This window comes from Hippoglossus hippoglossus, chromosome 8 (genome assembly GCF_009819705.1).
Source record: "Hippoglossus hippoglossus isolate fHipHip1 chromosome 8, fHipHip1.pri, whole genome shotgun sequence".
NCBI classification, from domain to species: Eukaryota; Metazoa; Chordata; class Actinopteri; order Pleuronectiformes; family Pleuronectidae; genus Hippoglossus; species Hippoglossus hippoglossus.
Genome location: NC_047158.1, coordinates 7,741,013 through 7,862,315, shown reverse-complemented (window position 1 = coordinate 7,862,315; position 121,303 = coordinate 7,741,013). Strand labels below are relative to the sequence as shown.

The following is a 121,303-nucleotide window of genomic DNA, read 5'->3' as shown; positions in this document are numbered from 1 at the left end:
TGACTTAAACAATTACTCAACTATAATTGGCAATCAACTCTGACTCTGATTCATCAACTAAGGTTAGTAATTACATTTTAACATGTTGGGTTGGTGTCAGGAACATTTACATTTTAGTTTGTGTTCTCCCTTTAACAACAAACCTGTACTGATATTTTCTAAATGGGTTGTAATGTACCTCAAAACATGAGCCACATTTTACCTTTTGGCCTACCTGGAGGATCACACTATTAGTAAGTGATGATATAACTACAAGCTAATGACTCCCTTCCGAATCAGAATCAGCTATAGATGTATAAGTAACAGTCCTGATGTAGAACACTAACGTGTCAAACTATCCACAACATTTTCACACCTTCTTAAAAAGTATACCCTAACTCTTAAAAAGGTATCACTCTTATGATTAGCAGAGCACCTGTCGGTTTTCTTATCTTGTAACATAATGCATAATTGTGACCTCTGTTAGGATGATAGATTTGTGCAAGGGTTCATCCAATTTCCAGACTTCCATTTTTTTTGCTTTCATATTTTTTGTTCCAATCAAATGCCTTTAATACGTTTTGGCATTAAATCTCCTCAGCTGCTTGTTCTGTTTAAACAAAATATGTCCATGGTTTGCCTCCAGAATCGTTTGGCCTTTCTTCACACAAGTGTCACAACAAGAAGCTATCCAGGGATTTTTCTTGTTTTTGAAAAAGAGGATATTACCAGATCATCAATATCCTTTTTGGCACATGACACAGACACAGAACTTCCAGCATGTCTCTGGATGAAGCTGCAAGCGATTTACCGTTTTTTCCATGTTGACAAAAAAAACCTGTGATCTACTTTAGTCTAGGATTCACCACTGTTTATTTAGTTCTAATCAAGTAAATAAACAAAGGCGGTTTAAAACCATTGTCATTGTGACAAATATTCAGCATTGAATAATTGATTTTACCATTAAAAACATTATACTTTTACCAAAACATTTTCCACTGCTAGGTACAAAGCTAGGGTAGACATTTACAAGATTGTTGCATCTGAGAGAAACCATGCTGATTAAAATGATTAAAATTGAATACAGATATTTATAAATGTAATCTATATAATGACATTAGATTGCACATCAGACGGATAACATAGTAAATGTGAATCTAAGTAATAATGTTTTTGCCTTAAGTCCATAGTTTCTGACTCCATCTTGTGGCACTTTTGTGTCAATACAAGTAACCCTATTCAGATTGGGTGTGTTCCACAGAATGGTAAAACTTTTGGTACAGTCTAACTTCAAGGAATCTTTTTTACTATTGGAAACAGGAATATGCATTATCTGAGAAGTTTCTCACACATTTTTAATATCTATATCTAATTTTTTTTTGGTTTATATTTAGCTAAAGTCCTTGTTAGGTTGCATTTTAACAAGCTACTTCATTTGTTTTTTATGTGTGTCAATAATTAATACCCTGAAACCTCGGATGAATAGGCCTTCATATTGGATAACTTTGAGACTGCCACCACAAATTATTTTTCTCATCTATATATAGAAGAATTATCTTCTTTAATAATCAATTGACTGCTCAGTGTAGCTATGGAATTTCAGAAAACAGTGAAAAATGCCAATCACTATTCCCTGAAGCCCAATTTAACATGCACTAATCGTGTTTACTTTTTCTGACCTACAGTCTAAAACCCATTGGAAACGGTCATGGGAATATGGAAGAAATTAATTTTCACATTTGAATACCAGCAAATGTTTGGCATTTCTTTTTGCTTTAATTATTGAAAGATGGCCAACAATTAATCATTAATCATAATTATCGGCCTCGTTTAATCAAGTAGGCTCTTTTCCTCAACTATGGACTTGTTGTTTTTTTAATTTCCAGGGGATTTAATGTAACCGGCTTTTTTATTCCTTTTAATTTAATTTTCATTTATCATATTATTATTATTAAAACTATTTATACACATTATATATCATATATATCATGTATACCATATATTGTTGTCAAATGTATACCTCAATAAAAAACAAACAAACAATTAAATAAATAAATTGCCACTTCCTCCTTTCTTTCTCCAGGAAGTGTTACAAACGTTACAAATAGGCGCTTACAGGAAGTACTGAGGATTCTGCCTCAAAATAAAAGCACAACAGCCACCTACCCAAAGAAATTGAGATAACATCACTTAGACTCCGAGCAGCAGTAACAATATGTTGATGTCTTTTATCATTTCATTTTATACGATACGTGCGTAATTATGGGATCAATATTGTTATTTTGAAATTCAACCGGAAGCCCTTCTCGTAGCCAGCTAGACTGGGATCTGATTAATCGCCATCGGCCGACGCCTTCCCTCAGAACTGGAAGCTCGGTGAGTACAAAACAAACATAAAACATAAAATGAAGTCGTTGAACCGTTGAATCTGACTCCAGACTTTCCTACTTTATCTCGACACAACTAGTTCCTTCTTTTAAATCTTTGACTCGTGAACGAGGAAGCAGAAACACCTCGGGCGACGTTTTGCGTGGAATGGCGATGAAAGTGTCGAGAGGGGGAAGTTAAGACTTCAGTTCTCTGACAGTACAGTCAAGAAGAAGTAAACACACGACTGGAGAAAGCAGCTTTATTTGTGCGATTGTTGCGAATAAAATCGTCAGCAGTGGGGGGGGGGGGGGTCTGAGAGTCCGGCTGCTGTTACTGTAAATCTGGATAAGTCTGGATGTACAGGTCACCATTACAAAACTGCACGTACGCCTCTTGAAGCCAGATGTCTCTGATTAAAACAACTGTTGTGCTCCTGCTTGTAGTTTCCTCAGTGGTGATGTTTCGTGCTTTTGTTCTGACAAAGAGTTCCTTGTGATAGGATCTAGTTACATTAACCTTGAGGACAAAGTATCAGGCGTATCATAATCTGAAATAAACACAAAAGCTGCATGTCAGTGGAGTCCTAAAGTGTGCAAACAACCAGGATGCACATTTAATACACAAGAAAAATGAGTGGAAAAGTTGTAATTCATTACAAATTCAAGTTTAAGTTACTAACTGGACCCAGGCGTTCCCACAAGAGCAGTTATTATGTTCACGTCTGCTTCATGTCACGTTATTATCAGTTATTAACTCCTTAATTAAGCCATTATAAGCTCACGTCAGATGTAATTGTTTACAACAGGTATATTGTTGAAAGCCAGTTCTGCTGCTTCTTTGCATTGCACATACAGCACATACCAGACCTGTGTTGGCCCAGAGTCAAACTCCTGGTCTGCATTTGCAGCTAAGCAGCTCTGGCCTGGGTCCATTCTTCATAGAGAAACATGTGGTGTCCTGTTAGTGCAGACGTCTTATTCCCTTTTCAGCTGCAAAAAGTGTACATATGCTCTTATGTGTGTGTGTGTGTGTGTGGAAAATGAAGGTGGCAATGCATGTTTTTAAGAATTTTACAAATTATGTGTGGTTAATTTGGGGCGGCATCGGCAACCTTATTTTCATTATTCCATTATCATATTGGTTTCTGGATTCATTACGTCACCCTTTTGTCTATTTACTGTCAAAAAGCAATAAAAGACAAAAGGAATCCCAGAGTTTCGGGTTGTCACACCTTCCCGATTAATGCATAGACTGTAAATAAAGATGAACTGCGTATCTCTACTTCCTCCCGCTACTGGGATATGAAAGCTGCCATCTTGCACATTCGGAGCCAGAGTCTGCGCAGTAGTGATTGAAGGAAGGTGCTGCTGTAATGAGGTCCCGCCGATACATGGCTCGACCAATCACAAGTCAGGCTCAGCTGTCAATCGTGATGTTTCATCGTTTTTTTATAGCATCAAGTAACAAATTAAAACCAATCTTGTCAGAAGCATGGGCTCCTGAACATGCAGCAGTGTGATAAGAACCAACTAAACTGACAGCAACCATCTTTAAGAAAAATTATTTAATATTTTAGTTTTTGCTCATGCCCCACCCACTAACATGGAGGAGGTGAGATTTAAGTCCTTTATTGCAGCCAGCCACTAGGGGGCTATGGAGACGCTTTGGTTTCACTTCCGTGAGCTCTCATGTCGTCTATCTTTATATACAGTATATGGTTTTATTTTATATTTGACCGACAGTTCAAACAAACAACGTTTTACATTACATCTGTGGGAATGGATGATAAAAGATATGCATCCACACGGAGTCATGTTATTTATTATTTACCACAGTGAAACCTGTTTGTTCAACCTGTCATTTAGACTTTATCTGTAAAGCACTTTTAATACAAACACATGTAATGCTTTACAGAATAAAAGCAATAAAAACAGTATCCGCACCCCTCCACCCACCTCAATACATGCAGAGAGCAAAACAGTATTAACCGGAAATGAGGAAACACCAGCGTAAATCTCATATTTGAAATGAGGAAACACCAAAAGCTGGCATGCAAATGAAGATAAAATAACAAAATGCTTAAAGAGAAGTGAAAAGGAGAAAAGACCATTGTAGTAAACAGTGACGAGGAAAAGGGAAGTTAATGCAAACAGACCGTTATGACTGAATAGCACAAATGGCACTTGAAGCTGTACATGCGAAGTGTGCATTTTTCCAAAACGCACTAGACGTGTCTCGTGTGGTGCATATTAGAACATTTCCTTGAGAAGCAGCCGGTGTTTTGCTCAAGGAATGCTCGGCTTTTGTGTGTCAACTTCAGATTCAGTCCCTTTTCACTTCTCTTACTAAAGGCTTTGGAATTTTATTAATCTGTGTGGGTGTACAGCAGGAGTTGGCTCATTATGGCCACCGACTGCATGTGGCAGTAAACTCAGGACTTCTCAGGAAAACTAGATCATTATTCATTAATCCTGATTGTATTTCTCAATGTTATTGGGTGTTTACTCTCAGTTGCCAGGTAATTATTAGCTGTGCTGATGTAAACCAATGCAACAGCCCTGTCATAACTTTCATCCCTTATCTCTGTGAAGCTTGTGGTGTTTGGTTTTTGTTGTCACTGTCAGAGTGGTGTTGGTTCATCTTGATTTCACATTTGAAGGCGGTAGTTGGTGGTCATGTTCTATTGGTTTGTACTCGACTGACAGAAAACAAATTACTAGTTTTATTATTTTATTATCCGTCTGTCATACTTTTACTGATTACAGTTTCTCAAGGGATTAATCCTTCTCTGTATTTTATCACTAAACTGTAAACGTAGCATTTGTTGGTTTGGGCTGTTGGTCGGTAAAAATTTGCAATTTGTAGACATTATCTTGGCCTTAATGAATGTATCTGTTGACATTTTATAGACCAAACTTGGACTACAACTAACTTTTTAAGTTATTGAATCTAACCTTTATTTTCCAACTTAATCAATTGTTGTCAGCAAACGGCAAAAAAAAAAATACATCACAATTTTCCAGTATCTTTGGTAATTGACCAATAGTCCAAAACACAAAGATATTTAATTTACTGTCATAGCAGAAAACCAGAAAATACAAATTTCAGAGGCTTAAACCTAAAAAAACACTTCAATGTGCCATGAAAATCATCCTAGATGAATCAATCAATTTATGAAGAGATGTTTTCAGGTGTTGAGAAAAATATGAATTGTGAATAAGATGATTTATCACTATTTTGCAATGCTGCTGCATTGTGATCAGCCATGGTGACGGCTGCTAATATCTACTTCTCATGTTGATTCAAAATCGCTGCTGCTGGAAATATGAAACATGACACGATCAAGACTTTTTTTTCCTTCAAAGTTATGTCAACTTTTAGAATCAGTCTGTGCCTAATAAGAGAAGCATTATCAAATCCTAACCGGCTGTGACATTGTCTGCAGTGCAACATTGACATTGTTGCTATGACAATAAACATTTTGCTTATCACAAAGGAAGCAGTGAGCAACTTGTCTTTATCTTTCTCGGTCATGGCTTACAGCAGAGCCTGTCGTGAGGCATTCAGAGGTTCCTGTTCTGTAGCAGTTTCAGGTTTTGCTGCAGAAAATCAAAGCAAGTGAGACTGTTTCACAAAGCTTCAAACACTTTCACCAAAGTCTCATGTTGGCAAATCTTCCATGAGAAGAACGTCATAACATCAGATATCACATTTTTTTGGACATGTAAGTGGGTAGTTAGCAGTTTCATGGAAACTCTGTATTGTTGTTGTTAGTTTTATTGACATGACATAGTGGTTGCTGTGCATTTGTCTGACATGTGAGTAGCCACACGCTCTTTAGGATGTCAGAGCCATAGACTGTACGAAAACAAGGACAACTTAACAGCTCCCCAAAAGTGAAGCCAAAGTGTTTTGATCGCCACCTGGTGGCTGGCTGCAGTATAGGTCCTTAATGGGACACTGACCAAACTAAAAAGTTCACATCAAATATATTTGCTCAAAAATGGTTTCTGTCCTTCTAGGTAGTTGTTATCACACTGATGTATGTACTGTACTAAAGTGTTAAGTTTGGTTTGAATTAGTTATTTGAGGCTATAAAAACCGGGTGAAATGTCATGATTGACAGTTGAGACTGATTCACTACTGGTTGAGCGTATGTTTTAACTACTGCCGACTCCGGCTCCAAATGGCAGCGTTTATATCTGGGATATTTGAGCTTTTCTAGATAGTATGAGGAAGTGGAGTGACATAGTCCATCTTTATAAACAGTCTATGGTCAGAACCTATAGAAGGTCACCAAAATCCTAATGTTTTATTCAGTGTTGTGGGGGTGTGCACAGGAAATCCCTACTTGCTGTCTTTAGTAAGAATATACACAGAATAATGTGAAAATCATGTAGGAGTTTTGGTTTAATAAGAGCTTTTTAATCAATAATCCACTTTAAATTTGACTCTGAGGCGATGCTGTAATGATCATGTCCATCGGTTCTTCTAAACGTAAAAACATTAACATTATCTTAATGGGCGTGGGCCGCAGAAAGCTGACATTCAGGTTTTTTCACTTTGCTCAGTTCACAGCCATCATCAAAAACAACCACCACATGCTATCCTTTTAATCTATTCTGAGGGAAGAGCTAGTGAGCCTGCCCTGGTGGAGGGAGCAGAGGGAGGGGGGGAATATGGGGAAGTGGAGATCCATTTCCCATAAGTCATTGTCAGCCGGCTCCTCCCCCTTGTGTTGGCTGTCAGCCAGCATCAGACAGCACAGAGAGCGGAGTTACAGGGACAGAGCCAAACTGTTGCTGGGAATCACACCATGAACGACGACGAAGACAAACAGAGCACCTAGTTTTGCTCATGTAGATGACAGGTTACTCAGAGAGAGAGGAGAGAGGATCGCGGCTCAGACTGGCATCGGGCGGTACGTCCACAGGCAGCTTGGCCACACACACACACACGTATCCACAGAGCTGTTTTTATGTTTATTGCACAGGATCTTCTCTATTTCCTTTCCACGTAAATTCACTGGGGTGTGGTGTCAAACCGTGCTTTCACAGAAACCAATGCAGCGTCTTCAGAAGGAAGTTGAAATTGCTGGGCTCTAGATAATCTTGCAGTGCATGATGAGGTCGGAACACAAGTTAATGATTTTTTACGAAACTTAAACAGATTTAGATGAAATTTGACAACAGTGTGATGTTAGAACAAGGGTCATTTGCTTAAGGAGCCAAGCGATTGTTTTATGGAAGTTGTCAGGATTCATCCTCGTATGACCTCTGTAAAGAACATTTTTATTTAAATGTGCAGAAAGACTCTGCGTGTTGATAACGTGCTGCACATGTCGTCCCAGCTCTCAGTTTGTGCCTTTCACACAGCATTTAATGCTTTACAGCAGTGTTAAGATGAAATCAGTGTGTCTGAGTGTGTTGATTTCACACTGAGTCTTTGTTGATTATAACCTCAAAGCCAAAGGGAGGTAATAATGCAGATCTCTATTGGAAATTCAGTGCGGCCGTGGCTAACATGCAGCCTTTTACTTCTTCCTTCTGAAAGAGAGTACGCGCCTTCAACATTTGGGCTGCAACTGTCAAAACAAGGCCAGGGTTTGAGTTTCCTGTCTCATATGCTCGCTGCAACACTTTCAAAGTTTCAGTTCATTTCAGTTCGATGATCAAGTGATCATCATGCTCCTGCACTGACAGGGTCCAGCTGAATGTATTCATTTTTAAACAAGCTGTAAACCAGCAGATTTATATGTACTCAGCAGCCAGAGTACAAGACCTGTCATTGTTGCATATTTCTGTTCTTCCCAGAAGAGTAAAGATCTTGTGTGTTGAGCCTTGTGGTGCCTCTTTGAAATAAAAAAAGACACACTAAGAACTAAATTAAGAATCCAATAAAAGCAAGAAGACAAATTCCATTTAGTGGAGCTTTTAACTTGAAAATAACCTAAATATTTATATTTAGTTGTCACTCAGTGTCTCTCTTTTAGGCTCTACTATACTACTAACAGGAAGAAGTCCTTTATGTTTCATTATGTGGAAACAGTTTTTACAAACCTTACATCATTTATAAAGGTCACTCACTATTGCGAACAGGCAGAGAAAATGTGATACAGACACATAAATGCAAAAATCAATTGGAAGTGCGCTTTCTGGAGCAGAAAAATGCACTTTCTTTTCATTACAAATGGAAAAATATCACAAACTCGAGTCTGCAGTGATTAGTTGATCAATCGATTCAATAATGATTTAGATCAAATAAAATAACAAAGATGTTGGTTTCAGCTTTTCTGGTAATTTTCTTGTCGTTATATGATAACAAACTCAGGCATTTGTCTCATTAAACACAATATATCTTCAGTTAAAGGGCCCATATTGTGTAAAATACATTTTCTGGGCTTTTACTATCCGTAATTACTTGAAGGGGGTCAGTAGGGACCCTCAAAGTTTGAAAACAGTCACTACGCGGACTTTTTCGCTCAGTCCATTCTAAGAAATATGTTATCGAAACATCTCGTTTCGTGCTTCCTCCCCCATATCATGTCATTCGGGGTCGCACTCGTCTCTCAGCCCCACCCAGCCGGTACCAGTCCAGCCTCCGAACCCACCACCCCCACTCCCCACCACCACCCCTCCACACCAAACTCGACACTAAGCAGACATGTTGCTGAGCTAGCAACTTGTTAGCTACCACAGGCTAACCACAACAAACAACACTGAAGAAACACTTCAGCGTGGAGGGATGCAAGGAAGAGAATGTGTCCGTGCACATTCCTGCTTAGAACGTTAAGTTACTCCGTTGTGAAACTCCGTACTGTAAGTCGGGACGTTACTCCTACTTTGGCCGACTGTCCTCCTAAAACTTAACAGACTGTAAATATGTGGCTGGTCTTCTATAGCTGTATCCAAACATAGCGTGACTTTCAGCTGTGTTTACCAGAGAGATCGTCAATGCGCCAGAATGAGACCGGTGATAGGCCTGGTTGGCCTATCTACAAATATATTTGATCAGTTCATTCTCATAGAGACAGTATATTTGTGTTAAAGGAAAAAATGACACCACAGTTTCAGAAAAGTACCACTCAAAGGTTCTACGGATATACGATCAGTTATTATAGTAATTATTTATTGTTTGACATCAATATGTCCGTTAATAATCTAAAAAAAACTTTAATTGTGGAGAAAGCCCTAACTCATAAGTTGCGTTTGATATCTTCACTTTCCAGATCCAGCAGATGAAATGGCGGTGAGGCAGAGGATTTTCAACTCAACGGCGCCGTTCTCCGGGTCACCCCAAGCCGAGCTGAAGGGGTCTTACCCATCATGCTCAGCTGCTGACCAGGAGACAGAGGAGGAGGACGAGGAGGGGAAGGACAGCAAAATGGACTTCCCACATCTTAGCCCTTTACTAAATAAACTCTTAATGCATGGAACTGCAGAGCAAGTGGGCGAAATGCCATTGAAGACCTCAACCTTCATTGCCCAGGCTGAATGTAAATATTTATGTTTATTTAATTAATATAACACATCAAATAACTGTGCCTGGACAGGATTTAACATCAGCTCTCTGCTCTCCTCAGGTGAAACCCAGGACTCCCAGGAGTTTATCCCATCTTGCTTTGAACGCTTTGTTCCCTCCCCCTGCTTCTTCAGGTATGACATTACCTTGACAACAATGCCACTTATTCATTAAGTCATTAGTCAATGCCGTGTGTAGGATTCATATTTTTCCTTTTTTGTTTGCATCAGTCTTTCCTCAGAGCACAACAATGTGGCATGCCCAACAACAGCCTCCGTCCAAGAGCCAGGCAGCTCCTCAGAACAATTCAAATCCAGGAAAAAGACCAGGAAGAGACAGAAGCGTAAGGTGAAGAAAAGAGAGTCGGAGAAGAACAAGAAGCAGCAACGCAGACAGCGAACGCATTCTGGAGTCCCCGAACAGGAGAGTGGAAGTTCTCTGGTCCAGATTCGGGTGAGAACTTTGGTTGCTCTTCACATCTTGTTGAGAAAACTTGTATTATTAAAAGAACCTATAGTACTTTCGTTGTTTCCTTGTGAATCATCTTCAAGGATTAATGGAAATATTCTTTGGCAGTCTGAGGCTCGACCTGTAGACATGCCCATACAAACATTAGCTTATCTGTGAGGTTGATCACTGAACAAATTCACATGAGAATGTAAAGAGCATGTAGTATCATGGTTTTTGTTTGTCTCCTGTAGGAGGAGTCGTCTCTTGGAGGGAGAAGCAGCCTCTGTGCTTCCTGCTGCAGCAGCGTTGAAAGGTCAGAGGAGCAGGACAGAGGGCCTCTTCTCTACAGCCGACAGATTTACAACACAGGCAACTCCGGCTGCTCTCCTCTGAACTGGAGGCACCAGGTGTGCGGCTCCCTCTCCAGTCTCCGTTCCTTCAGGCAGGACAGTGACTCTGACTCCCTCAGCAGCTTGGGAGACTGCTCGCTGGCCCTCGCTGGCCTCAGGGGCAGCGTCAGTCAGGGGGACCCATGCTACGCTGGGCCCTTTTTCAAAGCTGTGGAGAGGGATGCGAGAGAAGAAGAAGACGAGTTCTCTGCAGCCGATTCCATCAGCAACGAGGGAATAATCTTTTATAATGATGTACGTTGTGCTTTACTTCAGTTTACATCCTGTTTTCTGTCTGTTAAAGATGAAGCTCAACAAAACTGATCTGTTTTTCCTCTTCCCCTGATAGAAAATTCAGCCTGTTGACTCCGAGTACAAGGAGGGGAGGGAGTTTGTCCTCACACATTTTATCAAGGAAGGCTCCTACGGTGAAGTTCACAGTGCTCGAGACGTCAACACAGGCTTCGGATTTGCTGTGAAAAAGGTAAAACAGAGCATACTCTTCTTTTGATCTTTTCCTATCTTCTGTGAGTGATTAATCGTTTGTTCCATTGGTTTCTCGCAGATCACCTTGAAGAGGTTCAGCAGTGAGGAGGTGGGTGCGTGGAGTGCCCTCAGATCTCCTCGTGTGGTGGAGCTCTTCGGAGTGATCAGGGAGGGGACGAATGTTGTCCTCTTCATGGACCACAAATCTGGTAAACATCTCTTGCCTTTTACTGGACATGACACATTCTGACTTACCGCTGCTCCTCAGATAGAGGATGAAAATATTAGAATCAGATGTGATGAATTAATAATTTTTATTAATAAAAGACAAAACATGTAATTGAAATTAATTTTTGTAACGACATGGAGGTTTTTTGTCTGATTAACAAACAAAGGTTATTGTGGAGTCCTCACTGTAAATGCCCGACCTCCCACTGTCACAACTCTTGCCCTGGGTACTGAGAGTAACAGCTGCTCAGCAGATCGAAGTGTACGACCAGGGGTATAAGGGATGAGGAGGACTGCTAAGTAAAGTGGTGCAAGGCCATTCAATGACTTAAAAACTAGGTATAGGATTTTAAAATCAATTTTAAAAACCACAGGCTGTTCTTGTAAGAACCCTAACTGCTGTGTTTTGAATATAGAAAAAGTTAAGCGTAAAAGCATGTGCACCAGGTGCAGCATGAGGAGCCCAAGTGTCGAGAAATACGAATGAGATTGATGTCAAGGAAGTGGGTGGTTCTGGGAGGCTTGAAATGTTGAGCCAAATCACACCAAACGTCTGTAATGGGAGATTCCTGCTAGATAAACAACCTCATACTTTTTTTCCCCTTTGTCATCAAACTCAGTCTCTGGCTGAAACTCTTCTCCATGGGTCATGATAGCAGGAGGAAGAGTTGAATCGGATGCTGTGTATTGGGAAATATTAACAACACCTCGTCTTTGTCTTGCTCTGACCTTATCTGTGGCTCCAGGCTCTCTGGGCCAGCTGATCGCAGAGCGTGGACGGCTGCCAGAGGATTTAAGCCTCCACTACCACTCACAAGTCTTAACAGCGCTGGAGTACTTGGTGAAGAAAAAAGTGGTGCACCTCGACATTAAAGGTATGTTGTAGAAAATGGATATTTCTCTTTCCCCAAGTGTACAAATGTTCAAGTATCATCTGAAAAACATAAATAGCGATGCCATAATGAAACTAGAATGGCACTCAGTAGAGCGCTTACCTCCGCCAAGGCCCAACAGTCCCCTTAAATTGAATTAAGCTGCATCAAGCTTAACACATTCACCAGTTCCCTAAATGTGCCAGATGTTTTTTCTTCCATCAAGATCCATGAAGTATTACCCTGGAAATCAGTGGAATGTTGAAAAATCCTGGACCTTATCTGCATCCACAGCCAAATTTTAATGGGTTGCCTCACTTTCCACATCCACGTGTGGAAATCTGTTCACTTGTTTTTGTGTTATCCTGCTTACAAACAAACAAACAGACAGAGGAGAAAACATAACCTCCTTGACTGGGAAATTATGATTAGATCTCTTGAAGGTTTATTTTAAACATCTACATTTTCCCTTAAAACGTGGGAAAACTAAATCTGTATCTCTTTATTGTCTCCATAATAACATCCCCATGTCCTTTTAGACATTACCACAAAAGTAACAACAGTGATTAAACAAAAAAACTGATATCCTAACATTAACATTTTCCATCTTAGTTGTAACACAAACACAAACTGGCAAAACAAAGTTCTTGCGGTTCCCAGTAAAAGATGAAAACACGCAGAGAGAGTAAGTCAGATGTCTTATTAGTTCTCATCAAGAGGATTTTGTGTCTTTATGCAGCTGTTGTGTGGAACACAAGTGTCCCACAGTCTAGATTTGATCTTCGGCACCTGTGTTGTGAAACCAGACAACCACAGAGAGAGAGAAAAAAACGGCGAGCTGGGAATTTCCCACAGTGTGACTCACTGCTGCTCTTTAGAAACGGCGCATGTGCACAGAATCAGGAGAGCAAGAAAGAAAAAAAAAGGAGAAACGAAACAGGGGAGGTGGGGGCGTGAGACAAGGCGCCGGAAGAAGTTAGAAAGAGAGAACGACAGGAGAAAGAGGACAGGGGATGAAGATGAATACTTGAAATGAAAAAAAGAAAGAAACAGAAACCAAAAAGGGAACTCTGTAAGAGGATAAACAGAGAAAAGCTGGAGGGGAAGGTTAAAAAACATGATGGTGCTGTCGCAGCTCAGGCGCCCCCTGGTGTCTGTAAGGCCACAGGAAAAACAAGGCAGTGACGCCAAATGGCTTTTATCTGCTGCCTGTTTATTAGTCTCCACATTCATTCCACATTAGAGTTTTCTCCAGCAGCTGTACTCCAGTGACTTCATATTTCCCTTCCACTTCGCTCCTTTGTCTGTGGGCTGTTTTATGTTTGCGCAGCTGCCCTGTTTCTAATTATGTCGCCCGCGCTGTCAACTGCACAAGTTATGGAAAAAGTGCCACTGCAAGCGCTGAGCAGTGTCGAGATTAGTCCAGTCATTTCAAGTCGGTTTATTTAAAGAGCACATTTGAAAACAACCTGCGTGCTCCAAACAGATTAATGCAGTGGATCATTGTCTCCCCACAGCTGACAACGTGCTGCTGTCGGACGATGGTACCGAGACCTTCCTGTGCGACTTCGGACACGCGGAGAGACTCGACAGTCAGGGACAGAGCCTCTGTGGGTCGAATGGTAAATCCCGTGGAACTTCAGCGATTCAGTCAAGCAGATGTGTAATTTATCCACTTCCGCGTCTTAATCCACTGTTTTCCCCAATGTAATTCAATGCAGATCTGAAGGGCACCGAGACCCACATGGCCCCTGAGATTGTTAAAGGGGAACCCCGCGGAGCCAAAGCAGATGTGTGGAGCAGCTGCTGTATGTTACTGCACATGCTCAACGGATGTCAACCCTGGACAAGATACTACACCTGTAGACTGTACCTGAAGGTATCTTTCACAGCGACACGCAGCTGCTTCATCCCAGGTGTCCGGTGTTCTCGTCACACTATTCGCATCAGACCCTTGACCCCGGCCCCTTTTTTTCTGACGGTTACAGATTGCTAATGAGCCACCGCCTCTGAGAGAGATCCCACCCGACTGTAGCCCTCTCACGGCTGACGTTCTGAAGGCGGGACTCCAGAAGGACCCAGTAAAGAGGTCGTCATCCTTTGACCTGAGAGTTAAAACTGACAGAGCTCTGAAAGAAGGTAATGACACTTGTACTCCAATGGTGCATAATCCTAGAGTAAAGGTTTGATTGCAGAAGGAGAACAGAGCAAATAATATCATATATTTAAATCAATTGAGGAAACAATGATTTGGGATTGAATAAATTTAACCTGTGCATTCTATGCTAATGGCATGAAAGCCTTGGTATTGTAACCATACTTGTTCTTATCAAGTCACTTAGCAAGTGACGAATAATCCTACAGTAAAGGTTTGGTTTCAGAAGGACAACAAAGAGAAAACAATACATTCTGAATAAATTGGTTTCTGTGCTTTCTATAATAATGATGTCCTTGAACACATCAGTTAGTTAGTGAGTTAATGTGATGTGTTTTTGTGACTGCAGTTGGAGGACTCACCAGCCCAGTGAAGGGACCCTACACCGAGCCCCAGTACATCGCCAACAAACCCCCTGACTGCCTGCCACTCGTTAGTAGAAATGTTGACCATGACGAGGTGGAGGAACATCAAGAGTCTGTCCAGAACTTAATCACAACAGGGGGGAAGAGGAAGGAACTTGATGATGCGGAAGAAGAGGAGGCTGATGAAGATGAGTTAAAGCCAGGCTTGCAATGCTCGCCCCGAACACTGATCTACGAGCCGAACCACAAGAGGAGCAGCAAGTTAACCACAGTGTCTGAACTGGAGCTTCGTAAACTGGAGCGAGGTGAGGTTCCTTTCAGTTTTCTGCGTCTCTTGCCCACTAGTCTTGTGCTTATTTGAAACTCTGCTCATGGTTTTTCTGGGTTTTTTCTTCAGATTTCTACCTGAGCAGTCTGTCCCAGCCTCAGTCTGCTGAGATGCAGGTGCAGCTCTTGTCTTGTCTCAGCAGTGACGCTTATTCAAACTGGGAACCATGGGACAAAAAGGTAACGCAACCAACATATAGTGAACAGTTTGCAGAAGATACTTGTTGGAGTGAGACTGATTATCTGAGTTGTCATTGTCTTGCTTCACAGAAAATTTGGGGCCATGTTAACAAAGAGCTTCTTAAGTGTTCATCCATTTGGTGAAAGTATTAACACAGACTGAAATTTTGGCTTGTGCTCCTCTTTTTTTTTTTACGTATCCCAGGACTCTGGCCGCTGGTCCCTGAGCCCGGGAGACGACTTCAGCTCCGGTGTCTTCTCCTACAACAGTCAGCCAGATGTGCAGGTCTTCAGTTTGGATTTGCTGGGTAACACCCACCTACCACCACCCTGTTGCTTTGAAGGTGAGATGATAAAACATGAGCAATTCTCTTGTTTTATTTGTAAAATGTGATATCATTGTCCCCTTACATTATGTGTCTCTCTGCTTTTTGAATGGCTCAGGGGTGGACGTCTGCATTAGAGACTTCAACTGGAGAAGCATCCGGATCAGAGAGACACGCCGGGTGAAGGTGGGCCACATCGCCACAGGAATTAGTGATCAGGTGAGGACTAAGAACATAACCCTCTGTATGTTGGTCCGTTTCAGTGTGTGTCAAGTGCAAAGTTACACGTGTTTGAATCCTTGTTTCTCTGTTTTAGATCTCTGAGAGAGTTTTCACTCTGGAGACGCAGGAGGGACAGCAGGTCGCTCACGACGAGGAGGTGCAGGAGTCCGGTCTGGAGCTCTGCTGCGTTCCTGCTCCAGACTTCAGCGCCACCTGGACGTGGAGGATCAGAGACGGAGTGCTGGAGTGTAGATAACTCCCTCCTCCCATCGGCCACAGTGTCATCATATCTGTCGTCATATCGCCTTGTGTTGAATTACTTTTAACATGTGCCTTTTGTTTGTCTTATGGTACGAGGACCAAATGTCCGTGTGAAAAAAAATCTGCCTGAACTGCCTCATGTTTTGAAGCCATAATGTTAGTCGTAGCTTTTTGTCTTTTCCGTATCGAAGCGCTGGAGTACTGTACTGTGATGTTTACATGTTGCTTGTTTCTATAACACAATTACGTGGAGTCAATAAACAGTACATTGACCTATGATACATTATTGATCTCACTCATTCATGTGAAATGTCCTGTTGTATTCTAATGACTATACCTGGGATTCATTTGGTTAAACTAAATAACCATTCCTCAGCATTACATTAAAATTATTTTAGTCTCTTTAAACTGTGTGAAAAGTAGTCACCTATTTGTCAGGTTTACTTTGTTTGGTCCCCATTGTTGAGACGTTGGGCTGGATCTACCCCAGAAAATGATTTGATCAGTATTCACTACCCCACGGGTTGAATCTGGTCGGCCACATTGGCTATTTCTTCTACCACATTTATCGAGCCAAACCGTCTACAAGTGCAGAACTAGATCTAATGAGCTGTTCCTGTGCAATTTCTCAGAAAACATTCAACCTCGCCCTATCTCCGTGCTCCACAAATACTTTCCTCCCATGCTACCTATAGGCCAGAACATCTCACAAAATATAACAGAAGATGCAGTAATTAATATTCGAACTTCCCAGGAGTTAACTTTTCATATCAATAATAATGACCGATCTTCTAAAATCCTTCCTCAAGTTAAGTTCATGATGTTTATGCCCCGACATCGTCAAAGTGTATAAATGTGCTTGATTTTTTTTTTGTGGTGCTGCTGTGAGCCTCTTGATCATCATCATCCACAGTAAGAGTTAAAAGATTTATTTTCAGTATTGTAACATACAAAGTCACTGCAAAAAGATTATGAGGGAGAACTAATTTCAGCTTTTACAAACGTGATAGAAAACCGTGAAAATTTGAGAATATCAAAATTGATTCCGGAGTAAAAAAAAAAAAAAACACCAAGGCACTGACAAACAAGAAAAATGTATAAAAAGCCTGTTGCTATGTCGAGAAGATTGCAGATCTAAGAACTCAGATAACAATACAGTACTCTGAATATGTATAAAGTGAGGTAAGTATCTGTGAGCGATCCAGTGCTTTCTGTGGCTGCAGTGCAACGTCTTCCATTGAGTTCAGGAAACATCAGTTCATGAGGCATGGAAATAGAATTTCATCTTACTGGGAGCCACATTGTCATCACAATGCTGGTTGAAATGCCCTTAGACAATAGGTAACACACGGTAGGAATTGGGATTCAATTGTCACAATAGTAAAATCCCTTTTGTTGTGGTACTTTTCTTATTCACTAAAATGAGGCTAAGCTGTGCCTTCACTGGTAGAAAAGGGGGAAAATGACTCAAGGTTGTTTCAACCCAATTGTTGCCTCCTCCAAGGAGGTTATGTTTTCACTCCTGTCTGCAGGATTATGCAAAAACTATTGAACAGGTTTCCACTAAACTAAAAGGGTGAGACATTGGCAAAGAAAGAACCCATTACATTTTAGCGAGGATCCAGACAAAGGGATCCAGGATTTTTCACCTATATCTGAGGAAAATTCATGGATCTTGAGGGGGGGAAAAAAAAAATCAAGCATATTTGGGATTATATTACATATTTTGCAATTTGGTGTGGCTATATATAATTAACAATTAGCAATGGGGGAGGTATCTGATGGTTGTTTGCAAAAATATCTCTTTGTCTTGATTGGAATGCGACCACCCTCTTAACACTTTCATTGCCAGCAGATCACTACGGATTTACACCAGTAAACACTCACAAATACATGAGAAGATTGGCAGGATTCAGAAGCTACAGACACTATGATGAATGAGATGGATGGAGAGAGCTGGAAGATCAGAAAAAGCAAGTTGAACGGAACAAAAATAAAACTATGAAAATAATGGAGAAAGGAAAATCCTTTGATTATTGAGAAAATTTCAGACCATATAACTGTTCGGTCAGGAAACAGAATGCAGTGACTTTTTTTCTCTGTACCAAATAAAAAATAAATTACTTAAAATTGCATTCCCTGTTTAAGTCTGACAAACTCTCCACCCACCACATTTTGTGCATGTGATTATGCCAAGCTCACTTCCTCAGTGGCATAGGAATCATGGCTAAGAGACTGCTTTAAGTCAAACTCCAAATCCTTAGACATGAAAGGGTGGCAGAGATGGTTATCCTTGTCCAACAGGTTCTTCCTGTTCAGCTCTGCCATCATTTCTTTCTGTGGTCATTCCAATGTTCTTTCGTGTGTTTTTGTTCCTGTCCACATTTCCTACAGTCGTAGTCCCTCCTGTCTTTCTCCCGTCTGCTCTCCATATACACCTCACATCTTTCGAAGGACTAGAGCAGTGGCGAGAACACCAGCCAAGAAAACTCCCACCGTCTGCCATGTAGGAGTGCCAAAGTAGGAACCAATACCATCCTGAAAAAAGAAAAAAATATTAACAACCATGAATATTAACAAATGTCTCATGAGGAATCAAGAGCAATAGATCAAATACCAATCCATGATGTGTTGGAGCTGCTTACCCAGCCACCTTGCTCCCTGATCCAGTTGATCACATTTTCACGGAGGTAATCCATGGTCCAGCAGATGATGGTTTTAATGATATCTGGAACTTGGTTCACAACAGCCTGACACAGGTGTGAAGGGAAAGGGCTTTGTTATTCAATCATGTTTTCATAAAACAGATGTGTCTCAATTTATTTTGTTTTCATAAATAAAGTGAGACACAACTCAGCTACTGCACTTACTTTCATGACAAGTCGACAGGCAAAGTAGAAGAGTGCGACCACCCTGCCCCAGTTGAATTTTCCATCCGAAAAGATCTCGATGGCAACTTTCAGAAATATTTCTTTAGTGGGACTGAGTGCGGAGTTGTTTATCATACTAGAAAAAAGACAACATTAATCCATTAGGACAGGTTAATTATGCAGTTGTAAATGGTAAAACATTGCAATTCATAATATGTTGTTCCTGAACAGATGCACAGACAGGGAGCCTACTTGTTGAGCTCTACATTTCCGTCTAGCTCGTCTCCGATCTGCTGCAGACACTGGGCGAGCTTCTTGTGGTTGGGGTCACACAGCTCTCCTCCACCCAGCTGTGCCCTGGTCACTGAAGTATTGCCGTCTCGCTGCCTCTGAACCCGCTTGAAGATGAAACTAGATAAGGGGAAGACAGATATATGTATGATTTGACTATTTGCTCTGGTTAGTAAATAGAAGGTAGGATGTGCAGGATACACTTACTCCTTGAGCAAAACAGTTCCCACTTCCAGCAACTGATCTTTGGCAATTCCTGGGAAAAGGAAAGGTCAATGTTAAGTCATACAACCACAGTTATATGACTGCATACTAAAAAGCAATAGAGAGAAATTAATTTATAGTTATAGTATAAACCTGTTGAGATGTGTCATCGCAACAGTGGGCGCAAACTCCAACAGTGATATGGAACACAACAGTTACAAAAAAAAAAAACCAACAGGAAATCAAATTAAGGAGAGAAAGAACAAAAGTTACAACTTTAGCCTTGACATAATCAAAAGAGGAAAAAGGATAAATCACTAACTAAATACAGAATAAAGGAAATACAAGAAATCATGGAACAGTAACGTTTTGAAACATTTTAAATAAGCTAAATGATATATGGGTATTTAAAGCTTGAAACGTGGAAACTTTTTTTAACCAACTTCCTTAGATACAAAGGGGACAATACAGAGTCTGATCAGAGCTTCTTAGAGACTTATTTGATGTTTAAGGAACAAACGTCTTGACAATGAGGGAACTTATTGTTAATGCATTTGAAAACAGTAGTTTTGAAGGCGTTCTGATAAACAATGTCAGTTATGGGAAAAGTCTCTTTCTAACATCATACGTCAAACTGGAGCGATACAAAAACATCCAACACCAAATGTTACTTTCTTGCAAGACATGATCATTGTGGGAAATTAGAGAACAACTGCATGTTAATGATCCGTGTGGTTTGTGAGTTCACTTAGTGATCAGCCAAGTAACAAAAATAATTATAAATATAAAAAAACCTTGGTATTTTTGTTCACCATTTAACAGTGCATTCATATATAGCGCTACTTTGTGTTTGTATGCAAGATAACTGTATGTAAACATGCGCAGCACATACCCACAGTGCTGCTTCTTGGCTAAATGAATTAGCTTCAGTTAATTTGCCGAAGTTAGACTGAACCGTGGCCATGATGTTCGCGATGTGCCGAGCCCGAGACATTTCCTGAGTAGACGAGAAGCCTGTTGATGTCTGTGTTTCACTTTCCTTCAAACATATCTGCTAACTCACTGCTGTGGCTAATCAAGCTAACGCGGCGTTGTCGTGTTAGCTAACATCGAGCGAACCTGAGTTCAGCTGATGTTGGCGCTAGCATGCAAACAAGCTACAAACGCAGAACACGAGTTACTCGATCGGCCGCCACATTGTCTCCGTGCAGCGAACTACCGGCGACGCTGTCACAGTCACTTTAATGTCAAAACGGTGTCGATGTTAGCTCGTACCTGGATCGTCTCCTCCTGGATGAGATGCCATCTTGTCGTCTGTTTAGATCTGAGATCGCAGCTCGCCCCTCTACTTCCGTGCAGTCACGTGACAGCGTTTTATTTTGTTTGCGAGAGCCGCAGGTGAAGATCTACAAGTCTTCACCGAGGCTGATGGGACTGTCGTGTTGTCCGCAGCGCTGCATCCACAACAAGGGCGGGGAAGTTCCCTGTCGCCGGTGTTTTGTAGATCTGCTCAGTGTAGTCGAGGGAGTTCGGAGACTTACAAATAAAAGACAAATAATTTAAAATACATTTTTTATCTAATTTAAATCTGACGTGGACCAGTTAAATAAGTTTGTGGAACAATTTTTAGAAATTTCTGGATCATTTTTATATCCTCGTCGTTTGACGTCACTTCCCGTGCCTCGTGGTCTTCCGCCCGTCGCGCGCATGCAAAGGCCTCTTTACAACTCGGCAGGCAAAGATGGCGGATGCACAAGTAGGTCCGGGAAAACGGCGTGTTGGCTTTCAAACGAAACAAACACGTTTTAATCATGTTAAAACTCCGGTTATATTAACTATGTGTATTTAAGGGGTCCTTATACACAACCCTCTGTAATTTGTAACCACACTTAAGCTTCAATAACCGATATTTGTTGTTCCCGAGCTGCATACCCGCGTGTACCGTTGAGCTAGCTTGGGGTGTTAGCTGTGTTAGCCTAGCCCGCTCCTGTTAACCCTTCCAGTTGACTCCAGCTTTGTGTATTTTATACTGTTGGTAGCAACGACTACAGCTTTATTGTTAACGTGTCGTTTACCTGACGATGTGTCAAATCGGCAGATTTAATCCTTCGTAGGAGGAAGTGAGTTTTTAATTAGTTAGCGAGCCAGGGCGATGGTTTGTGAAACGAGCCGCTCAGTGCATAAGGAGCTGGGGAATACGAGTTGAGGTGTCCTTGGTGTTTCTGGATCTGACTAATCTTGATTTTTGTTTCTCCACAGACCGAGAGGGCTTATCAGAAGCAGCCCACCATCTTCCAGAACAAGAAGCGGGTTCTGGTCGCAGATGGTGGCAAGGAGGCCAAGGAGAAGCTCCCTCGCTACCACAAGAGCGTCGGACTGGGCTTCAAAACCCCAAGAGAGGTACCGCATCGTTGTCCAGAAACTTCCTCATAGCATTAAACTGCAGTTAAGTTGTTTAATGTTTGCTGCAAGTGATGTTTTCTCACGATGGTCTTCCAAGCCCTTTGGGTGCTGACGACATCGCCTTTTGGCTAAACTGATGCACTTAGTTAAGACTTTATTTTTTATTTCTTTAAATATTCCGAGTCAGAATTCTAATACTATCTTTGCTTTTGCTTTCTTTAGGCTATTGATGGCACTTACATTGACAAGAAATGCCCCTTCACTGGAAATGTCTCCATCCGTGGTCGTATCCTCTCTGGTCAGTTTAATACTTAATCACAATATTCAACACTGGCATGTTGGTCCTGGCTTGGGTTGCTGAACTAGTGTCACTGAGTCCATGCATTTGCTGGGATGAAAACACAAAAGTGGAAATTGTGATTTTTGATCAGTGAAGCAATCCAAGCCAGAACCAGCTGGCTAACATAATATAAACTGTAAATTAAAGGTATTTGTATATCACTGTCCTACAAATGATGTTTTCTCACGATGGTCTTCCAAGCCCTCTGGGTTGTGACGATATCGCCTAATGGCAACACTGATGTCTAGTGACAGTATATTGACGCGAAAGATTCAGTGTGTAAGATTTAAGTGAACGGGATCTATTGGCAGAAATTTAATATAAAATAAACCATAAAGTGATGTTTTCACTAGTGTGTCATCTAAATTGTACAAATTGTTTTTTTCCTTAACTCTAGAATGGGCCATTTTATATTTAAATATTATATAATTACATCAGGAGTAGGTCTTCCCTACGGAGGCCGCTATGTTTTTTTTACAGAAGCCCAGACTGGACAAACTAAACACCTTTTGAGTTTTATGACAACCTACCACAGCTTCTTAATGTTTGGAAGGGTGAGGTGAGGGGTTTTCAGCTGCAACATGCAACTTCACCACTAGATGTCAGTAAATATTACACACTGAACCTTTAAGAATAGAGGAATGAGTTGTTTCTCACATCCTACTTCTGTTTGACCTATGTTTTGAGGGCAGCTATTAAACACAACTCTAATGCCTCTTTTTAAAGGTGTGGTGACCAAAATGAAGATGCAGAGGACCATCGTTATCAGACGAGACTACCTGCATTACATCCGCAAGTACAACCGATTTGAGAAGAGGCACAAGAACCTCTCTGTCCATCTGTCACCTTGCTTCAGGTACGGCACCTCTCACATGTGATTAATTTACAGATCAGTTATGGAAAGCTCTGTGAAATGGTATAGTAATGATTTCCTGCAGCCACATTTTTATCTGACTTAATTTGGTAAAAACTTTATCCAAAGGTGTAAAATTTACTAACTTCTTGAAGAGCTGTATATATTTTTCCTGCAGCTCTCAAAAGTAAATATCACTGTAGTCAGTTCGTTCAATGATAAAATTTTGCTGCAAATGATGTTTTCTCACGATGGTCTTCTAAGCTCACGCTCTGATGATACTTGCCTTTGGCAAACACTGATGCAGCTCAGCTAAATCTTATTCTGCTCGACTCTGGACAGATAAACCTCAACTGCCTGTTAATGTCTGGATTGTGTTTCGTTTCTGCAGAGACGTTACAGTCGGAGACATCGTCACCGTCGGAGAGTGCCGACCACTCAGCAAGACCGTGAGATTCAACGTCCTCAAAGTGACCAAGGCTGCTGGAGCCAAGAAGCAGTTCCAGAAGTTTTAGGCGTGACTATGAACAGGAAAGCTGCTGTTGGCTAACTTGTCTCATTGTCAAATAAAGAACCTTGTTTAAATGGCCTGTCATTACTGTTTATTTGTTTTTTTAAATGTTCAACTAAATAATATATTTACATACTCTGACCTCCTGTTTTCTTATTCAGTGTTTGGCTGGTGCTTAAGAAACATGTGATGTTACAATGTAGACTTCCAGTTCATGTGTAGTAAGAATTATAAAGGGCCTCATCAATTTAATCCTTGACGATAAAGGAGCCTCTAAAATCTGCTTAGTTTGCAGTGAATGAAAACTTCTATTGTAGGGGGCACTTGTGGGATTTTATTTGAAATTCTGTTGCTTGAATTTAGTACTACAGGGTGAGTGAACTTGCATGCGTTCTTAAAGTAGAAATGTTTAGTTTTTATATACTCATCAATTCACAGAAGAAACTTATCTGTCGATGGCTAAACAATATCCAAGAACAGCAGTGGATGTTTTAATTGTTTCTAAAAACAGTTATTTGTGTATACTCAATGAACAGAGCCTGGTGATATTTACCACTGAGTGAAAATGAGCCTTTTTCACCCTGATAAATATATTGCATAATGTTTACATAGTGAAGAAAAACAGACTATGCGTCTGTTCAATTTTCAGATAGTTACAAATAAACAGCTTCTTCACATTACATTTCATTTAGCTGATGCTTTTCTCCAAAGCGACTTACAATAAGTGCATTCAACCATGAGGGTACAATCCCAGAACAAGAATCAAGGGCCAAACTACATATATCTATCCCAGTGTAATAAGGTTTTGCCAAATTGGGTACAAATCAGATAAACAGAAAATATATTTGCTATGATGAAAGTAAAAACAGAAAAACTAGAGGAAGTACCTGGTTGAAAATATGTGCAATTCACAAGTCATTAAAAACTGCTCATTCACTTGAGTGTGATAAACATTTGACATTTTAAAAAGAATATATATAGAAATACAGAGGTGGAGTGTGGGAGTATAATGGAGGAACCAGGTGCACATACATGAGACACTGACAGAGTATTTGATTTCCTCTATAGGACATACATTGTATTTAGATATATATTAGATAGCGTGCACCAATGTCAGAGTTCACTGTTTAAGTTTGAAATTCAATTTGTCAAAGTGTGTACTGGTAAACCTTGATATTTAATTAAGATTTTAAAAAGGAATCAACATTTTTGCACAGTGCAGCGCCTCCTAATGGTTCATACGTTTTTAACATGTTATTGACCAATGTGGCCAGCAGAGGGCAACAGATAACTATTTTATATTGCTATACAACCCAACAGATCATTGTTGAATTCGTAGAGGAGCCACTTTGTTCATTTTCAGTTTTTGTAGTATAATAGTATAGAAACTATTTAACCAAAATCTGAAAATTACACGATTTCACAAAAATAATTAAGCTTCTAATGAACTTACTAATTCAAGTTTTGATTCAGAGTTGATCAGAAAATTTAGCCAAATGATTGAATGTGAGATGAATTGAATTCCAGCATGAGTGAAATAAAGATACACAAGCAGGCTTTTGGCTAATCCATGATGTGTGTGCACCCCCTGGATGTAACGGTATTATCTGCAGTTATATATATATATATATATATATATATATATACTGTTGACCCTCAAAGGATTTGCATTATCCAAAGGCAATGGACGAATCATCTTCATTTTGAACGTCCTCATTTTTGACTGAAGTCTCTTAAACGACCTACATCACAGTTTGTGTCTTGTGGGGAAGAATAATTATCACAGCAACACGGTGCTATACGTTTGTGGGTTGTTTATTTTCAAATGTCCCCTTTTTATTATTCCACATTGTGTTTAAGTTGACCAGTCGCAGTTATCTGAAGGCCTCAGCATCCCTGGATGACGCTTTACTATGACCTCCTTCCTTTGTACAGATGATGCTCGACAGGGTCTGAGATCCAGATAAACACTTGTTAACTAAACAAGACACAGATCTCAGTGTATTCATGGCCCGTCTGCATCAGCCCATCAGTCATTTGCATGTGTCCTTGTTTGTGCTTGAGAACGTGACCGATTTTCTGTACGGGAATCAGTGAGCACCCCCCCCCCCTCCCCTCCCCCCCCTCCTCCACCCTGCACTCATCCCTTCTGTCTGCTTTGTGCCACAGCAGAAGCATCGGTATTAACATAATGATGCCGTACATGTGTCTTTCCCAATGCTGCAGTGAATGTGGACCATATGGCGATGACGTAAACGAGGAGAAAGTGCCGAATGTGAGCTGAGCCGTGTGAGCGGTCTCATGATTAGCAGAGAAAGCAGTCATCAATCCGAGGGTTTGCTTTGGCGAAAACAAACATTTCCCTCAATGACTGTTATCACTTTTGTTTTTCCTTGTGCTGACAAAAGTCCCAGCTACAATATTTACCTAAACAGCAACATCTCAGCTCCAAACCACAAATTGTCCTCCCTTGTGCTTGGGGGTTTTCCCAGCTCCTCTTCTCCACAGGCACAGACACTCCAGGAGGGTGGGAGGGCCCCGGGACGTTCTCTGAATAACAAGGCCCTCTCATGAGCAGACACCCCAGGGAGCACGAGGGCCCAGCAGGCCGACGAGTCCACATGAGTACGTACATGCACCCACAGAGTGTTTGTCTGGGGGCAGAGGTCTGATCCCTGAAAGAGCCCGAGCGAGCATAATAAACCCGAGCTGACAATGTTAAACTGTGATGGATATCTGTGATGTCACAGACGACTGCTAAAGCTGAGCTGTGTGTGTTTTTAAATGTCCATTAGTCAGAAACTCAAGATCACAAAGATACAAATTCAACATGGGACAGAGGCTTATAGTCAGAAAGAAGCAATAAAAGAAATGTTGGACTTTTGTGATACAGTGGTCTTGTTATCCACCTTCTTTCATAAATCACTATATTTTTTCGTCGTTCCATTTTTTTCCCTTTGGACTTTCCAGTGTTTCGGACTCCTGCAAAACAAGTCACCTATCTGAAAAGACTCTTGGTTCAAGTACATATTACATATGTTACATGATAATTACATATATTTGAAAACTACGGGGGCGCTGTAAATCACAACAGCAAAACACAAATTGCATTGGTCCGATCAGCAACAAGCCTCGTCGATAGCAGGCCCCTAATTTTTCCATGAGAAGTTAATACCGCTGTGTTTTCCTTATTTGTTGGTGAGCTTTTTTAATTTGCTGTTGTGTTTAATACGATTTTCTTCAATGTGTTTTGGACTTCAGAGCCACCGGATACAGCACAGGATGGTGTAACAGATGTCTTGTATTTTCCCCCACATTTTTCGTTGAATCCGAAAACAAATAAATGAACGTGAAAGCGTTTCAAAACAGTACGTTTCCCCTCCTCACATATTGAGAGACTGATGCATGTGATGGTCCAGCTGGTGATGTGATTGCCAGTGATGGAGAATCCAGTGAACTTGTCAGATTGAGATTTAGTGCCACAGCCGTCAGAGGCTGGTGACCCAGGGTCAGAGCAGATAACCCTCTGTGTGTCCACCGGAGCAAATGTATTCCACAAAGAAATCAACCAACCGTTTTATATGTATAGCCCATATTCATAATCCCAATTTGCCTCATAGGGCTTAACAAGGTGCAACTTCCTCCAAAAAGAATGAATCCAGAGGCAGGCACCATTTTTTTGCAAGCAGAAGTTTTCATCCTTACATGTTTTTCTGTTCGACAACAGTCGTTAAACACTGACATGATTGATCTACAGCGAGGCAGCAGACGCACACACACGCACACACATACACGCACACACTCTTTTGAACTGCCTCACTTCACATTCCCCCGGTTTGCCAACATGTTTACCCAGTGTCATGGAGCGCACTGGCAGTCGTGCTTACTTGTGTATCTAATGGCAGGGATGTTAGCTCAGGGGGTCGGCCCAATGAGGGTAATGGCCACTATGAAAACAGAGGCCTTCTGGTGGCCCGGCAGGAGGTTTGGGCAGGGGGACGGGGGACGGGAGGGGGGGGGGGGGTCCTCTCTTGTTCAGGGTCTGTTTGGAGGTTGTCAACAGCACCCGGACTATTTTGCAGCAGGAACAGCAGCAGTGGCTCAGACCTGATGGACAGAACAGATGGAGAGCATTTTATGTGATGGAGTCTGGGCTGTAACAGATAAAGACCCTCATCCCTTCCTCCTCTGCTCTGTTCTGTCAACGGGCAGAACAGCAGGCCTCACGTCAGACTGAGCTTGACACAGAACTGGGCTTTGTATTCATCTGCTTTAAAATTCTACGTTACTTTCTCTTTGTGTGAGTTTCTGAAATTAAGTGAGCACATTCAAATAATTGCCTGAAAGTGGTGAAATGATACTTTTATCATTTTGATCATTCATACTTTTATGTTATTTGCTTTGTTTTTTTAACACAGAAAATCAAATTAAATTTAATCTAATGCAATTATTATTGTTATTTAAATGTCACTTGAATGTTACACACCTTAAATCTTGAAATTATGCTGTTGATTAAATATAATATTAATAATCAGAATAAGGGCTTCAAAAAGGTAAATGTAATAGAGCAAAACATTTTGTAATCTAACACTAAATGGAATTACTCAAGTACAGGTACCTCAAATTGTATTTTAATGTGCTCATACTGTTACTTATGTATTTAATACACAACTCATCCTTTATAATGGAAAATTGGATATGGTAGCTCTTAATAAATGCATATCATTACAAATCCTAACCCAAAATAAGCGGCTTTATAGAGCTGCTGGTTCAGTAGAATTCTATGTGTAATTCATTAAATGTCGAAAGTGTTAGACAAAGATAAACTATGACTGTGGAACCAATAAATGTGATTCTATTGCTGTTTTGGAGTAAAGTTATTGTATTCCTTCACATTCTTGTTGCTGGAGTATATAAACCCATCAGTGTCCAGCCGCTCACCACTGGGGTGCCCAGAGCATGGTGGGCTTTGCAGAGGGTCAGCCCGGGGTCACCCTCCACATCTGGATACATCATCAGCCTCTCCAGATCTGCACAGAGACGCCAGTGTTCTGATACCAAACACACATCTTGTGTCTGACAACATCTTGTTGATAAAAATATGCATCGTATTCAGCAATAAAAATGGCGCTTGGGCCACAAACTGCATTTTGCCGTCTAAAACCTGTGCTGGGATGGTGTTTACTGGGGTTTTCTGTCAGTGAAAGTAGGTATGTTGGATAATGAGCATGTCGAGATCTATTACCTTCAGGTTAGAGGTTCCGGTCACGGTCATCAGTGTCTGATATCTCCTACAGCACCCTGAGCTTCTTAACTGATTTGAAGTGATCTAACAGATGTGGCTGGCTTCACTTCTTCTATCTCATCGAGACGTCTGAGTCGTGTCTCTGAAAAATGCGTCCGCCTTCGCTTTATGTAAACACTGCTCATTTACGCTGCTGCTTGTTATTCACATGTGAGCGAAAATGATCTGATGTGTAAGGTTTCAGTCGTGCTGGTGGACTCCCGCGGAGCTCCATCGGGATCAAATACATAACCTTGATTGATCATCGCTCACCTGGCCCCTGTCTGGTAATTTAAGAGCCATGCAACCGCATCCGAGATTTGCTCGACAGCTCCTAATTCAATATGCTCATGTTCGGCCCACGTCCGTGCCCTGTGTTTCAAGGCAGACTGCGTGTCTGGCATGTGTGAGTGCGGCAGGCATCTCCGATTTTACAGCAAGTCGTCAGATCAAAGTGAGGGCTGGTGCCGGCAGGTCACGGGACAGGGTGTTGCGTGCAGAAACGCTCTCGGGTCATGTGTGAACCATCCAGCACGGCTGTCATCGGAGGATCCCCGGGGTGTGCTCTCGCTGAGTGATGGCCTCACACTGGAGCCCCGAAACCTGCAGGCCAGAGAGGATCTGGACTGCATATCTAACAAGTACTACTACCGCTGCTTCGTGTTTGATGCCAGGTGTCCAGGGTCTGCAGATGGAATACATATATATGCACAATTTACAACGCATGCCAGTTTTTGGCTAATGAAGGAAAAACGACAGAGAATTACTCCTCAAATACCGGAAGTTTCTGTTCTTTGTTTGCAGCAGTTTCTTGCATTCTTCCAGCTCATGTTTGAGGTTGTAACAAAAGAACTGTAAAGTGTAACACTTCTCCCTATAAAAAAGGTAACAGGAGAAACTCAAAGCAACGCCCCACAGCAACAGTTTGTGCAGCCACAGAGTGCTTCCCCTGCAGCAGGGAGGAATTCACCCTGGCAGATGGCGGGGCCGAGGCCCCTGAGGCCCCAGGCAATGCTACACCCTGGGACCCGGATATCTAATCGCGCCCTGTTGAGCCTCTCACCTGCTGCTCCGACGCTCACAATGTTATCTCATCTCTCTGACCTATTGTGGCTCCCATCGGTGATAATGGCAGTGGAGAGACCCAGGCAGCGCCGGAGCAGAGGCTCGTCCTCCCTGGAGAGACACGGGATCATGGGAAACCTCAGAGTAATCGATCTCCCCATCTTGCCTCCCCTGGCGGATCTGGTTTCGTATCGAGACCTGTGGACAGCTACTGCGTTGTCTACGGCACAGATTTCTTCGTGGTATTTTTATTTTTTATTATAAATGAGATCTGGTTGATCACTATTTGCCCTTTGTACTTTTGTGTATTAGATTCTTTACTTGAGAAGGAACGTTTTTCTTAATCACCAGGAAAAGCTGTGTAGCATTAAATCCGGCTCAAATGTCTACTATAAACAATGGCATTTAATTTGTTTATTCATGTTCTCCTGTCTCGCCATTCCGCATCACAATGGGAGAACATTTCCCCTCTTACACTGCGAGTTCATAAACGGCCAGACCACAAATTTACGGCCTTCGGTTAACCACAGTTGGTTGCATTTTGAAATCTTTGAGTCTCGCAATGCACTTAACCAAACCACAGTGTTGTGGAGAATCTTGTTGTTGTTGTCGTTGCTGCCTTTATTCCCGCTCTCCGCCGTTTAAATTCTCGCTGAGAAATCACCACGCAGCTCCGGCCTGACCTCGGTTCCCGACATCTCAGTCAGATACGGTCACAGTGGCCCAGTTCTCACTGAGCTTTGCTGGATCATTAGTTAGACTCTCATTGCTTTATTTTGCCTCTTGAGCATAAAGCAGCATCACACACTGGATGAGAAAGTGTCTGAAAAACCTGTTGTTTCAGAAATATAAATATATATATATATATTTATATATACACTTCATGTCAACAGGAGTTCCAGTCTTTATGCAACTCAGCGGAACTTTGTATGGAGCTCAAACAGTGTTGCTGTGCTAGTGAGTTTTGGATGTGTTTAAGGTAATAAAGGAACATGCGACAATGTGGCTCGTTAATTTATACATTTTCTAATTATATTCTTTGGACACTCACTTGTAAGTATACATTTTGGATGCCTAATAGCTCACCTGGTTCAGTGGGCGTGTACAGAGTGCTGAGTGCGACGGGTTTGGTTCTGTCCCTTTGCCCCATGCTCATCGTTACCTTCACCAAGGAGGTTATGTTTTCACCCCTGTCCATTTGTTTGTGTTATGGAAAACCTGCTGGACAGATTACAAAAAAAGTATTGCAAGATTGAGCATGGAACTTGGGACTGATATTTATGAGTGTGAGGAAATTGGGGAAGATCCAACTGAAAATCCAGATAATTTGATAAAGGACTGTTGGGGCCCTTCCAGAGGTATGTGCTCCACTGAGTGCCATTGTAGTTGGTGGTGGTCTTTTCATGGGATTTATTTTACATTTGGAAATGAAAAGAATTATATCATTAGACCTGTTGTTAGTTAGAAAGATTAGATGTTGCACTTCCACAAAGTTGGGGAACTCATAAGAAAGAGAAACGGCTCCAAAGACAGTGGACCCTAAATTTGCAATAACAGCTCAGTGACTTTAATTATTAAGAAGATGATGGTCTAAGAACAATCGTCAACTCTGTTAGTTGCACTTATACATCCCACTTACATGTAGCACTTTGTAGTTTGACTTGTTGAAGCTAATGCACGTGATTCTTGCTGCCCTGGGTTTGTACCCTCATGGTTGAATGCACTTGGATAAAAGCCTCAGCTGAATGATATGTAATGTAATGTAATGTAATGTAATGTAATGTAATTATCCTCCTATGCGACTAAAATAATCACATCTTTAAAACCCCACGACTAAAGTTTGTGAGTCTGAGGTCCACGCTGAGATTTTGTCAAACTTTGTAAACAGTTTTTCAGTGCAACAGAAGATATGAAACATATTTTAACAAGATGAAAAGAGGTTTTTCATGAACACACAACTGAACTTGTGTACAAAGTTGTGGTTGTTGCTAGCGAAATGTTTTCCAGGGTTTGTTAAATTTAAGGTTAGAATGTGATAGTACATGTTGAAATTGAAATGAGTGGAAAAATATGATACGGTTATGAATGTCACACGTAGCTTTACACTCCTGACAGTCTAGTGTAATGATCCTGCATTTCAACTGCTGCTGTGGTTGTACGGTGAAACCATAAAGGGAAGGAAGTGAGGGGGGTTTCACAATGATGTTTCTCATCACCAGTTTCTATACGAACAGGAATAAAAAGTATCTTCTTTCCTCAGAAAGCTGCGGCTGAGGATAGAACAAAAGAGATCAAATGGAGAGAGCACACCCAATTACTGTGTGAGCCACTCAAACTGTGTCACCTTTGTTGTGGCACGATCAATATGTAACCAAGAGACAGGCAGAGTTCTTTAGGTCTCAGACAATGCAGAGAGGAGCCAAGAGAGAAGTGTGTGTGTTTTCACATGAGGTCTCCTATAGATCTGGTGTCATTAAAGGTCATGTCACAGTCATGTTTTCCACTTCAGGCAGCTTTAAGGAGGATATGAGCCCTGGTGAAGTGAAACCCCCTTAAATCCAACATGGCTTAACAACATGGAAAACTTTCGGTTTCAATGTATGAAACTGGAGGATATTTTGTGACTTTCTATTCTGGCAGAGCAACACATCTACGTTATATGTAATGTTAAAGTATAATTCCGATAATAATCACAGGATTGTGAAGATTTTACAGTTTGGACGAGGCTCAAATGTTGGATTGATCGAATTAAGAAAAGAGTCTTAATGTCAAGTGACTCCTGCAACTTTTTTCATTAAAGCAAAAAGGGAAACTGACATTTAAACTACTTTCAGACATGAACTGAGCTCTCTCCTGAGAGAGAGGAAATGTCAAAGTTAGTTCCTCCTGACACTTTCGGCAGCAGCCTCCCTGAAAAATGTCTGATTGAGTTCATGTGAGAATACGGCAGGAAAATGTCTGAAAAATTCAAAGCGAGTGATTGGGCGTGTTGAGGACTTTTCAAACACACGATGGAAAACAATACTGAGAAGAAAAACTAAAATAATACAAATATCCTGGGATAAAAAAGAGGAGCCATACATGTAGGAGACGTCGACAAAGATGTAAAATTGGAAAGACAATGAGATTTGAGTGGTATTGGGAATGAAGGCACACGCCGGTGTCGATGTGCTGGACACAAATATAACCCTAACCCCCCATATTCTAAACGGGCTCCACCCCTGGAATGTTTCAGACATTTTTCTGTTGTTGTGAATTCATCTGACCTGAACAATCTCCTGCTGCGTTCTGTAGCCTATGTGCAATTTATATAAAAGTATACATTTTCCAGACATTTTCCAGAGTTCATGTCTGAAGTCAGAGTCTGACAGACATCATACAAAGCTGGATTTTAGGCTTTGTCACAGTCTCAATGGAAGTGAGATCATATTTCAGTTCACTAATCTGTAGATAACATTGACTTTTCTGTATCGAAGCGTTATCCAGTTCACATAAGGTGACTTGAAGATCCAATCGGTCAATGGTGTCTTTGTGTGGAAAATGATAAATAAAGTTTCTATTCAAAAACACGCAGAGATCATCACCTCTCTGTCCTCGGTGGAATTTATGGCCCCGGTGGACAAGACTTTTTCTGCAGGCAAAACAAACTGTGGAGTGAGACGCCCTCCCTGAGAAACAGAGCAGGGGTTGACTGCAGCAGAAAGTTAAAACGATAACCCTGTGCCATTGTGTGCCTGCTGCCGGAGCATCTTCTGTTGCACTGCGGTGTGTAAAACACGACGGCGATAACAGCCAATCCCAAGCATCCCCCCCCAAAGAAAAAACAAATCCGACATTTGTCTTCCACTAATACAAACACAGAATCTTTCTTATCTTAAGATAGATTGCATCTGTCAGACCACCACAATTCAAAGAGAGGAAACTCTTTGTAATGTTAGGCCTCTCGGGACAAAATGGCATTTTGCAACGTATATGAAAACATACTTTGGTAGAGTAGAAAGCCGACTAATGGGTGTGTTTACAGGGGAAAGTCAATTTGCTGATTTTAACATCTGAGAGGAAAATGTGTACTAAACTGATGATTAATCTCCCGGTGCGACATACAGTTATTTTCTCCTTTTTATCTGCCATACACAAAGCAGGGATTGACCAAGTTTATTGTCTCTCAACAAAAAGAAAACACTGAATTTGGGGGGGGGGTGGGGGGGGGTTGATGACGCTTCTGACATGCGACAGATGCGAAAAAACGCGACAGACGCGAAAATAAGAAAAAGAAAATATATCTCCTGGTGAAAAAGTGGTGTCACACATATAGAAGACACTTACGAAGATGTCTAGGGAGTTTTTGGCAATCAGAGCTGACACCGGTGTCTGTGTGTTTACAAAAAATCATGTGATATCTGCGTCACCTTCTGTCTCAGGCAAACCTCCCGCTGTGTTGTGCATGTGTGAAAGGCAAACTATGGGTAATCTCTTGCCAATTCTCCAGATTGTACCCACAGGTCATGTCTGAAAAAGGCTTATGTTGGTTGACACAGCTCACAGAGCTCAAAATCTATACAAAAGGAGGATGTTATAAGTTCTTCCTACTGACAGTAAGCCTGCTGAGAGACAAACAAATGGAAATGAAACCAATAGAACAGCCCTCAGTAGAGTTTATACCTCCACCAAGGCCCCAACAGTCATCTTACCTTCTATCAAACTTCACCAATATGTACAAACTCATAGATACAAGTTCCCTAGATAGGCCTGATCTTTTTCATTAAGATCCATGAATTATTTACTCCCCGGGGGATTGATTAAAATGTGAAAAAAATGCCCTTTCTTGCTTATTAAAGAAAGTGAATAAAATAAATCCTGGATTCGCCTCTTTGTCCAGATAAATATAATTGTGGATTCTTTCTAGTCCCATGCACCATTCCTTCCCCCAAGTTTTGTTAAAATATGTCAAGAAGGTTTTGTGTAATCCTGCTGACAAACCAATCAACAAACCAACCAACCAACAAACATACAAATGTACAGGGGTGAAAACATAACCTCCTCGATAGAGATAAAAAACCAAACAATACTCCTTTACCTTCCTGAGCCTCCATCTGACAAAAGTGACTCAAATGCACGACTCACAGACACCAAACAAAGTTCCAACAGTTCACCTTCATTAAAAGGTTGTGGAGTTGAGAGCAGGTAATGACTGAGAGGCAACAAGCAGGTGGTGCTCAGGAAAGATGTAGGCAGGGACGCAAGTCAAAAAGAAGTCCAACAACACACAAACCAAAAGTGCGAAAAAACTGGACTGCTACCACTGGGATGACACAATAGACAATCTGTTGGACCAGTACATACCATCATAGGGAGCTAATGAGGGAATTGGGTACAGCATGGGGGAGTCAGGAGACTAGAAAGGCGGGAAGGGACTGTTGTCGAGCAGGTGGTCGTAACAGGGTCTGAAACGAATAAACGACAAACTGAATGAACTGTGACAAAAACTGGTTCAAGCTGTTCTGCGCTCTCTCTCTAATCCTGAATAGCATGCAGTCTGTATGCTAATGTTTTAGCATACACACTGGATATTCAGTGACAGTCCCGTTGTTGCATAAGCTGACCAACATGTCCAGACTCAGAGAATCACTGCAGCAATGACAACAAATGACATCAACCGGTATAGTGACGGTGCTGAAGTAACAGAGGAGGATTAGACTCCGTCAAACCTCTCTTAGCGGTTCATCCAAGAGCAACATCCTGCGCTCCATCAGCAACAACAGCATCGATTTGTTTGCTTTTCACTTATCATGTGGAAAAACGTGACTCATTTAATGACACGGACAGAAAAAAAAAGAAAAAAGAAAAATCAAAGCTGCTATGCATCCTCACGAAGTGGCCCCAACATAAACAGTGATCTGTTGAGCAGCAGAGTAAACTTCCTCTGCTTGCACTGGTGCACACACTTCCTGAGGGGATTGAGCGATGCATCAGTCTCAACCCCCGTTCTCCACAAAAGGCTGGAAGTGTTTCACCCGGCGGGCAAACGGTTCAACCGAGCAAATTCAAGCCACATGCTGATGGCGCTTGTCTCCCGGTTCTCATGATGCTGTAGGTGAAGGCATGTTTTTATGTTGCAAGGTTCCTGAAAGTGTGTTCAGAATTTCCAGCTTCATTCTTTGAATAATAAAATGATTGTGTTCCCGACAGGACAGTGCCGGTTTGTCAGTTGGTCAGTCCACCACTGTGGTCCACTCAACAACTACCAGATGGACCGCCATGAAATTTGAGGCAGATATTCAAGATCCAGAGGATTAATAATGTCTTTGTTGATGCTCTGACTTTTCCTCTAGAACGACCAACAGGTCAATATCTTTTCTTACTCAGTGAAATACCTCAACATTTATTTGAAGGATTAGTGCAAAACGTTGGTTAAATACTCTTAGTTCACAGATGAGGTATCCTGGTTACAACGTCTGCGAATCCCTGAACCTCTGCTGCACGTATGCTAATTAACAAATGTTAGCATGCTATACACTAAACTAAGATTGTTAGGATGGTTACATTATTATCCATGCCGATGGAGGAGTGGGTGAAGTGTTTGAGTCCACGAGTTTCAGGGGTAAACAGCGTTGCAGTCAAATTCAAAACAGATAAAGTAAATGGCGACCACTCCTTCAAACGTAAAAAAACAACAGTTGCAGTTACTGAAGAAGTGGTCGCCATTTACTTGAATTGTATTGGATTTGGATGCAGCGCTGTTTACCCCTCCATCGGCATAGTGGTGAATAGATATAAGTGAATTTTTATTTTTGGGTGAACTACCCCTTTAATATGTTGCTGAACTGCACAGGGGTGCCATTGCAGTGATCTGCTTGTTCTGCATGGAGTAGAACTTGAGAAAAACTCAGGCACCAGCCACTCAAATCAAAGTTCAAACTAATATTTAAGCGAAACGCTAACCGATCAAATTAATGCGAATACAGGTCCTGTCAGACAACAAACATCAAAATATTGGTGAACCTTCATGTGTGGAGTTTATTACCTGCATACTTCACTTTAGTGTTTCATGGACAGCTAGATATGCAACACTAGCCCAAAGGTTGGCTATGTTGTTTTTTCCGAGCATTGGCTGTTGGTTGTTTTCGCCGGCACCAGTAACGACTAAATCAAGCTCTACAGCAACACATACATTTGAGTGCCCAGTCATTGTGAGCATGTTAACTCAACCCAAGTGCCAAAGTCGAATGGCAACACACTTATTCAAGCATCAGACTGTCTTGGGAAATTTTCGTTCTCAACCTGAAATTGAGCAAACAATAAAACATGGCTCACTTTCCCACAATGTCTCGTATTCGGATTATATTCCTCTCTTGTAGATCTCAGCATTAAGATGTTTTCTGAGAAACATGTCTGTTACTTTATTGTTGTGGAGAAAGTGGATTAACTGTTTCCCCTATAATTCAGTGTGTTCAACAGCTTACTTTTGATTTCCTGCTCCATGGCTGCAGATTAATATCTCCGGTGGCAACAGCCCAATTGCAACAAACCCCTGAGTATGAGTGTCCCTAACCTCAGCACCCTGAGAAACGCTATAGCCAGATCCGTAGCGCCGCATAATTGGAGGCAATTGGGGGAACAGCAGATACAGTGTGTGTGAGTTCTAGTGGCCTGGGGAGCGTCCCACCCAGGGAGACTGGAGAGGAAGCTGTGCAGATGGAGGTCAGAGTTGGGTGGCTCACATCCTACTCGGTATTTGTCCTGTTATTCCAATCTCCGCCAACACACAGAGAGGATCCTGATTAGGGCCAATGTTCAGGGAATCAGCGCGAAAAAGCACCATTTTGAAACCTCTGTTCCACAAGAGATTCTTACAGTAACACAATCCAATCATGAACATGAGAGCATGAATTGACGCTGAGTTAGCCGCAGGATTTTAAGAAGAGTTTTAAAATGCGGCCTTTGATGGGAACTTGCCATGAAATTCTTCTAAAAGGCTCAGAAAGCTTTAAAGTATTAGAACATTTTTTTGTTCTAAACTGTAATTTGACATCGACAAAGGATGCCAGATGCTACATTGCAGCTTGAATTGGCCAGTTTAATGTCCTCGAAGACTTTGAAGACCCTTCAACTGATGTTCATTATTCCCATATATACGATGTCCCTCTGCGATTTATTTGCAGGGCTTTTATTATGTTATTTCCAGACTGCTGCTGGATTTGGCTTGCAGAAGCTAAAGCTGGCTGATGTAATGTTTTTCATGGCCTGACCAGGGTAATACCATTCTCAGATGTTAAATATATCTGTGCAGATATCAAAATACACAGTCAAAGCCACAAGGATTTTTCCTGGAGATGTGACTATGTTCACGTCGAGGTCACGTTGAGCAGGTCAGGCAAACTTTGGCAACCAGCAGCGACGCAGCGTCGGCGATGACCTGGGAAATCAGGAGCTTTTCCGTCAATACTACAGAGACAAAGAGATGTCAGAGGACAATGACCCTTTCCTGCAAATCAGAGGCAGATCCTCGGAGAGGAAAGGACTACTCCCTCCACCTCTGCTCAGGCAGTGATGCGCTTTCCATGTTTGTGTTGGCCTGTGACAGCATGAAGGTACCTGTATCCTTTCTGGCAGAAGACAGGATGGAAAAGACAAACTGGAAAGCTACGTCAGTCAAGTTTGTTTTGAGTACATTTCCTTTTCATCGATGATGTTAAACTTGTTCAGGAATGGTGCTCAAGTGGAGCACTGTAATCATTCATTCTCAGATAAACTCTTCTACCTGTTTCCATGTCATCTACTTTACCTTTACATTTATCATTTACATTGCTGTAGTGACGGCAGTGTTGGTCTGACCCAGACCAAAATACCTCAACAGCTACTGAATGGATTGATATTACATTTTGTACAGACGTTCATGGTTCACTTCAGGAAGAATTGTACCAACTTCGGTGACTTGGTACCTGCAGAACTAATGGAATTTAGCCTCAGCCTTAAAATAAAGTTACTGTTGGGCTCTGTTTCGTGCCTTGTTGTGTTTTCTCTCTGCTCTCTCTCTGCACTCTCTCTCCGGTGTCCATTCAGGTACCACCCTCTTCCCTGCAGCTGCAGTGTGTGAGTGTGCAAGGCTGCTGGGCTCAATCACCAATCAAGGCCATGGTGGTTAAGAGGCCGAGAGAAGCAGACACTCGGCAATGTGTGTGTGTGTGTGTGCGTGCGTGCGTGCGTGCGTGCGTGCGTGTAGCGTGGGTAGCGTGTCCATTTCATTTGTTTTAAGTTGTGGTTTTGAGTTCGCTGCTGGTCAGTGTCACTTTTCCTTTTAGAAAGTTGTTTTCATTTCATTGTTAATGAATTACTGGTTTTGTTTATTCATCTGTTGCCCATGATTCTTTTTTTCCTGGGTGATTTATATTGTTACCGCCCTCATCCCCTGGACTTTAATCCAAAACAAAAGCATGGGGCCAACTTTGTCTGCCAGCAACAAAAACAACATATCTTACATCATATTACTCCATCAATCTTATTCATCACTCACACCACATGCATGTGATATATGCCATCTTATATAGTTCCAGATCATAAACAGGAGAAAACAATGTGTATACTATATGTCATAACATTAATAAAATCATATATATTGTCTGTAATAAATCTGATAAAAATAAGCTGATCTACAAAATTAAGTTTCACAAAAAGCCCATATTATACTAGAAAATGTTTGCATGTTATCATACCTGCAAAATCTCAGCATGATGATTATGACATTTTAATCTTACCTCTTCAAAGTCCAAACGTGTTAGTAACCTGTTCAGAACGTCTTTAATAGTGTCACACTCGGTTGTAAACCTTCGAAGTGTCAGAAATCAGACAAAAGAGATTTTGAATGAGAAGTTCAAACCCAGATAGTATTTCCATGGCACAAAAAGAACAAAAAGTTTTATACAAATTCATCCTGTATTCATGAAAACATGCTCGTGGCCTTTTGAATCCTTTGATGGATCGTCTACTCTGGTACGATGTGAAACTCTTTTTGTTCTGTTGAGCTGCTCCTTCAGTTTCTTCAACAATGGCTCCATAGAGATTCGATCGGGAGCTTTGAAGGGTTCCTTTCAAACATTATGGCTGAAGATGCATATCTAAGAATTTTCTGACCTGTGCTGAAGTTCAAGATTTGTCCGGGGCCCTGACCCCCGCTTTCTTTCGTTCCCCGCTGATCTTCTTGACCATAGGGCTGTGACCCCGGGTAATGTTATACAAATGACATGCATCACAGGACTGACGGCTCACGTATAAGAGGCGAGCGCTTGGCCTGCGAGCATTGTCAGATGGCCCTTTTGTGGACGCACAGAGACCCCTGGCAAAAGGAACAATGGTGCTTTGCGGACAAGGTCAGGCAGAAAAAAACACCAGGAGTGTGAGGCAATTTATCTGCTCGCAAATTCAGCTTAAAAGTTCTTCTGCAGGATGTTTCCCAATCTCTGTTGTTTCCCTAAAGCTATTTATGGAGTACAGCTTCTGAGGAACAAAAGAAATGTGTGCTGCAGTGTCGTTTATTAATTATAACATTTAGAGTTTGAATATTTATCACAAACCCTTCTCCTAGTGTGAGCTTTGACATTCAGAGTCAGACCCTATATTGATGCAACAAGGATGTGATCAAACTTACCGCAGAGTCTTCCTACAGACTGGTGTCAATGTTTATTGCCTATTTACTGCAGAGGCTGAGATAACCTGATGAAACCAGGGATTGATCAAAGTCACATTCCTCCGCAGCCGTCACCTCAAAGGAAATGAGTCATAGTCCAGCTACAGTAAAAACAGTCAGGACAACAAGCTGTGCCTTTTATCTCTATTTTATTTCTGCTGCACCCTGTGGCTTCGAGGCTCCGCAGCCAAAACCGGCCCCATAACATTAAAGAGTCTCATTATAGTCGCTGTGTATTGGTCAAGATTTAGTATTGTGTTTGTCTGCAGAAATGTAAACCAGAAAAACAATTCGAGGAAGGAAGGCATTATGAAAATAATGAAATACTGTTCTTTAAAATAGACAAGGAACTGTCAGTTGTGGAATGAAACTACATTCATCATTATGCCAGTACTTGAGAAACATTTACTACATTTACTTTATTATAGTTTCTACCCACTTTGCAGATTGAGATTTTACATGAAAAACACATAACAAGTTTATAAAATATAAAACTTGCAACCACAGCATCAACAGTTAAATAAACTCATGTTCAACCAGCTACAAACTTTGAAAGCTACTTATATATTAACATCAGCAAAATAATAAAATTGTTCAAGTGAGTAAACAATAAATTTACACTCACAGGGGCCATTTTCCTGCATTTTCCTGCATAACTTTTACTTAAATCTATACTGCTAATACATGACTTATACTTATAATGGAGTAAATCGTGGTTCTTTAAGTATCTCAGTACCTCATCCATCACAAGGTGCTTTCACACACATGTATTTTATCTCTGTGGGCACAGAGGTGGCTCGGAGAGCACCTCCACCTGTACCAGAGGATCAATCAGCTCAGCTGAGGGCTGTTAGCTGATCGATCCTCTGGTACAAAAGGCAGCAGCAGAGCTGCCGAAGGGGACAGACACACAAGGACTGAGACGCACATGAGGCACATGGACAGAACCCAGCTGCAAAGCCAAGGTTTTAGTTTAGTTTTTGTTGAGAGAGTTTTGTGAGTTTGTTTGTGTTCATAAATTGCTGAAAAGCAACAGTTTAGTCTCTGGCTGTGTGTGGGAAACCCCGGTGGCATTGGACATTGCCACAAAATCCATACAGAATATGATAGTAGAGTGAACTTGAAAATAGGGCCTGTTAAAATGATAAACTTTTAGAAACTGATTAGTTTAATTTCTGTGCTTCACAGAGGTGGAAGAAATATTCAGGTCATTCACTTACATAAAAGTACCAATGCAACAATATAAAAATAAGCTATTACAAGTAAAGCTTGTTATTTAAAATCCTGCATGTGTGTTAGTACAGAAGTATCATCAGGTGAATAAGGCGTCATTACTAAAAGTATTTGTTTGGGCTCTTGATTCATACATTATAATATATTTCACATAAATACATTTACATACAGTTATACAGGTATTTTAGTCCAGTGATTCCCAAGGTACGAATTCAAATACAGCCCACTAAATTAAATCTGCTGTCTGACTGAGAACCAGATTTTGTCGTTGCCATGAGAAGCTGAATAAAGCCAGGTTTTGTCAGAGATCCCGGAGCCTGAAGTTCTATTTCTTTTTCTCAGAGAACAGACGGCTTAGTGATGCGGCAAGCTGCCATGGAAACCAGAGTTGTCTGTTGTGTTGGTCGTGTCAGAGATCCGCCCTTTTGCTCTGACCCCTTTCCTCTGTGGCGGCACACTTTCCCCCGGGGATTTCACATACAACATCTGCCCTGTGTCCCCGCACCACCACCCTCCTCCTGACCCACCCACTCCAAAAGCCAGAGAGCTTCTGGACGGGCTCCCCTCAACAAAAGGCCATCCACACACACCTGCTGAGAGGTTAGAGGTCATCGTCCAAACAGAGGCACACTATTGTGACCTCCAGCCTGCATTGGACTCTCATACAACACATTCTTACACTTTCTATGAAGGACAAGGGGGAGAGGAGAATAATGCCTTTAATCTTGCTTTGAGCTATTTGTAAAAAATTCAGTATTAATTGAAATGTCTGCTGAGAACCTCGAGGGATCTGAATACTTCAAACATGAAATCGGTGTCCCAAAAGTCTTTCCCAGTATTTTCCCAGGTTAGCGTCTGGCTACTGCATCATGTGACTGCTGGACGTGGAGACAGAAGTAGACGAAGGAGTTCCCTTTAGTGTCTATTCGGGCTCACTGTGCTGCCTGCTGCCTCGCCGGGCCCTAAAGGAATCACCCGGCCCTCATCAATCTGCTTCGACATTCCACAATAGCTGACAAAGGGACTCCACTCTTTCAGCGGCAGATGGCCTCGCCTCGGGCTGTCCACGCCAAGCGTTCATTGTTTAGGCTCTGGGGTTTGATGCAGGGACCTTTGCTCCTCCTCCTTCAGTGTCACTGGAGGATACTGGGGTGCAGAAGTTGAATTCAGCCTCTAAATTTGGTGAAACATATACAGAATATGTAATATTTAATGGTTGCTTTTAATTAAGCTGCACTGCATGTACTTAAATCTATAAGAACATGGAACACAATGTAAAAAAGAGTCAGTAAATGAAACAAAATCTGCGCTCTGGCAAAGAAAGCTGTGATCTCTCTGGATTAGCCTGATTCCCACAGGAATACAGGAGGTAAACTGGGCCCCAGCAGCCAAACAGCAACAGGGTTTCACAGTTTGGTATTAAAGCCAGCCGCTATGGTTTCTTTTGTTGTCAACAAATAAGAGAACCTGAGTCCAAATACAGAAACAAATAAAAATATATTTTGAAAATATCTTCTGTTTTCATTATTAAAAACATCAATGTGATATAATGTAGGGAAGACAAATGTGTCATGGTTTTTAAGCTGAATGCAACATCGACAAGCGGATTCCATTGGTAGAAAGTTACTAAAACATCTAATTAAGTAGCATTCTTAAGTACAAATTTGAGGTATTAGTACTTAACTTTAGTATTTTAATTTTGAACTATATTATTATTATTACTTTATACTGTGAATGAATCATAATAAATGTTTATTGTCTGAATGCTGTGTGAACCCTTGAGGTGATTGGAAAATCAATGCATGAACCATAGGAAGATTGTTTGTATGTTTAAGTGATGTATAGTAGATCAATGTTTTAGGTATTGATCCTATGGACACTCTAGTAGCAATACTCAAAACAAGAGTTAGTATCAGTAGTATTGATTCTATCATGTCCACCTCTCGTTTGAGGTCACAACCATCCAAACCTTTCGGAAGCAGAGCTCAGTTGTACTTTTACACCCGGATGAAGTTACACACGCGTCTTTGTGGGATTCGAAGGTGCAGTTTGTTTAAAGGTCTTGTAACAATTTTATGGCCTTTCTTTGCAACGCTCTTCCTTTCCTTAAAAGTGGAGGGAAGTGAAGTCTCCTTTATGATGTGGGATTCCTTGAACGTGCTCGGTGAAAGCTCGCTGCAGCTTTGACTGACTCCATTCAGCAATTAACATTAAGCTGCCTGTCCATTAGAGAGCATGCAGCCCCGGCTCTCTGGGTTTTTTGTGAGGACGCTGGCTATGTTTAACACATCTGTTGTCTCCCATGTCTGAGCAACCCACAGACAGGTCTGCTCACAGTGATCCTTTTATTTGGCCCTGAAAGGACCTATAGGGGCTCCTGATAGATGGCCTGCATCCTAAAGAAAGTGCAAAGCCTTATAATGGGAAGAATGGGGAGCCAACCCTCCAGCACACCCCCTGCCCCAAGCCCCTAAACATCCTTTTAAAGGGCTCCTCTTAAACAGGCTGATGCTGAGCCTAATCATGTTGAATTGAGCCATGAACCATGTCCGAGCAAATTTGGATTCCCGCTCTTTCCTTTAACACGGAAAAAGAAAATGGATGTATCAACTTTTCTCTTCTGTGAATATTAGCAGTAGGATCAAGCGTCAAACAAAAAAAAAATATAAAAACTAGACTGGCACCCAGTTGAACATATGCCTCCACCAAGGGCCATTTCTGGAAATATTGAAGAAAGTGACAATGTCTCATCCTTCCAACATTCTTCGTGGAAATCTGTTCAGTAGTTTTGTAACCAACCAACCAACAAGCAAACTGACTAACTAACCAACCAACCAACTAACTAACCAACAAAGAAACAAACAAGAATGATACTCAGTAGTACATACACCTCCGCCAACAGTCACCTTAAATTCAATCAAGCCGTCCAAAATTGTATACACTCATAGATATTGGTTTCCTAAATATTAATTTTCATCAAGATTCATTAATTACATTTGGAAAAAACACCCTCTCACAATGCAACAAACCAATGGACAGGGGTATAAACATAACCTCCTTGGTGGAGGTAAAGCCGCTCTGGACTTCTGTTTCCAATAGTTCATGTTTAAAGCAAAGAGATTTTCGGCCACATGTTTAAAACAGCGAGGCCTGGACAGTGTAAAGGAGGATTATGTTTCATCCATGGGAGTGGAAGGTGAGGGGGGTCACTCAGAGGATGTTTACCGCAGTGTTTCAGCATCAGTGATCAGGACAGCACATGGATGGAAAGACAATAGACAAAACAATGTCCTATTTAGAGATGGGTCACTGCTATTTATAAACCAGAGCAAGGGTCAGAGGAGGTGGGTTGGAGAATGAAGACAATGTCTCATGTTGTCTGCTCAGGATGCGTCTAATTTATTCTTGTACACTCCTCACTATTCTCAGGTAAATTGATGGCATGTTGCCTGCACGGCTGCTTTGTGTCAGGCTCTTGCTTGCTGATGACTAATGCTGTTATCAGAGTAAAGGACCTGGAGGACTGCTCCATTTGTCACACTAAGCTGTTATTTTGACATGTCCAAGAGGCCCAGTTACATCAGTTCGAAACTGAGATAAAACTCAGCCTGTCATGGCAGACACAGAAATACTCTGCAGCTGATGGTTTCTTAACTTCTACCATATCAGCTGTGGTGGAGTCTGTTGTTTTTAATGCAGCTGTAAAACATGCAGTGTCTCGATCTCGGGGATGATGCTGACACGCTGCAGGGCTCGATAATCCTCCGGTGCTGTGCAGTCCTCAATGTGTCCTGTGTGTTATTCCTGGAATTCCCTCTTCATTGTCCATTAGCTTGTGAGATCCCTTTTACATCAAAATAGACACTTGTGGCCGGACACAATGGGCCGCATTGTTTCTCTGTGAAAGGAGAGCATGTGCTTTGCTAATGCCGCACTTGCAGTGGACAAACTCCACATTCAGCCTTTGATTAAGGAGCAGAGTTATGCATGGATGACTTCCTCCAAGGTGCCTGGAGGTTGTGGGAAAGGGCCAGTGAGTGGGTGTGGCCTCGCTGAGGCAGGCCTCAGTGGAAGGGCTGAGTCCAGCTGAGCCGGGAGGGGGGCGATGGGGATGGAGGGGGTCCTTACTGTAGATCACATGAACACAACGATCCAAAACATAATTCGACTGACTCAAACCTAGTGTGTGTGTGTGTGTGTGTGTGTCTATGTCCCTGTTTTTAAATAGATAAGCTAAATACCAAGCCCACCCCCGAAAGACACACTCACATCAACGCACATGCACATATACAGAAATCACACAATTGGATCTGTGTATGTGCTGATCTCTTCTATGAGCTTTGACGCTAATAATATATTGTTGACTTATTTAACTGAATATGATCGTAACTGATCTGTCAGAGGTTAGATGTCGGAAATTTTATTTTCTTGTTTGTGCGTTGTTTTTAGTGCAAATGTCTTTTAACCTCAATCTGTACTGATTTATTTTCATTGCACTTTGATCTCATATGTCGTCAATTATGTGAATTTATCTCATAACAATTATTTTGAGGTATTCAGTGAGTATTCTTTAAAACAGTGCTGTTCCTGTAGACTCTCTAAATGTTGGTTACTCATAAAGGGGGCATCCGGATTTGAACCAGAGACCTCTTGATCTGCAGTCAAATGCTCTACCACTGAGCTATACCCCCTCATAGCAACTCCTGTGAAGCCTCACCATTATGGCAATACATGGTGATGCTTAACTTACTTTATTTCAGATCGTTAGTTTGTATTCCTCAATGTAACTCAAGTCATTTTTGGGCATGATCAGTGAAAACTTTGCATTAAAATGTCCACGTTCTGAGCAAGAAAGTCAGAGCTATGAGGCCAAAACATTCTAATTTGACCTTGACCATGAAAATTCATAAAGATTTCTTAGGGCTCATCCGTTCTCAGATAAGGACTCTGCTCTACTTGTCCACACTGCAACGTAAGACAAGTGTTTCCTCATTAGCAATCTAAGAAATAAATAAGAAAGTCAAAAAACACGGATCTTAACCACAGACCGAGACGGATTTCTGTCTACACATATTCCTGACTGATTCTGCATCATCACCACGGAGACGCATGCTTTGTCTGGGGGCCAGAAATAGACGACACAATGGTCCTGGAACAGGGACATGGGGCTGATCCATGGTCAAGGCTGTTTGTGCCCAGCCTGATCTCAGCACATCTGTCTGCGGTGTGAGGGCTCGGCCACAGACGGCCTTCAATTAAACATAGTGATTAGCGTGGCGCCCGTATGGAAGCCTGTGAGGATGAGGGGTCGTCTGCCTTCTGAAGGAGATTAAGAGAAGAGTGCAGGCAGGGAGGAGCACCTGCCATCCGTCTGTTCAAAGACCGGCAGGGCATGAGATCTAACACTAACTGTCTTTCAAGTGCAGTCTTCCAGAAGTGGAAGAGATATTTAATCACTTTCATGCTCGTGGGTTACATCAAACAAGGAGAGTGAATCAACAGTTAGATGTGTCTGAGAATAAATGCAGTCTGGCATGCGGTCAGTGTGCAACCTCACACTCTTCATGTGATTCTTCCTGATATCTGCAACCTGATCTCCTCCATCCTAATCATGCCATGCAACGTTTGGATCCCAACCTAACCTGCTCCTGTCATGCATGTTTCCCATGGGAAATCATAAGGCTTGTAAGCAGTGCTAATGCTAGAGTTTCCCACGGATACGACAAGAGCTAAAAGGGGCTAATGCTCTCAGAGGGCAGCTACAGAATCATGTTTCTGGCACCGGCGTAGAGAAATACTTTGAAGAAATATACCCTTGATTCGCTCAGTTTCTAAGTCCTGGTGTGAACAAGGTAGGAGCCCACGATTTTACAGTTTACACTATGAAATGTTGTCAGAAGAATATGCCAACATGCAAAATCCCTATTCTTTTCACAAGCTCCTGACAGTAGAATAAGGACTCTGCTAATCCATTTAATATGAGAGGATCAGCCTGGTTGGACCCACCACAGGGGATAAACTGCTGCTCTGTGGGATGGAAGCTGCTCTTGTTCCCCTGGCTGGAGCTGGGCCAGGGCCGGTGCCAGAAATTAATCTCAGTAACACACAGAACGGATTCCCTCAGCTGGCCAGGTTGGACAGTCTGGAGAGAAGGTGTGTGACTGTGTGTGTATATGTGTTTGTGGACTCTGTGATGATGCAGGATTTCCTGACAGGTGGTATGTTGAATATAAGCCATGTGGTAACCCCTTGGCCTTATCCGTTAATTCGTCCTATATGCGTCCCCCTGCTATCATTTAACATCATTTAACGATTCCCTGATTTTAATTGCGATTAACGGATCATGCAATTAACGGATCATGAGAATAAATAGTAGCTTTTCAGATGTGGGAAAATCACAGAAAAATGTCCAGCTCCTGGATTTAAATCAACATCTGTGCCAAAATTCAGGGGCCGCATCCTTCGGAGACAGCCTTTGAAGCCTGATGGTGTCATGGTGTGACTAGGCTGTACCATTTCGAAGGCTTCTTCAAATAAAGCCTACAATTGCATCGCTTCATTCTCATGTGACAAAAGGTCCAGTGGGGGGGATCCTGCTTGTGCCAAACCTAGCCCAGGATTCATTGTACGTTGGTGACGAAGCTAACAAGCTAACTATGCAAGCTGCCGAGCTATATTAAGTGCAGTTGCTCAAATAGCTAATGACAGAATGGTTAGGGCGGGACAAGGTCGTGATGCAAATAGGAAAAACTTCGTAAACCAGACCATCATTTAAGTTCGGACTTTACGGTCTAATAGGTCTACGAAGGATGCAACCTTGGAATTGGGACATAGATTTAAGGCAAGATAGGTTTGTGAAAACATTTTGGGGAACAATTTATTCATTCTGGCCATCTGCGTCTATATGCTAGCAGTGCTAGTTAGCTTAACTCAGCACCAAGACTGGAATCAAGGAGAAACAGCTAGCCTCTGTTTGTAGAACTCATGCTAAGCTATTGTTGGTGGTAGCTACATATGGACATGAGAGAGTTGCTGATTTTCTCATCTGATGTTGCAAGAAAGTGAATGAGTGAATCTCTCAATATGCCAAGTAATTGGTTTAAGGACAACACTCATAGAATTTTAGGCTAATAAACCTCTTTTCATTTACATGGAAATGGGGGGGGGAATTATTTACAGCCCACATATTAACCACTGTATGTTCAACCAATTACCAGTGTCTTTGACAATTAGTCAGGATTTACTATTGTCTCTGACAATATTTTCCGATGGGAGAAAATAATTTAGCTACGACATCTGCCACAGTCACATCTGCTTTGCATTGTCATGGCTCCGTAATTTGTCGGGCCTCTCGGGTTGCTGTGCATCACCCGACTCCCTGCTGAGCCAACTCTTGGTAAACAATAAGCCATGACTGAACTGTACCGCTCCGCATTACAAAAACACGAACTAAAAGATCCTCACGAGTCGTAAAAACAACAAAGGTCGAAATTAATTTAGACTGTGGAACTGAGGCAGGGTGATTAATCATTCTGCTTGGTAATGAGCCTCTGGGTGGAGAGTAAACATTCATTAAAATCTTAAATACCAACATATGAGAAGTAGTATTGCATGTATACTGTGGGGACGTATTGAGGAGAATTTGCGATAAAGCTCGGGGCAAAAAGAATCTGAGATATTTTTCTGTCCTTTTGTGTTGGGGAATGTTTGTGGTCGTTTCATTTCTGCCAGATGGGAGATGACATCAACATTTGGAGGATTCACTTAAGTCTTTCCGCAGCAGCTTGTTGCAGTCATTTTGGATTAATAATAACTTTTATTCGACAAGAATTGTAGAACCAAGGTGTGGGTTTTTAATTTTACAGCTTGAACTAGTTTTTCCGTCTGTTTGCCTTTATATGGAATTTTTCTGCATCATTGGGGACTTCACCTCTCTTCTTTTACTCCACTGTTCAATGAGTCTTGCTCATAAACTTCTTTTCCAGGAAGTCATTCCTGTAAATGTTTAACTCCTTGTGTGTCGGTAAGTTCGCTTGTAAGCAAGATAACACAAAAACTATTAGATAAATCTCCACAAATCTTGGAGGAAGGATGTGGTATGGGCTGGGGGATTTTTCATCACTTTCTTTAAGGTTTTGAGTTTTTTCAGTCCTATTCTAATTCATTATTATATCTATATTTTTCTACCATTTCTCAAAGGCTAAGCATCTGGATGAGTCAGCAGAAACTACAGTAATTCAGAGTGGATAGAAACTAATCGTGGATTCGTCTGGTGAACTGTACAGAAATCAAACTATTTTGAAAGTAATGCAGTCTGATTTGGAATAAAATACACTTTGAGAATTGCATTGTTTTATCATTAGATTTTCTTGTTTGTACTTTGTTTTTAGTGCAAATGTCTTTTAACCTCAATCTGTACTAATGCATTTTCATTGCACTTTGATGTCCTTCAGTTATGTGAATTAATCTCATAAGACAGATGTTTTCAGAATGTATTCTTCATTATCGGCTGCCAATTATGTTTTTTTATTAGGTTTATGATGAAGTTGACTCTGTAAATGTTAATTACTCATAAAGGGTAGAAAGGGGGCATCCGGATTTGAACCGGAGACCTCTTGATCTGCAGTCAAATGCTCTACCACTGAGCTATACCCCCTCTTGTGAGCCACTGAGAAGCCTCACCATTATGACAATGCATGGTGATGCTTAACGTTCTCTATTTCAGATCATTAGTATGTATTCCTCAATCTAACTCAAGCCATTTTTGCGCATGGTCAGTGAAAACTTTGCATTAAAATGTCCACGTCCGGAGAAAGAAAGTCAAAGCTATGAGACAAAAACATTCTAATTTGACCTTATCAAATATAAATGATGACTAAAATAGCCAAATTTAGATGGTTGTAAATTGTGACTTTATAAATATTTGACACCTTCATAAGTTGAGGGGGCATCCGGAATTGAACCAGAGACCTCTTGATCTGCAGTCAAATGCTCTACCACTGAGCTATACCCCCCTACAGCAAAGATAACTTTAAAAAACTTCCAAAATTTTGATAGACCATGACGTCTTTTTTTCCATTACAGGCCGGATCAGCTTCTCACCGATATCCTTCTCGAAAAAAGAGAAAAGTCACACACTGTAACACCCACATGGCACTGCCTGAGTGTGACCTCAGCAGTTTCCCACCAGAGCCTCGCTCGCTGCAGCTCCTCTCTGCCTGCCGTCCCGTGAGAGTCTGACACATCAGGCCGCTCTGTCATTTTCACAGTATCAGATCCCACAAGCCCTATTCTTCCACCATAATACACACACAGATCATATCTCGTCACCTCTTCATGTTCCACAACAGAGAGCCCTCCCTGTGACACTGCTGAGAAAGGAGACAACAAATAAGGAAAAACTGTCCCATTCTCCCCCATCATTTATTACTCAGTGTATTTTTCTCTCCTGCTTGGAGACACAGTAGTGAGGCTGTAAAGACCAGACTAGACTAGAGCCCTCCCAATTTAATGTATCAGTCATTTGAAGTTCCCACAACAATGAGAGACAGCACAAAGAGACAGTGCTGGGAAGCATTAGGCTGACAGAGTGGAAGTAGGCCAGTGGCAGGGGGTGAAGAGCAGGTCTGAACAGTTATGCAAATAGCATGAGTTTGCCTGGTTATGAAGAGGAGAGTGAAAGGGAACAATTATAACAGAGGGGGGGGGGGGACTTTAAAATAGGACATCAACCACCGGCCGTGAGTTTCCTGTTTTCATTGGATCTGCTGTGTCGTAGCTTTCTCTGCAGCGAAAATGTCCCTCGCCTCAGAGCGCTGACTTTGTTTATTTAGTTAAGAAAGTAGGAATAAACTTTACCACGAGCAATTTGTCCTCGAAAACAATCAAAAGTGAACTAACTCTTTCAACCTACTCTTTGTGTAAAATGTCAGATAATTAACCTTAAATTAAACCAAGCCCAATAGCTAAGGCCTCATTACGTTTCTCATCTATGCATTGATGGTAGTTACAGGTTTCTAGCCCTATTTGTTACCATACACTGGTTGAAAAAATACCCCAACCATATTTAAATCCACTAGATCCAGATTGTCATTTGGAGTTGCACAAAATTGCACTCATAGCAACCCCCTATATATGTCTCAATTTTCAAATCCTTCTACCAAGTTTTGTGGGTATCCGTCAATTATTGTTTCCATAATCGTGCTTACAAACAAACAAACAAATGAAAACATATTTAAGATAGTTTAATCTGCATTTTCCCCCGATCCGCACCAAATTTGCTACAGTCATAGATGCATACCTCCTAAATATGCTATTTTTTCATTAAAATACATTGATTATTTGCTGAGAAAAAAACAAAAGTGACAAAAATAATCTACATCCAATCATTCAAACAAGTTTCATTGAAATCTGTTCAGGAGTTTTTGCGTAATCTTGCCTACAAACAAACATCCAAACCAACAGCTGAGATCATGCACATCACCTCGGCGATGGCTCACCCATCTGACAGTTAAAAAAGAAAGACTGTGATGAAAGGACACAAAAGGTCATTAAAAGTGCCTCAATGACGCCAATGTCTTTTTCTTTGTCTGCTCGGCCTCCCACTGGACATCTCCCAGTAAGGTAGCCATGAGTGTGAAAACGGCCTTTTACCTCAACAGAAGGGACCTTTACACACTTTTGTCATCTAACCAACACCTTCCTCCCTCCTAACATTTACATCATGATATGGAGATAACTCTGAGATGTCAACAGCCTCTCAAAGTCTCTTGAGTTGAGTGTTTATCCTATGAGTTTATCGAGCTCTTCAGTAGAAGCATAAACCTGAAGGGTCTCAAGTGAATATCCAGTTTCCAGTGACAAAGATTGGATTTGTACAGTGGGGAGATGTCAAGGCTGTTGTGGAGGAAATGAGGTTGGTCTATGACAAAAACTAATCTGACTTTAAATAGGCTATTATTTCTGAGTGGTTTATTTAATAGAAGGAATAATTGTGTTTGACATGTTGGGGCATGCCAGGACGTGACCCTGCAAGCCCGGACAAATCGAACTGCTCTGGAAAAAAACAAGGCAAATAGAACTCGCCACAGCAAATAAAAACAGTACATAAAACAGTAAAAACAGTATATATACAATAATAGAATTGTTAAAACTGTGTATAATACACTATATTCATATTTATAGTATTTTTCCTATTATCATGACACTTTCACTTTGAGACATTTGACTGATCATTCTTACATCCTATTAAACAAGTGTCAGTCTCAAATAATTATTAGTTGCAGTACAACAACCTTTATTTACAGATATGAAAACCGCCTCCGTCATAGTAGGATGTAAACAAATATTGATACTTCAGAGAGACAGGAGATGATTTAAGCAGCCTTTTGCACGATCGTTATCTGTCCCTTGCATTATAGAAATGCTTTGACCTGTATCTACACATCTGGTCTTATACCATATTTCATCTGTATATTGTATTTACCTGAAAGACGTTCATTCAGACCTATGAGAACCCTCCCTGGAGATCAATAAAAATGGGTCGTGTTTGTTTTATCTCTGGAGCAGCTGAAGCATTCTCAGCCGTGGGCCTCGGAGAGTTTCCCCTAACATTGCACGAGGAGGGAAACTGAAGCCGAGTTCTGGCTCTCACTTCTGGTGTGACCTGTAATCTCGACAGAGTTAGTGTGTCTACGATGGGAAAATAAACACAACCGAGGACTGATCCCACCGCCCGGCTCTCACCCACCGATTCTCAGAGTCCGTGTAGTGTTGTTCCAAATGGAGCCTGTGCACTTTTTTATAGAAAGCTCTTGTTCACATTATAAAAGTAGTTGTCAATTCCAGAGCACGACTAATGTGGATCTTTGGTTGCCAATAATAGATACAAATAATATGGACAAAAACATTTCAGATAAATCAGCTACTATATATGCTGAAAGAAATGCCAATGATCCACAAGAAAGTTGTTATCAAAACTTTATTACAAATGTAATTGAAGCTTGATATTTTACAGTTTAACCATAAACGTTATTATGAATTAAAAGAAAACATGGAAACAACCAAATACATAGAAAATAAACATGTTTTAATGTATTGCCACAAATGCACCTATTTGCTGTATTGCTTACTTTGTAAAATAAATGTTTTAATATCGGCAAAATTAAACGCCAATACCAATGAATCAGTGAAAGGCTGAAATTGTCTAACAGATAAATTGGTCGGGCTGTTGTCAATACTCATCATCATCATGGTTATTGTTTTTATTATCATGTAAATGTGTATTTACATGATGTGAAAATAGGAGCTGATCCCAAATGAATCCTTGCCTGATCTGTTACAGTCTGTTTGATGCTTCATTGTGGTTTCTGTGTAGGGGGTATAGCTCAGTGGTAGAGCATTTGACTGCAGATCAAGAGGTCTCCGGTTCAAATCCGGATGCCCCCTTACTTTTTACTTTTTAGAGAGGTAGAACAGGTCATTGACCAAACTGGTAGTTTCAACATGTCGAAGTGTCCCTGGACAAGAAACGGAACCCACCATGTGCTGCTAGCGTTTGTGATAGATAGATACTGTACTAGTGAAAGACGTATAAATGCAGTGTAAAGAGTGTAAACTCACCATAAAGCGTAGGAGAGTCCAATATAAATGCATTTACTGTGTGGATTTAAGTTAATATTAACCTTGTTCCTGAGTTTTAGTGTGCAGCAGATCTCAAACGGTTTCAGAGCAGCAACTTAGATCATCACGTGAACGCTTCAAAGCTTCGAGAATCAGAAACATCCGGGGGAACCGTCCAGAGGAATATCAAACAAACTGAAGAATCAAACGAATGGAAACACGATGAGTTGAGTGGAATGATGTGGCTTCGAGCTAATGTCTTCCATGTTCCCTCTACATGCATCATGTAGAATATCAAGTTTATAGATGACATGTTCCAGAGCTCAGCGTGCACATGTGTTTCCAGTTTTTTATTGTGTGCACCCAGGGAACATAAAGGAGATGCTCCGTGCTGAAATGAGACATTTTGGACAGTTGAGGGATAGTCACAGAGATGATGGACATGTCTTTATGTCTTAGATACATGTGGATAGAGTAACTGGGATTCTTTACCTGCTCTGTTATATGTGCTTCATATTGAATCATTGTTGTAAAACCACGAACTATAAATAGCAGGCCTGTAATTTTACCATCCAGCTGAGACTTCTGTGGTCGCTCAGATCCCCCATGACGCTGATACGGTTGGGGGGGAGAATCAAACACACTGTGGCGGTTACTTGTGGGTTTGTGGGCACTATGGTGAGGAAGTGGGCTTGTCTGGAAAAACTGGATTTAATCTCTGGTATTCAGTGGTAATGTCAGATAGACTGGGTTGATTTCAAAGGGGGGCGAAACATGTTTTGTATTTTTCTTTGAGAGGAAGCACAAAGACGAAATAAAGTGTGAACGGAAAGGGAGGTTAGAGCCAATACAAACGGAGAACTTCACTTTTTCACTTGCCATTTTAATGACTCATATTGTTTTTATGAGTCCAAAGGCCGAGTCAAGTTTTTGAGGTGGAACAAATTGCTTGCCAGCCCAGTAGAAAGAGGCAGCTCATTTCCTTATTTCCTTATGTACTTTTTTACAGTTCTTATTCACAGCAACCACGGCTTTCAAACCTTCACTGAACTATGGAGATTTTCTTGAAATTTTTCCAGAGGGGCTGTAGGTGAAAACGTAAATCTCTGAGTCAGTTGCTCCAGAGATTTTCCTGTTTTGAAAGGCAAAAGCTCATGTCAGAAAAATGGCTATCGACAAAAAATGATCTTAATGAGATGCATAACAACCACAAAGACTTTGCTTTTTGATATTGTCATTTGGGGGTCGCGACCTCTTACCTGTCTGTGGCTAGGGGCCCATTTTCTCATAATACATACGTGCTCTGGGACATTTTACCTCTCAAACAATGCATGCTGGGATGTCTGTTAATATGCCAATCTTGTTGAGATTTATTGAAATAATAAAACATGGCAACATTCAACTTTACATCCTCCGGTTTCTAAGCAGATTATATGAAAGAAAAGGTTTACAGCAGACTGTAATGAATCTAAGCGCGGCAGAAAGAGGCGGTTAATCGAGAAGGAATGAAGGCCACAGAGACCACCCCCTCTGCCTGGTTTCTGAAACTCGCCTTTAAATGCCTTTCTGTGCTCACTTTTACAAGGTGAACAAAAGGTCTTGTCAGAAGCCACAAAGAAAAGAGGTAACTCATGTTCTGTTTGTCCCAGAATTAAAATGAATAAAACACCTGCAGTGGAAAATAAGTTTTTTTCCATGCAAATGTGTTCGGAAAGGCACCTTTGTGGTGCTGCGAGCAAAGCCAGAGGAGTTAACTGAGGAAATGTATTACAGCCAAGGGTGTGACTGAGCTGTTCCTTGAGACAACTCTAAGTACAACACCGACTTTTGGGATTGGATTCAGGAAAACATTGTGTGTACACAGAGGTCATGTTCTTGCACCAAAGCAAAACTCGACATTTGTTAGACTGTAAACGATCTCAGTATGGTGATTGCTGGCAGTCGGTGGGTGTTTCTGAGGCTCCAGCAGCTGCGCGTTGGTCTAAATGGAACTCGCGTCTTTCGGTCGGCCAGCGCCAGACGGCACTCGGTTGTGAGAGCCAGAATTTGAATAACAAGTGTTCAGGAATGGCCAACTGTTCAGAGTCCTCACAAGGTCAGCGAAGAACAATAGAGGCCGTTTCTCTGGTGAACACCCAGCTCACACCCGGCTGAGTTTAAAGAACGTCACCTTGAAAAAAAAAAGGAGAGAAGCGAGTCTGATTTGGAAAATAAGTGTTGAGTGTTGTGAGTTTTTCTCCAGGTGCAGTTTGAAACACACCTTTTCATGTGACCACCTGCAGCTGTGTTTTCTTTAGGTCAATCTTTTACTTGCATTATCTCTCTCACACACACACACACACACACACACACACACACACACACACACACACACACACACACACACACACACACACACACACATTTCCTGGAGATACCCTCACCATAACCCCTACTTGCCTAACCCATACTTAAGCCTACTAAACTATTTTTTTTTCCTTTATATTATATAAAAATATGATGTGTCCCCAATGGTATTCTATGACACACACACACACACACACACACACACACACTAACCCAAACCTAATTCTAACCCTAGTAACAGCCCATTAAAGGTGGGTCAGACACACACACACACACACACACACACTTACACACTCAAATAGAGAGGGAGATAGCCACGCCCCATTGAATCGTCACTGAATGGCACGCTGCATTCACTGAGCCCCTCTCCTCCAGGGGGCGTGGCCACCACAACAAGCTTATATATTTCTCCTCCTATCGATTCTCTTATTCTGCTCCCAGCTATGCAGCCCGACGGACCCTACATCTCTGCTCCTGTGTTCCCTTAGGTTTAAACCCACCATATGGACTTTGTATTGGAGACCCCCGCCGCGTCATAGTCTCGAGTTGTGTTTAATTGTTTAATTGGTTCTCATCATGCTGAAGAACAATGCGAAGAAGGCAGCGATCACCGCGGCCAGCGCAGCATCCCTGGGTCTGCTGCTGCTCGTGCTCACCGTGCAGCTGCGCCGCGTGCAGGTGGACGAGGTGACGCGCGTCGAGGAGCCCGCGAGCGCGCAGGTGAAGACGGGCTTCTCCGCGTACTTCACCAAGCTGACGCGCGGCCGGCGGGAGGCGGCGAGGCCCGCGCGCTCCGCCGGCTCCGCGCCGCCGCCCCCGGCCGAGGACATCACCGCCGACGACGTGTTCATCGCGGTGAAGACCACGAAGAAGTTCCACCGCTCCAGACTGAGCCTGCTGCTGGACACGTGGATCTCCAGGACCAAGCAACAGGTAAAGGGCGCATGCAAACTTTTAAAATGTTGGCCATGAATCACTCCGCACGCTTTCATCAACTCCTGCACTGTGCGTGCACATTTAAAGGGTGCAATCTGTTCGTGTCATTGTGTTCTGGTTGCACCGCTGAACAATGACCCAGTGCACACATGGAGGTGATGCCTGTTGGCTGCAATTCACTGATGTATTGTTCCACTACCATGTCGCCAGATGACGCACTGGAATAACCTCCCAGCCCCTGTTAACCGTGCTGAATTTCCTCCCCGGCTCTGTCACTTTTTATTCTCCCCTGAGTGATGTCCCTGAGAACGCAGGGAGCAGTTTCAGGACTCCCTCTTCTCCCTCTCCCAGCCCCCCTCTGCTCCCCACTCCCTATTATCCCTCCTCTTCTTTGGGTGTCCCCTGTGAATGCCCCCGGTGCAATGGATGCCTCACAGCACCGAGTCCAGCGCTGTCCCCCTTCCAGGATCTTAACAAAGCGTCTTTCTGAAGGGGGGAAGAAAAGCTTTTTCCCCCAGCCCCTTGTCTCCCCTCTCTCCATGGGAACGTGGGAGAGCTGAGTCTGGGTCACTCGCTGAAGGGATGGGGAAAAAAACTGGGGGGCTTCGTGAAGGGGATGCATGGGGACAAAAGGGGCGCATCTATAGGCAGGGGTGGTGCTGGGAAGTGGAACGCTGGGTATGAATGTGTGGCCCTGAGAACCAAGCGTCTGCAGGGGGTGCACGCAGTGTGAAGGAAACAGGGGCCAGTCAAAGTGATTTTTATCCCGCACCCAGAGGTGTCAGATTCAAAACGTCTTTTTGATTGGCCTCGGACGCTGTCACACACATCTTTTACAAACTCCCCCTTTTGTTGCAAGCACTGGGGAAGTTTGGGGAGATGCTCTTGAGATGTGTGTGATGTCAGGAAAATTGTGTCAGATCACACAGATAACCTGCATCTGACTCAAGTCACTAACCCCCCTCCCTAACCAGACTCTTATCATCTGCTTATTTGCAAAGTGATTGTGCTAAATGCTTGTAATTACTGTGCTGGGTGTTGTTGTTAACCCATCGCACAGAGTTAACAGCAGGGCTCACAGGACAGGCAGCTGGTGGGTGACTGCGCTGACAAAAAAGACAGGGCGAGCACCACAATGCCGGGTGGGAGTTCCCGGATAGAAGGGTGCCAGGTGGCCGAGAGAGACGGAACAAAGGGCGGCCTTAATGCCAGCCATACGATGCTCTGAGTTTCCCACCGTGTGCATATGGCCATCCTCCGTGTTCAGGTTTGATTCTCACGCTCAGCTGATGAACATCTGTCGTGTCTGGACCACTTTTGTGGCACGGGGGACCAAAGTATTACAGAGGCAGAAGCGAGTACATGCGAGTTTCTCGGATAAGAGGGAAGACTTCTTTACTCTCGGCCAGCTGTATTCATGAAGAAAGGGGAGGGCAGATTATCTCTGTGATGCCTCTGCTGACATAATAATGCCTGTGGCCTTCTGAATGTTTGAGCCCATTCAAAGCACAAATAGGACTTTTTTTTTGTAAAGCCAATCAGTAAGAATCTGGGTAAATGGTTCCCTTTGTGGCTTAGAAATGTCAAACCCGAGAAGTTTCTGGAAATCAATTTGAAATCTAAATTTTGCCTTTTATAAAACATGTAGCACCCTTTCATGATTTCTAGCAACTCCCCATTCTCCACACCGGAACAATCATACTGAGAGGGGGAGGGGGGCGGGGGCACAGAATGGATCATGAGGTTTCCTTCCCCACGCAATCAAAAACTTAAAGTTTCGAACCTTAAGCTCCCTTTCCTGAACTGATTTGTCAAACTGCAGAATGCTCAGTAGCAACTTTTATCAAAGCCTACATTCATTTTTTTGCGAACGTCTCGACAGCTGGTGTCCGCATCTTTGTGGCGGTGCTCCCTGCATCCTGCTCTTAAGAGTATGGTAATCAGCCAGCGCTGCAACAATGAGCGCTTTTAGCATCTAGAAGAAGAAAAAAAAGACACCCTCGACGCTGTATGTGAGTGAGTTGAATGGCTGCACATTGAAGCGATTACAGCAGAAGTGGTCCGAAAGATGGTGGGCGTCATTCAAGTGGAGGGCCTGGTTCGAGTACAAGACAAGTTTATGTGCAGAATCCCACTCTGCGTATTCTTTATCTTCCTCCTGTCATCGCACTGCGACTTGTTTTCCAAATCATTAGTGCCGAGGGGGAAAAAGTGCTGAAAGGGCTTTAATGTCTGGGACAGAAGCGGGACGGAGTCAGGGTGGAGGTGGTGGCCGGGGGAGCCGTGATCCCCTTCCTTCCGGTGGAGCTGGAGACAGCCAGCCAGCCAGGCAGGCACCACGTCCAGCTCAGACAGGGCCGCGCCAGGCCTTCCTGTGGTCGGGAGCCAACCCCCCCCCCCCCCCCCACCCCCTGGACCCCAACCTCATCCTTTCTCTTTGCTCTCTTGTCCTCACCCCCCCTCCTCACCTCTCGCTTCTTATCTCTGCTTCACACGACCCGGTTTTTTTATTTATTCTTTTTTTATTGTTCTTGCTTGAATTAGTATTCCATGAAAGTAACTGTTCCTATAAGTTTCAGTTAAGAAACAAAGAGAGAAAGAAAAGAGAGAACCCTTCCCCGGGAACTTTCTCTTTAGTTAACTCCGGCAGCTGTATGCAAATGCCGGCAAACATATTTAGAATTTACCCAGTGGAGACTTTACCCAGCATGAAAACTCACAGCATTGTTCTATTCAAGGGGCTCCGGCCGTGTATGTGGCCCAGAGGGGAGGAGAGGGAGGAGGCAGGATGAGGGGGTGACAAGGGGGTGAATGGCCACACACGGTTTTCGATTTACTAATCAGCAGTGAGATTCCTCCCCACACCCTCCATCCCTCCCCTCCCTCCCTCTCTGTCAGTGCCCTGGCAGCTCTGGCAGCTGCCTCAGTGATTAGGCCGTCTATTCAGCGGCCTCTAAAGCAAACAGTGCCAGCCTCTGATCCCGTTACCAGTGAAACCACCACCCTGTCTTAAACAAATACAGGATCAAGGCTCCGGCATTGGGCAACATCTGCGCTGAGTCTGATCCATAAACGCTCTGAGCTGTGTTTTCCATTCAGAGGAAAAAATAGGGTTGAAAGATGTCGTTTTATTCTGAAATCAGCGGCCTGTTTATAGACTGCACAAGTAGTCGCGGTTTGCATTCGGTTTGCATTCTTGCAGGAATGTGAGTTAAAACTGATAAAAAAACGGACTCTGTCAGCGAGGCATCAGGCTGCACGACCTGGCATGTAGAGACACGTGGCGTAGATAAGGCGGCGTGATGTGCGGCAGGTGCTGCCACACCTCAGATGAAGAGTAAACAGACCACTGGCAGTTACAAAAACCGGCGGCCTTTTCATCATCGCCATTCACCAGCTAGCACCTGCTCGGCGTGAGCTGCCACAAAGAGGAGTCTAATCTCCCCCCCGGCCTTTTTAAAAAGCGTGTTCCTGTAAGGTGCTCTTTGTTGTTAACTCCTTTTATGACTAACTGCTACATCTAACAAGACCCTGCAGGTTCACGGTCTGATTCCTTTAACCTGTGGACTCTGTCGGGCATAGAGCGGCGAGAATAAAGAGGACGGTGGTGGTGGTTGATCAGATGTGTGTTGACTGTAACATTTGTATGCTACAGTTTTAGCCGCATTCAACACATGTTTGAGCTCGGCAGCACGTCCAGCAGGGTGCAGGGGCTCGGCCGGGGGATGGGATACATGAATGGGGATGTGTGTGGGGGCGGACAGTCTGCCTCCTCCTTTGTTCTATGTCTGGGATGCTTCAGGAGGCTGCATAGTTGCCATGGAGAGAGTGAAAACGCAGGACAAAAGGCCTTTATTAGAGCAGGGGGTTGTTTAACTCAGTGTGTTTTCCACTGCATAAAGGACACGGTGATTGATGCTAATCACACCCGGGTTTCATAGGAGGAAGAGGGACTTTGCGCACGCTGTTAAATTTGATCACGTGACCGCTTCACATGATCGACCGAACCCAAGCTGCTCTGATGTAGTGGGTTTAATGAGCAAGTCCACTAATCTGTGATGTCCTCTGTTTGGTTTACAGACGTACATCTTCACAGACGGAGAAGACGAGGAGCTAAAAAAGAAAATGGGTGAGTTTCATGAGGGGGATTTCATCTCGGGAACAGATATGCACATTGTTTTATTGGATAAGGGGCCAACTGTGAATTTGTGAGGACATAAAGGGCATAACAATTTGGCTTTGGCCTTTTGTGCCTCTGGGAAAGATGGCATTCAAATACATAGAGCCTCCATTGATGTTGTCCACTCATATGTTTTTTTTCTCTGTTGCCACAGGGAGTCATGCAGTCAACACCAACTGCTCCGCGGCTCACAGCCGACAAGCTCTGTCTTGCAAGATGGCGGTGGAATATGATAAGTTCATAGAGTCCGGGAAGAAGTAAGTAACACCTACACGCCACATTTGTTTATCATAAATGGTGATCATCGCATGAATCTCTGGATCTAAATATTCCTCTGTTTCTGCTTCTTAGGTGGTTCTGTCATGTCGATGATGACAACTACGTGAATGTTCGGAGTCTAGTGAAACAGCTGTCCCAGTACCCCCACACCCAGGACATGTACATCGGCAAACCCAGTCTGGACCGGCCCATCGAGGCCACGGAGAGGCTGGGCGACAATAAGATGGTATGCATCCGCGACATATTTGTTTATGAATATAATATTTCAAGGTCACAAAACAGGTTATTTGTCCGAAAATACTGTAAATTAAAGCATCTCTTCTGTCCCCTCTTAAAGAAACCAGTCAACTTCTGGTTTGCGACTGGAGGAGCCGGTTTCTGTGTGAGCCGGGGTCTGGCGCTGAAGATGAGTCCATGGGCCAGGTAAGAATCAGATACACTTACACACACTGTGTATTATCACTTTACTGCAGAGACCTTACATTTGTAAATCAGTCTTAGGATGAAAAAAGCAAAAATTCCTCAAATGTCAGTCAGACATCCACCGAATATTGAGAAATATTGTGTTAAGTGTTTACTAACAAGGGGGGAAACATTCCACATTCCTTTTAAAATCATTACAAAACTATGTTGTGTCACACCAGCACTGACCAGGTATCTCTCCTATCTTCATGTCTTTTCAGTGGCGGGCACTTCATGAACACAGCGGAGAAAATCCGTCTGCCCGACGACTGCACCGTCGGCTACATCATCGAGTCGGTTCTCGGGGTTCCGCTCACCCGCAGCAACCTGTTCCACTCGCACCTGGAGAACCTGCAACTGGTGTCGCGATCTGAGATTCACAAACAGGTGAGAAACTCAAGATTATCATTTAATATCAGACAGGATTCTTCAGTCTTTAGAGCTCCAGAAGGTCGTTTCTTTTTTTTGTGTCGCTCATGTTTCTGTAATAACTTTTCTTCCAGATCACCCTCAGTTATGGGATGTTTGAAAACAAGAGCAATATTATCAATTTGAAAGGGGCATTTTCTGTGGAGGAGGATCCATCAAGGTGAGAGATCTGTCTGTATTTAATGACGTGACTCAGATTTCATCGACCCGTCTTCACTTGTCTAACTCTAACCTTTTCTCTTTTGTCCAGGTTCAAGTCTGTGCACTGTCTCCTGTACCCAGACACCCCGTGGTGTCCTCCTCAGGTTGCCTATTAGGGCGACCGCTCCTTTCTCATCCTCGTCCCCCTCGTGCCTCGGTATCTGAAAGGCTCGAGGGGACCAGTGTTTGGTATTTGACCGCGCGGCTGCTGTTACTGCAGTGGTGCGCGGTCTTTAATAGTTTAACTGGGCTGCTGTGCGGCCCGCATCGGGACTATTCCTTCCTGTCCGGATCCAGGAACACCCCCTGCTCCCCATGATGCTGGGGGCGGAGGGCTCCAGCTCCTGGCAGGAAGTAGCTTTCAACGCTACGCTTTGCAGGCAATCATTTGAGCTTTGTGATGTATATGTTGCTTGTAAATGTTTGCAATTCTCATAGAATGTATTGTCATATATTTGAGCCTTTTTGCCAGCTTTACATGAATTTCTTCTTTTGTTTAAGCTTTTAAAAATGCCTTCAGGTCCATGGTATGTGTGTATATATATGTGTATGTATATATATATGTGTATGTATATATATATACACACACAAATGAATATGTATATATATATGTAATTGGCTTTTCTGGGAATTTTTGTTCCGACCTTTTCATCCAGATGACTCCGGACAAACGCTCTATTATGAAGATGTTACTGTGCTTTTTAAGTTTACAGTGTTGTTACTCCCACTAACCTGAGCTGGCAGTAGGCAGATTTCCAAAAGCATCCTTTGCTTGTGACCTAATCTGAGGTTCATCAGGACAAAGCACTTTTACGTTTTTTGATATTTTTTGGGTGAACTGACCTAATTTACATCCTTGACATTCCTCAGATTTGTGTCCCAATGAACGAAAAAAGAAAAGAACCCCCTCAAAATCTCAGCATCTATTCATTCTTATGTATTTAATAACACTCCTTGCAATCAGGGAGGAATAATGAGAGGAAGCGATTTTGATTCGGAGGGGGTTACAATCAGCTTTTGATAGAAGATGTTGATCTTTGTTTGAAAATTGCACAGCTGAATTTCAAATGACTGGTGTTTGCTCCTGAGAAGACGTTCACCTCCAGAGGTTCAACAGCGCAGAAGCTTAAGCTCGAGACAGAGAAACCCAAAATAACCATGTTCTCTAAGTAATAAGCACATGTGTAATCCCAGCCTCAGTCTATAATAGTTTGCACAAAAGACTGATGAGCCTCTCTGTTATTATTATTATTATTATTAACATGAATGTTCTTTATTTACACATAATATTGGCTGGTTACTGTTGAGGCCTGTGAGGTGAAAACTTAGCAGGAGCAACACCTGTGTTTCCACATGGAGGCGTTTATTCCCTCTGTGTATTCTCTCACCCATATTGGGTTTCGCTGTACATCTTGTTTACAGTATTGTGTACTGTGCCTTTTGTTTAAATGAGTAGTTACTGTAAATGTTTAGAATGTAATTCCCCCCTTTTGCGGTTTACATATGCTGTTAATGACCTGGACATGATTGTTGTACAGCTTTGAACTGTGTGACTAAACAACTGTGGTATTTATTCTCCAGTATCTGGAGGGGTTCAAACTGTTTATTCCCAATGCCGGCTTCTCAGGAATTATGAGCTTGATGGTGGCGTCTGCTGCCTGAAGGGACCCACAGTGGGACCTGAAACTTTGAATAAAAGAGCATAACCACTGAGAACCTTTACATATTTGTGTTTTTATTTGTGAGTTCACCATTGTACACGTAACGTTCAAAACAATCCGTCTTAACTTGCTGAACACTTAAATGACACATGAGCTTCAGTCAAATAGACAATCTGATGGCAAGGACATTTATTTACTTTGTAGATTTCTATTTCATATAGGCTGCATAAACAAATTAATCCAAACCATTAGAATACATACATTTCAATGCAATTCAATGCTTTACAAATGTCTATATTTTGTTAATTCCAATCAAATTCCACCGAGTGACACCATGACAACTAAAAAGGCAGAATCATCAAATATTTCACAGAAATAACTGAACTAAAGTCAATGCACATTATTGTAGCAGAACCTTGTGTTTTTTCTTTGTAACACCATTTTACACCTGAGGAACCTCTTGACTTAGAATGATAGTTAGAGGCTAATACCTAAAACCAATCTTAAACCACATCCCTCTACTACAATACAATGAACTATTTAATTATGAAGATTATAGATACAGAGTAGAGTACTTTTACTTTTGTTATTCTGAAGAATAATAAAATGTAAAATCAACACACTGATGCTTTACAGTGTTATGTAATGTACAGTTTATTGGCTGTTACTAGTTGCTCAATACTGGAATCTTAAAAAACCTTTATGAGCATGTAATAAATAATGTATTGTTATTGTATGTTAAATTCAGGCAATCAACTTTTATTAGTAAATTTGGTCCAACATTTCCCACAGTCTATGGCGGTAAAGGGGGTGCAAAACCACTCTCACAAAGGCCGATCCCATGAGTAACAATTCTGAATGACCAAGTCTAAAGAGTAAAACATAAGTTCTGTCGCGAGAGAAAAAACTGCCACAACTGCAACTGCTAAAACAATGAGGTCTGGCTCTGTGTGGATGGTAAAAATATTAAGGACCATAGCGCAAGCATGCGGTAGTCCCACAGCGTAAATAGTGCTTCAGTACTTACTTACTAGTACTATGAAAAGTGTGAAACATATTGGTTCATTATGAAACCACAGTGGGACAAATTAAAAATTAGAAACAGTGTCATGGTTGCTAGCTACAACATCCAAATGTTGCTTGAATGCTAATCCATCACTTCAGTGTTGCTATCTTTAAGTTGGCGATGTGAATACTTCCACTGGTGATTGTGATGAATGGTCCCATTCAACGTTTTCCCAGCATCAACAATAGAAGAGCCTCATGAGATATTTTACTCCATTCTGACAAAAAGACAGATTACGTACTTACTTACTCAGTCAAAATTATGCTCCCAGCCTCCAGCACACACTGGCTGAACCCCGGCAGGCCTGAAGATCCATCACCAGAGCCTCACATGAGAGACAAATCACCCAGAGAGACATCCTCACCACAAACCATAATCACAGCTTTGCCTTCCAGTTATGTATAGTGGGAAAAACTGCAGTGTTTAATGTGTCTAAACTTTGTGTTCAACATCAGTCATCTGCGCCTTGCCTTCTTCTCTCCATTGACTCGTAAAATGTTTCCACTGAATCTGCACAGAGGTTTCAAATCATCCGTTGGGTAAAATAAGAAACAATCCCAGCAGTTTGATTTGTAGCTTCATTCAGTGTCAAATCGGCTTCTCCCGGCTCGCTAACAAGAGGAAGAGACAGATCCCTCCTCTGGCACTGCACCCATGGGAAAAGAGGGCCCGGGGATTAAGCATAAAACTCTTGTATTATTAAACTGGCAAGCTGTGAATGTGCAAACAGTAATCGGATCAGCAGCAGTTTGATCTGTTGCTACAAAAGAGAAAAGTTGTTACATAAATAACAAAATCAGATGAGTGTTGGTCTAATCTGCCCTTAATCGTTTTAAGCTCCGACTCTCAAAACTACCACTTTTATGTAACAGGTCCCATCCAAAGAGTGTTTATGTTCACCGAACGGCAACTTTAATTCACAAAGACGTGTGCATCTGCAGCATTGCAATGGAAAACAACTTTCACATTTTATTCCCAGACCATTTCCCTCGGCTCGTTTGTAATCTCTCTGAATCGGTGATCCTTCAAACATACCAGAGTGTCACATCTGCGAGTAACTTTGCAAGAATGGCAGTTGTTGCATGTGAGTGCTTTCTCCGCTGTTTATCTTCCCTGAGCATTTGCTATTGTAGTCCTGTTTGTTCCCATACCAGCAGACGCAGCATAATAAATACAGCGGGTTTTAAGTGTGCGGGATCAGCCGCTCAGTTTACATCGCGAGCTGAGGCCAAACGTTTTCAGCGCCACACGGAGGGACAGATTTTACAGAAAGGAGGACACTAATGGCACCATTATACCTCAAAGCTCAGAATTACTGAACCTCACCACCCCTGACCTTGAAATCCAAGATGGCCCCTTTGTATATCTACAGTTGTGAAAGCTGTAGTTTATACTGTTTATTAGCACTTTTGTCATTAAATGTGTCGTACACGTAGTACTGTCCAATTACTGTCTGTGGACATTTTACTACGGTGTTATTATAATGCGTTGGTATGAACTGTTTTTTGCTAACAATGGCTAAATAACTGGCTAACGTAAAAATTGTTCCTGTGCAACTCGAACGCTATCAACTCGGGTATTCAGGTGAGACTTCATTCCGAGGGCCGATCTCCGAGCGCCGAGATGGGATGGAACGTGGCATACATATAGCAGCAGGAGAAAAACTGCTACTGGCAACGGGAAAGGTGTTAATTCCCTTTTTTAGTAAACCTGCATATACAGTACCTGATAATTTTGGTGTAAAAGATGTTTTAGAGGTGCTGGGAAGTGGGTTCATGAAGCATTGAGACGTATCCAGGGCAACTACTTCACCCTGTTTTCAATGTTTTCAGTTGTGCTATGGTAAACTGGCAGCATGTCAACATCAAAAGAAGATATGATATGTATCACAGGGGCAATGCAAATCGTGCACAGAAAGTAATAACTTACATTATTCCTACCACATGATGACATATGGCTCGTGCAGATAAAGTGTTGTCATTGGTTGCAAAAGTGAATGTATTACTTCACTCTAAGACTTCAGAGTGATGTCATGATGATGTCAGACCCACCGTATGACCTTTCATTAATTTGGGATCTATAAAAGCTTTAGGTTGTGTCTATTTTTTTTCTTAATATGCTTGATTTCATTTCCTGACTTCATTGTGACTTCTCCATGACGAATATGACGGTGATTAATTGTTTGATCAACATAAGCTGTGGATTCTCTCTCTATTCCTATTAAATGAGGAGATATCTTGGAAAATGTGTTTTTCAGACCATATCTTTGTCAACCTTAACCTTTGACTGATCAACTCCAAAAGTGAATCATCTGAAGATACCCTCCCAAGTATCACTCCCACTCAGTTTAGTTAAAATTCATTGATGCTTTGCTGAGTTATTTTGTACGAATACATACACCCACACACTGGGAACAATAGCCTGCCATTGCACAAGGTGTTAAAAAGTCAGTATCGTGACTGGAAGTGTGACTCAGGTGTGTGACTCTAACTTTCGAGCGCTCGTGTGATTTCAGCTGTTTTGCATATAGAGCACAGTGAGTGTGATGTGGCAACAGATAACAAGAAAACAAACACCCAACTGCAGCCGTCCACCGCTGCCCGACCACCTGCCTGTCATCCCCACCGCGGTGAAACATGACTGCAGGCTGGAGCTGCGGATGATTATCTGCCACTGATAAAGGATCCGGCTTCCAAAATGTCATCGCGCTCTGTTTACACAACATGAAGCGCCTGCATGACTTGAGTCCGTCTCAGTTTGAGTCATAGTTGAAAAGAGATTCAGCCTCATTGCTCTTTTTTTTTTTTCACCCCAGGCAGAAACAAAACACATGAACATGGAGCGTCTCGTCTGTCTCACATGAAATGACCCAGCAGCCGTCAGAAGTGTGATCGCTGAACCTGCTTCTCTTCCAGGAGTTCAACTTTTCATTTTCAGGATATTCTATGCAACCTCACTGGTTTATTTAAACACAGAAAAATGGAGTCGAAAGATGATACTTGTGTTTATCATATATGGATTACTGAAGTGGGTTACCTGACCAGAGCCTGTGTATTGATTGAACAACCATAAAGAGATGCCAGATTACAACAAAGTGACACAAAACTATGACAAAAAGATGCAGAACGACTACAGAGATATGAAAGTGACTGAACGGAGAAACGAAATGACTAAAGAAAGACAAAAAAAGATGGAAAGAGATCACAAAGAGTTGCAAAATGACTTAAAATGACAGAGGAGACGTAAAACGATGACAGAATGAGCCACAGACCTGCTAAACGGCCACAAAGAGATGCACAACGACTACAAAGACACACACAATGATGACAAAGAGATGCAGAGTCACATGTGGAAAAGGAAAAGCTAAATAATCAAAGAGAGACAAAACATCATCAAAGATATGCAAAATTATTACAAAGAGACATTAAACGACCACAAAGACGCACAAAATGAGCCACAGTCCTGCTAAACAACCACAAAGAGATGCTGGACTACAAACCCCGACACAAAATCAAAAAAAGGACAAAACATTTTATTGTGGTTTTCTTAAGAGACAGAAAACAACCACAAAGATGCAAAAAATTACTTGTTTTTGTTTTTTTCCTGTCCTGAACATAAATTGTGAATAATTTGTAGAACTTTTCTTTCATTCACAACTTTCAGGAACTCAATACTTTTAATTTAAATGCATAAAAAGATGGATTTTTTTCATTTCTTATCTAGTAAAAGAACATCTCACAAACACGGGATATCGAGGTTTTTCAACAACAACATGATTAAAGCCTCGTCCCCGTCTGAAGGTGGACTGACAGGACACACTTGTAAATCTGTTAATGGTTTGTTCCCTGCTGATTAAAACACAAACACCGGGGTGAGCTTTCTCACACCTGCCATCGCTGCTCTGAGTGGAAGATGTGAAATTTCACAACACTTGTAAAATCACTCTTTTGTGTTTGTCTCAGCAACACAGCAGCACGTCTGACCGTCAAAACCCCAGAGAGGGAGCAGGGGAGTGGGAGCAGAGGAGTGGGAGCCGGGGAGTGGGAGCAGAGGAGTGGGAGCAGGGGAGTGGGAGCAGGGGAGTGGGAGCAGGGGAGTGGGAGCAGGGGAGTGGGAGCGGATGTGGCTCACAGTGGACGGCTGCCACAGAGGGACATTCCTCAGAGTGCAGGGGATTAGAGATGCTGGCCACTCGCACATTGTCTTCATGACTCTCCTCTGCTATATCAGTCAGTCTCCAATTAACAGGCCGCATTGTCTGCAGGATTAGCAGCGGCGGGACAAGCTCCGCTGGCCTGCAGAGAGATCTCACAGCAACTGGCACAGGCCTTAATCCTCCTGTACGTGTGCTCTGAGGACACGCCAAGTGGAAGTTTACCATAATCCAGGTATCACATAACCCCTCTAAAGAAGGACTTGAACTTTGTAGTAAGCAGCACTTGAGTGGCGGACTTGAGGAATTTGGAGGAGGACGAGGTTTTTCTGCCTCCAGCCGAGCAGGAGCTGTTGTTTTCCTCCTTAGTTAAAAGATGCACTGGAGCAAGCGAGTGATTTTCACACTGTTGTTTTTCTTTAAGACAATCAATTCGTCTTTGACTTTTGTGATTATTCCAATATTTCATCATCCACATTTTAACACCATTTGCAGAATAAAGTGGGAATCATTTGTTTTATTACTGTAAATTAGTTTTCATTCAAATATCCACATCTGTTTCACATCTGCAATGAATGAACAAAACAGACTTAAGAGCATTTTGAGGTTTTTAATAACCTACAGCAACAATTATTCCTATAAACACATTGTATTTATATAATTAAAGATGTGTTATATTAATTGTCATTAATTATCTGTTTATATACAATCATCCAATTATGGATCACTCACAGGAGGAGTTTCTAAAATCAACGGGATGATTTCAAAATTAGAGCTGAAACCTGCTTACAAGCATATAATAGTTTGTTATAAACTATTTAATTATTTTATTCTGCATTTAAACTATAAGCAGGGGTGTCAGCAGTGCAACATTTGTTCTTTTATATCAACACTTTTTGCTGAAAGGGGCATAAACAGATTTGTTTCCTATCGTACATTCAAGTCATTCAAAGATTCACCGATAGAAACTCCACAATCTGTTGTGTAATGTTCCTCACGCTCCAACTCGTGAAGTGAAAAAACAACAAGACAAAATTCATCATTTCAGTCTGTCAATGTTCAAACGATGTAAAACTGCCTTTCAAAACAAAACACCATGGAAATATTTCAACAGTGTAATAATCTTTTAAAAAGTAGTCAGTTGTCTTATTATTACACCGACAAGGAGACATCAATTGTCAAACAGGCCAAAGAAAAAGAAAAAGACAGTTTAGATTGACAACATGAAAAATGGTTTCGGCGATTTAAACAGTCAGATAACTGTGACTAAAATTGACACTAAAGCTACAATAACAGAGTCAGGGAGCAAATGCAAATCCGGATGCAAATGATGCTGAACAACGTCAGAAAGTGATGAATCATAACTTCTGTTCACTTAAGGCCGCTTGAGGACAGCTGCTTGTCTCCTGTGCATGAATTGTGTCTCTGAACATTTAACGTGACCTCGGTGATAAGGATGCACACGTTTCCTGGCTCGGAGCTGAGATCATGTGGTTGAAGCTGCATCGTTGGTTCATTTTAAAGGTGGCAGTGAAGCACTGGATCATGAAAAGGTTCTTCACTCAGGCGACTTAAGACAACGGTGAAAGAACAGGGAGGAAGGGGAAGTGCTTTTAGAAAGTCACGAAGCATCTCAGTGAGCAGGGATGGGGGTGTGGGGGGGGACCAGACAGCTCCGCAAATAATCCTTCTCTGCCTACGTGCTCCCTCTGACTGGTCCGGGTGACATGTACAAAGGAGGAGGTGAGGTGTGAATAACGCGAGCGCCGGCTCCCAGGACACACAGCTGCCTCCCTCTGAGCCACAGTGGAGACAAACCAGGGACCCTGTTTCCTTCGGCTCCCTTTAACTGGAGAGCAACAAAGAAGCAGGATTCCCTCCGGAAAACAGGAAAACTGCCTCATCCGTCCTGCAGCGACACGATGAGAGGAACGAGAGGCGACAGTGAACATGATGGAGAGGATGCAAGAAGCAGAACTTGTTTTCTGCCTCTTCTTAGTGCTTCAGAGGGAAATTTTGTTTCTGCTCCAGTTTGTTAATTTGACAGCTGTACAAAATATACAACTCACCATAAGAAAAGGAAAACGACAACAAAGCAGTGCTTAGTTGGGGCCCTTCTCACATTTCAGATGTTTATTATGTTTCTTTCAGACATGCACTGAACTCCAGACATATTTCCTGAAATCAGAGCACTGGAGTGAGCGAGTTGACCAAGTTTCTAACTCGTGACCGACTTGGAAACTGGAAAAACACAAATATCTGAGGGTGTAAAAGTGGTGCCATGCTCGTGGGAGACAAAGATGTCAACTTGCGGTGACAATGAGATTCAAGAGCTTTGGTTGATAAGGGCCGACGCCAGTGTCCATGTGCTGTAAACAAAAATCCATGATTGATGTCCTGCTGTCCAGACGCCTCCCCTCGTCTGGATGGTCCGGACATTTTAACATCATTGTGAACTTTAACACGTAAAATCTCCTGCTGCTTTCTTCATATGTGAGTCTGGAGAATATCCAAACCCCATTTTTTTTAGTTCTTGTCTGAAAATGGCTCTAGAGTTGTTTGCATTTCCCCCAGAGATTTCCTGCTGTAAATCTTCAAGTACAAATATATGTTTGTTATGTGTCAGAATTTAGTTTTGTCTGATTTCTTCTCCATTATTCGTCTCACAACCCCTGAAATCTCTCTGGTGACCCTTGGAAGGGCCCCGACCCCCAGGTTGGTAACCACAGGACTAAACAACCAAACTGCTCAACTGCAACTTTTTATTAAACGCAAGAAAAAACTGATTTAACATCATCGGTTTAACAACAGTCACGTAAAGTTGTTAATCGTCCATCAGATCTGAACATCACTATAATGATTATGGTTATTTTTTATTATTTCTACAGACTTCAGGTGTTGGATGTTCCTTGAACGCACCAATGAGGAGGATTTCCAAAATGCTCCTTGCTGTGTAACAAAAAATGTGTGTAACATCCACTGTGAGTCTCTGTTGTGTTATTTTCATCATGCACTTGAACAAATGGAAACTCTCATGCAGCCAGTGAGGCCGGGAAACAATCTGAAAAATGGCATGTTTTGGAAAAAAGCCGTCAGTGCTGTGGCGTGGAAATGAAATCCTGCTGAAAACATGCAAAACCTCAAGTTTATGTTCTGCTCCATCATCTTTCTGTGAGTGTTTGACACCGGAGTTGCACTGAGCACAGTGTGAACCATAGAACGGACTCACACACACACACAGAGGAGGTTGTACAGGTGCATTTTGTAAATGGACATCTTGACTTGTGCAGCCTGAACCCTCTCGTGTGTCTCCTGGCAGCTGCCTGGCACCGAGAGGACGGAGCTAGAAAGACCTCATGGCAGAGCGCCCGGCCACACTCAGGAAGTGTCCTTGGGGGGGGGAGAGGATGGGGAGGAGGGGGGTAAGAGGGTGCAGGCCCCTCACCCCCCCTTCCCCTCTGCCCCCTCACCATTCAGCTCCCTCACCTCAAAGCATTAGAGACGCATTCCTCCGGTCCAGCAACAAGCAGGGTAATTCAATTTCCTCGACAGTGAGGGCCGTGTGAAATTTCATTTGCATCTTTGGGTCTGCGTGTATGACGGGTTGTAAAAAAAAAAGAAAGAAACTCAGCCTCCGTCATGCTTTGTTTGTTTACTGCTCTGTTTAGTCCGGCCCCTTGAAACCTCCCCAGTAAACAGCAGGGGCTCCAGGAGGTGATGGAGTCTCTATATTCCTCTTTAGAGACAGATAAAAAAGACAAAAAGCAGAGAACATACTGCCCCAAAATCTGAAAAAGACAAATTTTCATGCCATGGTAAAAGATCAGTGAAGCATTTGAAAGCAAAATTAGGAGAAAATGATGAGGCCTGCTGCAAATATGTGAAGACAGATGAGATAAAAACAGTCTATTCATATCTGACCCCAGCCATCAGTCTTCCTCATGAGAAGTCAGTGTTCGTGGAGACAGCAGCTGCCGCTATGAAGGAAGTTGACAAAGCCCGTCTGGTGGCCCGGTGCTGACACTGACCTCTCGTCTGCTGTCGGCCCGGAGAGGTCAGAAACACAAGACTGCTTTTCTGCTCCGGTCAGAGGGATCTGCCTGCAGGCCTGCGCTCTGTCAGCATTAAATACTGATTAGAGAAATACAGCTTTCTTCAGAAATCATGCTCTTCAGTCTCATGGACGTTGGAGGAGGAAGTCATCACTTAAAAACCTCTTAAAAACCTCTTAAAAACCTGAAATAACTGAATTTTGTGTTGTGACCTGAAAACTGAAAACGAGTAGTGAACCCAACACTGATATATTTTCACTTTGTTTGCAAACTGTTGCTCATCTTCACATCCAGAAGTTACAGAGCTATCCTCCATTTGAAGTCCTGCTTTTAGACACCGGACACATACAAGTCACATATTCACTCTCTTTAAGCTCTGTGTTTGGTCTCCTCCATAAACTGAGGGAAACTCTTCTGGCTTCGTAGTTAGCTGCTAGATGCTGTTTGGTGCTGACTGGTTGACTGTTAAGTTGTGTTTTTAGTGGTTTTAACTACAACTAAAGTTGATGCTGAGAACAGTGAGAATGAATAAAAACAGTAAAGTTGTGGGTCTTACAGGTAAAGAATGAGCTGAAGCTTGTTATAAAGCTGTGGAATGTTGAGGGGAGCTGCAGATTTAGGTTGATCATGAACGAGCTCTTTCACATTGTCACATTGTTTCCATGCAGTCATCTCATACATTGTTATAATAGAATAGAGATTAGTGATGTGAATAATCTTCTGTCTGATCTGGTGAAATAACATTTTCATGTCCTGGACCCTGGACCTGTCCAACGATCGTGTCTCCAGATGAAGTTTATCAAAATAAACATCATCTGGAGACGCTGCCTTCATGACAGACGGTCAGAAAATCTTTCCTGGGAAAAGTTATTGTTTTAAAAAGTGAAGATATGCCAAGATATGTACAAGAACATTTTAATTCCACATAAAATCTAATCTTCTTTCAAGTTCATACTCAACAGAAGTGATATCTATCAGTGATATATAAGTGGATGAATGGTTGGCTAGATGAGAACTAAAACACTCAGGAACAACTTACTGATCCAACATTACATGACTGGTTTTATTTTAAGCCTTTGTAAATGAAAATATGACTTTTAAACACCTATTAAAGTTTTTTTAAGGAAACTGAAAGTAATGTTTTTAATACTCTTAAGATCTGCAGATAACATGTACACTATAAAGTCAGAATGACGTACACAGACAACAAAAAAATCATCTTTAGCATTAAAATATACATCACAAACTCCTGTATAAACTAAAAAGGACCATTTGTTTAAATGGGTAAAAACCTTTCTAAGTATATGTAGTATTCACATATTATGGCTGTTGTGACTTTATATTATTGCTTCAGTCATAGAGCTGAGCTTTGGTAAGATTCAGTAAAAAATAACGTTAGTAAAAACGACCAGTACCATTAAATCTCAGGTCAACAGTGAAGTTTTGCTGCCCCCTAGTGTCACTTCCTGGTCTTGCTGTTAACACAAAGGAATCCAAAGAGGCGGAAGTCTACAGTTAAGGTTTGTTTAATTTTAAAACACAGCATTCAAGCTCAGAATCACCACAGGTTTTACATGTACACATTTTAGAGACAGCAAACAAGATGTACAAAATAAAAAATAAAAACTGATTACATCCCTAGTGATTTCTTTTTAACAGAAAAAATTGAAACCTATTTACCTTATTCACATTAATGAAGCAACACTTTGTGCTTGCTACAGATTCTAAAATGAAATAAAAAAAATCTACGAGCAAATCAAATAGAAACATTTTTTGAAATGTAAAATATTTTTTTTCAAGAAATTAAAAAGAAAAGTCCATTTCAGTACTTTTTTTGTTTTTCTTCATTTTGTAAATGTCCACGACCTGTACAACAGCTTTGAGTAACAAACAACAAATAGAATATGACCACTACGAAAAACACAAGGATTGCATCAGTGTAGTAAAAGTCTTACAGAGCATAAATGTAATGAGAAAAAAAAGTCAGGCTCGTTTTCTCGTTGGAGCTGTCATCGTTACAAACGGGCCTAAAGTAAAGACATTTAAAAAATAAAGATATTCAGAGTTTAAGAGTTGTGCTTCCATTTGTTGGCACAATCTCAAAAAAATACAAAATCACCTCTTGTACTGGTCACAAAAGCACATTGAAGAGAAAAGCGAGTTGAAGCATCGGAGGTACAAACATCTCGTTCCACACGTAAAGGATCGTCATGCTTCAACAGGAACAGCTTCCAGTTTATATGAGAGAGCGGAGTCGTGGCAATTCCTTCACAGCGTCCACTTCGTTTTTCTACTGTTCGTATAAATGCTAAAACACATTTGTGAGACACTGGATTGACAATGCACAGGAGTTCCCTCTTCTTGAGAAGCTGGAATATGCAGACTTTCACCAGAATGTGCATTAAGACTTAATGATGGGACGAGTGGCTTCCTCTACCAGGCAGACTCAAGAATGTGTGATTGTACTTCCCGGCCATGTCGAGGGAAATGGAGCTCTACAACTTTTGAGAATTACAAGCAGTCTGGTGAAGAGGGGGCACCGCAAAAATGATCTTAAAAAGTCTGGAGCAAGATTGAAGAAAGACATCACACACTCCTCTGTATTCCAGCGCATCACCATCGTCGGTAAAAAGAGAAAAGAAAAAATTCTGCTTCCAGTAGTATAAAAACTTCTCTCCACTATTTAACTCATTTCATCTTTGTCCTTTTCAAATCCTCTGAGAGCGTCAAAGTTCACAGCTTCACGAGTTACAGTGTTGTCACTGCTTTGGAAAAGTGGCTTATAAATGTATTTTGTTGAAAAGCCACAGGAAATAACAGTGTCCCGAGAAGACAAAAAGACTTGTTGCGTGTTCGACGTGCAATACCGCAGGAAAACTGGTCCCAGACGTCAGATTTAAGACGAAACGCCAAAAACAAGCCCGTGTGCACATATGATATCAAACAGGAAAATAATGCAATTATCAGATTTGCATTTTAAGATCCACGAAACCTGAGCAACCGTGATGTTGCGCTGTGAAATTAATCTAACTACGCCAGTTCGGTATTTTGTTGAATGTGTAATAATGCAAGAAACGATATCTACTCCTCAGGTGGGAAGATCTCCAACGATTCCTCCCGTAATTACGTGTAAGGCATTTTCCTCCCTCTCCGACTGAGGGGGGGGCAGGGGGTACAGTTCTTTACAAAAACAACTAATAGTAAATCAGTGTTAGTCAGTGAGCACTTCCAGAGTCCTCAACACGGCAAAGCCTTGTTAGATGTGACGCTGTACAATGTCATAATGTAAAGAGAAAAAAAAAAGGAGTGTAAACGTCAGTCCAGGCTCCGTCAAATCAGAGTGAGGATAATATCCCAGAAGGATGGTGGAAACTGGAGAGATGAGCTTTGATGTCACGTCCGTCACTTTTCACTTCAACCAATCAGCGAAAGCACATTTGGTTTTCCGTTTCAAGTCGAGTAAGAGAGTTAACGGTGGAGGAAAAACAGAAGGTGGAGCGGCTGAGTAAAAAAAAAAAGAAGAAAAACCCTGACTGACGCCAGTGCAGAAAGTCCAGCGTGGTCTAGGGCGCTGGAGGGTTGGTCGGCTCTGGTCGGCTGTTGGCCAGGTACTTCGCCCGCATGCTGGAGGTGTACTGTGGAGAAGAAACAGAAAATGACACATGGGAGCAAATGAGAATCACGATTTCACCCTTTATGGCTCAAAATGTGAGAAGAACAAGTGGAACACAAAAGGGTAAAAGTCACCCCTACAACATACAAAACACATTCTGTGTAGGATCTGAACTGAAACTGGTTTTGAAGCCTTTTTTAAAAAAATGTATCTGTTGTAAAAAAACAGACAAAATCTAAACTTAGCAGAGTAAGAAGAAAATCCATCAGGTAAATCAAACTCCCAAAGCTGCAGCGGAGGAACATATGAATATACAGATTGGACAAATGCATAACAGAGCACAATTTAACAGATCAGAGAAAATCCTACACAGATGAGCGTCCACACTGAGTCCAGAGAACTGGAATCTACAGGGATCAAGAACCATTCAAATACAGAGAGAACATCACAGCAACAGCTAAACAGGGGAAAGCAGAGAACAAGGAGTTGAGCTGAATAAATAAAACTCCAACCCTGGTTCCATCTATATCACTTTGTGGTTTTCGTCAACCTTCGTGCACATCGGCAGGGTCGCTCATTCGTTTACATTTAGGATGCACCCATGCATTTGTGGAATACAGGCGACACAAACACAAAAAGGCTGCATTTCAAACTCATGTGGAAAAACCATGTTGGACTTTTCATGTGGAATTTATTCTCTCATGCTACGATCATCCTTCAGATCCACTTTATGCTTAGGGATGTTAAATATATTCCTCTGAATTTAACAACATGATTTACCTCAGATGTCAAAGTAAACGAGGTCAGACGTTCACATGAAAGACAAGATGCTAATTCTCAACAGTCTCAATTTGTATAAACAGGAGTTTTCAAAGTTGAACACTGCGACTCCTCTCAGATGAAATCCAGACAACCAGGCCCCCTGCACTGCAACTTTAAATTAAATGCTTCGTCTACGAGTCACCATTAAACTTCAGGGAACGTAGGAGAGAGTTTAATTTTTCCATTTAGTGAATTAAAAATACACTGAAGTAAATAATCTACCCACTGATGTGCATATAAAAATACTAGCACATTAACTCTGATACTGGAGTTAAAGTTGTTACACAGACTTTAAAGATGGAAGAGATGACGGCGCCCAAAAGTGAGGCCAAATCATCTTGATTGCCCCCTGGTGTTTGTCTTCAGTATGAGTCATAAATACTACCTCCTCCATGTTAGTGGATGGGACATGGACCAAGATAAAAAGTCAAGGTCTAGGTAAAAGTTTTTTTACAAAGAGGATTTCTGTCTTTTTAGGTAGTTCTTAACAATTGGTTGCAATTGGTCGAGTGTGTGTATTGGCACGATCTCTGCCACGAGATTGTGGCTCCAAATTTGGTCACCAGCCCAAAATAGCAGCACTTGAATCCAGGATATTTTGGATTCGTTTTTTCACAGTGGGAGGAAGTGGAGATGCGTCGTCCATCTTTGTCATTGGTCTTTACATCTTTTGGTAAGATTTTGGATTTGGATTTTAAATCATGCTAGTAAATTATTTGAAAATATGTATCAAATCTGAGTGTTCAGAACTAAGACAGATTTTTGATGAAAAATGTGTAAACCTGGTGCTAATTAAAAGATTGTATTTGCCTCATGTGCATCACAATCACTACTACTGACTGTGATGTTAAACAGATTAAATCAGAGAAACAAACAATACTGAATCTCTCTTTGTTTTAGTGCTGGGGTGCACCCCCCCTGTTCCTTTGTTTCCGTGGCAGTATCTTTCCCTCAAATCTCCCCCCCCTCACGGGAAGGCACGGCTTAGTTAGAAAACTGTATTTATAGTTATCTCACCAGATACAGTGCCAGTAAAGACACTAAGGAAAATAAGCAAGAAGAGATACAACCTGATGATTAATAAACCTTGTGAGTTCTTACAAAAACTGTCACTTCCAGTGGAATTCTCCCCATTACACATAATACTAAAAAACAAAGCAGTTCCATGTAACCAGTGAAACGGCTTCATAACTTCACGATGACTCATTGTTGACTCATAGATAACAGTGAGCCACTGGGCAGAATTACAGCATCCCATGATCCTCCCAATACATCTGTGGTGCAAGGGGTGTGGGGAAACATGCAGCCCGGGGCCAAAAAACAAACATCAGGTGAGACACCAGGTGGGACAGGAGTCAGGACAGAGGGGGGGGAGTGGGGGCATGGGTGATTCAGCAGCGCCTGGTGAGACCTGAGCAGAGGGTGAGTTAGAGCTGGGGGGGGGGTTTGGGAGGAGGAGCAGGTCAGCGGGTGGAGGGGACGGGCATGTTTTGTACCTGTTAGCATAGCAGACGAGGTTACCAAAACGATCTTGAACTCTCCGAAGGCTTTAACTGCCAGCAGTGACCGCTGTTACTGTCGGCGGCAGTCAAATACAACTGTATGGATTCGCAGGAAAAAAAAAAAACAACACGACAAGAAGAGAGTATAGAGATGTAACACAAAGCAGCGTCTAGGTCCAAGCAGACACACAGACACCAGGGAGAGCAGGATGTCTGGTAGAGGTTCAGGCCAGAGGTTGGGGGCAGGAGGGAGAAACTGAATTTGGCTCGTTTGTAAATTCTCTAACATCATTCTAACATCTGCGAAACTGTGTCAACCTGTCAAAAACAGTTCTTGCACAACATAAAGAGACAGCTGCAGAGGATCAAACGCTCTGGACTTGGAAAGACAACACACTGTTCATCACTTGAACGTTCTTTGCCAACGACGTTTCTGTCCTCAGATTCTCATCAGACAAAGTTCATGTAGACAAACAGTGACTGAGAAAAAACACCAATCATAGGAGGTTGGCTGCTCGTCTGTACAAACTTTGCTTGATAAAGGTTTGAGTGATCAATTGGGTGAGAGCAAGTGAAGAGCAATGTGCACGATTCGTGTTCTTTCCAACTTGTGTCACGTAAACGACAGACAACATGGTCACTTTACTGATCCATGTAGGGAAATTCATTTTTGTTTCACCGACCTCTTCCATAAAACAGGTCAAGTTTAGCAGAGCTTCTTTTGATTTGTTCTTTAAATCCAACTCAAACATCTGCGTACACGCCATTTAGTTCCTCTGGTTCCATAGTTAGCTAGAATATTTTGTCCATCCATAAGGGCAGACAGATAGTCCCTGACTAAAAGCTGCCAAAGGACCCAGAGGTGCTCCGACAGCCCTCGTGTTTATACAGGGAACACAACACTTACCGTGGGGGGAGGAGACTCTCGTCCAATCAGAGGCGTGTTTTCACAGCGAGAGTTCTGGAAGCTGGCGTTCTGAGCCCTGTTGAATCAAACACACAGCGAGATCAAACAACAACATGCACACAAGTACAGTGTCAAATCCCTACATGTTGCTTTACAGATGTGAAACAATATACTGTACATGAAACTCTACACGTCAGTTTTCAGCATTCCAAGAATGAGGGGAATCCCCCCCCCCGTCACTCTCCCTAACACTGGGCTTTGGGTTTCACAGCCACCAAGACTGGTGGGCAACAGCTGAATCTGCAGACCACTGCATCACTTTGTATAGAGAACTCGGGACGTATAAGCTGAATGTAGTCCGAACCTAAATAACAGGTGTGAAATGTGCCTCCGACCAGGGTCAAGACCAATGACATAAATCATCTGCAGTGTGAAAAACATTGCTTTTCTCCATTCAAACAGAGAGACTACTTCCCGCTGAACTGACAACTTGCAAACATCAGATGCACATCTGTCTTTAAACCAATCAATGTCAATTGTCGGTAGACGGAGCCCACGTAGGTGATGACAACAAGACGTACGTATGTCATACAACATTCTTTAGTGAGCTCGATAAATTGCAATGTGAAACCAAAACTAACCAGATCAAATGTAAACAATGTAAGATGGGAACATTTGTATCAAAGACATTACTTTGTCTCAGACTTTCAGGTGTAAAAACGCCTGAAGTAACATATATCTGTCTCCTTAAGCAGAACAAAACCACTTCTGCCTTTGTCTAAGTGATCCTCTCTGTTCAAATTCACAGTAATGTGCAGCAGTGGCAACTTACATGTACTCTGTTACAGGTGCGTTGCTGACGGTGTGGGCGGCCGCAGGGATGGAGGTCTCACTGCCATAGCTGCTGCCACAGCTGTACAGGCTGGGCATGTGGACCCGGTACAGGTTATCATGGTTCTGCCTCCCTCCGTGGCTCGGAGACTCATCCTCACTGTCGTCCTCGCTCCTGCGAAACCAAAAAAACTTCAATAGCACCACCAGCAGAGGGAACCCCTGTGCTTACTGACGGACGACAAAAGGAGCATTAAAAATGCCACGTGGTGACGTTTTAGTGTTTATTCAACGTCACGTTTTGATTAAATTTCCCCACAGGGAGAGAAAACAGGTGGAATTTGTTGCTGTTTGAGGCAAAGAGGAGGCAACTTTCCACTGACCCTAATGGGACTGAACAAAGACTGTAAAAATAGACTCATGTAATTGGTTCAGTTTCTACAGGAAATTTTGTATCAGCACACTGATTGCATTTGTTTTCTGTCAGGCATTGGCCTACTTCTGCAGTAATCATGTGATTCCACTTGCTTCTCTTCACACACAGAGGCTCAATAGTGTGTTTCCCATAATAATGTACAGAACAATGACACTGGCATCATGGAGCCTGTCTCCCTCTAGTGGCCAGGGCGTGCATAGGCTATTTCCTGCATACCAAACCTATGACATCATAGAATAACATCTTGGGCAGATTACAGCATATTTTCAATTAAATATGCATATCAGGAAAAAAAACACAGAGACAATATTGAACTGATTAATTAATTAATACTACTAATTAAACTAGATAATATATAATAGATAATGTTCGATATAAAACATAAATCAACTTTCCATTTGAAGCTGTAATTTCAAATGGGGTAAAATAAATGAGCTTGAATGTATCAGTACAACAGAACAAGCTGAGCAGCAACCACTGAGGAGAACAGGCTGGTAGCGTGAAAGCCTTTGCTTTATAACAGGAAGCTCCAGCTGAGATCAAACCGATCAACAAGCCCCCCCCCCATCGTAAGGAGGGATCAGCTAATTACGTGGTGCTGCTGAGCCGACAGCTGTGCTCTCGTCGTAGCCATCCTGAAACCCTTATCTGCCGCTGATAGGACAAAGAAATCATTCTGATTTCACCCCTGCGCTGCTGCTGTGAGCGACACCAGCTCAGACGGTGGTTAGGATAGATTTAGGCCAACTCTGCACAATTAGAGGGGATAACGGGAAGTAATCTATTTGAGGAAGCAGCTGGAGCCTTCTGGACTTGTCGCAGTGGTAAACACATACAGGCTTTGAACAGCAAACAAACACAAAAATATTCATGTTTTCTTGTCTGTGTAGAGCGAATTTCTTTGTCGGCTTCATTCTCGTACCATGTAAGGGTTCGAAAAAAATGCTGTGAAACCATAATTAATTGATGGGCTTATCCTCTTGAATTATTTCTGACTGTATACACAGTCCGCCACACAAAGTCAGCTTAAAAGCTTTTATGCAGCCTCCTCTGCGGCTGCGGGTTAAAGGGGATTGTGTACCGTATGAGTGCAGTGGATGCCTTACCTCTTGGTCCGCCAGGTGTGAGGCACACTGCAAACAATCGAGCTGAACATGAGAGCAGTGACGAAGGAGAAGAGCACGAGGTAGATGAGGCCTTCCAGTCCGTCGTAACACAGACCTGTCATGGCCTGGACATAGTCCTGAAACAAGCAGTGGCACAGATTTCATTATTGCATCCATAAACAGATCAGGAGTCATTTGAGTAGGAAAGAGCAAAAACAAAAATGCATTAAGAAAGAAAAACCCAGAGTTGCTGTTTTTAAAACTCAGCATGTGGATTGCAGGGTCTTTAAAATGCATCTGCTGGGATTTCTCATTTAAACTAGGTCAAACCAATGAGCTCACAGTTGGAAGACAGTGCAGTTTCACCCCGGTTTGGAAAGAAGCGCAACGCTCCACCTTATCATGACTGAGAATCTCCATTCTGCATGCGCGGCACAGCAGAAACGCATTTCGTATTCTACTGAAGATACTCCCAATTTTTTAAGAAATAACAAACCCCGGCATGATGAAAGGGCTGAATAGGGAGCAACATGAAAGAGCTCCAGTTGCACATGTGCACTTGGAATTTGGAAATCCCCGAGGCACAATCCTCCGCAGCACAGCCATGGCCAAGTATTTATCATTCAGCTTGCTTCATAAACGAGGAACTGCCGGCATCAGTTGGGACAAGAACTCGCAGACAGGAAGGCAAATGTTATCTATGGTGACAGGTGTAGTCAACTGCACAAGTATGAAAGAGCGGCTGCCTCATACAACCAACCTGGACTACGAAGGTGTCACAACAAATCAATCCCCAGGTTCCCCCCCCCCACCCCATCAAACACGGAGTGACCCTCCAGTCTTCTCTGGTAAGTCTTCTCCTCCCTGCTCACCATGTGCAGGCTGCGACAGTCCACCAGTGCAGTGAGTTGGTGTAGGCTGATCTCCGTGGTGTTCAGTATCCCCTGAATCTGGTCCAAACTTTCCTGGAAGAGAATGAGGAAAACGAGCTCTATTGAAACAGGCTTAACTTGAAATGCACCTTCGGATACTTGAATGCGGCGACAAAACATTATGACAATACTGGGGAGAATGAAAAGCATTCACTCGAACAACACTCACGGTCTAAGTATTACAGTAAAGCCATTTACAGACATGACATGTGCGCAGAATGGGGTCCGGAGTTTGCATTTCACGTATGTAGAACGCAGCAGGAGTGTCTCCGGTCAGACAGAAAAAATGAGGGGTGGGGTCTGGGTTGAACATGCAGGAAGCAGGACATAATGTATATATTCCACTGCAGAGATAATGTGTTTTTGTGGACAGTCACCAAAAGTTTCGGATCTCATTGTCTCTCTAAGTTGACACCTTTGTCTGCGGCTTCTACGTGCATGGCATCTCTTTTTCATCCTGAGATATCTGTATTCTTCTCGTTTATTTTTCAGTTTTGCGTCTGACGTTAGGGGGCTGGCAGGAGAGACAGTCTCACAAACCGTCCCTCTGGATAATTTCAGGGGATTATCCATGTCTGAAAGCAGATTAAATGGCAGTTTCCTACTGCTGCTTATTAAAAGTTTAACCAGTCAAGAATGAGATAACGATTGGAAAAACTGGAAAACAGAAGCAGGCGAACAGTGATTAATTCACAGATTATTGATTCTACACGTGTTTCTCAGGGATTTGTCTTTCATTATTATACAACAGGACTCAGCTCCAGCGGAAACAAACAGATTTCCATGTGTGATACTTATCAATCTCTCTGTTTCAGCAGAAATTATGTCTGATTATCTGATAGAAGCGTTTCCACAGCATCAGCACATTTCTCTGTGTGGGTATGTGAAGTGAAATATGCCTCTCTCTATTCCCAATGTCAGCTCTCATTTGTGCCTCTGTCAACACAGTGCAAGGACCAGCGCTGGACAATACCACAGCGCTGCATTGACAAGGGGCCAGTGAAAGCCTAATGCAGCTAAATGGACATAATGCATGTCCCAGGTGGGCTGTCAGCAGATCTGTATGTGGACAGGTGCGCTTCACTTCTCTGCAGGTCAGTGGTTTGGGCCCCTTCACTGGGTTATTCATCACAATGGTACAATAGTGAAGGGACAGCTTGTGGCGTGGGGGTGGGAGGGGAGGGGGTTGCAGATACCCTGTAATGTGCCATTTCTAGTAGAGTGTATTGATTCTGGGGCTGGAAACATACCTTAGTTTGTTTGTATTCTCCGGTGGCGGAGCGCAGCAGCTCGGACACATCGTCCTGCATCTCCACTAATGCTTTGTGACTGCCTGAGAGCTTCTGAAATGAAGAATAAATAATAATATAGCAGCGCAGCTCTACACTGTTTTTCATTTTTTATCACTACCAAGAGCCTTCAGCTGCCGTCTCTCTTTGTAGTCAAGTGGAGATCTTGAGGAGGCATGCCGACAGTTTATAGACCGGAGCTGAAAGACTTCGTATATATAGCTTCTTTTTGTGCACTAACAATAGATGCCTCGGCTTCAGCGGCACTCAAAAGTTTTGATTTATTCATGCAGCTTAAAAGATAAAATGTAGGTACTCCATTAAAGTAACAAACATATAGTGCAACTCTACTTTAATATAAACATCACTAACATAGCAGGCACGTGCTTCAGCACAGACTCACTGCTCTGCACCACTTTTCCTTATGGCAGAATGGGAAGTATTGTACTGTCACACAAGGAAAAAAGTCCTTCTTTGAGGCAATGGAAGTGACTCAATGTGCCCACTTGGATTCTCATCAGTTACAAGGTCATGCATCATGCAGTAAATATGTCTGTAATATTGTGTCTACTTAGATTAGAGTATTATGAGCACCATATTGATGTTCAAGCTATTAGCCCGACGTAATCTTATAACTGTAAAAAGAGAAAACTGGTTTCACATGTTATGGAATACATGAAACAAACCTGCTGGAATGGATTGTTCTTTTCCAGATTGCAACTAAGGTAGTACTGCAGGATTTCTGTGAGTGAGAGGACAGTAAGAACAGAACAGAATGAATTAGCAAAGCCACATAAAAACACACGCAAGGCTGCAACTAACAATTGTTTTAAATCAAATAATCTGCTCAATGTTTTGTACAAAATAAAACCTCAAAGAAATTTGCCCTAAAATCATATATAACCAAGACAAGCAGCAAATAGAGGCGGGAACAAATGCACATCTGGAAAATGTTCCTTCAAAAAAGACATATCAATTACTATATCAACCTTTTTCAAGTCATTTTCTGTACAATGTCTAAGTGATTAATGGACCAATCGTTTCAGCTCCATTTGAATTAAAACCACCACACAAACAACAGCCATGCTCAGGAGAAGTAAACCTTGTTTTGTTTGTGTGGTCTAATCTACATCAAACTTGTGTTTATAGCTGAGCTGGTGCTGCCTGAAATTCATATGCTAGGGGAACTGGAGGATTTAATACACAGTGTTTACAGCCCACAATAAGAGCAATGCACCAATGGGACTTGGTGCAGCAATATAAGGCTATTTGTTCATAGTTTTATAGTCCATTCTAAAACAGTGAGTCATACCTGCTCACTGTCATATCACTTATAAACAGAACATGGCCAGACATTTCATCACCTTTAAGTCGATTGCTTATTTCCACATTCAGCAGTTATGGAGCATTATTATTCAGTAAGAGTCCAATATTCACTTCCTTTTACCTCGGGTTTTGGTCTCCACCATCTCCTGAGAAAAATATCTGTCTCTATAGCTGCTAAATGCTCGACCAGCTAGTTGCTACCTTTGTCTGAGCAGGCAGTATAAGTCAGTAAGTTAAATTATGATCTGAAACTAACTAGAAAGCTCTGTAAAGCTGAGGGGGAGCTGCAGATTCGGGTCATAATTTTCTGTTTATTGCTGTAATAAAAAAACATAATTTTGTATATTAATTCTGCACTGTGCTTCAGCTATTTATGTTGTGTTCTAGGAAAGAGGCCAAGAGAAATGTTCCCATTTTATTTTCTACTTCTGTCTTGTCGTGTTGCCTGCTGCAGCGTCAGAGCATGACTGCTGCTGTAACTGTGCACCCGCTGAGCTAATCCTGAGCTCGGAGGGGAAATGTTCCAAGAAAATAAAGTTCAAAAGGTGCTGTAACAGTATGAATGAATTAATGTGTTTTTCGCTGGGACAACAGAACATGCAGCAATGGAGAGGCTCGGGCTAAACCCTCACTTACTGCACCAAGACTCCTGCGAAACACCACAAAGAGCGGTTACGTCATCTCTGGAGGAATTGTTAAGTAACAACAAGACCGAACGTGTGTGCTGTTCACAGTAAACTAGGAACCAAAGCAAGGTTTTTGGACTTTCACACACTAATACCGTCCGCTTAAAGTATTTCTCCTAAAGCACAGCAGTGTGTAGGAGTTGATGAGCAATCATTTATATGTGTGACTAAAAAGCTGTACAGCAGTATCCTCACACACACACACACACACACACAACTGCTGTATCAGGAGCTTGTTTCCCACACAGCTGAGCATGAGAGGAGAATTTCCGGTGCAGGAAAGTACATATAAAGCCAGCTGCTGTCGGTCCAGCTCTTATACGTCCGCCCACACATGTTAATGTCAGGAAGAGCAGATTTCCTGGAGTCTGACTTCCGGTAAAGGATGGAAATAATTGATGCCTCGTCATGGGGCTTGGGTTAGCTTTTGTGCCACTTGGTGTCAATTCTATTAGTTTTCTGCCACTGTTCCCTGAAGCAGAAAATGAAGAATGTGTTCTGCTTATGACTAAGGGATGAAACCACAAGACTTCAGCTACCAGGCAGTGAACAAGACCAGGGGGGTCTCTTCTGTTTTACAATCAGATTGATCATGGCCATGGTCACACGGGATCTTGCTTATTGGACAGAGATTTGGCAGCACATTACCCCAGCAGGTTAAACGTTTGGGCTGGATTAAAGAGCAAAAACAAATCTGGTTCTGGTCCCTGGAACGTCACATAAATCGCTCGGAGAATTTCGTTATCAAAGGTTTTAAAAGCACAAGGAACTGCTGGCACCAAATGTAAACTAAACTGGAAAAGCACATGTAGAGGGAGACCGGCCTCTGAATAAAGACTTCAAGATAGTTGTTGTTAAGACAGTTATTATTTCAATTTAAGTTCTATGTCTTGGTAAATAGCTGCATCATTTTTCAGAGATGCAGCTTAAGACTTTCACAAACAACCAGAGGGGAGAAATACAAAAGACTGACTCACACTCTTTTTGTTTGTTAAGACCATGTGTCTTATACACAAAGAGGAGAAATGAGCGGAATGAAAACAAATATTAATGAGGGTTGTTGAAATGTGGGGATCTTAATAAACTGGTAAAAATCTTTATTAGAGTCTTAATTCATACATTGAGCTAAATAAAGATGTATTTGAATTGCTAACTAGTTAACATGTGTTTCAGAGAATACCACTGCATGAAGCAGCCCCAGGGCAAAAGTTATAATTTCTGCTGAATAATACACTGCATGGAATGAGTTGGTGCTCATGGATCAGAGGATTTACAGCTGATGTCCTGACTTCTGCCCACAAGATTGGACTGTGCACTCAGAACTCACCATATTTTAGCAGAAGAGGAGTAAAGGACAAATTCTGAAGATGTGCGATTTTTCCATTAACTGAAGAGGGATGCAGGAAATTTACTGTCTCTGATCCTCCCCTCTGCCCCTCTTATCTCCCTAATACACTCTGTTTCACACACACAAGACCGAGGCACACTGTTTTCCCTCTTATGCGCATCCCATCATGGGACAGATTGGACAATTACTAAAATGAGACGCCACAGAGAGGCTCCTATTCTGTTTAAAAGGGCAGCCTATTGCTCTCTTAACCCTGCTGCAGTAAATTTAGAGGCTCTTTATGGGCTGTGGACAAGACCAAGCCCCACTCTTTACAGCAATGTCATCTCACTGCTGCACAATAACAACCTCTTCAATTAGAGAGGAGAAATATTCATCGTTTGAAGAGCTGACTGAATGAATAATGAAACCCTCTCTTTACAGCACACCCATGAATGCCACTTATGTTTGTTATTCATACCTTTATTGACGACCTTGTACTGGTCGGCCACTTTTGTGACATACGTGTCAGGAGCGACACAGAAGTCACTCGAGGTCTAGGAAAACAAAGACAGTTTTTACTTCATGTTTACAACAACAAAGTGAAACAGCATCACAGACAAATTAAACTCACTGTCATCGTTGATGTAATGTAAGGAAATGTTCACAGCTTTAATCACTGTTTTATCTGTGTGACAGGTTGACTGTGTCTCAACTAAACTAAGCTCATCTGAATGTGAGGTGTGATTCATCTTCAAAGGAGGAAAATCCTCCACATGAAAATGTAATGTAAATTCATAAACATTTTTCTTCCTCCTGGGGAATATACAGAAAAATGCCTGTTTGAATGAAACCATAAATAAACATTATGCAAATCTCCTGGATTTATGCTGCTGTAGTCCAAGAACAAAGGCTGCAATGTTAGTGCTACAGAGCTAATTCCACAAATTTTGCTTGTGATCACAGGTTTTAATCACCATCAATAGACTTGAGTATTTTTTGAAAATTTTGAGTCACCTAAAAGATTCCCCTTCACCATAAAACAATGTGTTAAGTTAACACTAATGTGTTATTACTACAAATAAAAGGGGTTTTAACAAAAACAGGCGCTGACTTACATCATGAGGGTATTTCAGTGCATATTTTAGCTGTGTCAACACTGCTCAACTAATTAAGTGAAAAAACATTCCCCTCCAAGGCCAAATTTTGTAATCATTGGCTTTGTTCTCCAATTATATGCAATGAACTGTGCTGTTCTACCTGGAAAACAGCATTACGCTTGGATGGGGACACTTACCGCCGAGACGGCTAATTCCATCCCCAAGGAGACCCAGCTGATAACCAGAGCCACTACGCCAAACAAGCACACCCTGGGGAGACCGAGAGGAGGTTTGAAGTGTAAGCATCTTTAACATTGTGGGTTATATGTACATCTACAATCAAATACGCTGTGGAAGGAGATATGGTTAAGCTAATTAAGGTGGTTTCAGCATAGTGTTTGTTATTAGACGAGCGATTCATTGAAAGTAAAGACACTGAATTAATATCCATCCATTAATATCCAGTGATTTAGTTGATTTATCGATTAGTTAATTCATTTTCTGTTAATTAACTGAACGATTAAAAACAACTGTGACGTTTTCACTATTTTTCTAAATTTGTTTAGACCAATCAATTCATCCATTTATTGAGGAAAATAATGATGCTGATTAAGCGATATTGGAACTAATTGTAAATCTACAGGAAGAACAGGAGGAGAGGCACAGATAGAAGCTGTGTAGTCTCATAAAGAGACTTACATTAATTGTTGTGTACAGCAATTGCCATTGACTCAGTGACAAGAGCAAAAATCATTTCCCAGGGCAGGATCATTTTCCCTTTAGAGCTCCTGTGGCCGTGATCTCGTGATTAGACTCACCCTATAAGCGTTCCCTTGGAGTTGCGAATGAGGCCAAACAGCACCAGGAGGCAGATGAGGACGTCGAACAGTAGCAGGCTTATGTAGCCCAGCCACCTGTGAAGACCAATGTCATTAACAACACATGGCTGAGGGCAGCACAGCTAAACATCTCTCAACAGAGCATAATCTTGTTAATGTTGTTCAAAACAGAGTCAGAGTTTGACACCACAAAATGGGTTTTGCTGTGTTAATGCATTACATTAAGATAACACATCATTGATCCCCAGGAGAAAATGCACAGATTAAGTTGGACAGGTTACCTCAATTTTGCATTTATAAAGTGCATCTCATGTCATTTCCACTTTGAATTACTGCCTAAGCCACTTGCATATTTATAGTTGTAAGCGTACATGTCGACAAACGTGTTACAGCCCAGAGGGGCTGCCACGACATGGTCTTCAACATTTTCTAACAAACTGGGAAACTCGATGCAGACTTAAGATTCTTGGTGAGTTACTTGTCTGTGCTCGTCTCTTCTCCCCACATCGGATTCACTCAGACATCATAATGCAGAAACATATCCCACAGAGCAGCGTCAGACGCCACAGTCTCACCAGGGAAAAGATGGACTAACTTTCAACAACATATGCAAGATGAGTGGCAGCCACTGTCTTTACAGGGATGTGAATTATTAATAGGAGCATGTGTCTCCATAGAAAAATTAATGAAGAGATGCAGCATGCTCTGTATTCAATGCTCATGATTATTAACAATGCTGCTGCTGCTACTACTCCCAACGCAAGAGCTACATACAAGTTTGTTGTACTAATCTGCATGACCCTGTTTGTTCACTATAGCAGACCTACCTGTACCAATCATACAGCTCAATGTTGACAGCCAGCTCCTCCAAGGAGATGTTAGTGTTGTCCCAGAAGGGAATCTCCACCATCTGTTTCACCAGCTCGTCCAGCTGGCCTTGCAGCTTTTGGACGATGGACAGGTAGTCCGCGTGCCCCGCATACTGGCCCTCAAGCTGCTGCAGATTGTCTTCTACGGTTTGGTTCAATGAGGATGTACTGTCATATACCTATAATCATCACACACACAAAGAAACGTTGCGATTGAGCACAGAGAGGAAAAGGGGATTCACTACAGAGCTTTGGTGGTAGAGGAAACCAGGACCGCTCATGGCAGTGGGACGATGAATTATTAAACACGCTGGTATAATTTGTGCCATCGGGCCTTACCAGCTTCTGCACTCCAACGATTGTGCGGTTAGCATGGCGCAGGGAATACGTCAGCCGATTCACTCCATCACAAGTCTCGCCGTTCCCATAGAAACCGACAGCAATGCCAGCGCTGAGGGGAGACAAAAGGAAGGGAGGGGAGACAGGGTGGTGAGGAGGAGGGATTAGCTAAAAAGGACACAGAGCGGAGACAGAGATGAGAGCGAGCGAGGGGGACAGCGAGGCGGCCAGCGAAGCGTGTGAACTCTACATTAACCCTGTCGGCTCAGACCCCAGTCAACAGGCTCCATTCAGCTGCAGCAGAAAGACTCCATACAGAACCATGGAAACACAGAGGAATGGACCAGCTATGCCCCAAACCCCGCACTACGGCTGACAAAGGCTGCACTGAGGCAGGAGATCAGCTCCCATTTGCACAGACAGGCCTCAGGTTGCAGGAAAACAGTTCTGGCGACTGCACAGGAAACAGTTTCTATAGGCATATAAACATGAAAAATATTCGCACAATACTATAAACAATTCTGACAATTTATTTGCCGCTATTCACAGTAATGTTGCTTGGTGTGTGAAAATAAACTCCCTTGCTGTGCTCTGAGAAACAATTTGAAGACAGAAGGCTCAGTGACGATATCGCTTCCTGTTGTGCAGCTGTTGGTCTCTTTTGCTATGGTCCATCTGAAGCCAGAGTGGATTCTATCAAGTGGGAAGATGATAAGTGAATCATTCCAACAGCGTTCAGCCAGCCATCAGTGGGTTTCCCCTTCCTGGACGGCTGCTAATCTCTTCCTCTGTCACACTCTGCTGTGCGAAGAACAGGAGCAGGGTCACACCAAAAATAAAAACCAAGCTCCCTGCTGAGAAGTGAACCTGTGGAAACTACACTGTTCATTCTCTATCGTAGAAAATAAGAACGAAAAAAACAGAAAAGCACTTGCAGATATTCCTAATATCTTTAAAAGAGGTGCAGAGCTTTGACACTGTCAAAGAACGAAAGCAAAACAGAGTTGTCTGATCTATCAAACTTCGTTTTACTTGCTTTTACGAGAAAACATTTGTGCGTGGGTACGAGCGCACACACACACTCTGAGATACAGAGATTGTGATGCAGTTCATGTACTCATCAGGTCCCTGAGCTCTTTGTGCTTCCCTGAATCACCCGTGATGGCTCTCCGGTGGCCCATCAACAGGAGGGGGAAAACAGGAAGCAAATGCAGTGTTCAAGGAGTGAAAGCATGTCCAGATGGTTCAGTTCTCACAATACCGTCTTCAAAAAATAAAAATCCTAACAATGAAGCCAATGTATACGACACATTCCCTCAGTTGTATTAATTCAAGTTTTCTTTAAAAACAATGAGATATTTTTAAACTTTCGTCTGGGTGTTAGTTCTACCTGAGATGCTTCAGATTGTGGTCATAATTACATCATCTGCATTTCTGATAAGAAGCTGTTTAACTGAAATGTGATTTCATTTGACCTGAGATCATCTTTTGCGGTGAAACTTTGTCTTTTTCCAACTTCTCATGTGGTCTCTTTATGTAATAACACAGAAGACACTGAACATAATTACAAGAGTTGGGTGGTTTTCTGTGTCTTGAGGATACAGAGCGGCAGACTGTTCTCAGGCTGGTTGTCTCTGAATCTGTAGCTTTTTGCAGCTGACCACAAAATGTAAACACTTTGCAAAGATTATCAGTCGTCGGCGGATGCCATGCCTCTTCCTGTATCTTTGTCTGTGGGTGTGTGAATGTAAAGTAGCAGTCACAAACAAAGAGAACTGGTGAATGCCACGTGCAGAAAATGCAGACAATATGAGATCTGGTTGCCTTCTTCTTTTCTTGTCATTCCGTCTAGCTCTCCTCTCCTGCCACTCTGCTGTCAAACCCAAACACTCATCAGGAAATTCAGACTCTGAAAACAGCACCATATTTAGGGATGGTAGTTAGGGGCGGCTTTGACTCAGGAGGTAGGGCAGGTCATCCACTAACCGCAAGGTCGGTGGTTAAATCCCTGGCTAATCCATTCTGAGTACAAGATTGCCGCTGTACGAGTGACGTGTGAGAGAGAAAGTGCTGCACATACTGTATATGCACTGCATGAATGTGAGAGTGAGTGTGATTGGCACTTTGTAGAGCACTTTGAAAGACTACAAAAAACATATTTAAATACAGACTATTGACCATATTAGATTTAGTCAATTTCAGGATTGAAAGAATTATGACCCTGTGTTAAATGAACAACATAAATAACTTTTCTTGAGGATCAAAAACACACTGCTCCCCAGTGTCATCCCACAGTTACACTCACCTGCAGACAAGTGTTGCGATGATAACACACCAGGCCGTGCAGCAGCAGTCTGCCTTGGGCTGCTCAACATTTCTGTTTCGCCGGCAGCACAGCCAGATGGAGTAGAAGAGCAGAAACAGGAGGTCCAGGGCCAGACAGGCGAGCGCCACACCTCCCAATAACAGGATGGACTGATGGGACAGAAGAAGAGCATGATGGAAAATTCACTGCAACGTCAATAACAGTGAGGTTAATGGCCTCCCCAAGTTTCCCACAGAGACTCATCACACAATTAGCTCGAAGAACTAAAACATGTTGCCTCACGTGCTTAACATTTGTCTTCTTCGCTGTGTGAGACGTTGTTAATGTGTGTGCATCTGTTACGGCTGTAACTTTAATAATAAATACTGTGCGACAAAGGCACTTACTACAGTTGTCTTACCCATTATCCGAAATAAAACTGAAGTTATGCTATGTATGCAAGTACCCAGGAACACGCACTATAATTTGGAGAACAAAAATATATTAGATAGGATTTAATCATTCCCTGTGATATTAAAAGAAAATTAAAGGCGGCTTTTGATTTTGAGTACAAAAGTGGTACAGAAGAGCCTGCTCATTTCAGCAAAGTAATACAAGGATAATTGTGGACTTGATCTAGACACAACTGAAAATAACCACAATGAAAGGCTTCTTTTAAGTGAATCAGGATTACAAAAAACGCTGGGTGCAAAAATTAAAGAGACGAATGCTCCCAGAAAAACCAGACTGGTACACGTAAGCGTTTTCTTCATCACTCAACACAATGGTTAGAGTTTCAAAGCGAGCAGTAGAGAAATATACAGGGAAGGTTAACAGCAGCTCTTCCTATGTAGGTCACACAGAGGGGTGTGTTCACTGTAAACTCCTGAGGATTCTGGGCTGGTGCAGTTTTCCATCCTGCCACTTTTGTTTTGGGAAAAATCTATTGTTGTTCTATGTGCTTGATTTTGTCTCAACAAAGAATGTATAACACAATGACTATGATTCAAAACTGGTATACAGTAATTGTATTTGTCTGCTTGAACTGGGATGATGTTTAGGATGGCTGCTACAGATGATCTTGATATTTTGTTTATCTGATTGGTTTCTGAGATTTCTAGGTCGAGTGACGGAGGCACCTGAGGCAGTGGTTTGACAACACTGTTGTCGTCAGTGAACAACTGAAGAAAAGCATAAAGTCTGGGCAACGCAATACTTTCCGTGTGCCAATCTTGTTTAACGTCGACAGAGATGCAGACCGCACAGACTCATCCGACACAAATGCCATTGAGTGACTCAGCTCCTGCATGTTGCTCTGCTTAGTTCGGCTGAAAAGGGTTCACTGAGTGCAACAGCACCACAGGAGGAAGAGCCTATACTCCTATTCCGTGTTACTTCTGGTGCATCACTTCCACACATCATCTGTGCATCATAATGACGGAGCACCGCTCACGGTTCAGCCATCTGGACATGTCGAGACTTCCCCTGAAGCCTCAGTGAGAGCACTGCATCGACAATAATAAACAGCTTGTCATCGCAGTTGGCTGATAATTATGGTTTATTGAGGCAGCCTAATGATGACCTCTTTTACGTTGCGAATAAATGTGTCAGGGAAGTGAGAAAATGCGCTTTATTTCCTGCATTAGTGGCTTGTCGTAATGCAATGTGCAATATGGTTTAATCTAACACATTCAGTTTCCTGTGAATAACCACATTTTAACAGTGGTGTTGTTTGTACTCAGCTTCTGCACACACACACCACAAACACGTCAATGAACCCTTCCTGTGTTCTACAAGGAAAAGGCTCCCAATCATAGGCAACAGCAAGCAGATACAATGATGTTTTTTCAGCAAATAGACTCCAGTGAAAACATCAGGTTAAGAATACAGTTCATTAAAATGCTCTTTTTGTTTTGAACAGCGCCCTTCCGTCCAAGCATCCACCAAATAGTGAATCAATTAAATAAAGGACTCTATACTTTTATCGATGCAACCACTTGAATTACTTTCATTTTAAATCACAAATGTATATATAAGCACCACACATGACCACAGCTTGAGGCCGTGCATGTTCTTCTTCTTTAGCATTTCTCATGAACTGACGGGTTTCACTTCTGGTTTTTCTGAATCACGAAAGGGGAACAGCGTCGGAACTTGCTAAAACTGGGAGAAAAAAAACTCTGGCAGTTTTTCAACTTCTGTTAAAAGCCTCCCTCAATCTATTCTGATTCACCCTGCCCTCAGCAGTCTCTCCAAAACACACACACATTAACCTCTCTTTCTCAAGAGTCTTTTAAAAAACCTCGACACCATGAGAGGATTTGGCAATGACACGTTTCCAAAAATGAACAGCATACACAATGTTCATTAGTAAATAAACTTAAGATAATTATTAATTTAGGATTAGACAATGCTGGTACATTATTAGCTCTTTATTATGAGCATGACAAACAAAAAACGTCCCACCTTACCAGACAAGGGATTAAGTTTAACTGAACAGTTGAGTCAGCTGTTTCAACAGAATTTAAGTAGTATTACCCGACTTCTTTATGACGTGGCTTTAACAGATGTTAAACCGATTTATTTGCTGAGCATTAAAAGAAGGTAATGTTATCTTAACCTAATGCTGACACAGATAATAATTTTCAGTTTTATTTGCATACACAATCTCTGCACTGAGAGGCGTAGACTGCAAACCAACCGCAGATTCACGGAAACAAACTGCATCAGGATGAGTAAGAGCTACCGTCATGGAAAACAATCAATCACTGGGTGAGTCTGTGTCAATCATCACACTCTGGCACTTTTACAGATCTTAATGAAATTTGGCAAGCTGATTTGGTCATTTAAGAAACCTATGACACCGAAATATAGATATAGATACGGGCTAACAAAGTTTTTTTTCATATTGGCGATAACATGCTGTTAAGATAAATATGGAGCTGGAAAATAGCTTCAAAGTGATATGACAACCATTGACTTTAAGGAGGATATGGCCAGTCACAGTCACTCCCCCCCCCCCAAAAGGTTCAAACTTCCTTAGCCAATGTCCCTTAATTAGGATCAGAGACGCATTCATTTCCGGTTCCTTGGTTTCTCATATGATCAAATCAACAAGGCAAATGTCATCAACATCTGTGACGGTGCCGCCCAAAAGTGTGAGGACCTGACACAGAATGACCCCACTGCAATAAGCAAACCAAATATCACTTGACCTAAATTCAGAGACTCTCTTTAATATTAACCATGTGGGCAACTGCTTCCTGAGCTCCCCTCCCCCCCAGTCTTAGCTGTTCTCCATGCTGTGTAGTCGCCTTACCACCAGTTTAACCACTTTAATCTGAGAACATAAGGCAGTATTTTTTTTTAATGGAAAGGCACTTAACAGTCTAAAAGCCCAGTATGTGGTATATACGAAAACTCTGCTTATTGACTGATTGCATCTTAAGGAAAATAACAGGTCTCAACTTGGCTCACGCCGCACAATGGCAGCTGACTGGCCTGTGGCAGAGGTCAGGACACGGATAGAACAGCCACACACAGATGGTGACATGGATCAAAAGGTGAAGGGGGACAACAGGTGGGAACAGGTCCTGGCCTCACGGGGAAAACTGATCATGCATCCACACCATCACCATCACACCCTGCACCTTGAGGTGGACGGCGAAACTGATATAATGAAACAAACAAAGCAGTAACAGTGGGTGGGTGTCTGCAGGCTGCCTGGGGAACCACAGCATCTAGGATCGGCCGGTGTGGGGTCAGTTTACCTGTTGATATGTCCAGTCGTCCGGTTGGAAATCGCCGCTGGTTTGCTCGAACCTGAGGTTGAAATGTGGAAGCCTGTGGAGCAGTTTCACCCACCATGGTGGAGAGTAGCTGACCACTGCAGCCATGACGAGTGAGTGTCAATGAGACTTTACAAGCAAAGGATGCGGGAGAGTCCACCTCATAAAGTCTGTCTGCATCCGGGATGAGAAGAGGACAACATAAACATTAAAGCACAAGAAACTAGCTCGAGGTAAAAAAAACACCCCATAAAATCTGGGGTGTTTTCCTAAAAAAGTTAAAGTAAATTATTCAACTAAATTGCAACAAATACCCAAAGTAAAAGCTGCACAACTGTTTGCTAACATGACACCAGCTAGTAGTTAGCTCTAAACCCAGCGACCCGAGGCTTAGCCAAGCTAGTTAGCTTGTTAACCAGTAAACTTGATGTAGAGATGTGTCACCACCAGTAAGGACGTGGCTGTAATGTTAGCCGTGAAACCCGTTACTGCCGGGCTCCATTTAAGATGTGGTTGAATAAATAATCCGACATTAAAGCCGGTTACACGTACCGGGGTGTAGTTAGCATTAACTCCGCTAACGTTAGCCGGTGTAGCCGCTGGTTAGTTGTGTCCGCCGCGGCTCGTACAAGCAGAAGTCTCTTTTGTTCCTCCGGACATTCTGCAGCTCTCTCCGAGGTTTGTTTACGTTTACATCCTGTTTTGAGTTTCTTTGTTTGTTAGCATGTAATCCCTCAGTCCGTGTGCTGCAGAGTCTCGGTCCACGTCCGCAGCTCAAAGACGCCGCTCCGAGTTAAACCTTCATCCAGGTCCAAGTGCAGCGCAGGGGAGAGACTGTGGAACCAACGCGGCGGCGGCGGCTGCTCACGACGTTAAGCCCGCAGGCAGTGAGCTCTGCCCGGCCTCGCTCAGCCCACCTCACCGGCACATACACAACACGGCAGCGCCACCCAGAGGCGACCCAGTGATCGTCAGCCCGAGTTGAAAATGTTGCTGCTGCTCTTCGACTGCAACTGTGAGAAATAAGTGGTGAACATAGAGTGGATTAACCCGAGGGGCCATTTTATGACCCCTTACCATACATGGACCTTTATTATCTCAGGGCACATATAAACTAACCAGTTCTCTGCTGCTGATTGATAAATTATAATAAACTAATGGTGGTAAACTTTATTGCTGTGGCACCTTTCAAAACATAGTTGCAAAGTGCTTCACAGTATAGAGATAAAGTAAAGTAGAATTTTATGAAAACCACATGAATCCATTAATACAAATTAATCAACCAAAATAAGAACAGCAGGAGGTAACATAAGGCAGGATTAAATACTTAAATAGCCCTGAGGATAAAAATGAATGTTCAGAGCTCAGTTAATACAGTCCTATAGATAGATAGATAGATAGATAGATAGATAGATAGATAGATTCAAGTTATTAACATGTTGCATCAACATGTTAGATAATTGTTTGGGTCATCTTCAAAAGCAAAAAACTGCCAAATATTCTCTGGTACCAGTATTTTAAAAATGAACAGTTGCTAGTTGTTCGGGTGATAAAGCTGTTGGGTTTTTTGACTGTGCGTAAAAAAAATAATTAGAAGATGTGGGTTCAGTTCAGTGATTAATAATGGGCTTTTATTTTATTTTAAAAAATAATAATTTTATAACATTTTAAGACAATGTATTCGTATCATATCAATATATATTTTGGACTTTTATTATATTGCTATTAATCTTTATCATTATTATTATGATCCTTATTATCCGCATTATTATTATTATTATTATTATTAATAATAATAATAGGCTTGCGCACTAGTCCACAGCACAAAGTTTAAAAATCTCTGCTAACACGCGGTGATGTGCATGTGAGCGTCAGTTTATATAAACTTGGACTTCAGCCAGCGCTCACTACAACTTTAAGAAATAAGTTACTTGTTTTTTTTTTTTTTTTTTTCTTTGCTCCAGGAAATCACATGGAGGTGCTCTTGCGCTCACATGACACGGGGAGCCATGGCAGGAGAGATCAATGAAGGTACAGTGCGTAAAAAACGTCCTCTCACTCTTTCTAACGCCGAGTTTTACGCGTCACTCGTGTTTTGGTTCGTAGGGTTGTTGTTGCAGTGCCAGGAAACCGAGAAATGTGGTGTTTAGACGCGTTCAGCACGTGGACGCGTGTGTTCGCCGTGAAATGACGATCGGGAACTTTTGGGTACATGGAGATCGGAATGAAGTTGCTCCATCTTTGAAGCGTTCGCGACTCGTTGAAGTGATTTTAAATGGCCTCGTTATGTTTTCCTTACGGCGGCAGCAGTGCACATTACTGTTAAACGTCATGTCAGAGGTTTTAAAGGTTTATGGGAGATTTCGTGTTTTTCTACTTGCCACGTGAAAACTGTCAGCTGGTTACCTCAGCACAGAGGCAGCACATCACCAGGCCTGCACACAGATGTATTCTATTCATCTTAGACACTAGTGTGTAACTCTGATGAGGCTGTTGTCATGTTCTGAACCTGTAATCCTGTATTTGAATGTGTTCAATTTAGGGCTATTCAATTTGTTCTTATTAATCAACACAAACATAGTGTTAATGAGCCAGAATTAGCTGTATAGGCTAATTTCTATCTGTTCCTGTAGGCAGTTCTTACAAGGCAACCAGAAATAAATAGAATTACAACATATATAGTTATAAATATCTATGGACAATTCTTGTGCTTTATGCATATCATCAAACTAACTCTACAACAACACTATGGTCGGTTAATACAGAAACAAACAAATCAAGTAAAAACCCATAATTAAAACACTACGGCTGATAGAAAATAAATAAATAAATAAAAAACAGGTAAATAACTCACTATTAAAACACTATGGTCGATTAATTAAACAAATGAGTAAATAACCCAGGATTAAAATATATTGTAAAAATCAAACAATACAATGCAACACTCAATACAATGCCACAAATGTATGCATTAACTAAATCACATAAGATAAAGTGGAATGGTTGAACACAATCACAAGTTTGGTTTAGTTTGGTATCAGAGCAAAACTCTAGAATACTGGGACACTCAATAATTATCGCAATATATCTTTTTTCAATAGCAATATAAGTTCAATGGTGAGGAGGTGTAACACACAGCTGTTCTTCCTCAGATTTATAAAATGTTTATACGTTTTTGTGATTTTATGCAAATAATGAGGATTTTAAAAGCACAACCTTCACCTACAGAGCAAAACGGAGTCTTGGAACTTAACAGAAACAATAATGTGACATTTATTTTGATAATCCTCAGTATTGAGCCATATCAATTTTTTTTATTATCACATTTGATTGGCCATAATGCTCAGCACTAGTTGGGATGATAAAAAGTCTTGTGATATATATAAAACGGTTAGGTGTACTGTATAAAATGTGGTGTGGTGATTGTGCTGCTCCTCTTCCAGGCTCCGTTCCTGCCTACTACAGGGAGGTGTATGAGGCCATCCGCTGCAGGACGGACGAGAGGGTGCAGGTCGAAGTTTTCCAGCGGTTGCTCCAGAGGACCGAACTCTCCAGGGCTGTTATAGGCCAGGTGAGTTGTTCAGTCTCATATCAAGCTTAACAGTTCAGAATTATAAGCACAACTGTAGTTTGGATAGAGAATTACTTTCTACTTCTTGTCCTTTAGCTGACATGTGCCTGATATAACTTGTATAACATATACAGACCTTGAATTTCCATAATGGGGGTGAATCCCAAACATCCCATTCACCTTTTTCTCTCTATACCAGGTTATTCCTGTTTCGAGCCAGGGAAGCTTATCTATGTTGATTTGTATTCATTCATGAATGAAGGTATCCCTGCTCAAATATTTGTTTGATTCTGATAAGGCAGGGTTTTGAGTTACCATTAGGCAATTCAGTGTAGATAAGGTAGATACAGGAAGCTGGTACTAGACTGTTGATCACGAGTTAATGCCACAACACACAGATGTGACAGAAATTGGTCAGAGCATGTGTCAGAGCATGTGTCTGTGGTATAGTTCAGATACACTTTCGCTTCACTGGAATTTCCCTTTTCCTGACCTTCCAGCGTATCACCTCCCTTTGTGTCTAGCAAGCACTTTTTTTTTTAAAATAGAGGAATGCAACCCGCAGTTGAATTCTGTTTTCGGACTGAATAACGACGGGCGACCTTTGGGGGTCACGCTGTCTTTGTCTTACTCAGATTGCAGAGCATGTCGACTCCTCGGACGGATCCCTGAGCAAGTTGTCCCTCTATAAAGCGCTCGCGTTGATTGCGCTCGCTCAGCAAGGGAAGCAGCCAAGCCCCAAACTCTTGGAGAACTGCATACAAGGTAAGAGACAGTGTGTGAGAGCAGGGCAGTTAAGGTTTGGCTTAATGAGTAGCTTGGTAATGCTTCTCGGCTTCTCCTTATACAGTCATCGTTAAGGGCTTTAACCACCTGTTGTGTTCTATTCAGTATATTGCATGATGTGGCAAAAGTTATAAAGCAACACAACTTTGGCAGAATTTAGATACATTTTAGTTGCAATTTCCACCCCTGACTTTAGTGTCTTTCACAGCAGAAGAGCAGCAATTTGGTTTAATGCACCTTCATTTGTTTTCTTTTGTTTTGGTAGCAATCTTTTATTTTGGTAGCAAAGCCGTAGCTATGTTTAAGTGTTGCATTCTTTCACTAGAAGATGATAGGGGGGGGTTTATGGTTTTCATAGAGGTAGCCATTATGCAGGCTTGACGTAGATCCATTCCCAACCTTCTGTGATTATTTAAGGCCCACTCTGTTATTTCAGGTGTGGCGAGCACAGCGGCTTGCTGCATGCCACTTCCTCAACAAGTTTTCTGCATTTGTCGCAGTGCATTTCATTCAATTCACGACCCTCTTGGAATGTACAGGAAGGGACAAATAACAGAGCACACGCACAGGGCCGGCCAGAGGCAAATAGAGGCTGGCACGTTTGACTCTGTCGAACAGAGAAACGTGGTTTTAACAGCAGCATTCCTCCCGATTGGGAAATTCGCTTTTCTATCCAATATGTATTGATTTCATCATGAGAAAACAAATATTAGAAGTTGCTCCCTGTCGTGCGCCGGACAGAGTTACCGAAACCTCAGCTCGGGGAGCCGAAGGACCTGAGCGCACTCAGGATGCAGCCAGCTCAGGAGGATGTGCTGATGATGTCACACACGCTGGACAAGCTGCTGGTCAGAGACACGGTGCAGGTGGAGCTCATACCCGAGAAGAAGGGCCTGTTCCTCAAACACGTGGAGTACCAGGTCACAAGCCAGGCAAGGCATCCAATAACAACTACTCACCCTTCCTTTGACGACACTGATTATGATAATTGCTTTTTTAAAGGTTTTTGCACCAGCTCTTTTCTTCTCATTTAAATTCCGATTTCTCGATCATGCTTGGATTTAATTGAGTCGTAGGAACAACGACTGCCACATAGATAATTGTCTTTCTTTCTTTACTTCTTGTTTTTCAGCGTTATAAAGTATCTGTTTACCGACGCTATAGTGATTTTGACGTCTTCCACGAGGTGCTGCTCCAGAGGTTTCCGTACAGAGTGGTGCCGGCGCTGCCACCTAAAAGGATGTTAAAGGGAGGTACGTTTCTCTGCCTGACGCTCCGACATCTGCACAATCACTGATGCATTTCTCTGTTCCTGCATTCGCTTCATCTCTGGGATCATTTCTATGCTTTACTGAAAGGTCAGTTGAGAACATGTAAATAACCGGGGGGGGGGTTTGGTAGCTTTTTTGGGGGATGATAAGAATTAAATTTCTTCTTGTTTCATCAACAAGGAAAGCTGCGATGCATAAAATGAGCCGATTTCACTTGACACATTTAAAAATATCCCAGCCCACCAGTTGAGCTCTTTCTCTTTCATCCCACTGAGTGATATGTGAAGCCCAAGATCTACTTCAGGGTCTCTGTACTGTACGTGATTTCATCTATTTCCTCAGAGCTAAGTGCAGATTGATTTTTGCGGTTCTCAGGGAGATTCTGGAAACTGTAAAAGAGGTCACCAATGAATTAGCAAGAAACGAATGTAAAAACCAGCAGTGCCATACCAAACAGAACACGCCCATTAGCCTCTAAGATCATCGGACCATCACCCATTTTTTGATCTCAGCGTCAAACTGCTTCGAGTGTTGTTGTGTTACACATCTTCTCTTCCTCATGTTTTTGTATTCTCTTGTCGTCGGCCCACAGTGTTGACCTCTGTCTCTGAGCGGGAGTTCATCGAGGGAAGGAGACGCGCTCTCGGCAGATTCATCAACTTGGTGGCTCGGCATCCTGTCTTCTCAGAGGATGAGCGGGTTAAGACCTTCCTCACCTTCAGTGGCTCTGTAGGTTTTTTTGTGTGTTTTTTTTTTTTGGCTAAATAAGCTCATCGAAATGCCTCCTGTTCTAACTACTCAATGTCTTTTTTCCCCCTCGCCCGCCCTTCCCAACCAGGATGTTCAGACAAAGCTGCGCGATGCCTACAAGAGGACGGGCGATGAGTTCATGACCAATAAAGTTGCGACCCTGGCAAAGGTTTGTCACGCCTGTACGTTGAAAAGAAAATTGTTTTGCACAGTTTCCCCCCGCCCCAAACAATAACCTGCAGTACCTTTTGTTATTTTCTCTGTAGGAATATCTCCCCGCTGACATCCAGGCTCAGTTCTCAACAAGCAGGGAGCTGATTAGAAATATCCACAACAGCTTCCACAAGCTGCGGGACAGAGCTGAGAAAATGGCAGAGCGCTCAAAGGAGAACGCCACTGATCTACTCATGTTTGGCAGAGAACTCAGGTATTTCATAATCGTCCGTATGAAGTTAAAGTCGCTCTCTGGCATGCAGAGGTGTTGGACTGAGAAAACAAGTTGTTGATATTCCAAAATCCTGCGCTTGGCAGCTTGGATGCAACAGTATTTCATCCTGTCCCTGTAATAATGCTGTTTCCTGCAGCACACTGGGCTCAGACGCCTCGCCTCTTCCCTCCTTGGCCTCCTCACAGAGCACGTGGGGGACGCTGCGTCAGTCACTGAAGAGTCTGTCCGTGGAGTTCGCTGTTCTGTCTGACAAAGCTGCTCAGCAGGTACCACCCTCAGACCCTCATCCTCACCACCTGCTCTGCTGCTGCGTGTCCAAACATGGCACCGGGTAATAAATGTTGTTTTGCTAATGTCCTCAGGGCAGCCGGGAAGAGGATGATGTTGTGGAAAAACTGAATCTTTTCCTGGATTTGCTGCAGTCATACAGAGTGAGTCCATTTCATTTTTTATTTTAGGCTTCTCTCAAAGGTTCCCCAGCCTTTCATGGCAGGAGATTGTACGAGTCACGCGTTCATAACAACAGGAAATATGTCCGTAGCATAGAGGCGAGGGGTGGTGCCTGAGTAGAGTTTGCACAAATTCGGCTGCACAAATCACGTATTTTTGTTTACAGCACATCAACACAGGCATTAACCCTTATCACCTAAAGCTCTCAGATCTCGTCTTTATAAGTTGACATCTACGTCGGCATCTTCCACGTGTACGACTCCTCTTTTTCATCCAGAGATATTTGTATATTTGTGTCTATTGTTAAAATCGTAATCAATGCGCCCTTATCGCTCACTGTAAATTTTCCTGACATTTTCCTGCTATATTGTCACACGCACATTTTACTAGGGATGTGACAGGAAATGTTCTGGATAATGTCCAAGGTAACTGACCTGGATATTTGCGTTCTCACATACAGCCCCTCTGGAAAATTACAGGAAAATATCTGCGAGTTCAGTGTACGTCTGAAAGCAGCATTACTGTATGAAGCACTGCAAAAACTGAAAATCTATATTTCTGTTGGAGGCATAAGAAGGAGCTGTGAAGTTGACATAAATCAAGTCAATCTCACTTGGAAATGTAGTTTTTAGTAGTGGATCAGATGTAAGTGGTAGCTCTTCAACAAAATCATTTGTCTGTGATACACATGGTTATTTCTTCGACGGCTGATAGGTATTACTGTGTTTTTTGACATTTTGCCACTTGGAGGCAGATAAGAAATGTTTAAGTGCCCTGTGTTTTTCTCTAGGATCTCTGTGAGCGCCATGAGAAAGGTGTGCTCCACGAGCACCAGAGGGCTCTGCACAAGTACGGCATGATGAAGAGGCAGATGATGAGCACCACCGTTCAGCCTAAAGAGCATGCGTCTGTGGAGCAGCTGGAATCACGGATCATTCAGGTGATCAGTCCCTTTCAGTTTCACACTTCTCGGCGCTCAGGCTGCTGCCCTACTGATTGTATTCTGTTTCTTTACTTTGAGAAATAAGATGCTGCATTGGCTTGAATGTGTCTGTTACTAATACACTCACCTTAAATAACACAGTCAGGTCATACCATGTGTGGTGTAGCATAGCAACCCTGGGGGGGAGGGGATTGAGCCACTTTGGCTTCCTCAGACAGATGGGGGGTTTTGGACTCACAGACAGAACTCCCCTGCAGCTAGCATGTCCAAAAACACCTTGTAGTAATAATAAAGTAATAAACTGGCTTTTTTTATAGTGTCTGCATAATCCTAAAATAATTACTGAACCCATATTACTCTTAAAGTATTTGTTATATGGTTTTTGTTTTGTGATTATTATTGTTACAATTTCATAATGTATTTTTTTTTCACTCCGCGAACAGCAAGAAAACGCCATTCAGACCATGGAGCTGCGCAACTACTTCTCTCTGTTCTGCCTTCATCAAGAGACGCAGCTTATCTTCACCTACCTTCCCATCACGTCCCACATTCTCGGGGCTTTTGTTAACTCCCAGGTCCAAGGACACAGAGAGGTGAGTGAGTACGTCTGGAAATAATCGCTTCTTCAGAGCCTCGCCTGCATCGACGCGGCGCCGCCAGAGGAGGGTCAAAGCGGTTATGAGACAGGCTTCTGAAGTCCAACAAAAGAACTAATAGGATTTGAGTTGGTTCACATTTCACAGGATCGAGTGAATCCTCCTCCTGTACTTTCACCTGTTATGAAATCAAACAAGTCACACAGTGAATGACTTTATGTTTCACTCAGACTCCGACAGGGCAAACATTGAAGATCCATTTACTGCACTTTTTTTTCTTATCAAGTCAGTAAACCTGCAAACACTAAATAATATTTAGATGTTTTATTTTACATTTGTATTTAATTATTGAAATTTAAAGTCTGTTTGTATGTTTGTACGTCCGCCAGTCCCATTCTTGTGAACACGATATCTCATGAACACCTTGAGGGGATTTCTTCCGATTTGGTACAAATGTTCAGGTCAAAGGTCAAGGTCACTGTGACCTCACAAAACAAGTTTTGTTGCCTTGTGAACGCATTATCTCAAGAACGTCTCGAGAGAATCCTTTTCAAATGTTCACATAGTCTTAACTGCTGGGATTGGGGGGTCAAGGTTGTGGTTGCCTCATAAAACATGATTTGCCTTTGAACATGATATCTCAAGTCTGCCTTGTGGGAATTTCTTCATATTTGACCAGCTCAGTGGACAAAGGTCAAAGGTCATGGGGACCTCCTGTGACTCTGGAAACAAAATGTACGCAGACAATAACTCCACTGGTTGGCGGAGGCATTCAACTGTAGGGAGGTGAATCTTGTTTTCCTTTTTTTTTTTCCCAGATGGGAGAGGTGTGGAATGAACTCCAGCCGAAGCTCGGATGTCTCTTTGGTGCTAATAACGGATTGAAAACCTCCATCTGAGCCCCGAGCAAGCTGCGAAAGACAAACACTGCTGCTGATGAGGACGAGAAACTGGAGAATAACTCGCTCTGTGAGCTAAAGCAAACACGAGTCATGCACAGCTGTATTTCCTTCTTACTAAATCCTCTATAACACAGTATACATTCCATTCAGTGAGAGGAACTTCAAACATATCACCTTTAACTCGACAGTGTTACTCATGATTCTTTTTATGCCTGATGCGGATATGTTGTCTATGTCAAAATCAACTTCTACAACTAAATCCAACAATGTGTTATTATAAAACTCCTCTGATAAAGCACCTATAAAGATTTTATACACTCAGAGGGTTGAGAAACATGGAGGGACAGAAAGCTGTTCTTTATTAAATGATGGGATTGTTTGCAATCTCTCGTCATGAAGTTCCTGGTTTAACTTACTCAACAGCTTTGGACCGATATGTTTTCGAGACAGAGTTTAGTTTATCGGGGTGTTTACCGGCATACTTTATATTTTTATGAACAAGTGTGCCATTTCTTACTGTTTACTTACATGTGGTCTTGACTTTCTTTGCTTTAACTGTTTGTAAAACTCACTTTTTATTTCATAAGCTATTTTGTTTTTTTTAAAGCCTGAACTCAAATTATAGGATACTACAAAGGGCAGAGATTTGAGTTTCATTGATCTAAACTATGACACTAGTGGCAGCGATATGTCAGTAATTACACTATAAAGAAACAAATTTACTACAAAGATAAATGTTATGAATTGACTTAAAATACACATTTGTGAAATCAATCATAAAGCAGATTTCTTACACAGGACCAAGTCAAAACTTCCCTAATTAACCACTAAATCTTTAATTTCAGAAGTGCATTTTTGGTCCACACATGAGGACTGTTTGTCACAGTTGCAGATACATTTTGTAATTCGAATGAGGAAAAGCACAATCTGGACATGAGTGTGTCTGCACAGTTTATCAGAACATTACATGTTTACAAAGAAATAAAAAAAGAAATCTAAAGTCAAAGGGACAAGTTGAGAAATGTTTGGACATTTTTGACATTAACACCAGCTCTTTTATCTCTGCCCTGAACTGACAGTGTGGAAATGAAAGGTGCCGATATGCAAATCAGAAAAAGTGCACATAGTTAACAGGTATTTTATGGAGAAAAATGAAACGCGTTTGGTTTTTGGAAACAGAAAACGCATTGGGAATCAAATGATCTTGCACAGAATATGAAACCCAATAAAATTATCACTGTAGATATTGTAAATATTCTATCAAAGAAAAAAAATGAACTTGCTGAATGATGCTAAACTGAATATCCTGAAAAATAAAATGTCAGAACTGAAAACATTTTCTCTTTTTTTTTTACCTCCACCAAGGAGGTTATGTCTTTGGCCCTGTCTGTTGGTTTGCTTGTTTGTCAGCAGTATTACACAAACAATTACTGTATTCCATGATACTTGGTGGAAGGATGGGACATTGGTCAAGACAGAACCCATCAAATTTGGGGTCAGATCTGGACAAAGGGGCAGATACAGGATCTTTTTTTTCTATGAGGTATATTTTTTACATTTTACAGATTAGTATTTAATAGATCTTGGTGGAAAAAAATAGATTATTTATGAGTATGTGTTGCAGAACCAAATAAAAATCCAGATCTAGTGGATTTAAATGGGGTTTCATTAGGGGACTGTTGCCTTGGTGGAGGTATACACATATGAATACATGATAGAATAATGAACAGATATGTAAACACTACATCTTCAGTTCAAACAGTTTTTGAAAGTATTCAGGAACTTGTTTCTTCCTACAAACGAAGTGAACAAGAACATTCAACAGTTGGATATCTTCAGTGCTTGATGTCTACAGCTGATTATCTTTGGTCCGACTCATAAACAGTGTCACCACCGGCCACATTATCATCTCAGACCTCGTCCACCTCTTCCAGTCGGTGGCTGAGGATCACCTCGTGACCCTGGAACTTAAAGTATCCGACAAATTTCTTCTTTTGCAGTAACAGAGGGAACCACATGATGTCATCAACCCACATTTCACTGAAGGGAATTTGATCACAATCGAACCACTGAGGCCTCATCTCTAAAAAAAAAACCAAGAGAAAAAAACAAAAAAGGGAAATAATTAGTCAACCTCACTTTATCATCTGGAGTTCATCACTTGTGACGCACCTCACATACTGCCCAGGGCACAACAGAAAGCATCACGTTGCATTAGAACAAAACAAATAGAGAAACTCAATAAATCGCTGATAGAGACATTCACTATTAATTAAGGTATAACAAAATGTATAACCTACAAGTTTATATGATCCCATAATTAATAGAATTTAGTTTTTTCCAGAAAGATAAATTATTTCATTTTTATTTAAACGTTTGGCATAAATTTCTTTACTACAAAGTTATTTTCAAAATTTGTGACAAATGATGGAACTTTTGGTGTCATGTCCAGGGGACTAATAGAAAACCTGGGATGGCTTATCAAACTTATTCTCTTGCCCAGACTCTTCAAACCTTGAACTTCCTTCAACTCCTAACAAGCTTTTTCCCTCCTTATCTCTTCCCCCTGCTGGCTGTTTGAACTGTCTGTCCCTCCAGACTCTTTGGTCCACTGCTGATTTCTGCTGTTTGATCTACAAACAACGCCCAATTGAATTTGACACACAGGATTGATGCAGTGTTCCTGCAGCAATCCCCCCCCCCCCCCCACAGGCCGCACGCTGCGGTGGAAATCGTACCTTCAGACTCTGTCGGGTCTCCGTTATAAGCATCCGCCCTGAAAACGTGGACGTCCAGTAGCTGCGTTTCTCCGACGAACTCAAACTTTATGTTTCCGACCTTCTCGAGAGCGTCCACTGTGAGCCCACTTTCTTCTTGCAGTTCCCTGACAATGAAAACATCAAATACCGTTTTGATTGTGTGCATTTTAAAAAAAGAAGCTCAGAGCACATTTCAAACACACACTTAAAGCAGGCAGAGAGGATAAATTGTTGGTATCTGTGTTTCCCAGTGAAAAGCCAACACAGGCAGAAAATCGTTTTTCTATTGACTCAACTTCATCCACAGATGAGGATAGGGAGAAGTAGTTTGCTGCTCCAGAAGCTCGAGTGCAGTGGATCTTTAAGTTTGTGAGGTCATTTTACCACTTTGTTTACCCCCCCCCCCCCCCTTATAAAAATTGGAGTCAAAATAAAACTATGCAATAATCAAACATCTGCCGGGATGGTGCATTCTCCTGCTCAACCGATATGGATTTCTGCTGGCCAATGCTGATACTTAATAGGCAGTAAAAAACATGTGCAATTGTTCCCAAGATGTTGTTATCGAACTACCATAACATAGAAATGTAACTTGTTGCAAAAAACTCTTTCGTACATTGTCATTCTCTTGCTAAAGAAATGTAACAAAACACTGTAGTGTAAGAAAGCCCACATGATTTGACTCTTACATCTCAGAGCCCTGTTTTGATTTATGTGCAGCTGAGTTGAGAAAATATGGTTCAACCAATTCTGTCCTAATGTTTTCTGTTCGTCCTTGATTTAAATTGTATTTCATCAAACTAACCGTCAACACGGCAGTCACAACATGAAGAATATTTATCGACAGGATTGGGACGTTGATTAAGCAGATTTTTCCAATTTGACTCTTGCTTTTGTTCCAAAGTGTAGAAATACAATCTCGAGATACTGATTCATTTATCATTCTAATAAAATTGCCACAAACCAGATCTGTTTTTCACGTCTGAGAGAGAACAGCTCAGGAACTGTTTGCCTTCAGCACTTCCTTCCTTTGCCTTTGGAGCTAATTTCCTGCTGATGATTTATCACACATTGAAACAACAAAGTACAACTTTTTTTCAACTTTCCACTTACTATACTCGCCTCTGCTGGAACACAAAAAATACGCACTGCTTGATTTCAAAGGCAAACAGTAAGATATTTTGTTATCTTGTATAATTTTATACTAATGCATAAAAACAGATTGTGAAATAAATTATATTTCCTTCGAGAGAGATTTCACAGGCCAGAGGAAAACTTAAACATTATTTATTTATTTTTTTTTACCGTTTTTCAATTTTGGGAGGATATTTTCTATTGCTTTTATTTCTTGTTTTCTTAATTCTTTATTAGTCCCACAATGGGGACATTTGTTGAGTTACAGCAGCAATACAAACACAAGCAAATATAAAAATAGGAGAAATAAAAACAAAAGGAAAAAGAAAATGGGCATAATGTAAACATGAGAATATGAAAGATGTAGAAAAACCAAAAAAGAATATATATATTGGGTACTAATCTATGTCTTTTCCTGCATTACACCAAACTGCCAGATGAAGGATTATTGTCATTGTCGGTTAATCTGCTAATTGTTTTACTGTTTGATTAATAAATCAAAAGTTCGGTCTATGAAACATAAATGAAAAAGATGTCATCAATTCAATGAGCTGGAGATGAGGTCTAGAGAGATGTCTGGTTTTGCTTGAACAAAAAATCCCAAACTTCCATAATATTCAGTTTAAAATTAGATATATGACATAAGAAGGCATGACATCCTCTCATTTAATAAGCTGGAATCAGATAACAGCTTGACTTTTATCACTAATTGTACATGAAAAATGATTCAAACAATTAATTTATTATAAAGTCAGCTGCTGTTATAATCATTTGTGACCAATCAATTTTGATAAAGTGCCTGATTGTTTCAGCTCTCACCCTCACACCTCTTCTACTTAAAGGGATAGTTCACCCAAAAAGGAAAATTCACTCGTAAACAGTGCTGCAGCCAAATCCAGTACAAATGAAGTAACTGGTGACCAATTCTTGCCTCCATACTGCTTGTTGAAGATGTGGTTACTATTTACTTCAATTGTATTGGGATTTGGCTCTAACGCTGTCTACCCCTGAAACTCCAAAGGTGTTTTGTGGACTCAGAACACTTTCACCCCCCCACTCCATCTGCATGGTGGTGAGTAGATAATGAGTGAATTTTCATATTTGGGTGAACTATCCCTTCATCCTAATTCTTGCTCATCAAACTGAAAACCCTCAGTGTTTCCCAAACAATCCCCCTGGTGGCGAATTTAAACATCCCAGCAGTTTCCTCCGAGGTTGACAGCTTCACATTACTTCGCATGCAGATTCATTCAAGGGGATGGGATGTACCTCCTCGCGCCCTCTTCGATGCTCTCTCCGGGCTGAACTTTGCCCCCGAAGCCGTTCCACTTCCCGACCCCGAAGCCCCTCTTCTTCATGCCCAGCAGCACCCGGCCGGGCTGCACCACCAGCACCAGGGTCAGCAGCTTGGGGCTCAACATCCCACCGCGTGTCTGAGGCAAACACAACGTGAATACAACTTTACGCAACGTTAGCTGCAGGCTGAACACTGTGAACGTCTGCGTTAACGGCGTTAACGTACCAAGGCTTTAACGTACCGTACCGGGCTGCGTGGTGTAAATGGAAGAAAAAGCGTAAAACAAACACAGGATAAATATTTCTGTTAGTAGAAGTTGTATTACATCAGTTCACGTTGCACGACTCCCGCGCTCAGCCCTATGGTGCCGCCCCACGGACGTCCTCCCACGACGCACTGTCACGTCAGAACGTGGATCGGTCTAAGCGACGTCGGACTGCAGGAGGGAGGACCATAACTCCATTCAAACCACTCACATAAACTCACTTTACACATCTGTTGATTGAAAATGATTCAAGACGTGATATAGGGCAAACGAGACAAAAAGACAATATAACTTCTTCTTCTTCTTCTTCTTCTATAACTGTCATAATCATTACCATAAAAAACAACAACAACAATGATATACATTTTTATAAAGAACCTTTGTCATTATATTTACAATCAATGTTATGGCATTAAAAGCAGCAACACAGAGGAAGGATAAAAACTGCAGGAAATTATTAACAAAAACAAAATAGGATAGGAATTTATAGGAAGCTGCTAATTTCCATTGAAGGAATTGACATTGTACAGCAGAACTGTTCAAAGAAATTTTCTATAAACATAACTAAATTTAAAATGTCCATTATTAAGATTGAGATCAATATCATAAGAGTGGCGTAAATACCTTAACTTATACGAAGGGTATTACAGAATAGCAAAAAGTAAATGAATGACCTAAAGAATTTTATCTTTTATTTCTTTTGTTACGATTGATCCTAATAGAAAAAGTCATGCAGGGGACTTTATGACAATAGTAAAGCAAACATGTAGGAACTGATGGTGCCATCGTATTGTAGCACGGTGACTTTATAGGTAGCACACACATATTTTCCCTCGACCAATGGGCGAGTGGTAGTTGCACGCAGGCGCACTGGGACGCTGTTGGTCCACATGACCTCTCTCAGTCACAACAATGTGGAGCGTGTGTCTGCAGAGGAGAAGTTTCCACTGGAGTCTGAGTCTCATGAAGAAGCAGAAAGGTAAAAGTGCGGCCGAGCAGCGCTGGGTGACCCGGCAGCTCAAAGACCCGTATGTCAAAGCCTCTCACAAGCTGAACTTCCGCTGCAGGAGCGCCTTCAAGCTGCTGGAGATCGACGACAAGTTCCGGCTGCTGCAGCCCGGAGACACCGTGGTGGACTGCGGAGCTGCGCCCGGAGCCTGGAGCCAGGTGGTCGTCCAGAGGGTCAACTCAGCCGGGACAGGTGAGAGGGCAGCCGGGGAGATGTTCGTGGATCAACACCAGACATGGTTTCATGATGAAGCTCTGGAAACCTGTTTATTCATGTATTCATCTTAGTCGTTTTTTATTCTGTGTGGATCTAATTGGTCTTGCCTTGTTTTGGTCTATTGTATTCTATTCCTAATTTGTTTACATATCTTTTATCAGAGAATGTACTTTCAAATATTCAGTCTTGGTAAATGTCACAATTCCTGGAATTCTTTAGACTCAAAATAAGAAAAGTTAAGACATTTTACTGGCTGCGGTCACACGAGGAGGAAATAAACAATCCTGGAGGAAGTACTTGGCACAATAACAAGAAAATCAAACAATTACTTTGTCTTGAATTTATTAATCAACTAAGATAAAAGCCTGAGTTACTGTAAGACCGAAAAATGATGAACTACAATTACTATATTTTTGATTCAGCACCTCAGTGGGAATAACATTTCTTTATTTTGTATGAATTTTGTTTGTTTACATCACTATCTGTTCATAGTGCTATAATCATATTTTATAATACATGTACCATAGATTATACTATTAACAGTTTGGGATCAGTGATATTTCCAGAGTTTAAAATAAAACAAATTAAAAAACTTTTCTGCAGTTAACTGATGGATTAGTCTCTGAATAAGACAGTTGGATAAACCAAGTGTGATGGACATACTCATTATTTCCTGACCTTGTATGGATCATTTAAAACAAATCAATGTAATAACTGGTAGATCAGAATCGGGTTTAATGCCAAGTAAGTTTACACATACATGGAATTTGCTGTGGTGTGTTTCTGCAATTGTAAATATAAAAAATAAGGAAATACTATAGGCAAATAAAAAATATACTTTAAGTGGGAGGGATTGTTCAAAATGTGCAGTTATTATTATTTGTAGAGTGTCAAAGTGTCTTCATCAGTGCAGTTTGGTTAAAGGGTCCCAGGCCTTATTTATGAGGCCAGCAGCAGCCTGGAAGAAACTATTTTTGTTTCACAGATTTAATTTAAGGTTTTCTCTCTGTGTTGCATTTTCAGCCTAGGTGAAATAAATCATGTCACTTCTAAATGGATATTTTTAAAGCTTACTGATTAAGTTTTTGTATTTGTGTTTACATGGTTTGTTTGGTTACTGTTTTTTTTCCATTATGGCATGAGAATTAATATTCATTATATGCAATATATGTGCATTACATATGTCAAGTTTTCTTGTTTTGTTGAGGTAATTCCTCTGTATATATATACCATGTGGGAATTTCTTTTTGTATTAAAAAGGAATAAACACTAATAGTCTAATATTGTATTATTGTATCTAAATTACAATTTCCCAGGTTGGCTATTTGTACTGTTGAAATTGTTCAGGACCACACTGAATACCTTTCGATTATCGGTTATCATGTTTCCTTAAAGTTGTGTCAGTAAAATCTGTTTATAATTAGATTACTATTGGATGTTTTGGGAAATCTGCAGCATATGTAAACAGACGAGCTTTGAACATTGAGGTGCAGGAAGTGAAAGAATGGAGTCTCACTGACAGATTTCAGTGTCTTTGGTCGTATGTAAAACATAGTGGAAAAAAACACAAACGCGTTCAACAAAAAATATCTGATTGTAAATCTATGATTTCATCCTAGATCCAGAGTTACCTTGTGGTACCCTTATTGGTATTGACCTGCTCAACATACCTTCTCTGGACGGTGCCCACTTCCTGTCCAGTCACGATGTCACGGAGCCCTCCACACACAGCAAGCTGCAGGAGCTGCTCCCCAGGGGCCGAGCTCACGTCATCCTGAGCGACATGGCGCCAAACGCCTGTGGTTTCCGAGAGATGGACCACGAGAGACTCATCATGATGTGTTTGTCTCTGACAGACTTGGCTGAGAAGATCCTACACCCGGGGGGCTCTCTGCTGTGTAAATACTGGGACGGGATCCTCGCTCAGAGACTTCAAGACAAGCTCCTGAGTGTGTTTGGGAGCGTTCGGACTTTAAAGCCAAACGCCAGCAGAAAGGACTCGGCTGAGAGATATTTCCTCGCTAGGATGTACAGAAAGCCGGTGAAATGAGGACATCCGTCTTTTTTTTTCTTTTGAACTCAAACATTTGGTCAATGTCCATGTTCTGTTGAGATTCACCGAAGTGCCCACTGTGTTTTCTGAACGAGGAGAAGCACTACATAGCTTTGATCAAAAGGTGGCACTGTTGAGGCATCAGTGAGGCTCCCGGCTGCCTCACATGCTCCTGGTGCTGATTTTTACCACAGCAAACTTAACACAGTAGCATCAGTGAATCAGTAATATGTGAACCTATGCAAGAATCATCAGTTTGATCGTCCTCGGGAGCCCAATGCTGGAGTTTCTCTGAAGTTTATTGTTTGCCCCACAGTGTTCGCTCTACACACTGGCTTTGCTATTTGCTCTGTTCCAGAAAGTCATTTGCAGGAGCTGCCTGTGCTGCCAGCCGTGTAGAAATATGTAATCGTTCTCTCATTGAGAGTTTATGAAGGGAATACCTAATGCATCAGAGTCACATACAGTGTGATTAATGGGGAGTGGGGTGATGCCGCAGCTTGGCACGCTGCAAGCGTCGTTGAGCTGTGCGCCCCGACAGAGGGGATGGGGCCATTTCCTCCAAAACATTTTCAGGCCAGTAAAGAGATCCTCTTATATGATTCTTCTTTAAATCCCTGCACTGACCATAAAACTATTTATTTGTTTCTGGGATTTCTTCCTGAGTTTATAACCACTGGTGATAAATTGAAAAATTATGTTTCTGTCAGAGCTACATTATAAAAGTCTTATTTTTGATGTCAAAGTAAAGTTTATGGAGATTAAAAGTAAAGACCTTGCTGATATAACACTGTCTACGGTCTCATGTACATAATTGTTCCCCTTTCTTCCTCCCAGTTGTCAGGGGTCTGACATGACATGCATATGCAGTCTTACTGGGCCCCCCTTCCCTATTATTGTATTAGCTTTATTTCATGTCATACTTTATTATAGCCAGCACTGGATAGAGATAAGAAGTGACTTGTAAAAAAGGACCCTGGCTTAACCAGCTTGGTCAGCACAAGGACCATTTATAAAGATGGATAATGCATCTTCACTTCCTCCCACTATATTGAAATGAAGCCAAAATTCCCCCCATCCCCCCAAATGTAGTGCTCAGGGGATGGAGGTCCTGGCCTTACATGCACTCGACCAATCACAAGTCAGTCTCAGCTGTCAATCAAGTTACTCATTAAAAATAAACTCACATTCGGAAAACTTGCACTTTAACATGCAACAGTGTGATAAGAATGAACTAAAATGTCTGAAACCATCTTTGAGAAAGAAATCCCTTGACGTGTACTTTGACTTTTTAGTTTTCCATCTGCTAACATGGAGGAGGCTGTGTTTATGACCAATATTGCCGGCCAGCCACCAGGGGATAGTGAAGACGTTTTGGCTTCACTTGGGGAGCCGGCATGTTGTCCATCTTTTTATACAGTCTATGCTTCGGCATCTCAACCCCTGGGCCTGCAGGACGCCCCCGTGTGCAAATAACTGAATAAACACATGCATCCTTGATGAGGTAAGCTACTCAACAATGACCTTTTATAAACCTCTGAGTCAATTGTTACTCGGATGAATCTGTGACACTCTTACAATGACATTTGCATGGAGAGTGATCATCGTCAAACATTATTTCCTTCATGATAGTTTGACGCAGAGTGCCAGGGCCAGGTTCTCTTCCAGAAGTAGGAAAACCTTATTGAATGTAAAATTGCAACTTGTAACTATATCTGTTCACTCACATGATGTTTGATGGAAACGATCTGTGCAAACTGCTGCAAAAAGTTGCTTCGTACAGATCCTCTTGTAAGAGCTATGAGCTCAACCTGTCTTGAGACTCTGAAGCAAAGTTACTTTATCCACCAGCTTAAAAAAGCAGCTAGGTACAATTAACAGTTTCAAATTATTTACTTTATTCACTTTCCTCTTTTGTTAGCCTGACTCTAGTTTTCTGAAAGTGATGATCCACTGTAAATCTCTGAATCCCCTTATAAGAGCATCAGTTACCATGTTTTAACCATCTTGCTTGTGCACTGAACCACCTGCAGCTCTTATTGGGAGGATGGCTCCAAAATTGTTTTAGATACAAAGAATAATCAGTTATGCAGTTTCTTTAGTAATAATTAATAATAGCGAAAAATGGCAGAAAAAACTTTTTGAAGGACCTCTGCATGTTTCAGTCCCAGGTGGTTAGTTCCCCTACCCACATATGTTGCTGCTATTAAGATAACTACATTTATCATGAAAATAAACTCCTTCAAATTACTGACCCATTAGCATTGTTATTTAATTTTTAGACTGAAGTCGGATCATTGTGTGAAATGACAACAAGAGCCCCTATCAAGCCTGGATTTGCATCTATGGCAGCAAAGGAAGAGATGGCTCACATGAATAAATTAATGAGGCTGCTATTTGGCCTCTGAGTCTCAGGAGTGATGAGTAATACAGTATGAAGTGAAGCATTCAGTGTGAACTGAAAATTAACTGCAGAGAAGGGGGACTGACCTCTAAAGATGATTGTTTGGAATGAATGGGCGCAGCCATGCCTGTTGATGAAGCTGATAGTGAAAGATGTGAACAGATGACCAATTTTACTTCTCATTACTTGTTTATTATTCAGCCCTTTGCTATTTAGATTTAAATTATTCTGAAATTACTCTGGGGTTTATGTTAATTCCATTGGAGCAGAGCTCTCGGGCTCGGGATGAATGATGATTCATCCACAGGTTAATATGTTCTTCTCTGGCCAGCTGCGGGTTCAGATGTAAATATTAGTAAATTAAGGGAGAAAAACAATTGTGGAGACACCGAGTTTTGAATTCAGATGACGGTCAGTCCTGTAATTGCTTCTGTAATCACTCCAATTTTCAAAACGGGTTGGTGCCTCACACAAACTGAACTGGTTTGCTTGTAGTTTTTTTCCTCTTGTTTGTTACTTCTGCCAAGGAGGTTCTGTTCTCACCTGTGTTTGTTTGTTAGCAGGATTACGCAAAAATATCTCAACAGATTTTCACCAAACTTGGTGAAGGGATGGAGTCTGAGCCTGAAAAGAAACCATTAAGTTTTGGTGTGCATGTGGATTAAGGGGCATTTTTTATTTTTATATCTTTTGACCACACTTGGTTAAGAGAATAGACTCTATATAAAGATGGACAATGTGTCTCCACTTTCTCCCACTATCCAGAAATGAAGCTAAAATATCCCGGATATGGATGCTACCATCTTGCACATTTGGAGTCAGAGTCTGCCAAGTAGCGCTCGGGGGGATGGAGCCCAATGAGGAGGTCCTGCCATTACACGCGCTCGACTAATCGTGAGTCAGTAATTAAAACCAAACTTACTAGGAACACTCTGAACACTTGATCAGTGTGATAAGAGCTACCAAAAATGACAGAAACCATCTTATTTGACTTGTACTTTGACTTTTTAATTTGGTCCATGTCCCAGCCGCTTACATGGAGTAGGGAGGGTTTATGACATACATTGAAGCCAGCCACCAGGGGGCAACAAGAGGGTTGAGCTTCACTTTTGGTGAGCTGTCATGTTGTCCATCATTACATACAGACTATTAAGTAATAAGTTACTTTGGTTTCCACTGTTCAGAACTATGTTTTCTAACAAACAAGCTGTGTAGGTTATTGGACTACTTTCTTTTTTTTCTTTTTATGTATTTCTACAATAAGAACTAGACAATCATGTGTCTGTTTTTTTTTCAGATTATGTGTAAAATGTAGTGAGTGATCAGATTATGGGATGAAGATGAAGAGTATAATCGGCTGCTGCCCTCACGTCGTCTTCATATTGTTTCGCATAGAGATGAAACAGAATTGTGTTCACTTGTGCTCAACTCTTAACAGACACATCTGCCTCGTCCTGCGTGCCCTGATGTTTCTTGCCAAAGTGTCAAAGTCCTGATGATGACAAAAACGTAGAAAAGCAACTGAATAGTTTGAAATCTGAATTGATTTGTTCCCCCACATGCTTTTATGTAAGAAAAAAAAGAGGCTTCTGGACCTCGAAGCAATTTCAAAAAAGTCGTCCTATTCAGATGCAAACAAGCAAATGGAGATGCCACAAAACTCCCAGAACGTGGAACATTTTTCGAAAGGAGGAAATGTTTCCTCTTTTAAAAACGTTGCGTCGTCTCCATAATGGAAACAAACAGTCCCTCTGATCTTAACACAGTGGAGGTCTCAAATTAACAGGAAATTAAAGAAATGGTAATATCGTTTCTAAGTACCGTGCCATTCATTCCCTTGGCTGACCCAGGTTGCCAAAATGAATTGCTCGTCTGACAACATTCATCACTCCCCGGGCCTGTTCCTGAATGTTAGCAGACTGAGCCAAGCAGCCATTCACTGACACAGAGTAATGAGTGCTATTATGATGATAATTTCATATCGTCTTCACAGATAAATGAATCTGAAATCTCACGACTGTACGGCGGGCGCGACTTTTTTTTACATTTTTATTTGTACCGGTTTCAGTTTATGATGTCGATGTTTTGGCAGGCCCCATTTGGCATAGTGACACTGGGGACATTTCCCTGTAAACAACGGAGATATTCAGAAAACGCAGAAGTTTGAAATGGGAGCG

The 121,303-nt window shown here is 41.8% G+C and overlaps 8 protein-coding genes and 7 non-coding genes across 21 annotated transcripts; 9 read left to right on the top strand and 6 right to left on the bottom strand.

Annotated features, from left to right (window-relative positions):
- Positions 1-2,217: 2,217 nt before the first annotated feature.
- On the top strand, positions 2,218-16,412 carry map3k14a (mitogen-activated protein kinase kinase kinase 14a). Of its 3 annotated transcripts, none has more exons than XM_034594402.1 (16): positions 2,218-2,355; positions 9,578-9,844; positions 9,932-10,004; positions 10,095-10,323; positions 10,572-10,964; positions 11,059-11,193; positions 11,275-11,404; positions 12,170-12,298; positions 13,813-13,917; positions 14,017-14,174; positions 14,284-14,434; positions 14,800-15,120; positions 15,213-15,322; positions 15,528-15,666; positions 15,767-15,867; positions 15,965-16,412. In XM_034594402.1, exons 2-16 carry the CDS (start codon positions 9,592-9,594, stop codon positions 16,124-16,126), a joined length of 2,589 nt encoding a protein of 862 aa, XP_034450293.1. In that variant the 5' UTR covers positions 2,218-2,355; positions 9,578-9,591; the 3' UTR covers positions 16,127-16,412. The 3 variants fall into 3 exon arrangements, with proteins under 3 accessions (XP_034450293.1, XP_034450291.1, XP_034450292.1); XM_034594400.1 differs by lacking the exon at positions 2,218-2,355 and adding an exon at positions 7,103-7,270; XM_034594401.1 differs by lacking the exon at positions 2,218-2,355 and adding an exon at positions 7,104-7,270 and having other exon boundaries at positions 10,101-10,323.
- A 632-nt stretch (positions 16,413-17,044) lies between these two features.
- LOC117766953 (apoptosis regulator BAX-like) lies at positions 17,045-21,112 on the bottom strand. 2 transcript variants are annotated; one of them, XR_004614799.1, is made up of 7 exons: positions 20,772-20,786; positions 19,650-19,684; positions 19,500-19,548; positions 19,254-19,412; positions 19,002-19,137; positions 18,777-18,881; positions 17,045-18,669 (listed from the first exon to the last, which is right to left on the bottom strand). XR_004614799.1 is itself a non-coding variant. In XM_034594398.1 (6 exons), exons 1-6 carry the CDS (start codon positions 20,800-20,802, stop codon positions 18,571-18,573), a joined length of 579 nt encoding a protein of 192 aa, XP_034450289.1. In that variant the 5' UTR covers positions 20,803-21,112; the 3' UTR covers positions 17,045-18,570. The 2 variants fall into 2 exon arrangements, 1 of the variants encoding a protein (XP_034450289.1); XM_034594398.1 differs by lacking the exon at positions 19,650-19,684 and having other exon boundaries at positions 20,772-21,112.
- A 1-nt stretch (position 21,113) lies between these two features.
- On the top strand, positions 21,114-23,687 carry rps11 (ribosomal protein S11). The gene is made up of 5 exons (XM_034594399.1): positions 21,114-21,252; positions 21,756-21,896; positions 22,122-22,197; positions 22,966-23,095; positions 23,484-23,687. Exons 1-5 carry the CDS (start codon positions 21,238-21,240, stop codon positions 23,605-23,607), a joined length of 486 nt encoding a protein of 161 aa, XP_034450290.1. The 5' UTR covers positions 21,114-21,237; the 3' UTR covers positions 23,608-23,687.
- LOC117767066 lies at positions 21,963-22,045 on the top strand. Its single transcript, XR_004614828.1, has one exon. It is a non-coding gene; the product is annotated as a small nucleolar RNA SNORD35 (small nucleolar RNA).
- LOC117767067 lies at positions 22,407-22,489 on the top strand. Its single transcript, XR_004614829.1, has one exon. It is a non-coding gene; the product is annotated as a small nucleolar RNA SNORD35 (small nucleolar RNA).
- LOC117767068 lies at positions 23,323-23,403 on the top strand. The gene has a single exon (XR_004614830.1). It is a non-coding gene; the product is annotated as a small nucleolar RNA SNORD35 (small nucleolar RNA).
- Positions 23,688-46,488: 22,801 nt separating the features above from the next.
- Positions 46,489-46,560, bottom strand: trnac-gca. Its single transcript has one exon. It is a non-coding gene; the product is annotated as a tRNA-Cys (tRNA).
- A 3,893-nt stretch (positions 46,561-50,453) lies between these two features.
- trnac-gca lies at positions 50,454-50,525 on the bottom strand. Its single transcript has one exon. It is a non-coding gene; the product is annotated as a tRNA-Cys (tRNA).
- A 286-nt stretch (positions 50,526-50,811) lies between these two features.
- trnac-gca lies at positions 50,812-50,883 on the bottom strand. The gene has a single exon. It is a non-coding gene; the product is annotated as a tRNA-Cys (tRNA).
- A 3,361-nt stretch (positions 50,884-54,244) lies between these two features.
- trnac-gca lies at positions 54,245-54,316 on the top strand. Its single transcript has one exon. It is a non-coding gene; the product is annotated as a tRNA-Cys (tRNA).
- A 2,946-nt stretch (positions 54,317-57,262) lies between these two features.
- On the top strand, positions 57,263-65,039 carry lfng (LFNG O-fucosylpeptide 3-beta-N-acetylglucosaminyltransferase). Its single transcript, XM_034593635.1, has 8 exons — positions 57,263-57,769; positions 61,853-61,901; positions 62,107-62,209; positions 62,304-62,457; positions 62,569-62,654; positions 62,915-63,080; positions 63,197-63,282; positions 63,373-65,039. Exons 1-8 carry the CDS (start codon positions 57,413-57,415, stop codon positions 63,437-63,439), a joined length of 1,068 nt encoding a protein of 355 aa, XP_034449526.1. The 5' UTR covers positions 57,263-57,412; the 3' UTR covers positions 63,440-65,039.
- Positions 65,040-75,766: 10,727 nt separating this feature from the next.
- ttyh3a (tweety family member 3a) lies at positions 75,767-99,265 on the bottom strand. Of its 2 annotated transcripts, XM_034592302.1 has the most exons (16): positions 98,825-99,194; positions 98,255-98,446; positions 94,485-94,654; positions 92,180-92,291; positions 91,799-92,019; positions 90,951-91,046; positions 90,330-90,402; positions 89,514-89,589; positions 86,380-86,435; positions 85,655-85,747; positions 84,345-84,437; positions 83,473-83,609; positions 81,932-82,105; positions 81,100-81,175; positions 80,187-80,288; positions 77,754-77,890 (listed from the first exon to the last, which is right to left on the bottom strand). In XM_034592302.1, the coding sequence occupies exons 2-15, from the start codon at positions 98,378-98,380 to the stop codon at positions 80,208-80,210; spliced, it is 1,584 nt and encodes a 527-aa protein (XP_034448193.1). In that variant the 5' UTR covers positions 98,381-98,446; positions 98,825-99,194; the 3' UTR covers positions 77,754-77,890; positions 80,187-80,207. The 2 variants fall into 2 exon arrangements, with proteins under 2 accessions (XP_034448195.1, XP_034448193.1); XM_034592304.1 differs by lacking the exon at positions 80,187-80,288 and having other exon boundaries at positions 75,767-77,890; positions 98,825-99,265.
- Positions 99,266-100,221: 956 nt separating this feature from the next.
- snx8a (sorting nexin 8a) lies at positions 100,222-109,322 on the top strand. Its single transcript, XM_034592305.1, has 13 exons — positions 100,222-100,303; positions 101,716-101,843; positions 102,479-102,608; positions 103,371-103,561; positions 103,762-103,882; positions 104,493-104,629; positions 104,739-104,819; positions 104,917-105,077; positions 105,235-105,364; positions 105,461-105,529; positions 106,339-106,488; positions 106,935-107,084; positions 107,906-109,322. Exons 1-13 carry the CDS (start codon positions 100,267-100,269, stop codon positions 107,984-107,986), a joined length of 1,566 nt encoding a protein of 521 aa, XP_034448196.1. The 5' UTR covers positions 100,222-100,266; the 3' UTR covers positions 107,987-109,322.
- nudt1 (nudix (nucleoside diphosphate linked moiety X)-type motif 1) lies at positions 108,876-113,634 on the bottom strand. 3 transcript variants are annotated; one of them, XM_034592307.1, is made up of 4 exons: positions 113,505-113,634; positions 113,152-113,315; positions 110,728-110,873; positions 108,876-110,072 (listed from the first exon to the last, which is right to left on the bottom strand). In XM_034592307.1, exons 2-4 carry the CDS (start codon positions 113,301-113,303, stop codon positions 109,900-109,902), a joined length of 471 nt encoding a protein of 156 aa, XP_034448198.1. In that variant the 5' UTR covers positions 113,304-113,315; positions 113,505-113,634; the 3' UTR covers positions 108,876-109,899. The 3 variants fall into 3 exon arrangements, with proteins under 3 accessions (XP_034448198.1, XP_034448199.1, XP_034448200.1); XM_034592308.1 differs by having other exon boundaries at positions 113,426-113,547; XM_034592309.1 differs by lacking the exon at positions 113,505-113,634 and having other exon boundaries at positions 113,152-113,340.
- A 426-nt stretch (positions 113,635-114,060) lies between these two features.
- On the top strand, positions 114,061-117,516 carry mrm2 (mitochondrial rRNA methyltransferase 2). The gene is made up of 2 exons (XM_034592306.1): positions 114,061-114,645; positions 116,289-117,516. The coding sequence occupies exons 1-2, from the start codon at positions 114,357-114,359 to the stop codon at positions 116,717-116,719; spliced, it is 720 nt and encodes a 239-aa protein (XP_034448197.1). The 5' UTR covers positions 114,061-114,356; the 3' UTR covers positions 116,720-117,516.
- Positions 117,517-121,303: the final 3,787 nt, after the last annotated feature.

Coding starts and splice junctions, on each gene's coding strand:
- ttyh3a (XM_034592302.1), bottom strand. CDS start 98,380: ATGGCTGCAGTGGTCAGCTACTCTCCACCATGGTGGGTGAAACTGCTC. Junction 89,590..90,329: donor TGGAATTAGCCGTCTCGGCG/GTAAGTGTCCCC, acceptor TTGTTTTCCTAG/ACCTCGAGTGACTTCTGTGT. Junction 84,438..85,654: donor GAGAATACAAACAAACTAAG/GTATGTTTCCAG, acceptor ATTCTCTTCCAG/GAAAGTTTGGACCAGATTCA.
- mrm2 (XM_034592306.1), top strand. CDS start 114,357: ATGTGGAGCGTGTGTCTGCAGAGGAGAAGTTTCCACTGGAGTCTGAGT. Junction 114,646..116,288: donor GGTCAACTCAGCCGGGACAG/GTGAGAGGGCAG, acceptor ATTTCATCCTAG/ATCCAGAGTTACCTTGTGGT.
- map3k14a (XM_034594400.1), top strand. CDS start 7,213: ATGACAGGTTACTCAGAGAGAGAGGAGAGAGGATCGCGGCTCAGACTG. Junction 11,194..11,274: donor TCGGATTTGCTGTGAAAAAG/GTAAAACAGAGC, acceptor GGTTTCTCGCAG/ATCACCTTGAAGAGGTTCAG. Junction 15,323..15,527: donor GGGAACCATGGGACAAAAAG/GTAACGCAACCA, acceptor TACGTATCCCAG/GACTCTGGCCGCTGGTCCCT.
- snx8a (XM_034592305.1), top strand. CDS start 100,267: ATGACACGGGGAGCCATGGCAGGAGAGATCAATGAAG. Junction 102,609..103,370: donor CTTGGAGAACTGCATACAAG/GTAAGAGACAGT, acceptor TGCGCCGGACAG/AGTTACCGAAACCTCAGCTC. Junction 105,078..105,234: donor ATGTTTGGCAGAGAACTCAG/GTATTTCATAAT, acceptor TGTTTCCTGCAG/CACACTGGGCTCAGACGCCT.
- rps11 (XM_034594399.1), top strand. Junction 21,897..22,121: donor GCTTCAAAACCCCAAGAGAG/GTACCGCATCGT, acceptor TGCTTTCTTTAG/GCTATTGATGGCACTTACAT. Junction 23,096..23,483: donor CATCTGTCACCTTGCTTCAG/GTACGGCACCTC, acceptor TCGTTTCTGCAG/AGACGTTACAGTCGGAGACA.
- nudt1 (XM_034592307.1), bottom strand. CDS start 113,303: ATGTTGAGCCCCAAGCTGCTGACCCTGGTGCTGGTGGTGCAGCCCGGC. Junction 110,874..113,151: donor ATCGAAGAGGGCGCGAGGAG/GTACATCCCATC, acceptor TTTCATTGTCAG/GGAACTGCAAGAAGAAAGTG. Junction 110,073..110,727: donor AGACCCGACAGAGTCTGAAG/GTACGATTTCCA, acceptor TTTTTTTTTTAG/AGATGAGGCCTCAGTGGTTC.
- lfng (XM_034593635.1), top strand. CDS start 57,413: ATGCTGAAGAACAATGCGAAGAAGGCAGCGATCACCGCGGCCAGCGCA. Junction 62,655..62,914: donor AAGATGAGTCCATGGGCCAG/GTAAGAATCAGA, acceptor ATGTCTTTTCAG/TGGCGGGCACTTCATGAACA. Junction 63,081..63,196: donor GATCTGAGATTCACAAACAG/GTGAGAAACTCA, acceptor CTTTTCTTCCAG/ATCACCCTCAGTTATGGGAT.
- LOC117766953 (XM_034594398.1), bottom strand. CDS start 20,802: ATGGCATCTCATCCAGGAGGAGACGATCCAG. Junction 19,549..20,771: donor TCCAGGAGGAGACGATCCAG/GTACGAGCTAAC, acceptor TCCTTTTCCCAG/GAATTGCCAAAGATCAGTTG. Junction 19,138..19,253: donor GGAAATGTAGAGCTCAACAA/GTAGGCTCCCTG, acceptor TCTTTTTTCTAG/TATGATAAACAACTCCGCAC.